Source organism: Canis lupus, chromosome 5 (assembly GCF_003254725.2).
Source record: "Canis lupus dingo isolate Sandy chromosome 5, ASM325472v2, whole genome shotgun sequence".
In the NCBI taxonomy this organism is placed as follows: domain Eukaryota; kingdom Metazoa; phylum Chordata; class Mammalia; order Carnivora; family Canidae; genus Canis; species Canis lupus.
In genome coordinates, this window is record NC_064247.1 from 8,864,884 (window position 1) to 9,009,062 (window position 144,179).

At 41.9% G+C, this 144,179-nt stretch overlaps 4 protein-coding genes across 14 annotated transcripts in view; 1 reads left to right on the forward strand and 3 right to left on the reverse strand.

Annotated features, from left to right (window-relative positions):
- Positions 1-17,499: 17,499 nt before the first annotated feature.
- On the reverse strand, positions 17,500-49,891 carry CHEK1 (checkpoint kinase 1). Of its 2 annotated transcripts, XM_025465031.3 has the most exons (13): positions 49,767-49,891; positions 48,982-49,066; positions 46,861-47,084; positions 45,372-45,436; positions 45,209-45,278; positions 31,630-31,818; positions 31,075-31,179; positions 27,504-27,599; positions 23,117-23,225; positions 22,753-22,930; positions 22,359-22,490; positions 19,583-19,684; positions 17,500-18,373 (listed from the first exon to the last, which is right to left on the reverse strand). In XM_025465031.3, exons 2-13 carry the CDS (start codon positions 49,044-49,046, stop codon positions 18,278-18,280), a joined length of 1,431 nt encoding a protein of 476 aa, XP_025320816.1. In that variant the 5' UTR covers positions 49,047-49,066; positions 49,767-49,891; the 3' UTR covers positions 17,500-18,277. The 2 variants fall into 2 exon arrangements, with proteins under 2 accessions (XP_025320816.1, XP_025320817.1); XM_025465032.3 differs by lacking the exon at positions 48,982-49,066 and having other exon boundaries at positions 49,767-49,871.
- A 6,373-nt stretch (positions 49,892-56,264) lies between these two features.
- STT3A (STT3 oligosaccharyltransferase complex catalytic subunit A) lies at positions 56,265-82,032 on the reverse strand. 3 transcript variants are annotated; one of them, XM_025465033.3, is made up of 18 exons: positions 81,875-82,032; positions 79,464-79,590; positions 78,117-78,177; positions 74,455-74,576; positions 73,923-74,068; positions 72,277-72,367; positions 70,077-70,183; positions 69,039-69,203; positions 67,467-67,647; positions 66,533-66,688; positions 65,128-65,219; positions 63,927-64,082; positions 63,510-63,698; positions 62,587-62,703; positions 62,379-62,481; positions 58,624-58,812; positions 57,685-57,800; positions 56,265-56,832 (listed from the first exon to the last, which is right to left on the reverse strand). In XM_025465033.3, the coding sequence occupies exons 2-18, from the start codon at positions 79,549-79,551 to the stop codon at positions 56,794-56,796; spliced, it is 2,118 nt and encodes a 705-aa protein (XP_025320818.1). In that variant the 5' UTR covers positions 79,552-79,590; positions 81,875-82,032; the 3' UTR covers positions 56,265-56,793. The 3 variants fall into 3 exon arrangements, with proteins under 3 accessions (XP_025320818.1, XP_025320819.1, XP_025320821.1); XM_025465034.3 differs by having other exon boundaries at positions 81,824-81,954; XM_025465036.3 differs by having other exon boundaries at positions 81,793-81,933.
- A 7,898-nt stretch (positions 82,033-89,930) lies between these two features.
- On the reverse strand, positions 89,931-104,083 carry EI24 (EI24 autophagy associated transmembrane protein). 2 transcript variants are annotated; one of them, XM_025465037.3, is made up of 11 exons: positions 103,912-104,083; positions 101,161-101,270; positions 97,285-97,430; positions 96,809-96,869; positions 95,532-95,598; positions 94,867-94,991; positions 94,439-94,558; positions 93,981-94,092; positions 93,192-93,303; positions 92,724-92,798; positions 89,931-90,968 (listed from the first exon to the last, which is right to left on the reverse strand). In XM_025465037.3, the coding sequence occupies exons 2-11, from the start codon at positions 101,200-101,202 to the stop codon at positions 90,806-90,808; spliced, it is 1,023 nt and encodes a 340-aa protein (XP_025320822.1). In that variant the 5' UTR covers positions 101,203-101,270; positions 103,912-104,083; the 3' UTR covers positions 89,931-90,805. The 2 variants fall into 2 exon arrangements, with proteins under 2 accessions (XP_025320822.1, XP_025320823.1); XM_025465038.3 differs by lacking the exon at positions 103,912-104,083 and adding an exon at positions 103,228-103,433.
- Positions 104,084-140,237: 36,154 nt separating this feature from the next.
- The window catches only part of FEZ1 (fasciculation and elongation protein zeta 1), a 43,498-nt gene continuing 39,556 nt past the window's right edge, over positions 140,238-144,179 (forward strand). For 3 of the 7 annotated variants that reach the window (XM_025465039.3, XM_025465043.3, XM_025465044.3), the window contains exon 1: positions 140,238-140,397. The gene's annotated coding sequence lies outside the window, so the exon portion shown is untranslated. Of the gene's footprint in view, positions 140,398-141,327; positions 141,538-144,179 lie in introns of those variants that run through there. The other 4 variants (XM_025465040.3, XM_049109788.1, XM_025465042.3 and 1 more) reach the window with 4 other exon arrangements.

Below are 144,179 nucleotides of genomic sequence, written 5' to 3' on the forward strand. Positions count from 1 at the left end.
AAAAAGATTTTAGCAATCATAATAAATATGTCTCCATGAAGAATTATGAACATTCTTGAAACAAGTGAATAGAGGGGCACCTGGGTGGCTCAGTGATTGAGCCTCTGCCTTGGGCTCAAGTCGTGATCCTGGGGTCCTGGGATCAAGGCCTGCATTGGGCTTCCTGAGGGGAGCCTGCTTCTCCCTCTGCGTATGTCTCTATGTCTCTCATGAATAAATAAATAAAATCTTAAAAAATAAAAAATAAAAGGAAACAAGTGAATACCCTCAGTAGATAAAATGTTTTAGCAAAGAAATAAAACATAAATACTAAATAAAAACTTTAGAACTGAAAAATATAATAACCATAATAAAAACCTTAGTGGAGTGGACTCAGCAGCAGCAGAATGAGGGGAAAAAGGAGAATGAACCAGAAGACAGAAAAATAGGGGGGAAAAAAAGTGAGAAATTACCCAATCAGAACAAAAAACAGCAAAAAATAAAACTACACACACACACACACACACACACACACACACACACACAAACGATTAAAGCCTGAGGGATCCATGAAACTATAACAAAAGATTCATGCCATTGGAGCCCCAGAAGAATAAAACAAAGAGGGGCACTTGGGTGGCTCACTGGTTGAATGTCTGCCTTCAGCTCACGTCATGATCCTGGGGTCCTGGGATCGAGTGTCACATCGGACTCTCCATGGGAATCCTACTTCTCCGCTTCTCTCTCTGCGTCTCTCATGAATAAATAAATAAAATCTTTAATATAAAAAAAAGGGGGGGAGAGAAGAAAGAAAGCAGGACTGAAAATGGACTAAACCATAGCTACAAACTTGCCAGATGTAGGAAGAGACATAAACAGGGTATGGGGGCATGAACACAAAGGGAAACCCTCCCTGACACCCTCCAACACACAAGAAAAGTGCACTCCCTCAAAGGAGGAATTTGAAGCCTGTAGCCCCTGGAAAGTAACAGTAGCAACAATAAAGTATGACCTATCACAATTCCTGACTAGACTGACTCAACTCATGCTGACAGCCTCACTCAAAAAGAAGCATGTCCATGTCTAGGTGTCAATACTATTTATCTTATTCTCTACAATTCTACCCATGGTGCCAAACATTTGATTAAAAAATTACAAACAAAGGCAAGAGAAAACAATAAATTGTCATAAGATAAAGTAATTATCATAACTGAACTGTGCAATGGCCCATTAGAACTATTAATTAGAGACACTGACTACAATATGTTAAAAACCTGAATGAAAAAGTTAGACAGGATGCCTGAACAGATGAAAAATCTTAACAGAGAAATGGAATCTCTAAGAAAAAGAGTCCATGGGTAGAAATAAAATCACACAGTATCAGAGGTAAAGAATTTCTGTGCTGGGCTCATCAGTAGACTCAATACAGGAGAGGAAAGAAGCAGTGAACTTGAAGACTGGGCAATAGGAAATAGAAACATGAGGAGACATAATAATAATAAAATTAATAATAGAAAGAAGAAACCAGCACATAGCATCTGATAGCCGTTTGATAATACAAAATATTCTACAGATGTGATTAGTTTCCCAGACAGAGAAGAAAGAGAAAATGGGATGGAATATTATATACTTAAAAACATAAAAGCCAACACTTTCCAAAAATAATGAAAAACATCAAAACACAGATCCAAAGAAGCTAAAAGAATCTCACATAGGAGTACACACAACATCACCACCAGAACCACCAAACCGCTTAAAGCCAAAGATAAAGAGCAAATCTTGATGAAATCAGGAGAATAAGGTACTTTAAGTAAATTGTGATAAATTAAAGGTATATACCCCAAACACTAAAACAAGGTATGTCTCTACATGAGAAGATGAGATGGCTAGTGATGTCTATTCTGGCCACTATTTTATACTTTTTCTAAACTGAATATTTTAGTTACATGAGTTAAACATAAAAACAAAGATTCCAAATAACACCAACTTAAAAAGACACATTCCTTAAGAAAAAAAGCTACATAGTGGAAAGGGGGAAAGACCGAGGAAGTAGAGAGAGTGTGTGTGTGTGTGTGTGTGTGTGTGTGTGTGTGTGTACCAGAGGGGCTGGTGAAGGAGTCCCTCCCAGCCCTAAGTTCTATGAATAAGAGGGAGGCAAGACACTGGAGCCATTGTGGCTCTGATCAGCCTGGCACCAAAGGAGCCTCTAAACCGAAGGCACCCTGAGGGCAGGAAGCAGGTCTGTTTTATTCACTGTTCTATAATCATCATCTAGTTCCCAGGCTTAGCCAGCAGAAAATATGGGTTGAAGGAAGGAAAAGAGGGAAGAGGAAAGCTTGCTATCTGGCAGCCAGTGATAGGGGAGGGAGGGAGGGTTGGAGGTGCAGAGAGAAAAGGGGAGGTTGACACAGGAATCTGAGAGAAAGAGCACCAAGGGTGGCGGGAAGCAGAAAGCCTTGATCTGCTGGGTCAAGCTGTGGACATGTCAAGAGCCACAGCTGAGCAGGGCAGGCTTCAGGCCTTGAACGGTGCTGGGGCAGGATGGCCCCGTCCTTTGAGGCTACAGGAGCACAGAAAGGACTAAGTGAATAACTCACCAGTTCAAAGAATGGCCAATCTCTACGGTTGTTTCTAGTGTCACCGTGGTATCCAAACCAATTTGCACCCTTGGTTTGCAGAAAGGCAGGGAGAGACGCCCAGTGTCCCGGTCTCCATACGGGAGCTTGTTATCTGGAGAAGAAGACAAGAAAAGAGCATCTCTGATTGTGGCCTGCAAGTTCAAGTGCTTGTCATCTACAAGGTAAACAATACATACCCGTGGAAAGACTGAGTGATTCAGCCAACAGGAAGAAACGGCACATAGTCCTGAGTTGCCAGGTAAGAAGGGACACCAGCCACCCTGCAATGGCCACCCTAGTGGCCATCTCCCCGCAAACCCTCACCTTGCCCCCACCAAGGCCTCCAGTTTCCAAAAGCACCACCACAAACAGGCTCTGCTACAACTTTTATAGCCAGTCCTGCCCATCCTGGGGTCTGCATGGGGACTCCCCAAAGACCCAGGGATCCCTCAACAAGCACTTCTTCTCCTGATACGTCTGTTGGTCCAGTCAAGGGTCGGTGGCAGTCCAGCACCAGATCCAGGACCCTTTTGCAACTTTTTTTTTTTTTTCCAAAGGATTTCACTATCACTTTATTCACTATCACATGTGATGCTTTAGAGCATAATCAAATACTGTTACACTGATTTCAGCCCTGGCTCAAACAATGGAAACACTAATTTTACAAACAGTGCCAGAACCCAGAACAGGATTCTTTTCACAGTGCTTAATGGTGGAGTTTGCAAGGAAGAGCCTAAAGCCAAGCCCTGTAGGGAGTTTCCAGAGTAAAATTCTAGCAAGCTGATTATAGAGATATGGTGACATTTACTTAAAACCACCACCCACGGGGATATCCCTGATGTGTTCTGGCCAGGACCCCTTTTTTCAACTTTTTAGGAAAAACACCCTTCTGGAGCTCTCCACTTTTGCCCCCGGGACTCCTGAGAACTACCGCCCCAAGATGAGGCAAACATCACTCAGGTGACTTTGCACGTCCCACCTACCTTCCCACCTACCTTCAGCGGCTGTCAGAGAGTTCTGCAGGCTCCCTGCAGTCTGGGTGGCACTTGGCTCAGCCTGGCAAACTCCATTGGCCATAAAAATCTGATAGACGTAGACTCTTAGATTCTGGAAATGTACTAGAATTGGAAAGTGAAATTGGGCATCACGAGGCTCTCCAGGCTCTGCCTTCCCACAGGTCGGTCAGGAGGAACCACATTCTCTGGGGCCCTGGCAGCCTGGACAGTGGCCAGTTCCCAGGCCTCATGAGCCGCCTGGCTGAAAGCTGGGGATTTCTGGGTGCCTGGCTCATGCCTGGGAGGGGGCATGCCTGCCCGAGGACAGACAGGATCCCCCTCTACTCCCAGGGATGGACTGTGCTGCCCGGGGAAGGTCGGGTCCTACACTGTAGCTCCCCCAACCCCACTCATATGGACCCATCACCATCTTCCCAATCCCTCCCGAAGGGCAGCCCACGTTGCCTTCACCATCCACAAAATCTTCTTTGCTCCCTTTCCACTCAAATTTAGGGCTCTCAGCAACAAAGCCTGAGGAACTGGGGAGTGTCAGGGATTCAACTGAGGTGGGAAGGAGGTGAAGTAAAATCGATGGCGGGGGAGGAAGGACAAAGGGAAGAGCAAGGACAAAAGGGGAAGAAGCAAAGGAGAGGAGGCAGAGAGGGAGGAAACACAGTGGGGTGAGGGGGTGAAGGCTTGATCACCTCTGAGGTTAAAGGGAGGCCCTGGGCCTTGCTCTTCACCTCCCCGAGGCCCACCAATTCACAGCTCACCTGAAACCGGTCCCCAAGGTTTCTTCTTTTGCTTTTCAGGAGTGCTTTCTTGCCAGATGCCCAGCCCGATGCAGAGGAACTGCACCAGCATCACTGGCAACAGCACCAGCACCACCAGTAGAGATGGGATGCTGAGACTCCTCTTGCACCCACGACCAGGGAGCAGAAGGCAGGACAGAGCCACAGGTGCACAGGCCCTGAGTATCTGGCTTTATAACCCTGGCTGGGAGGGGCCCCGATGGGAGCTGAGACAAAGGGCTGCACTCTCACTGCAGAGTGAACAGAGGGCTGGTGGGAGCCCTAGCCTTCCTGCCTGCCTCCAGGGGGGTGAGCACACACCACCATGTGACTGCCCATATTTAGAGAACATGCTCCTCAATAGAGCGTGAGCGCAGATTTCTCAGATAAGGATGGGCACCCAGACTATTGCTGAAAAAAAAAAAAAAAACACTAAACCAAACATCCTGTTTAACAAAAAAATAGTCTAACCATGAGGTGATCTTCCTTAGGGACTCTAGCCACTCACGTCCTGAACCCCAACCTGTAAGGACCCCTCAGCCTGTAAGTGGCGAGGGCTCCAGCCTTGGCTGGGGACCCCCTCTCCAGGTTTCTGTTGCCGCAATAAAACCTGTGTTTTCCACAGAGCCACAGTTTCTCTCTCTCTTCTTCAATCCCTTGCTGGTGGGTTAACCTCAAATTTTGGTGCTGAAACCTCTCTCTCCACAGTGACAAACCCCTTATATCTTGCAACTCAAGATGCAGCGGGCTGCAGCCGCCCATCTGGGACTAATTCTCGAATCTTGGTTGGGCTCCCTGCTTCTGACCCTGTCTCTTGGCCTTGATCTCCCCGTTGTTTCCTTCTCTTCTCTTCCCAGGGGCTCTGACCGGGACCACCTCCCCTTGCTGGGCATCACATCCAACACTGGCTGTCTTCATGCAGGTGTCTCCCATTTCCCTTCTTGGAACTGGCTCATAGATCTTCTGATTGCCTGCCAGGAAATCTGGGCACAGGTAGCACCTGGGAGATGCTTCCCTGGCTACAGAGCGTGCTCTCAGGGGATGCCCTCTGGTTGTGCCTTCCTTCAAAAAATAGAAGTTTGTGGGGATGCCTCTCCCATATTTTTTGTTTCCTTGGGGACTAGAATCCTCTTCTTGTCAACCTCCATCATGGGTCAGATCCCGTCCAAACCCCCTTGTGACACCTCTTGGATGTCTTATCTGTAACATCTAAACCTTGGGCCCAACCTCCAGCATTAAGCCAAAACATCTCATTTTCTATTGCAATGTGGCCTGTCCTCAGGACCAACTAGATAATGATAATCACTGGTCCAAAAAAAAAATGGCAATTTAAATTTCCAAATATAACATGATTTCAGAAACTTTCTCCAACACAAGAGAAAATAATCCAACATCCCTTATATCCAGGACTTTGTCTACCTCTAATCTAGATTTTCTCCTGTCAACCCTGTTTGACTTGTCAAGTCCTTCTCAACAGAAAACCCCATTCCTTCCCCTCTTCCCTCCTGAAGAAACCTTCCACCTGCAATTTCAATCAGGCAGACACAATGGCTCCATTACCACCCCTCACTTATCAGCCCCCTCTCCAGCCCAACCCTTAGCACCTCCTCCCCCAACCCCCTGAAAAAAAACCTCATGCTCTTCCTCAGGGAAGTGGCAGGGGAGGAAAAGGCATTGTTCACATTCAGGTGCCACTCTCCCTTGCAGACCTTATTCAAATAGAAAGTGCTTGGGCTCCTTCCTCAGGGCACCTACCACCTTTCTAAAAGAATTCCTATACATCAACCAATCCTATAATCTTACCTACCACAACATCTATGTCATCTTCTAGTCTACCCTCTCCCCTAAGAAGAATCTGGGAAGTATCTGGGTAGCAGCTCAAATTCATGCAGACATCCTCCATCAACAGGACACCACTCACAACCCTACTGGAGCCATCACTGTCCCAAAAATTGATTCTGAATGGAACTATCAGCCCCAATATACCCAAAAGAGAGAGAAGGGGCCATATGATTATCTACCTCCCGGCTGGCATGAATAAGGCTGCCCTCAAGGCTGTCAATTATAAAGATACAAAAAGTCACCCAGGGCCCTAATGAAAACCCTGTCCTCTTCTAATCCCAGCTTTCATTTTTAAAAAAAATATTTTATTTATTTATTTGAAAGAGAGAGAGAGAGAGAGAGAACATGAGTGGGGGGGGGGGGGGTTGACAGAGGGAGAAGCAGGCTCCCCAATAAGCAGGGAGCTGGACGTGGGGCTGGATCTCAGGACCGTGGGATCATGACCTGAGCCAAAGTCAGATGCTTAACCCACTGAGCCACTCAGGTGCCCCTAGTCCCAGCTTTCAAAAGCTCTAAGAATATATACCGCTGTCACTGCCAACATAGACACGGAAACAATCTGTTTTCACTTAACTTCTTTTCACAGTTGGCCCAAATAGCTCTTAAAACTCCAAAAATTGGAAGATAGCCCACAAACCCCACAACAGGATTTATATGTGGCAAAAAGGGGCACTGGAAGTCGGATTGTGCTCTGTGAGATTCTTTTCCCATCCAACTAATTCCAACTCAAACCAACCCACTAACCCTAATCTAAGCCTGGCAAACCTACTAGGTCTGGCCACCAAAGACTGACAGGGCTGGGATTCTGTGGCCCCCACCATCATCACTGCCTCAGAACCCAGGGTTACGCTGTATCTGGTAAGCCCATCTATTTCTTATTGGACGTGGGTGCAACATTCTCAGTCCCACCAGATTTTCCAGCCCCCTCCACGTCTATTGTTAGGGTGGATACCCCCTACACACAAACAGACTGGCCCTTTACTCTGCAACCTCTGATATTCCTTTCATTCACTGCATTTTAGTCACCCCACAATGCCCCACTAAAAACTTAGGGAGAGATATCCTAAGTAAATTCCATGCTTCCCTCCAATTTGTACCTTCCAATGCAACCCCCTTCATACTACTTTGCTGCCTAGATGCTTCTCTCTCCCCTCTATCTCCTCTATTCTCCCTCCTCCCCTAAGTGAATCCCACAGTACACCACGGAACCCACTCTAAGTGGAACCCACTACAGCCACTCACTGTACGCCTGTCACAGTCATACTCCAAAATCCCTGCGCTCTGCTTCATCAGCCACAATATCCACTAAATCCTGCAGGCCTTCATTAAAGCCCATTATTTCCAAATTCCCTCCAGCTCACATCCTAAAACCTGCCAAATCCTTCCACAACACTCCTAAACATCAGAAAATCAGGCAAGTCCTACTGTCTTGTCCAAGACCTCCAAACTGTTAATCAGGCAGTAAGTCCTGCCTGATGTGTCTAACCCCCACACATCCCCCCATCCACCACTTGTTTTTCAGTGCTCAACAGCAAATTTTCATTTTTTATGGGTAATATCGCCCCCCCCACACACAGTATACATCTTATTTATCCATTCATCTGTCAATAGATATTCGGTTGCTTCTGTATCTTGACTATTTTAAATAATGCTGCAATAAACATAGGATGCATGTGTCTTTTGAATTAGTGTTTTTTTGGGAGGGCAGGGGGAGTTTGGTAAATACCCTGAAGTGGTATTACTGGATTGTGTGGTATTTCTATTTTTCATTTTTTGAGGGACCTCTGTACTAAAAAAAAAAATCCCCAAAACAGAGAAACATGAAACGTTATGTACAGAGAAAAAAATGATTAGAATTCCACTTTTGCACAGGGTTTAAAAGATAAATGCAGCAGGGGCAGCCCGGGTGGCTCAGCCGTTTAGTGCCACCTTCAGTCCAGGACCTGATCCTGGAGACCCGGGATCGAGCCCCACGTCAGGCTCCCTGCATGAAGTCTGCTTCTTCTTACTCTGCCTGTGTCTCTGCCTCTCTCTCTCTGTCTCTCATGAATAAATAAATAAAATCTTAAAAAAAAAGATAAATGCATAAAAATAATAGTAAATCTATGTTAATGGGTATATAACATATAAAGATGTAATTTGTGACAGTAAAATAAAATGGGGAAGGCAAGAAACAAAGCTGTAGAGGACTAGAGTCCTTTCATGACAAAATTAATTAATTTTGTTAATTTTAAATATATTACTATAACTTTAGGATGGTGGGAATGTAAAATTGTATAGCCACTATGGCAAACAATATGGGATTATCTCAATATATTAAAAATAGATTTACCATATAATAAGCAATTCCACTTCTAAGTATATACCCAAAAAGAACTGAAAGCAAAGATTCAAATAGATATTTGTACACCCATGTTCACAGCGGCATTATTCACAGTAGCCGACAAGTACAAACAATTCAAATGTCCATCAAAGGATAAACAGATAAACATCTTTATAAATACAATGGAATATCAGCCTTTAAAAGGAATGAAATCTGGGGATCCCTGGGTGGCGCAGCGGTTTGGCGCCTGCCTTTGGCCCAGGGTGCAATCCTGGAGACCCGGGATCGAATCCCACGTCGGGCTCCCGGTGCATGGAGCCTGCTTCTCCCTCTGCCTATGTCTCTGCCTCTCTCTCTGTGACTATCATAAATAAATAAAAAATTAAAAGAAAAATAAATAAAAGGAATGAAATCTGATATATACTGAAATGTGGGTGAACCCTGAAAACAAAATACTGAGTGAAATGAACTAGACACAGAAGGACTAATATTGTATGACTCTACTTATATAAGGGACTAGAAGTTTTCAAATTCATAGCAATAGACAGCAGAATGGTAGGAGCTAGTGGGGAAGGGTAAATGAGGAGTTACTATTTCAGAGGTACAAGAGTTTGAGTGCAGAAAGATAAAAAAGTTCTGGGAATGGATGATGGTGATGATCATACAACAGAGTGAATGTACTAAATACTACTGAACCAGCACTTAAAAAATAACTAAGATGATAAATTTTGTTATATATTTTTATCACAATTAAAACTAAAATCCAGCAAATCTTTTAGCTTCAGACAAGATTATCCTGAAATGTATATAAAAAGACAAAGGACTAGAATATCTACAACAATTTTTAAAAAGACAAACTGGAAGGAATCAATCACATATAAATGTGTAGTAATCAAGGCTGTGGGGTATTATCATTGGACAGAGAGACGTACCTACACATCAATGGAACAGAACAGAGAACTGAGAAACAGAGAACTCAGAAATAGAAACAGTTCTCAGAAACTGAGAAATAGATCTACAAATACATCCAACTGATGTTTTTACAAGGGTGTGAAAGCAGTTCAGTGGAGGAAACATAACCTTTTCAGCATATGGCAGTGAACTACATATTCAGAGGCAAAAAAAATTAAACCTGAACTAAGGCTCATACCTTACATAAAAACGAACTCAAAATGCATCATAGTCTTAAAAGTAAAGTGAAAAAATAAAAACATTTAGAAATAATATAGGAGAAAATCTCTGAAATCTAATTCTAAACAAAGGATTTTATTAGACTGTTGTCCAACAGATCCCAAAGACGTCATTCATAAAATAAAAAATTAATAATTGGACTTCATTGAAATTTAAAACTTATGCTGTTTTCAGACCTCTTAAGAGGATGAAAAGGCTAGTTACAGAATGAGACAGTGTATTTGCAAACTGCATATCCAACAAGGAATTAGTATCTAAGACATATAAAGAACTTCCAAAATCCAATATTAAAAAATCCAATTAGAATATGAATGAGACATGAAAAAAATATTTCACCAAAGATACAGAGATGGCAAGAGCACATGGAAAAGTATTCAACATCATTGCCACTAGGGAAATGCAAATCAAAATCACAATGAGATATTACTACAATTTTTTTCAAAAACATTTAAATAGACACACATAATATTAAAATATAAAACAATAAAATAGAAAATAGAAAAGTTTAAAGTTTTTAAATAGAAAATTTAAAAGTTTAAGTTTAAATAGAAAAGTTTCTAGGTTGTCCAGAAAGAGTACAAGGGATTAGCTTCAGACTTTGAGGAAGTATGTACTTATAAATTCTAGAGAACCTGCCCTTCCTGCCCCCACCACAAAAAGAGACATAGTTTCAAACTAGAAGAGGACTAAATAATTTTTAAAGAAAATCCAAGGAAGACAAAGACCAAAAAAAAAAAAAAAAAAAAGGAGAAAAGACTATAAATATAGTGGGACCAAAGTAAAATAGAAGTAAATCCAAATATATCAGTAATTATACTGGGTACAAAATGGAGTAAGTATGCCAGTTAGGCAAAGATCATCAGATTGGATTAAAAAGTAATTAAAGTGGGGCAGCCCAGGTGGCTCAGGGTTTAGCGCCGCCTTCAGCCCAGGGCATGCTCCTGGAGACCCGGAATAGAGTCCTGCCTTGGGCTCCCTGCATGGAGCCTACTTCTCCCTCTGCCTGTGTCTCTGCCTGTTTCTCATGAATAAATAAATAAAAATCTTTAAAAAAAAGTAATTAAATTACATTTTACACATGACTTAGAAGAGTTAAAAGAAAAAGGATGAAAAAGAGATGCCAAGCAAATATTAACCAATAGAAAAGCCTGTGAAGCTACATTAAGATCAGGCAAAAAGCACTACTACATCTATAAAGAGGATTATGTCAAAACAAGGAAATGGCTTAATTCACTGAGAAAAGGTGACAATTTTGTGCCTGTAGTGACCTAAAATCATCGCCCAAAATGCATAAAGTAAAATTAATAGAATCAGAAGGAGAAATACACAAATCCACAGAGTGGATTTTAATGTCTACAGTAATTCAGTGAATAAAGAGGATACAGAAAATTTGAGTATAATTACCTGAGTCAATTACAGATATGTATGGACCTCTGTACCCAACAATTATATATGCCATATTCTTTTTAAGCACAGATGGAACACTGACAAAAAGAAACTGTTTTCTGAACCACCAAGTAAGACTGAACAAATTCCAAAGTACTAAAACCATACAAAGTATGCTTTATGACAATATACTTAAGCTAAAATTTACTTTAAAATATTCATATTAGTATTACCACCCAGCAAATCTAAGCCTAAGTACATACCCAATGGAACTTAAAATGTAGGAATATGTACAAAAATATGTACAATAATGTTCACAACAGGTTTATTCATAATAGCTGAGAAAGAGAAAGAACTCAAATATCCATCAAGTGATGGATAAACTCAAAGTAGTACACACATATAACTGAATATTATTCAGCCATAAAAGGAATGGAGAACTGATACATGTTACATAGACAATTAAGTAAAAGAAACCAGACACAAAATGCCACCCATTATACAATTCCAGAATAAGTAAATCCATTCAGACAGAAGTAGATTAGTGCTTTGCAGGGGGTGAGGGAGGGAAAAAATGAATATGAAGTTTCTCTGTGGAGTGATGAAATGTGGAATTAGATAGTGGTGGTGATATTTACACAATTTTGTGAACACACTAAAAACCACTGAATAATACATTTCAAGGGTGAATTATATGGTACATAAATTATATCTCAATAATAGTTTTTAGGGGATCCCTGGGTGGCTCGGTGGTTTAGCACCTGCTTTCAGCCCAGGGCGTGATCCTGGAGTCCCAGGATCAAGTTCCGCATCAGGCTCCCTGCATGTAGCCTGCTTTTCCCTCTGCCTGTGTCTCTGCCTCTTTGTGTCTCTCATGAATAAATAAATAAAATCTTTAAAAATAATAATAATAATTTTTAAATAAAAGGAATTCCTGAAAGTTTGGAAACTCAGGAACATAATTCTAAGTAATCTATTTGTCAAAAAATAACTCAGGGATTAGAAATATTTGAGCCAGATAACATGCAACACATGAAAATGTACGGCGTGAAGTGGTACTTTAGAAGGAAATCTATGGGGATCCCTGGGTGGCGCAGCGGTTTGGCGCCTGCCTTTGGCCCAGGGCGCGATCCTGGAGACCCGGGATCGAATCCCACCTCGGGCTCCCGGTGCATGGAGCCTGCTTCTCCCTCTGCCTGTGTCTCTGCCTCTCTCTTTCTCTCTGTGTGACTATCATAAATAAATTTAAAAAAAAAAATAAGAAAAGGCTTCCTACATTAAAAAAAAAAAAGGACAATATACTTAAGCTAAAATTTATTGGCAAATTAAAAAAAAAGGAATCTATGATTTTTTAAAAGATTTTATTTATTTATTTTTAAGATTTTATTTATTTATTCATGAGAGACACAGAGAGATAAAGGCAGAGACACAGGCAGAGGGAGAAGCAGGCTCCATGCAAGGAGCCCGATGTGGGATTCGATTCCAGAACTCCAGGATCACGGCTGGGCGGAAGGCAGGTGCTCAACCACTGAGCCACCGAAGCGTCCCTAAAGATTTTATTTATTTGAAAGAGAGTGGGAAAGAGCACAAGCAGGGAGGATGTAAAGGGAGAGGGAGAAGCAGACTCCCTAAGCAGAGGGCCCTATGTTGCACTTGATCCCAGGACCGTGAAATCACGACCTGAGCTGAAGGCAAACACCTAACATACTGAGCCACCCAGGCGCCCAAAATCTGTAATTTTAAATTCTTATATGCAACATATATAATTGATACAGGACTAGTATCCCAAAGTATGTATTTATAGGAAACAGAGAGAGTAAAGGAAGCAGGTGAAACTATATCACAGTAAAGCAATCTGAAAATTAGAGAGTAAACCAGCCGGACTCTTCTATCAATAAACTACAAGGGGAAAAAATAAGTCAGAAAGAAGGAGGCTAAAGGGGAAATTTATAGAACAAAAACAAATTAAATACATCAGCCAATTACTAATGTGGGCTTTATTTGGATCCTGATCCGAAATGTCTTATAAAAAATAAGAACTGTAAATCTAAACACCGAATGGGAACAGTAAGAAATGGATAATCTTTTCAATGAAGCAATGCTAAACTGGATAGCTAAGTGAGGGAAAAAAACCAATCTTGACTTCTACCCTCACATTACACACAAAATCCACTTTCAGGTGGATTGTCGATCTAAACGTAAGAGCCAGAACTATAAAGCTTTTAGAAAATAATATACAAGAAAATCTTCATGATCCAGAAGGAGAGAATGAGTCTTTCAATAGGAAATAAAACCAGCGCCAGGAGAGGTCTTAACCAAACTATGTTAAAATTACAAATCTCCATAAAATGTGAAACAATAAGCCACAGAATGGGACAGTGTATATGCTACACATGCAATTGACAAAGAACTAGTATGCTGAACATATAAAGAAGTGAAATCATTAAGAAAAAAGAAAAAAACAACAAAAAATTAGGAAAAGACTAGGGGAGGCACATCATAGATACTCAATCTCATTTAAACTTAGGAATGAGCAAATTAACACCAAACAGATATTACACACCAGTAACTTGGGAAAAATTAGGTTGACAGCATCAAATGGAGGTGAAAGTCTGAAATACTAGAAACACATATTCTGCTGCTATGAAAATTGTGATACTTTAATAGATTATTCCAAACTTTTTCCAGCAATTGCATCTTTTCATGGCAGTATAAATTGATACAATCACTTTAGAAACAGTTTGCCATTATTCTACTCAAGTTGAAGATATGCATATCCTAAAACCCATCCATTCTACTTGTGTAAGTATACATACTAGTCTCTAGGATCTAGAGAAGTTCATGGACTTGTACAACAGTGTTCTTAGCAAGAGTGTTAATAGGGGTACCTGGGTGGCTCAAGTCATGATCCCAGCATCCTGGGATCAAGCCCAACATCGGGCTCCCTGCTCAGTAGGAAGTCTGCTTCTCCCTCTCCCTCTGCCTACCGCTGCCCCTGCTTGAGCTCTGTCAAATAAATAAATAAAATCTTCAAAAAAACAAAACAAAACACAAAAAGAGTATTAATAATAGCATCAAACTGTAAACAATCCAAACATCCATTAACAATACAGTGTATACGCAATTAGTGGTATATTCCTAAGTGGCATCTTATACAGTAATTAAAATCAATGACTTTGATACATGCAAGTTATTCATGCTAATGAACATTAAAAAGCAACACATAAAAATTACATACAGCATAATTTCATTTATATGAAGTTCTAAAACAGGCAAAACTAAACTATCTCATTTAAAGATGCATAAATAGCTGAGAAAACTAAAAACCAAGGAAAAGATTATTACAAAAATAAATTTTAGGATTACTTCTGGGGGAAGGGAGTTGGTTATGAGTGGGAAGGGGAACAAGGGAAGGCTTGTGAGGGTTCAGAAATGCTCTTTCTTCAATGGAGTTTGATCAACAGACATTGACTTTCTAACTAAACCATACACATTTTATATATTTATATGTATCTCAACAATCATACCCAATATACATACTACACTATGCATACACATAGCATTGATCTTCCCATCAAAATTTTAGCTGTTATCTTTGGCTAATAATTCCATTCCCATTTTTACACTTTGCTAATTTTCACTGATAAGCAAACATTACTCTCAATAATGGAAGTAAGCACTTTCTCCCAATAGTATAATGAACACTGCAGAAAAATTATGGCAGCTTATGTTTATTGAATGCCTTTTGTGCAACACTGTATACTATACTTTTCATACACATTAACTCACTTAAGAAAAAAACAACTCTAAAATGTAGTTATTATCAGTTTCTCTACAGAGGCGGTTGCCAATGCTCACATAAAAATGTGAGAGCTAATCTGTCCAAGTCTGAATGCAACTTCTTCCACCATTCTACACAAATTCCAACAGCTGAGTTTGTTTACTCTCCATCGATTCACCTTCCCCTTACAATATTCTGTAGGATTTTCTTCATCTGATATTTAATTCATTCATTTATTCAACAAATATTTATTTAGTACCTACTATATTCCAAGTACTGTTCCACTTTCAAGATATACAAAGGGGCAGGAAGAAGGAAAAAGGTAGGCAAAGGGGAAAAGAGATGATGAAGTCTAAGTTTACATTTTGTTGGGGGAGAGAGACAATAAATAATTTCAGATAGCAATCAGTTCTATGAAAAAAACAAAATAGGAAGACAGTGATTGGGGATAGTAGAAACATTTGGGCTGAGATCTGAATACTACATAAGTCATGCAAACCACTGGAAGGGGTTCCAGGCGGTGGCAGCTGTAACCATAAAAGTCCTGAAAGCCGCCCCCCCCCGCCCCCGCCAAAAAAAGTCCTGAAAGGGGAATGAGTTTTGGCATGCTTAACGAACAGTAAAAGTAGAAGGCTACTCTGCCTGTAGTATGATAAGCAAAGAGGACAGATGGTGTATCTTGCAGTCCAAGGAAAGAATTTAGACTCCATTTCTGATGCAGTGGGAAGCCACTGGAGATTTTTAAGCAAGGACTTACAATTTATCTTTAAGAAAACAACAAGTTAAAAATAAAAAAGAAAGAAAGAAAACAAGTTAGGACCTATGTCAAGAGAAGACTTTGAGGAAAAGAAGGTTGGGAAATGGCAAGAGTGGAAGTGGGAAGACATCAGTTTTTAGTAAGAAATCCAGGGAAGAGATGAAGGAGCTTGAACTAGAATGGCAGCAATCAAAATGGACAGAAGTGTTCAGCTTCCAAATATATTGTGAGGATAGACCAGATCAATGGAGTGCCTATTTCTTCATTAAACGACTATTCATTGCATGCTGTAATAATACATCAGGCACTGTTCTAGGTGCTGGGGACAGAGAACTGAACAGGACATACAGGATCCCTGACCTCAAGGAGCTTATTGTATATTACATACTGCAATGAGGGAAACATTTAATAGGTAAATAAAAATATATAGCATCAGACAATAACTGTTATGATGAAAAATAAAGGAATGAATGATAGAAGTGGGATAATATTTTAGGTAAGTCAAGGAAAGACTTTGCATAATGGGTGACATTTAAGCAAGGACTTAAAGTGAAACACAAGCCACACCAAAGCACTCCACAGAGAGGGAAAGAGCAAAGGAAAAGAATATGAGGTGAGAATGTGCCTACATTGTGAGAACAGCTAAGCAAATGCAGCCAGAGCAGGATGAGTACGTAAAAGAGTGGCAGAGGAGGCCCAGGAGTTGGTAAGAGGACAGATCCCATAAAGCCAGGAGGTGGGAGAGAAAATTTTGAAATTTGTTTAAACTGTGATGAAAAGCCAGGAGAGTTGAGAACAGGAGAAGGATCCCTGATTCACATTTTAGAAATATCATTCTGACGGACTTTTTGAACTGTTGAAGGATAAGTAGTATGAAAAGAGAGGTCACAATGCCTTCAACTAGAGTGCTTCTAATAGAGATGTGAAGTAAGATAGATTGTGGATAAGTTTGCTAAATTGAATAGGATTTGCCAAATTAAATGTAGAATATCAAAACCAGGTCAAAAAAGATTCCAGGGGTTTTGGCTTAAGGAAGGGGAGAGCTGAATGTAGCATTTATTGGAATTGGGAGAAACTTAGGAGGAACAGGTCAGAAGATAGGGACCAACAGCTGGTTTTGGTCACATGTTCACTATTAGTCAAGTGGAGATGTCAGCTTGGCTGGGTCTGTCAAGTCTGAAGCTCAAGGGGGGAGATCAAAGCTTAAGATAACTTTGTTTATGAGAGTTACTAATGATAATTTTCAAGAACAAAATTTTTCATATTTGAGAATTTACTAACTCAACCTTAGGAACCACCTAACCGTTCAAATTTTTTTCTCCTATGGTGTTAACACAATCACCAGTATAAACTAATAAGCGATAAACTCAAACCATAAAATTTCACCTTCTTAGGTTCAGACTAAGATGATCAATTTTATAAACTACCAAGAAAAAGGAATAGAGGTCCCAAACCTAATACATTCAAAAATTAATATAAAATTTTTTTAGGATTTTATTTATTTGAGAGCGAGATACACAGTGTGAGGGTGTGAGCAGGGGGAGCAGAGGGAGAGGGAGAAGCAGACTTTCTGATGAGCAGGAAGCCTGATGTGAGGCAAGATCTGGGACTCCAGGATCATGACCCGAACCTAAGCCAGATGCTTAATCAACTGAGCCACCCAGGAGACCCCAAAATTAATATAAATTTTATTAAAAGAACAGAGTCTTAGTAAATCTAATAGTAAAAGAATTAGGAATCAGATCTATTTCTCTCACAGCTTATTTACTTCTCCCTCCCTCTTTTATTCCTTACTACCTAGAAGCTTGGTTACCAAGAAGTCCACAGAGTTGGCTATTCATTTTCAAAATAGAATTTATTTCTGTAATAAAGAATTAAAATATGGCTGTGAAAGTAGAAAATAATATAGAAAAATATTTAAAATGTGCAATAGTAATTTTAGAGTAAAGGTAGTTAAGCATTAGAGTCCATGCTCAACTTCTACTTGAAAGACCAACCAGTATTTTATATATTAACTACACTGGAAAAAACATACCTAGCAATTTCAATTAACAGTTATACTCCAAAAACAGATTTATATACTTGGTAAGGCCCTTGTGAAAATATAAGTATAAATTTTGAGGATATATTTTTTGAAGTTGGCTTCACTTTATAGACTGATAAATCTACTGTCCAAAAGTCACAGGACTGCTTTTATTACTAATCCATCCATATAATTAAATCAACATAGAGGAAACACCTACTTTTTTGGATAAAACCAAATGTTCTGTTAACAATATGACAAGAATATCATCTTTCATTACAGTGGTATAAAAGTTGGTAAGTTCATGTATCCTCAAAGCTTGGTTTCCATTACATGGGTCTTTGGAAACTAAACACAGGATGAGAAATATCTAATGAATTCTATCCATCCATTCCCCAAAGCTTTACTTACAATGAAGATGTAAGGTATTGTTTGTATGAAGAACATACCAAAAAAATTCAAAGTGTTTGGCTAGAGGGAAGACAATTCTTCAGAGACTATTGTTTGCAGTTTGCAGAATAGGATAATCTTCTCTAGGAAGAATAATGTCAACATAGCAGCACTATATTCACCAGGAATCCAATGGATCTCTCATGTGGCAGGAAGCCAAACCTTCTGGCTGCTCACAACATCACTCAGCTTCCCTTTAATCTTCAGGAAGTGTCTCTTGAATTCTAATCCATCTCCCTATATTAGGAATAATATCCAAAAAATAATATCAAAAAAGAGACTGCCATAAAATCAAACTCTCTTTAGTGGCAAGTAGAGATAAACACCCTTAGATATGTCCAACTACAATTCCCTTCAAGTCCTCTTCTGAAGACTAAATATCCTAGAAGATATGGCTACATAAACAATTTCAACTTGATTTTGGGCCATCACTGTTCCCACCATACTGAGCGTAGAGAGGCAGAAACAATGGCATCTTATCTCTGTCCAGCATTGGTATCTATGTCTATGAACCTAAATCACTGTTTTCCATAGGTACTAGGGGTTTATAACCCAAAATTAAGCTACACAACTACATTGAAGTCTTGTCCAAATACTGTGGTAACAAAGCCAGTGATTCAGTTATGAGAAGAAATTCATTACACTAGGATCTTAATAATTTAATTTCATACTAAGCATCTGGACAATGCAGCAAATTTCCAATTTCAAAATGTGACCTAGTTCTCTAATCTCCTTTAGAACCATATACAGTATCTCAGGAAACATAGAGAACACTATTTTGCTCTTATATATCAAGGCCAAACTATAACCTCAGAACCAGTAATTTCTAAAGAAATAATCAGATATGTGAACAAGACTCTATGTATACAAATATTAATCACAGATTTACGTATGACAGATAAAGGTTAATTATATTGTACATTTTGACAAACATAATTGTTATTAAGATATATGTGGATTAAATAAGAAAAAGTTTAGAATGCTTTAAAATATTCAGGGTAATTACTGGTGGACAATATAACAGGATTATTTTTATTTTATTGTTACTTATTTACATTTTCTACAATAAAGCTTTTATAATAAGGAAAATGTCATTTGAAAAAAATCTGTATTTTAGAAGGATAATAACAAGAATGTTCAGAAAACTGAATGAGAAAAAGCAAGTTACCATATATTTACAAATGCCATGTATATACAAATATAATGCCATTAAAAAGAAATCTCTACATAAGAGCATTTCCATATAACACATACTAAAGAAGTAGTAAGACTACCATAATGAAATACAGTATAAAATCTCTCTATTCTCTCTGGATAAGTTTAAACTTGATTCTTATTTTATCCTTTATACATGTTTTCATATTTTTTAGGTTTCTTCAATGAACATGTAATACTTCTTTAATAACAGCAAAACAAATTTTTTTTAAAAAATGTTGTTTGACATACCTTAGAGAGCCGAAAGTCAACCAAGATCTTCTCATCCATTTCTACCAAATTCACTTTGAAAATCAGCTTATTGTTTCTCCTATCAGTTGTTGATACAGTAACCTAAGGCAATAAAAATAAGATTAGTGCAAATTACAAAAACATTTGTAAAACTTCTCATTTCAAGGAATGACCAAAAAAAATACACCAGTGTACCACAATTGTGCAACACTGGAACATAATGTTCTGGGAAAGAAGATGCTTAATACATATATTGCTGGTGGGAATCTGCAAAGGTGCAGCTGCTTTGGAAAACCACTTGGCAGCTCCTCAAAAAGTTAAACACAGATACTATATGCCTTAGTAATTCCATTAGCAAGTTATATACCTAAGAAATTGAAAACATATTGTTGTGAATTGAACTATGTCCCCTCAAAATTCATATGTTGAAGCCCTAGCCCCTCAGATTGTGACTGTATTTAAAGACTGGGCCTTTAAATAGGTAATAAGAGTTAAAATGAAACCACTTAGTGGGCTCTGATCCAATATGACTGATAGCTTTATAAGAAAAAAAAAAAAGTGCTGCCCGGGTTGCTCAGTGGTTTGGCACCTGCCTTTGGCCCAGGGCGTGATCCTAGAGACCTGGGATCAAGTCCCACGTGGGGCTCCCTGCATGGAGCTTGCTTCTCTCTCTGCCTATATCTCTGCCTCTCTTGAATAAATAAATTCTTTACAAAAAAAAAAATTTTAATAAAAAATTAGAATACAGAGAGAGAAAGATACCAGGTACACATGCACACAGAGGAAAGGCAAGATGAGGAGGCAGCAAGAGGCAGCATCTGAAAGCCATGAAGTGAGGCCTTAGAAGAAATCAATCCTGCCTGGGATGCCTGGGTGGCTCAGCAGTTCAGCATCTGCCTTTGGCTTAGGCCATGATCTCGGGTTCTGGGATCGAGTCCCACATCAGGCTCCCTGCATGGAGCCTGCTTCTCCTCTCTGCCTGTGTCTCTGCCTCTCTTTCTCTATGTATCTCTCATGAATGAATAAGTCAATAAATCCTCTTTTAAAAAAAGAAAAAGAAGTCAACCCTGCCGGCACCTTAATCTCAGACTTCAGTTTCTAGAATTGTGAGAAAATAAATTTCTGCTGTTTAAGCACCCAGTTTGGATATTTTGTTATGACAGCCCTGGCAGGCTAAAAACACATTAAGTTCATACAAAAAACTTGTACAAAAATGTTCTCAGCAGCATTATTCATAATAGACAAAAAGTAGAAACATCTCAAAAGTCCATTAACAAGTAAATGGATAAATAAAATATTCTATCCATATAATGTTGTATTCTATTATTCTCCCATAAAAAGGAATGAAGTACTGACAAATGTAAACAACATAGATTAACCTTGAAAACATTATGCTAAGTAAAAGATGACAGACACAAAAAGCCATTTATATAATTCCATTTATATGAAACATCCAGAATAGGCCATCTATAGGACAGAGAGTAAAGTGGCTGCCAGGAAATGAAGGGAAGAAAGAATAAGGAATGACTATTAATTCGTATGGAGTTTATTTTGGGGACGATGGAATGTTCTAGAATAAAATGACGATGGTACCACAATCTTGTGAATATACCAAAACCACTAAATTGTACACTTTAAAATAGCTAAAATGACGATTTTTAGGTTACCGTGAATTACATCTCAATATACCTACCTGATTAAAAAAAAAAAGTAAATTATCTACATAAGTGAGAGGAAAATCAGGCTGGTCTCAGATTTCTGCACAGTAACAATTTCCCCTAATTTTAATTTTGAAAGCTTACAAAGCTATTAAATAAATAAAAAAAAAACCCTGAAAGAATCACCAACTATATACCCTTTGTTGGTCTTATCAACCTAGATAAGTAGGTTTACTTGTCTTTTTTTTTCTTTTAGTTTTTCAAACAAGCTATACAAGACATACACTTCACTTCAACATGTTTCTCCTGTGAACAAAGATCCTCTTCTACAAAACTACAATATTATGATAACAACCAAGAAATTTGGCACTGATTCAAAAACATTATCTAATATAAAAACCATATTCAAATTTCCTCAATTGTTCCAATAATGTCTTTTATAGCTTTCACTTCTTTAAAACCATGATCTAGTAAAAGATCATGTCATTACATTATTTGTCAGGCCTCGTTAATACAGAATATTCGTCTAATTGTTTTTCATGCCATTAGGTTTTTGAAAAGCCTAAAGATGGACTAGAATTTCAGTATTACAAATATGCTATAATAATATAAAACAAAAATTGGTGGTGGGAGCAGGGGAGATAGAAGAAGTATGGGATTGTTAATGTATTCATCTTTCATAGAAGGTAATCTTTGTTACTCTTACAATTTAAGGACATACAGTTTTCAAGAACATGACTTGCGTCTCTTGATATTTTTTTTTTTTTTTTATTTATGATAGTCACAGAGAGAGAGAGAGAGAGAGAGAGGCAGAGACACAGGCAGAGGGAGAAGCAGGCTCCATGCACCGGGAGCCCGACGTGGGATTCGATCCCGGGTCTCCAGGATCGCGCCCTGGGCCAAAGGCAGGCGCCAAACCGCTGCGCCACCCAGGGATCCCGCGTCTCTTGATATTTTTAACAAACTTAAAGAAGACTTTCAATACTATTTCTTAAGGTAAGTAACATTTTACTTAAGTCTTTTAAATTCCAATTGCTTTTTTAAAAAATATATACTGATAATGATCATTTTTTACTCAAATATTTACATTTTTCTTCAGGAAAATCAATGAAACATACCTGATTCATACAACTCTTTTTCCACTGATAGCCCAATTTCTCACAAGTCTCTTTCAGGCATTGATAAGATTTGTCTGCATCCAATTTGGTAAAAAATCGTGTCATCCTTTTCACCAAGCGCTGCCAAGGGTTCTACATGTCAAACAGAGGAAACCTGAATAAATCTGGTATCACCAAAAGCAGTCATATCATAGCTATTGGGTCTGAAAATTTTTTTGTGTGACTAAAGATTCTTATATAGGAAAGCATCCTCTTATCTCTTCCTTAAAAAAAAATCTATATACGCACAATATTAATACTATATTTCTAAGATTTATACATTAAAACAAAAGCCTTTATGAGGAAAAAACTAGAAGTTTCTCATCATTTATTTGAAAAAACTAAATTCCCTTACCTGTGAGGATCCCGGGGTGCCAAGTAACTGACTATTCAGGAGCATATGATCAGGACATGTGGGTTGGGAAAAACTGATCCCTTGTACCAGCTTATCAATATATGAAGGGCTAGTGTCCCATACGGAAAGACCTGTCCGTGGTTCTGGCTGGGAACTGGAGTACTTCACATTTTCTTCACTGAGGCATTAAGATATGGGGAAAAATATATCTTTAGATAAAACCAATCAGGCCTTTCTTATATCACATTACCATTCTCACACTGATAAAAAATTACATTCATTATCAAGAAAAAATATATACATGCATTATTTTTATGGGAATATTACATACAATAATTATTTGGTCTTTATTGATTTATCTTACCTAGAGGCACTGTTCACTGGAGAGAAGTCCAAATTGGATTGAATGTGCTTAGAAAATCCACTAGGAGACTCTGATACACCACCTGAAGTGACTCGGGGCCTCTTTGCTCCTAAAAAAAGAAAACATAAATACAAATGTTTTTAAACCACATCTAAATCCATTTACTCAAAACAAAATAGTTATATGACAAATAGTGGCTCTCCATACATGATTGCATAAGAAATGTGGTCATCATAAACTTAGGAGGACTCCTGTGTCAAATTACACATTTCACAAATCCTGATTTGTATGTTGCCAGTGTGGGATTTCACAATAAAGTCATAATTTTATTTTATTTTTTTAAGATTTTATTTATTTGACAGAGATAGAGAGAGTGAACAAAAGCAGGAAAAGAGGCAGAGGGAGATGCAGGCTCCCTGCTAAGCAGGGAACCTGACACAGAGCTCAGGTGTCAGGACCAGGATCCAGAGATCATGACTAAGCTAAAGGCAGATGCTTAACCAACTGAGCCACCCAGGCACTCTCTCCCCTGGCAAAACTTTACTGAGAATAATTATTACAAAGAAAATGATGCCACTGTAACTTCTGTGGTTAATACCCTTAGCTGGATCCTCAATACTGATAGTCCTATGTTTTTCAGTCAGTTTCCTCTCCCTTTCTCCATAATGACTGCTTCAAAACTTCTACATTCTTATCAAATTCCCACAACCACCCACCCTCCAGTTCCTTATTACGTAGCACAGGATACCATCTCCCACTGCACAAAGAAAATAACGTCATTAGAAACTCCCTCAACTTGCCATTAATAAATCTGCCAATTTACTTGCATTGCGACTCATCCTTCCCTCCCTTCCATGCTCCCATCCAATGCCCATCCCTCTACTCATACCTGAACCCCATACCTTCCTATCTCTTCGGGGTCTTGATGCTCCTTCATTCCTTCTCTCTTATACCTTCAGCCTTTTTCCCTCTCAACTGGAACTGTCCCTAAACCATTTAAACACACTTATATTTAGCCAAACATTTTATTTATTAATTCCTTCATCCAAATATTTTAGTAAGCCTCCTATGGATCAGGCAGTAAGATGAGAGAAACAGCATGCTGGTATGCTGATGAGAAAGTTAATACAGAAAAATTAACAATGCAGGAGGAAGACTGAAGAATTGCTAGATAATGTCCCTGAGTAAGCAAAAGAGAACTGGGTCTCAAGTACAAGAGAAAGAGAGTTGGCTTATAACTGGAGCAATTTATTCATAGCAACAAAGAGAAAGCAGAGTATAGGAGCACAGAGGCAGCTGGTTAGGTGAGTGGAGGTGATGACTGAAGCCTGTAGAAGTTCCTTTGTGACTGTTTCCATTTCTCAGTGAAATAGGAAATGCTGTCACCAACTGAGAGTGAGGAGGGGAAAAGAGGCATTCAAAGTTGAAGGGGAAAAAAAAGTATATAAATGTGATTTAGGAGAGTGAGGCTGTCAAAGGAGTGGAGAAATGCATTATAACTGACTGGCAGAATTAAGGGCTCACTTGAGATTAGTGATCCTGAATTTAAAGTTAATATTCTGGTCCAAATGTGATCCGCTGTGCAGGTGTTAAGTGTACATAGGCAGAAAACTGGATTAAACTTGGGTTAGGTTTTGACCAGTAACCATGATGAAGAGCGAACAGGGCTGGAAAGCTGAAGCTGAATGTAAAGGAGTCATTATAATAACTGACCCTAGGATTTAAAGTAATGAGGATGGGATGCCTGGGTGGCTCAGCGGCTCAGAGTCTGCCTTTGGCTCAGGGCATGATCCCAGAGTCCCAGGATTGAGTCCCACATCCAGCTCTCTGCATGGAGCCTGCTTCTCCTCCCTCTTCCTGTGTGTCTCTCTCTGCCCTCCCCGCCCCGTGTGTGTCTCTCATGAATAAATAAAATATTTGAAAATAGTAATAATAAATAAAGTAATGAGGATGGAGCTAAGGACCTAGGGAGGGGGCAAATAAGAAATAGTGAAAAGGAAGTAGATTCGTGAATTGCATATCTAGGTAGGGTCAAAGGATTGCTGGAGTCAGGGAACTAGAGGAAACCAGGAAAATATAACAGTAGTCAAAGCAGGATGCTTAAAGAGACAATCCAGGAAATATAAGTTCAGAAAATTGGAAGGATCATCCAAATGAATATTTAAATTACCAAGAACCATGACAAAATGTACATCAAGAGTTGGAGAGAGTGATGATGTGACAAGAATTTTAATTGGAGGTTCAAAAGCTGACTGTAACAAGGATGGAACAGCGGGTGATAATCTGATATGAAATTCAAAATGAAGCAGGGGAGAAATGTGAGGAAAAGGCAGAAAGTGGCAACAAAGGACAAAAAGGATGCTTGCCCACTCTCAGATTCAAAGGTAGGAGAGTGTGGGAAAGAAAACAGCTACCACTGGAGGAAGCCTGTGTTCTCAAGGGAGAGCTGGATTCCTGTTAGAATAGAGTGAAAGGTAAAAGATGCATTCAGAGAATGCCTGGGTGGCTCAGCAGTTGAGCGCCTGCCTTCGGCCCAGGGCATGATCGTGGAGTCCCAGGATCAAGTTCCTCATCGGACTCCCTGCAAGGAGCCTGCTTCTCTCTCTGCCTATGTCTCTGCCTCTCTCTGTCCCTCATGCTCTCATGAATAAATAAAATCTTAAAAAAATAAAAGATGCATTCAGAGAAGAGTTAAAAACTCACTCATCTCTAGCCATTGTCCTCTTTCCTCTCATTCACAGCCAGAATGAGCTGTCTACACTCTGCTTCATTATCTCTCTTTTAGACTATAATCACTGTACTCGACAATTACTCCCACCTCTCCACCAAATCTGTTCCTGCCACAAACACAAATAACTACTGGGCAAACTTTTAGGCTTCATGTTATTAATTCATTAACAGTATCTGCTACTGTCATGCATTTTTTTCTCTTAGCCTCAATCCCTCCATATTCTCCTGATGTTCCCCCGCCCCATCTCTTTGGCTATTTTTCTGTTTTACTGGCCCTTACCTACCACTTAAATGTTGGCATTCCTTAAAGTTTCACATACTCAATTTCATCTACCAGTTTAAACTACCATCTATTTGCAGAGAACACCCAAATATTGAGATCTCACGCCTGGTCCTGTCTCCTCAGTTACACACATACACACGCACACACACACACAGCATACATCATCTCCTTTTTAGACAGTTTTTACTTCTAAAATTCCACATGTCCAAAATCAATAAAATTTCCCAATTCTGTTTTTCCTGAGTTATATCCTAGTAAATGGCACCACCATTTTCTGAGTTGGCCAACCCAGAAAGGAGTCATCCCAGACTCCTCATCCTCCTTCATTTTCCACATATAAACAATCACCAGTCTATCAATTGTAGACTGTAAATTTCTTTGGAATCTACCTCTTCCTTCCAAGCCCATTGCCACTAAAGCTCATGCAAGGTACCGTCTACTCACATCTAAGATCAAAAATGTCATAAACAATGAAAAAGAAAAAGCCAGAAAGATTTTTTTTAAGATTTTATTTATCTATTCATGATAGACATAGAGAGAGAGACAGAGACAGGCAGAGACACAGGCAGACGGAGAAGCAGGCTCCATACCAGGAGCCCGACATGGGTCTCGATCCCGGGACCCCAGGACCGCACCCTGGGCCGAAGGCAGGTGCCAAACCGCTGAGCCACCCAGGGATCCCCGCCAGAAAGATATTTTAAAACCAAGTATATGATGTTATTTCCTGGCTTAAAATCTCTTAAAAGCTTCCTCAATGGCCTTAAGTTAAAGCCCAAAATCCCAAATGTGGTTTACAAGGTCCCCCTCTACAATTTGGTCACTATCTACCTCTCTACCTTCATCTCAAACCTGTCTCCCTCTTCCTATTCTTTATTCACTCATTTACTCAACAAACATTTACTGAGAGCCTACAAGGTACCACACACCATGCTAACCACTGGTGACACCTTGATGAACAAGACAGACATGGTCCATGCCATACTGGCCTTCTTTCAAGTTCCTCAAATGTACCACCTTCCAAATTCCAAGACTCTCCAGAATGCTGCTTCCTCTGTTCCAAAGAAACTGTCACTCATCTTGCTAGTACTCATCTGGCTAGCTCCCCTTTAATCTTCAGACCTTAAATTTAATGTGATTTCCCCAGGAAGACAAGGTTTCTCTGTCATTTAAGACTTGGTCATACGCTTAGCTATAGTACTCTGACTTTCCATTTTATTAAAAACCGTAAAATTATTTTGTATTTCTCTTTTCCCTACTAGACATTATAACCAACCCGAGGACAGAGATAACAGCTATCTTGTGCTGTTGACTCGTGATACTGACTCAATTGCCTTTTCTTTCACAGAAAAAATACTTGTATTTTCAGGATATTACCTTTCTTGAGTGGTTTGTTGTACCATCTATCTTTTTTGATGTCTGGGATGGTAATCCTTACTGATGGATTCTCAACTAGGATTTTATGCAGCAAAGCTGAAATAAAAATATTAATACGATATTTACAAAATAGTCATGAGATTAGAATGCAACATTTACAAAATAGTCATGCAGATTAGAAACTTGTGCTGTGGAACATATTCTCTTTTAGTCTCTTTATATCCAAATACTTCTGGGCAAGAGAAAAAATAAGCTACTATATTATTGCTTTAATTTCATGTAATTGCTCTTTGCTACTGTCTATATCTTAGAATACCAGTTCGTAGATCTGATTCTCAGTTGTCTGCAAGTAAGCAGAGCAGGAGCCAGGTGGAAATGTTTCTTCGCGTGTGACACACATTAACAAAAAGATACAAAAACCCTCATCCGTTTTCAATACCAAACTCGTTCCAATATATCATGTTATGTCCTCACGCACACAGTTTTATAAAGAAAATTTACTTTCCAATAACTTTTTAAGAGATAATCATGTACGCAGCTATCATCCTAAAGTATCTTAACTATCTCGATGAAGAATTCATATATCTTCAAAAGCCAAAAAAAAATTTTTTAAAGATTTTATTTGAGAGAGAGAGAGAGAGAGAAAGCACAGAGGGACAGTGCAAGGGTAGGGGGAGAAGGAGATTCCCCACTGAGCAGGGAGCCTGATGCAGGGCTTGATCCCAGGACCCTGAGATTATGACTTGAGCTTAAGGCAGATGTTTAACTGATTGAACCACCCATAGGCTCCCCAAAATTATTATTATTATTTTTAAAGATTTTATTTATTCATGAGAGACACACACAGAGAGAGGCAAAGACACAGGCAGAGGGAGAAGCAGGCTCCATGCATGGAGCCTGACATGGGACTCGATCCTGGGTCTCCAGGATCACGCCAGGCTGAAGGCGGCTCTAAACTGCTGAGCCACCTGGGCTGCCCCCAAAATTATTTGCTAATGGGACAAAGATTTATACGAGAAACTGAAGCCATAAAAACACAGGGAATTTTTTTTTTTAAGTTAGGTCTAGGAAATATCTTTCCAAACATAACAATATAGTCAGAAAATTGCAAAGGACAAAATAATAGATTTGAATAAAAATATAAACTTCTGCATGTGAAAATAGCGTAAACAAAATAAAAATGCATGGCAAATTGTGAAAAACACTTGTAACTAAAAAAAAAAAAAAAAAAAAAAAAAACACTTGTAACTAATGCAAAGCTCTAATGACATTAATGTTTAAAAAAAAAACAACCCCATACAAAATAGTAAGAAAACCTCCCTGCCACAAGTGAGCAAAACAGATCATTCACAAAAATGGACAAAAAGCTAACAATGGATATACAACCTCACTGGTATTAAATTTAAAATAAGAAACAGTGAATATAGGGGTGCCTGGGTGGCTTAGCCAGTTAAGCAATCAACTTCGTTTCTGCTCAAGTTGTGATCTCAGAGTCCTGAGATGGAGCCCCATGTTGGGCTCCATGCTTAATGTCTGGCTAAGACACTCTCTATCCCTCCCCACTGCATGTGTGCACTGCATACGCTCTCTGGTCTAAAATAAATATATCTTAAAAAAAATTTTTTTTAATATAAACTAATGAAATTGTGAAGAAATGATACAAACTCTCTAAAAAGCAATTTGGCAGGGATCCCTGGGTGGCTCAGTGGTTTAGCACCTGCCTTTGGCCCAGGACATGATCCTGGAGTCCCGGGATCGAATCCCACATCAGGCTCCCTGCATGGGGCCTGCTTCTCCCTCTGCCTGTGTCTCTGCCTCTCTCTCTTCTCTTTGTGTCTCTCATGAATAAATAAATAAAATCTTAAAGAAAAACAAAAAATTAAAATTAAAAAAAATTAAAAAAAGAAAAGCAATTTGGCCAGGTAAACCGTAATAATTAAAAACTGCATATATCCCTGACACTTCTGGATTTGTTTAGTTTTAAGATTTTATTTATTTATTCATGAGAGACACAGAGAGAGAGAGAGGCAGAGACACAGGCAGAGGGAGAAGCAGGCTCCATGGAGGGAGCCCGACGTGGGACTCGATCCCAGGTCTCCAGGATTACGCCCTCGGCCAAAGGCAGGCACTAAACCACTGAGCCACCCAGGGATCCCTTGTTTTGTTTTTTAAAGGACTTTATTTTTTTTTCTGCTGATTTATTTATATTTTTAAAGATTTTATTTATTCATGTGAGATACAGAGAGAAAGAGGCAGAGACATATGCAGAGGGAGAAGCAGGCTCCATGCAGGGAGCCCGATGTGGGACTCGATCCCGGGACCGCAGGGTCACGACCTGAGCCTAAGGCAGACACTTAACTGCTGAGCCACCCAGGCATCCTGTGAATTTATTTTTTAATTAAGTGTATGTGCATTATGTGAATGATCATCATATTGCCTTCATAAGTGAAAATTTTTAAAATATATAAATCTCCAAAGAAAATGAATTGGATGAATAAGGTAAAATATACCCACACAGCATAATTCCATCCTTTAAAACAATGATGTTTTACAGCCTTTAAAAACAATGATGTAGACCTATAGTTATAGTCATGGAAGAATGTCCATGTCAACAGCATTAAGACAAAAAAACAGGTTATAAAATAGCGTATGTAGTGTGATCTCATTTTCTATAAAAACACAAATACTTATAAATAATATACATATGTAACAAATATTTGTAAAACATTTTTTTTGTTATTTTTTTAAAGATTTTATTTATTCATGAGAGACACAGAGAGAGAGGGGCAGAGACACAGGTAGAGAGAGAAGCAGGCTCCATGCAGGGAGCCCGACGTGTGACTTGAAGATGCTTAACCTCTGAGCCACCCAGGTGTCCCAACATTTTTACAATAAAGTATAGAACTGCATGTCAAAATATTAAAAGAAGCTATTTCTGAGTGCTGGGATTATACAGTTTTTTTTAAAATTATTATTTTCCAATCTATCTGCAAGGATTATGGATTACTTATGTGATTATTTAAAAGTTAAAAAGAGGGAAACTCTAAAAAACAACAACAACAACAACAACAAAAAAAAGAAAAGTAAAAGGGAAGCCATGGGGATCCCTGAGAGACTCAACAGTTTGGCACCTGCCTTTGGCCCGGAGCATGGTCCTGGAGTCCCGGGGATCAATTCTCACATCGGGCTCCCTGAATGGGGCCTGCTTCTCCCCCTGCCTGTGTCTCTGCCTCTCTCTCTCTGTGTGTCTCTCATGAATAAATAAATAAAATCTTAAAAAAAAAAAAAAAAAAAAAAAAAAAAAAGAGGGAAGCCTGGGTGGCTCAGAGTTGTGTCTGCCCTTGCCTCAGGGCATGATCCTGGAGTCCCAGGATCAAGTCCTGATTTGGGCTCCCCCCGCAGGGAGCCAGCTTCTCCCTCTACCTATGTCTCTGCCTCTCTCTGTGTCTCTCATAAATAAATAAATAAAAATCTTTAAAAAAAAAATATGTATATAAAATGAAAAAATTCAAACATCACTAGGTTTCATTATATAAGAAATCAGTAGTTTCAATCAATATAACCCAGTTACCAAGAGGAGCTGAATCAATTTTTTTCCAAGGGTTAAGGTATGTTTTTTTTTCTTTCCAATCAGAATATTCTTGACAACTGTCACTGGGCTGGTCCCATGGTAATTCTAAAAAAGAAACAAGTCATGGTTTTCTGAGTATTCACATTATATAGTAAAGATTTTAAAGAAAAATAGTCAATGATGCAAATACTAGTCAATGATACAAATCCATTAAAAGTTTTCTCCAAATTAATTCAATATGTTTTTCAAACTAAGAATACCAACTCACAGAAATTTTAGAGGTATTTCAAAAACGGATGAACCACTTCCACCCACCCTGTTTCCAAACTTATTCACACGAATCTTAAAAGATTGCTATTGTGATATTTCATTTAAAAGGTATACATACCTCATTTTTAAAAAGCTTTGGGATTCCAAGTTCCAAATTAGTTATAAATAAAGTCACTATTAAAATATATATAAATATGGATTCTCTTGGTTTGTTTCATTTATTTTGGTATAATAAATCTGGCTTTCCATAGGACAAGAGTTTCACCATGATTAAATAGCTCTTACCTCCAGCCAACATTGCTGTAAGTACTATTCCACAGGACCAAACATCAACTGGTTCTGCATGAAATTCTTTTCTCTTTAGAAGTTCTGGAGCAACATAAGGTAAAGTACCACACATCTTGTTCAATAAACGTTCACGATTATTATGCCGAAACACTGTTGCCAAGCCAAAGTCAGAGATTTTGAGGTTATCTAAACAAAAGTAAAAATGAATGGCACTGGAATAAAATGTTTTATAAATATATATACTTAAAGGAATTAAGTTTTATTGGAAAATCACTGGTGTTACTTAAAACGTGTACAACTTTTCTACCTTAAAAGGACAAAAAAGTGTTTTTTTTTTTTAAACGATTTTACTTATTTGAAAGAGAACACAAGCAACAGGAGCAGCAGAGGGAAGAAAGGGAGAAGCAGGCTAGCCCTGAGCATACAGCCTGCGGCAGGGCTCAATCCCAGGACCATGACCTGAGCTGAAGGCAGACGATTAACCAACTGAGCCACCCACGTGCCCCAAAAAAGAAATTTTAAAAAAAGAAGAAATAAAATATATCACATAGCTAAAACTAGAAAAAGGCCGCCTCATCGCTTCTATTAAAAGAAAAATCATCAAATACACAAAACAGTGGACCAGGTTAAAGAAAGACACTGGAGTCAAAGGGGATTGCCCTTCTGGAGAATGAACACTATCTTAGGTTGAAAGCAGAGCCAGGGCCTTCAACAACTTGTACAGAGGGCAGGAAGGAGGGATCCCTGGGTGGCGCAGCGGTTTAGCACCTGCCTTTGGCCCAGGGCGCGATCCTGGAGACCCGGGATCGAATCCCATGTCAGGCTCCCGGTGCATGGAGCCTGCTTCTCCCTCTGCCTATGTCTCTGCCTCTCTCTCTCTCTCTCTCTGTGTGACTATCATAAATAAAATAATAATAATAATAATAAAAAAATAAATTTAAAAAAAAACAACAGAGGGCAGGAAGGAGACACCAATAACGTGACAAGTTCAACTTTCTCAGCAGCAAACAAAACCAGCTGGCAGAAGAAAATTATGTAAAGACATACAAAACCTAAAGATCCACAAAACACTAGAACTTCTTGTCAAAGTGGTCAAGTTTAGAAAAGAGAAACTGTGCAAAAAAATAAACCAGAAGAGCAAATTTACTCTAATTTCCCACTTTTAACACATGCAAACTACAGGCAGAACTTTCAATTTATCCTGTCCTTACTAAATATCTGCCATAACTGAGTGACACTGTGCTAGCCAATGCGGGTATATTTCTGAAAATTAACAACAGACAACTGCTGTGAAAGTTATGAAAATACAGAGCATTACAAGATCTTGCCTAATCTTAGGCAGGAGGGAAGACACCCCTCCCCCCCATTACCAAAGGTCAAATGGCACAACCTTTTTAGAGGGCAACCTGGCAATCTGGAAATTTGAAATATTCACTCTTTGAACTAGCAAGTCCCATTTCCAGGACCACAAATACCGAAATACTCCCTCAAATTCATAAGCATAAGGATATTCCTAGCAATATTATCTGTAAATAGCTTAAATATCCATCAATAAAGAAATGATAAAATTTTATTATACATATATACAATGAAAACTATGTTGGTAAGTAGTTTTTAAAAAAGGGTGCTTAAGTGGTTCAGCCAACTGAGTATCCAAGTCTTGGTTTCCTCTCAGGTCATGAGCTCCAGGTCCTAGAATCAAGCTCCATGTCCAGGTCTGCACTCAGTGCAGACTCTATTTGTCCCTCTCCTCTGCTCCCCTTCCCCTCCTCTCTCTCTCTCTGGAATAAATAAAATCTTTAAAAAAGAAAAAAAAAAGGATGTATCTATAGCGCTGACATGGAATAGGGTCTAAGTGGAAAAAAAAAAAAAAAAGGACGAATGTCATAGCAAATATCCATTAGAACATGACCCAATTTTTATATTGGGCCTGTGCACAAATTTAGAGAATAGACATTGCTTTCTATCTTTTTAAATCTAGAAACAACTTAAATATCCTAAAATAAGGGATTGATTCTCTGAAAATCAAGTATATCCACAGAATATAGTATGTAAGCCACTGATGATGTTTGCCTGCATTTGAATTGGGAGGTAGCTATGCAATTATCCTTTTAATATAATATAAATGCAAATACTATATTTAATATTAAATACATTGGTATTGCATATTTAATATATAAATAAATTTATATATAAATTTAATATACTTAAATTTATAATATAAATCATATATAACATGACACAATTATTTTAAGATTTTATTTATTTGTTCATGAGAAACCGAGAAAGAGAGGTAGAGACAAAGGAAGAGGAAGAAGCAGGCTCCCTGCAAGGACCCCAAGATCATGCCCCGAGCCAAAGGCAGACGCTCAAACACTGAGCCACCCAGGTGCCCCTCCATAACACAATCTTGACAAACCACTGAGATTAAGAGTGCCAAGTTACCACTGAAAATGCTAATGTAACTGTAACATTCCTTGAATCTTGCTGTTTCCTTATGTCTGCAACATAATACTAGGGTTAGAGAACTGCAGATAATAAATTCTAAATTGAGGGATGTGGTTATCTCTGAAATAAAGAGAATACATTTGTGAAAGAATACACTGGACTTGGACTATATTTGTAACGTTTTCTTTTTTAAAAAGATTATTGGGGGATCTCTGGGTGGCTCAGCGGTTTGGCGCCTGCCTTTGGCCCAGGGCGCGATCCTGGAGACCCGGGATCGAATCCCACCTCGGGCTCCCGGTGCATGGAGCCTGCTTCTCCCTCTGCCTGTGTCTCTGCCTCTCTCTCTCTCTGTGTCTATCATAAATAAATAAATAAATCTTTAAAAAAATTTAAGAGATTATTGTTAAGTATTAGATAAGAACAAAAAAATATTTATACACTATGCAGGATATGAGAAATATAACAAACATCCATTTACCTAATACTCAATTTAAGAACATTCTAACAACAAAAGAACATTCTATTTCCTTTTAAATCCCCTGGGAAAAAAAAAATCCCCTGTAATTAGGGACACCTGTGTGGCTCAGCGGTTGAGCACCTGCCTTCAGCCCAGGGAATGATCCTAGATCAAGTCCCACATCAGGCTCCCTGCATGGAGCCTGCTTCTCTCTCTGCCTCTCTCTCTGTCTCTCTCATGAATAAACAAAATCTTTCATAAATTAATTAATAAATCCCCTGTAATTATTTCCATCAATATATTCCCTTCCCTACTTTCTCAGAAGTGACCACCATTCTGATTTTTATTTTAATATGCTTCTTTGTGGGATGCCTGGGTGGCTCAGGGATGCCTGGGTGGCTCAGTGGTTGAGCGCCTGCCTTGGGCCTAGGACGTGATCCTGGAGACCTGGGATCGAGTCCCACATCAGGCTCCCTGCATGGAGCCTGCTTCTCTCTATGTTTCTGTCTCTTTCTCTCTCTCTCTCTCTGTGTCTCTCATGAATAAATAAATAAAATCTTTAATATGCTTCTTTGTGATTTCCCCAGATTTGTATCTCTAAATAATATTCGATTTTATATATTTTTGAACTTCATATAAATAGAATATACTTGTGCGAACACTTCCATGAAATATATCCATGCCATTACTTTGTACCTATAAATGACGCATTTCATAATTTATCTATTCTACTGCCAGTAGACATTTAGGTTGTTTCCAGTTTTTTGCTATTATAAACACCACCGCTTTGAGCAGTGTACATATGCATAATGTTTTATTTATTTATTTTAATATTTTTTATTTATTTATTAGAGATAGAGAGAGAGACAGAGAAGCAGGCTCCATGCTGGGAGCCTGATGTAGAATTCGAACCTGGGTCTCCAGGATCACACACTGGGCTGAAGGTGGAGCGAAACCCCTAAGCCACCAGGGCTGCCCATTGTTTTATTTTTTTAAGCCAGGTCGGTACACTGGTAGTTATTGTTTTTTAATTACATTACATATTATGTTTTATACAAATTTTTATGTCCCTGAACTTTTTTTTAAGCTCTACACTCAACATGGAGCTCAAATTCACAACTTCAAGATCAAGAATAGCATGCTCTACCAACAGCCAGGCGCCCATGCCTAAATATTTTTTAAGTTTTAAGTAACTGTAAAGGTTTTTATAAGATATAAATACAATGTAAAATAAAGTCTACATGCACATTTAAAAAGCAGCCCGGGCCGCTCAACAGTTTAGTGCTGCCTTCAGCCCAGGACGTGATCCTGGAGAACTGGGATTGAGTCCCACATCAGGCTCCCTGCATGGAGCCTGCTTCTCCCTCTGCCTGTGTCTCTGCCTCTGCCTCTCTCTCTCTCTCTCTCTCTCTCTCTCTCTCTGTGTGTGTGTGTGTGTGTGTGTGTGTCCTCATGAATAAATAAATAAAATCTTTAAGAAAAAAAGCATATATCCTTTGATCTAACTTATGTTGATACATGTATGGGTGAAGATATATACGGCTCCTTTATTCTCACAACCCAAATAGATTCTCTTACTATCACCATTTATAAAGAAGGACAGTAAGGCAGAGAGAAAATATGTAATGGCCAACTGACACAAGGCTATACACTTACTATGAGGTGGCCTAGAAATTCCAAGCTTTTAACACTATTCCATACTGCCTCTCATCGTTAGACACAAACAATCCTTTTTCCCCAGAGGGTTTTATGTAGCTTGAAACCTACATTTCCTCAAATAAGGACTTAATTTATAGATGAGGAAGGGGATGAATGACTGTACTACCATCAAGACTATTAGCATTCAAAAACTAATCAAAATAGAATGAAAAACAGAAGCTAAAGGATTCTCCAGCCTTGCTCTCATTTCTTGGGACTCATCAATCAACTATTCAGTTCCTTTTTCCCAATACCAAATTTTCTGAATATCTAAAATTTTGCTATTTGCCTTTATAAAGCAACTTGCAGAAGGCTAAATAACTGAAAGAGGATCTTAGATAGCTAGGTAAATAGCTTAATAAGAGGTTATCTTGGAACATCTGGGTGCCTCAGTGGTTGAGCATCTGCCTTCAGCTCGGAGCATGATCCTGAGGTCCAGGGATCGAACCCCACAACGGGCTCCCCAGAGGGAGCCTGCTTCTCCCTCTGCCTGTCTCTGCCTCTCTCATGAATAAATAATTAAAAAAAAAAAAGACTTATTTATTTTAAAGAGAGAGCAAGAAGGAGAAAGGGAGAGGAAGAGAACCTCAAGCAGGCTCACCCCTGAGCATGGAGCCCCTCTTGGGGCTTGACCCCATGACTCCGAGATCATGACCCGAGTCAAAACCAAGAGTGGGATGCTCAACCAAATGAGCCATACAAGCGCCCCCTGTCATCTTTTTCAATCCTGACTCAATAAGCTAACACTTTCACTATCTGTCCATCCCAGTTTTTATAACATGCATGAAGTAAAACTAAACTCTTTGCATCTCCATCGAAGTCACAGATTAAAAAGAACAAACAGGATCCCTGTGTGGCGCAGCGGTTTGGCGCCTGCCTTTGGCCCAGGGCGCGATCCTGGAGACCTAGGATCGAATCCCACATCGGGCTCCCGGTGCATGGAGCCTGCCTCTCTCTCTACCTATGTCTCTGCCTCTCTCTCTCTCTCTCTCTCTGTGTGTGACTATCATAAATAAATAAAAAAATTAAAAAAAAAAAAAAAAAAAAAAGAACAAACAGAGTGGAGCTAAGATGGCAGAGTAGGAAGGGGACCCTAGGCTTGCTTCATCCCATGAACACAGCTAGATAAATATCAAATCATTCTGAACACCCAAGAAATTGATCTGAAGACTGAAGAACAAACTGCACAACTAGAAGGAAAGAAGAGGCCACACTGTGAAGGGTAGGAGGTACGGAGATGTGATTTTGGGGAGAAAAAGATCATGGGTGCTGCAGAGGGGAGGGAGCCCTGCTCAAAGAGAGAGGTGGGGGGATGCCTGGGTGGCTCAGCAGTTGAGTGTCTGTCTTTGGCTCAGGGCGTGATCCCAGGGTCCTGGGATCGAGTCCAACATCAGGCTCCTTGCAGGGAGCCTGCTTCTCCCTCTGCCTTATGTCTCTGCCTCTCTGTCTCTCATTTAATAAATAAAATGTTTTTAAAAAGAGAGAGAGAGAGAGAAAGAGAGGTGGGAGAGAAAGAGAGAGAAGAGTACACGGGACATCACACAAGGAAAACACTTCCCAAAACCAGTGACTGGGAAAAACAAGAGGCTGATTTCCCTGAGTTTTTACAACCAGCAGGGCTAAAAGACTAGAGTTTTAGAGGTCTGTGGCACGGCTTGTGTGGAGCCCTGAGGGCACTCAGTGCTCCCAGGGAGACGGAGGGCAGAGAGCCTGGGAGCAGATGGTGCAATCTGAGGATCCCCGGGACACACTGAGAGAGACGGTGCCCCCTTCTTGGCGTACACCTGGGAGAGGTGGCACTGCCTCTCCAGGGACAAAAGAGCCAGAGGGCACCGTTTCCCTACTCCGCCCCTCAGTACAGGTGCAGAGATACTTGCTGAGGGCAGCTAACCTGGACACTAGCGCTTTGCTGCACTTTATTCCAAACTCCATGCCCTGTGCTTTGGTGTGACTGCCGCTCTGGGACAAACCTGCATCAGTCCTAACAAGGCAAGACCCTCCTACAGAGGACAAGCACGGGTCTGTGCCATACCAGGTCCCTAAAGTTTGGAGTTTTAAAACTCAGCCAGCCTGCTTGGGGTAGAACACAGGTGCACTACAACACCAGTGGGCAGACAGCCTGGGCACAGACAGGGTGAAGGAAGCAGATCTGAGGGATGCCTGGGACACCTGCTCTTCTGGGAGGGCTTCCTGGACAGTGGTGGGTATGAACTTCCCTCTCCAGGGACAAGAAAGGGGGCTGGTGCCATTACTCTACCCTGCACCTCAGCATAAACTAACTTCAGTAAGCAACACAGCACCGACACTTATGGCCGAAATCGCTTACACCAAGTCTCACCCACCCTGCACTCTACAGGTGCTGCCTGTCTCAGGCAAGTACGCCTAAGAACCAGCACAGTGGGTCCCTCTCTCAGAAGACCAGCACAAATCCCCTCCATGCACCAAGTCTACTGACTGGAGAGTTCCGCAGAGCTTCAGCATAAGTGGAAACAGCATCAGGTCTCTTTTACCAAGCAAACAGAGTACACTTAGTTAAAACTCACCACACTCTGGCCAAGGTCCAAACACTCCCCATTGCAGGCAAGGAGAAACTCTGCAGGGGACCGATCTGAGGAAAAGAGCAGCCAAAATATAGCCAGACAGCACACGACATACCTCAGAGACACTTCCTGAAGCGCCGAGCCCTAGATAATATAGGACCTCTTCTTTATAAAGCCATTACTCTCAGAAGTAGGAAACATAATAGGCTTTCCTAACACAGAGAAGAAAACAGAGATCTAGACAAAATCCCAAGATGGAGGAATTCATCCCAAAGAAAGAATAAGAAAAGGTCATAACAGGGATCTAACTGAAACAGATAATATGAAACATAAGTAATATGTCTGATCCAGAACCTAAAGCAACAATAAGAATACTAGCTGGGCTTGAGAAAAGCACAGAAGACACAGGAGAATCCCTTACCTCAGAGATAAAAGATCTAAAAACTAGTCAGACCAAAATAAAAAATGCAGGAACTGAGATTTGAAATCAACTGGATGTAAGGACCACAAGGATGGAAGAATCAGAGGAACAAATAAGTGATAGAAAAGATAAAATTACATGGGATGCCGGGGTGGCTCAGTGGTTGAGCATCTGCCTTCAGCTCAGGTTGTGATCCTGGAGTCCTGGGATCAAGTCCCACATCAGGCTCCCCCCCAGGGAGCCTGCTTCTCCCTCTGCCTGTGTCCTGTATCTCTGCCTCTCTCTGTGTGTCTCTCATGAATGAATAAATAAAAAAAAAATAAAAAAAAAAAAAAGAGTTGAATACTGAACCAACTGAGCCACACACGTGCCCTGAGACAAATGAGATTTTAAACCAAAGACTGTAACAAGAGATGAAGTGCATTATATCATAATAAAGGGGTCTATCCAACAAGAAGACCTAAAAACTGTAAATATTCATGCCCTCAATTTGAGAGCACTCAAATATATAAAACAGTAACAAACATAAAGGAACTCATTGAGAATTATAAAATAATAGTAAGGGACTCTAACACCCCACTTACAACAATGGACAGATCATCTAAGCAGAAAATCAACAAGGAGGGACGCCTGGGTGGCTAAGCAGTTGAGCATCTGCCTTCGGCTCAGGGTGTGATCCCGGGGTCTGCAATCAAGTCCCACATCAGGCTCCTTTCGGAGAGCTTGCTTCTCCCTCTGCCTGTGTCTCTGCCTCTCTCTCTTTCTGTATCTTTAATGAATAAATAAATAAAATCTTAAAAAAAAATAAAGAAAAGAAAATCAACAAGGAAACAATGGCTCTGAATGACACACTAGACCAGATGGACTTAACAGATATATTCTGAACATTTCATCCTAAAGCAGCAGAATACACATTCCTTTCAAGGGCATATGGGACATTCTCCAGAACAGACCACATACTGGGTCACAAATTAGGCCTCAACAAGTATACAAAGATTGAGATTATACCATGTATATTTTCTGACCACACATTATGAAACTTGAAGTCAACCACAGAAAAAATTTGGAAAGACCACAAATACTGGAGATTTAAAAACAGCCTATCCAAAGAATAAATGAGCCAACCAGGAGGTTAAGGAATAAAAAACACATGGAAACAATGAAATCACGAAAAAGCCTTTGGGATGCCAAAAAAGCAGTCATAAGAGGGAAGTATATAGCAATACAGGCCCACCTCAAGAAGCAAGAAAAATCTTAATCTAACCTTACACCTAAAGGAGCTACAAAAAGAACAACAAATGAAGCCTAAAGCCAGAGAAGAAAGATACAGAAGAAGAAATTAAAAAGACCAGAAATAAATGAAACAGAAAATGCCCAGCAGAATAATAAAACCAGGAGCTAATTCCTCAAAAGAATAAAATTAATAAACCCCCAGCTGGACTTATCAGAAAGAAAAGAGAAAGGACCCAAATAAAGAATGAGAATAAGAGAGGAGAGATTCCAACCAACATCACAGAAATATAAAAAATTATGAGAGTAGTATGAAAAGTTATATGCCAACAAATTGGGAAGTCTGAAGAAATGGATAAATTCCTAGAAACATATAAACTACCAAACCTAAACAGGAAGAAATAGAAAACTTGAAAAGACCAATAACCAGCAAAGAAATTTAATTTATAATAAAAAATCTCCCAATAAACAAAAGTCCAGGGCCAGATGGCTTCCCAGGGAAATTCTACCAAACACTTAAAGCAGAGTTAATACCTATTCTCAAACTGTTCCAAAAAATAGAAGTATAAGGAAAACTTCCAAACGCATTCTACAAGGTTGGCATTACTTTCATTCCAAAAACAAAGACCCCATGGGCAGCCAGGGTGGCTCAGTGGTTTAGAGCCGCCTTTGGCCCAGGATGTGATCCTGGAGACCTGGGATCGAGTCCACATCAGGTTTCCTGCATGGAGCCTGCTTCTCCCTCTGCCTGTGTCTCTGTCTCTCTGTCCCTCATTCATTCATTCATTCATTCATTCATTCATTCATTCATTCATAAATAAATAACCCACTAAAAAAAGAGAACTACAGGTCAATATCCCTAACAAACATGGATGCAAAAATTCTCAACAAGATATAGCAAATTGAATCCAACAATACATTAAGAGTCATTCACCACAATCAAGTGGGATTTATTCCTCGTTTACAAGGCTGATTCAATATTCACAAATAAATCAACGTGATACATCACACTAATAAAAGAAAGGATAAGAATCTTATGATCCTCTCAATAGCTGTGGAAAAGCATTTGACAAGGTACAGAATTCATTCTTTTTTTTTTTTTTTAAGATTTTATTTATTCATGAGACACAGAGAGAGAGGCAGAGACACAGGCAAAGGGAGGAGCAGGCTCCTGTGGGGAGTCCAATGCAGGACTCGATCCCAGGACCCTGGGATCACAAACTGACCCAAAAGCAAATGCTCAACTACTGAGCCACCCAGGCATCCCTACAGCATCCATTCTTGATAAAAACACTCAACAAAGTAGGGATAGAGGGAACATATAGAGCAACATCATAGAATCATATTTCTAAAACCCACAGTTGGTATTATACTCAGTGGAGAAAAACTGAGAGCTTCCCCTCTACAGTCAGGAACAAGATAAGGATGACCACTCTTACCAGTTATTTAACATAGTACTGGAAATCTTAGCCTCAGCAATCAGAAAAGAAATAAAAGGCATCCAAATTAGCAAGGAAGAAGACAAAGTTTCATTATTTGTACGTGACATGATACTCTATGTAGAAAACCCAAAAGACTCCACCAAAAAATTGCTAGAGCTAATAACACGAATTCAGTAAACTCACAGGATACAAAATCAATGTACAAAAATCTGTTGGATTTCTATACACCAATAATGAAACAGCAGAAAAATAAATCAAGGAATCAATTGCACCCAAAACCATAAGATATAGATACCTAGGATACCTATACCTAGGAATAGTACTAACCAAAGTGGTTAAACATCTGTACTCTGAAAACTATAGAATGCTTATAAAAGAAATTTAAAAGGACATGAAGAAATGGAAAAACATTCCACGCTCATGGATTGGAAGAACAAATACTCTTAAAATGTCTGTATTATCCAAAGCAATCTACACATTTAATGCAATTCCTATCAAAATAACACCAGGATTTTTCACACAGCTAAAATAAACAATCCTAAAATTTTTATGGAACCACAAAAGATCTAATAGCCAAAGCAATCCTGAAAAAGAAAAGTAAAGCTAGAGCATCATAATTCCGGACTTTAAACTGTATTACAAAGCTGTAATCATATAAACGGTATGATACTGGCACAAAAACAGATACATAGATCGATGAAACAGAATAGAAAGCTTAGAAACAGAATAGAAAGCTCACAACCATCTGATCAACTAATCTTCAGTAAATAGGAAAGAACATCCAATGGAAAAAGAACAGTCTCAACAAACAATGCTGGGAAAACTGGACGGCAACATGCGAAAGAATGAAACTAGGGGTCTCTGGATGGCAGTCAGTTGAATATTTGACTCTTGGTTTTGGCTCAGATCATGAAATCAAGCCCTGTGTCAGTCTCTGCACTCAGATACTTGAGTATCTCTCTCCCTCTGTCCCTGCCCACTGCACACACTCTCTCTTCCAAATAAACCTTTAAAAAAAAAAGAGAGAGAGAATGAAACTGGACCACTATACACAAAAATAAAGTACATAAAATACCTAAATGTGAGATAGGAAACCATCAAAATCCTAGAGGGGATTATAGGCAGCAACCCTTTTGACATGAGCAGTAGCAACTTCTTACTAGACGTGTGTCTGGAGGCAAGGGAAACAAAAGCAAAAATGAACTACTGGGATTTCATCAAGATAAAAAGCTTCTTCACAGCAAAGCAAACAATCAACAAAACTAAACAGCAACCTACAGAATAGGAGAAGATGTCTGCAAATGACATACCTGATAAAGGGTTAGTATCCAAGATCTATAAAGAACTTATCAAACTCATCACCCAATAAACAAATAATCCAGTTAAGAAACAGGAAGAAGGGATCCCTGGGTGGCGCAGCGGTTTGGCGCCTGCCTTTGACCCGGGGCGCGATCCTGGAGACCCCGGATCGAATCCCACGTCAGGCTTCCTGCATGGAGCCTGCTCCTCCCTCTACCTGTGTTTCTGCCTCTCTGTCTCTCTCTGTATGACTATCATGAATAAATAAATAAAATCTTTAAAAAAAAAAAAAAAGAAAAAGAAACAGGAAGAAGATATGAATAGCTTTTTTCCAAGGCAGACATACAGGTGGCTAACAAACACATGAAAAGATGCTCAATATCACTCATTATCAGGGAACTGCAAATCAAAACTACAATGAGATATCACCTCACACCTCACACCTGTCAACAACACAAGAAATAACAGATGTTGGTGAAGATCCAGAGAAAGGGGAACCCTCTTGTGCACTATTGATGGAAATGCAAACTGGTTGCAGCCACTCTGAAAAACAATATGGAGAGGTTCCTCAAAAAGTTAAAAATAGGACCGCCCCAGGGCACCTTGGTGGTGCAGTTGACTAAACCTCAATTCTTGATTTCCACTTGGGTCTTGATCTCAGGATGTTGAGATCAAGCCCAAGTTAGGCTCCACACTCAGCGAGAAGTTGGCTTGTCCCTCTGCCACCCCATGTGCACACTCTCTCTCAAATAAATAAATAAATACATAAATACTCTGGGAAACAAAGGGCTGTGGAGGGGGAGGTGTGTGAGGGAATGAGGTAACTGGGTGATGGGCACTAAGGAGGGCACCTGAAGGGATGAGCACTAGGTTATACTATATGTTGGCAAATAGAATTTTTTTTTTTTTTAAGATTTTATTTATTTATTCATGAGAGACAGAGAGAGAGGCAGAGACACAGGCAGAGGGAGAAGCAGGCTCCACGCAGGGAGCCCGATGTAGGACTCGATCCCAGGATCACGCCCTGGGCCAAAGGCAGGCATTAAACCGCTGAGCCACCCAGGGATCCCTGGCAAATAGAATTTAAATTAAAAAAAAAAAGGTAAAAAATTTTCAATTAACTAATTAATTAATTAATTAAAATAAAATTACCCTATGACCCAGCAATTGCACTACTAGGTATTTACCCAAAGGATACAAAAATACCGATCTGAAAGGACAAATGCACCCTTTTGTTCATAGCAGCATTATCAACAATAGCCAAATTATGGAAAGACCCCAAATGTCCACTGACTGATATATGGATAAAGAAGATGTGGTGTGTGTGTGTAAAGACACACACACACACACACACACACACTGGAATATTACTCAGCCATAAAAAATGAAATTTTGCCATTTCCAATGACACGGATAGAGATAGAGAGTATTATGCTAAGCAAAATAAGTCAAATAATATATGATTTCACTCATACATGGAATTTAAGAAATGAAATAGATGAACATGGGGGTGGGGAGAGAGCTGAACCATTAAAATAGACTAACTATATGGAACAAACTGAGGGCTGCTGGAGGGGAGGAGGGCAGGGGATGGGTTAAGGGTTATGGGTATTAAAAAGGGCACTAGGTATTATATATAAGTGATGAATCACTAAATTATATTAAAACTATTATTACACTATATGTCAACTAACTGGAATTTAAATAAAAATTTGAAACAAACAAAATAAAAAAAAAAATAGAATAAGCCTAAGGTCCAGAGTATTCCAACAAAAACTTTCCTTTATTAATTCATTGAAGAGTTAAGACTATTTGTACAACTATTCGTGTAGTGAATTACTCTCGCATCTAGGTTAGATTTCTCTATCTCATCCACAAATATTTATCAGGAAGGACTTGTAAACTCTAAATATACCGAGTCTCTCAAACTTCCTAGACTCTTCAGATTTTCTGCCCTAAAATTTCAATAATACGAAAACTTCAAATCTGCCTTGTATGGATTAAAATAATCTAGGCAGCAGTGACAAAATGTTAAACTTACCCCGGTCATCCAAAAGAAGATTTTCTGGCTTAATATCCCTATGAGTTATCCCAATACCATGCAGATAAACCTAAAAGGGAAACAGAGGGGAAAATACCAAATTTGGGTACTTGTTTCATTCATAATAATTTTAAGCAAAAGGAAAAGAGACAACTGTACCTACCACTCCTGCCATGAGTTGGTGAAAGAACCTCTGAGCATCTTGTTCAGGCATGCCTATGTCTGGCTCTGTAAGAATTAATTATGAAAGTTAGTTTGCCAGGTACAACAATAATCAGGCATCAACCACAGTCTCCTAAGGTTAGATTTTTGCGATGGTACTCTGGCAAGCAAAATCTTGTGGTAACAATTAAAAGACTCTGACTAACTAACTAACTCATACAATACTTTTTTTTTTTTTTTTAATATTTTTTATTTATTTATGATAGTCACACAGAGAGAGAGAGAGAGAGAAGCAGAGACATAGGCAGAGGGTGAAGCAGGCTCCATGCACCGGGAGCCCGACGTGGGATTCGATCCCGGGTCTCCAGGATCACGCCCCGGGCCAAAGGCAGGCGCCAAACCGCTGCGCCACCCAGGGATCCCAACTCATACAATACTTAATAACTAACTCATACAATACTTAATAACTCATATTTCCCCATCTGTTATGTGGCAAAAATAAATTAACATCACAGGAAAGTTACAGAGAGAAACAACAAACTATTATCCAAATCAAGAATGGAAGGCATACCCTAAAATCTCTGCTTATCTTACACTAACCATGATTTGTTTAGCATCTTTCAAATTCTCCCCTAATTTCCTCTAAACACTATGGCAATATTTTCCCCACCACCAAAAATGTAATTGCCAAAGTGTATGCCTGGGCAAATATAAACTAATTTCACTAAATATTTAACAACAAAACGAAACTTCATATAATCGCTCGTACTACAAAGCCATGAATGACTGCAAAGTTCCTTCAGGAAATATAGTTTTATTAAGAAATGCTCTATTTTGAGTGATCTTTTTAATATTTTGATCTCCTCTTAACCTCTTATTTTCTTTTATACTGAACTCTCTTCTGAGATATGTACCAGAGATTCTAATAATATTTTTAAGTGATAAATTTTGATCCACATAATACATTTTTATGTACTTCTCGGTGTTTTGTAATATCAAGCCTTTAAATCTACATAAAATAATGAAGTAGCAAGTACAGAATTTACTAAATATAGGCAAAGAAATTCTAGAAAATTCTTAAGTTAATTTCATTTAAACATGAAGAAGATATATAACAACATGCTGTTACTTTGGCTGTCAGTGTATGTAATGATTTCATGTAACTGAAATGTCTACAAAGAATCACTGTATAGGTACATAATACATTGCACTCATGATACTTCAACCTATTAGTTTATCATTCTTAAACTTTACAAAACCACAATCCTAACCAAAATTACATACACAATTTGGGGGAAAAGTTTTCCTTGATGATTCCGTATATGTTTTAATGTGTTAATATAACCTGCAAAAACAAGAAAACTTACTCCAATTTCGCTGTTGCATAAGCAGTTCTGAATGGGCAATGACCAAATAGCAGACCCAATATGAAAAAAAAAATTAGAAACTTGTTTAATAGAACAGCTATCTTAAAAAGCTTATTTCCATACCTATTCTGTCAAAAAGTTCTCCTCCACTACAGTACTCCAGAAACAGATACTGGATATTGCCTTCTCTCCTGTGACCATAGAATTTCACTACATTCTCATGATTTAACATTTTATTGATACAGATCTCTTTCTTAATATTTTCTGGACAGTCTATGGCACGCTTCATGTCTACAATCTTGACTGCAACTGCTTCTTCAGTTCTTCTATTCACAGCAAGTTGAACCCTAAAAAAGAAAAGGAACACACCTGAATTCTGTTTCTTTGAAAACTTTAAAAGATTAAATATGACGTGTCCAACAGTTTTACCTTCATTACTTTCTCTACCCAACAGAAAATACGAAAATGGTTTCTGCCGTGTTCTCAACACATACTACTCTTTTCCGAAATGTGAAGCATGATGGCTAGCTAATGCTCTAAGGAAGTCATGATGATGTATCTCCAAAGGTTATTTGATAAATACTTGATAAAATACACTAAAATAGAGTAACAATAATTCCAGGCCACATCACATATACACATGCCCTATTCATTTAAAGATTTTTTTTTTAATTTATTCATGAGAGACAGAGAGAGAGGCAGAGACACAGGCAGAGGGAGAAGCAGGCTCCCTGCAGGGATCCCTGCTCCCACCCAGGGATCCCTCTATTCATTTAATTTTAATAACACAGGCAGCACGGGTGGCTCAGCGGTTTAGCGCTACCTTCTGCCCAGGGTGTGATCCTGGAAACCCCGGATCAAGTCCCATGTCTGGCTCCCTGCAGGGAGTCTGCTTCTCCCTCTGCCTCTCATGAATAAATAAATAAAATCTTTTTAAAAAATTAAAAAGCAATAATTTTAATAACACTACTTAAGATTTCCTAACCTCATATTATGTATGTCTGTGATAACTGTTCTAAGGGGTGGGTATTATTGTCCTCTGAGAGCTGAGGAAATGGAGGCACAGATTATGAAGTTTGCCTAAGAACGCAAACCAGGGCAGCCCAGGTGGCTCAGCGGTTTAGCGCCGCCTTCAGCCCAGGGCCTGATCCTGGAGACCGGGGATCGAGTCCCACATCGGGCTCCCTGCATGGAGCCTGCTTCTCCCTCTGCCTGTGTCTCTGCCTCTCTCTGTGTGTGTCTTTCATGAATAAATAAAATATTTAAAAAAAGAACGCAAACCAATGTGTTAGTATGTGATGAGTGAAGATTTGCAACCAGGTGATCCGACTCCAGAATCATTTAACCCCTATGCTTAAACCCCAGGAAGGAATATGTGGGAGGAGAAACTGACTACACAGGTCTCTTTCAACTCTTTGTAGAGAAAAATATCTGGGGCAGCCTGGGTGGCAAAGCGGTTTAGCGCCGCCTTCAGCCCAGGGCGTGATCCTGGAGACCCAGGATTGAGTTTTACGACAGGCTCCCTTGCCTGCTTCTCCCTTTGCCCGTGTCTCTGCCTCTCTCTCTGTCTTTCATGAATAAATAAAATCTAAAAAGAAAAAAAAAAGAAAAGAAAATGTTGTGTGTGTGTGTGTGTGTGTGTGTGTGTGTATATATGAGAAAAAAAATAACCCTTACAAAAGATTATGCACCCAAAAAATTCTTAGACCCCGAACGCAAACACCTGTTCTCTAAGATGCCACTGTATCAGAATCAACAACTGCAAAACAAAGGGCTGCAGGAGGGAAGGAGGATGGTGTGGACTGGGGGAGGATAGGGTGGTGCCTGGGGGTGTATGGGGGTGTGACTGGAGGGGATGGGGGGGATGACTGAGTACCAGGCACTGAGGAGTCCAGGCCAGATATTCACTGGGGGAGGATGGGAGTGACTGGAGGGATGGAGTGGCGACTGGGTGAGGATGGGGGGGGGGGGGGGGGGGTGACTGGGTGAGGATCGGGGTGTGACTGGGGGAAGATGGGGGTGACTGGGGTGATGGGGGTGACTGGGGGGAATGGGGGGTGGCTGGGGGGATGGGGCACTGAGGAGAGCCCATGATGGGATGAGCACTGGGTGTTATATACATGTTGGCAAGTTGAATTTAAGTAGAAAGCAATGTTTTTAAAGCACACAAAGGGAGTATGTACTCAAGAGAGCAGACAGAAAACTGAAGCGAGTGCGAGCGCAGGGTGGGAGCGCCGAACTCACTCTCCATAGGCGCCTTCTCCCAGGGTTTGCACCAAGTCCCAGTCCTCCACAAAGGGCACTGCCATGACTCCAGGCCGCAGCACGGCTGCAAAAGGCAGGAACCCAGAGAAGATGGGGGTGAGGGCCAGGCTCGGCCACCGCCGCCATCCCTCAGGGCTTGGCTCCCCCGCACACCCCGCCCCTATTTTCTCCAAGGCTTTAAACCGCGAGCAAGTGCCCGGGGTTCCGGCGTCCTGTGGTGTGAACCGCCATCCCCACGCCCACGCGGGACGAGGCGGGGAGCGCCTCCCGCAGGCCTGTGAGAAAAAGCGGCGGGGCGGGGGAGGGGGGCCGGGGGCTGCGGGGCGGGCGGGGCGGGGGGCTGCCGGCCGGCGCAGGCCAGCGCGAGGGACCCCCGGCGCCGCAGCCCCTCCTCCCCGGCGCCCGCTCCAATTCCCACCCCCGCGCCGACCCGGAGGCCGGGAGGAGCCTGGGGCGGGGCCAAACTGCCCCCAGAAGCGGAAGGCAGGGCCGGCGGGCCCCGGAGCCGCCCGCGCCCGCGCGTCGGGGTTCGGGGTCCGCAGCCCGCAGCCCGCAGCCCCCGGAGGGCGGCCTCCGTCACCCCCCACCCGGCCCCCGGCCCCCGGCCCCTCGCCCTCCGCCCGCCGAAGCCGCCCCTCGGGCCAGGCTCCCCGATCCCCTGCGCTCGGCACTGAGAACTGCCTCTCGCCATGCCCCTCTCCGCTAACGGGGACCCCGAGCCCCTTCTCCAACCCCTTCCCACCCTACCGGCCGCCCCTCCTCACCAGGCCGTCCTTTGCCCGCCACCACAGGAATCCAAATGCAGCGCTTTTCCCGCCAAAACCCTGCCGGCGTCACGCTGTCGCAAACGCGCGCAGCCTTGCCGTAAAGCAGGAGAGCGCGAGTCCCGGCGTGCGGCTGCTCCTCAGCGCGGCGGCGGCGGGCGGCGGGAGGCTGAGCCCGAGCCCGAGCCCGAGCCCGAGCCCGAGCCCGGGCGGGCCGGGCCCGGGGTGCTTTGGAGTCGAGGGGAGGTGCGGGCTGGAGAGGTTTAGGAGCTGCGGGGCGCAAAGGCGCGCAGGTTTCGGTGCTTCACCCGACGCCGGGCCGCCCTTGCGCCTCCGACGCGGGCACACGCTCGGCGGGCGCGGGGTCCTCAGGTCCCCCCCCGCCCTCCGGCCCGCCCCCCCCTCGCCCTCCGGCCCGGCCCTCTGAGCCCCCTGCCCACGCGTGCGGGGTCCTCGGGGCCCCCCCCCGCCCTCCGGCCCGGCCCTCTGAGCCCCCTGCCCACGGATGCGGGGTCCTCGGGGCCCCTCCTCACCGCTCTGGACCCGCGCCCCCCCCCCCCCCCCCGCGCCCTCTGAGCCCGTTGCCCAGCGACCTGGCTGCATCCAGCAGGTTGTACTCAGAATCGCCTGCTCGGAGACTAAAAGGCGTAGGGACCGCTCAGAGTAGAGCCAAGAAGCTAGGAACAGCTGTTGTGAACCGAACCTGGTGAAGAATGAAAACTTTATGACGGGAGTGAGAAGCACCTAAAGAAGACTGGCCGCGCTGCAGGGCGGGTGGACGGCCTCCAGCTCTCGTAGTGTGAGGGCATGTCAGGATAACCAGTTTTGCCTCGTCTCCAGGCACCAAATCCATACCTTGGCCCAAACTTTATCAGGGAACAGCATCTCCATAGCCTAGTTCCACCTGCTTTCTAATTCTTACTGTATGAGAAACAGACATTCTTAGACCCCGAATGCAAAAAGACTGTTTTGCCTTATTTTAGGATGCAGCTTTTAAACGCAGAGTAACCAGCTTAAACGGGAAAGGAGATTCTGGGGAAAGAGACTTGCTTGAGAACGAAATAAAGTGGGAAAACTATAGGTATTCCCCTGACAATAAACTAGACAGGGAAATCAAGGTGCAGGTGAGATCATCTCCATTAAATTCTCCAGTTCTTAAAATTGGGCCACATACCTGGAGTATAAAGCTCTTGATTGTGATACTAGTAATAGAGTAAATGAGTGTACAACATGCTATCAAAAAAGCACACATTTGTTTTAAAGCAAAGTCAGGAACAAAGAAAGGCGAGACCATTTCAAAGTTCTTACTGGAGAAGTTTTTAACCGGGACATCAACACTTTAGGCTTCATATAATAGTTAAATTTTCCAAGGTCATTTACTCCGTTTTCTCTCATTTTCACACTGTGCTGCAAAGACTGAAGAAAGGAAGAGGAGGTCCTGCCCAGCTCCTGTGTCTAGGTGGAATTAAGGTAGGTTAGCCTGAAAGAGTATGGTATGCAGATTTCAGGCAGAACAGCAGATAAAGACAGCGTGTGAGAGAATCCGTACACACAATAGCCTCTCTTCCCTTCTCAAACCTTACTAGAATAGTAAATATTAAAATTATGATTTAATAATAAAAACAGTAAATTTGTAAAAGGCAATAACTCACAAGAATGCACTATGAAAACATTTTCAGAAATTGGGAAGTTGGGGATCCCTGGGTGGCTCAGCAGCTTAGCGCCTGCCTTTGGCCCAGGGCATGATCCTGGAGTCCCCGGATCAAGTCTCACATCAGGCTCCCTGTGTGGAGCCTGCTTCTCCTGCCTGTGTCTCTTTCTGTGTCTCTCATGAATGAATAAATAAAATCTTAAAAAAAAAAATTTGGGAAGTTTTCAGATGAATGATAACTTAGATGAATCTTAAAGCTAGCAATAGGAAAGAAAAGGAATTTCTATCACAAACCTCCCAAAAAGGCTCAAGTTGGACCCATGACACCAGGTAACTGAATGTGGAGGTGAAGGTGGAGCTAAAAAGGATAGGTTGAAAGACTGGGATGCCTGGGTGGCTCAGCAGTTGAGCATCTGCCTTCGGCTTAGGGTGTGATCCCAGGATCAGGGATTGAGTCCCACATCAGGCTCCCTGCATGGAGCCTGCTTCTCCCTCTGCCTATGTCTCTGCCTCTGTGTGTGTCTCTCTCATAAATAAATAAACCTTAAAAAAAAAAAAGAAGAAAGAGACTGTAAGAAGCCTAAAGAACCCTGGCCCCTCCCCCTCTGTGTACCCCACTGAACTGCTCCTCCTCAAAGTTGGTACAAGACTTGAGAGGGTAAACCCTATCCTAACTGGAGAGCACCAGGCAGGGTTAAAAGCCTTGGTTACCTTACTGAAAAAGTTATTAAGTTTATGTACTGAAGGTTGAACCTCAAAGCCTTCTTACCCCACCTTACTGGCAAAAATCTGCCAGCTGGATGGATATACACGCCTTCTTGAGGGAATCTTACCTATATTAAAGATCTAAAAATACCAGTATCAAGGATTTCCTATGTAAACAATTAGATAACAGAACTATGTTCCTATGTAACAATATGATAATTCAGCCAGATAAAGGAGAGAAGCCCATGTTGAGTAAGCCCCACCCCAAGAAGACTTTCCAATCTGCTTTTTAGGACCCCACTCTTAAGAGCAGATAACCAAGAATTTGAAAACGTCTTTAATATGAAAGATATTAAAGCAAAAATTTTTTGAATTTTTTAAAAGATTTTACTTATTCATGAGAGACACAGGCAGAGATCTGGGCAGAGGAAGAAGCAGGCTCCATGCAGGGGGCCCAACGTGGGACTTGATCCCAGGACTCCAGGATCATGCCCTGAGCCAAAGGCAGACACTTAACCACTGAACCACCCAGGTGTCCCAGAAATATTTTTTTTAAAGAGCTTTTGGACATAAACAAATGACAGCAGAGGAGCATCTGAGTGGCTCAGTGGTTGGAGTGTCTGCCTTTGGTTCAGGGTGTAATCCCAGGGCCCTGGGATTAAGTCCTGCATCAGGCTTCCCACAAGAAGCCTGCTTCTCCTGCTGCCTGTATATCTGCCTCTCTCTGTCTCTCATGAATAAATAAATAAAATCTTTTTAAAAAATGATAGAAAAAAATTGGTTAGAAAAAAAAGTTTAGGAAATCTCTCCCAGAAGGAAGAATAAAGGTGAAAAACAGAAGAATAAATATAAGACTATCAGGAGACTAACCCATTAAGTCCAAAATCCAAGTAACTTAATTTTCAGAAAGAGAAACGAGTTGTGGGAATATACAAATAAGTAAAAAAATGTCCCAGAACTGAAGAACTTGATATTCCATACTTACAAGTTTAAAGTACTCAACAATGGATGACCCATTCCCAAGTGCATCACTGGGAAATTTTCAAAACATTACATAGAAAGTATCTTAATATGTCTGGGATGGGAGTTAGAGGAATGGACACATAGGAAAAAAAAAGAATAGCACTGCACTTCTGAACATTTAGAAGACGCGTGAGTGGCTCAGCAGTTGAGTGTCTGCCTTTGGCCCAGGGCATGATCCTGAAGTCCCAGATTGAGTCCCACATTGGGCTCCCTGCATGGAGCTGCTTCTCTCTCTGCCTCTGTCTCTGCCTCTGTCTCGCTCTCTCTCCCATGAATAAATGAAATCTTTAAAAAAAAAAAAAAAAAAAAGAAGAAGAAGACAGAAAACCATGGGCCAATACCTTCAAAATAATTCTAAGGAAAAGTTATCCCCAACTTGAAACTCTGTCCATAGCTAACCTAACAACTGAGTGTGACAAGACATACAAGATCTCAAGAGCTTTATCTCCCACATGTTTTTCTCAGGAAGTTAGGTAGAGGTGATGAATCCAGAAGGAAGTTAGGAGATTAACACATGACAGTTGAAACCCAACAAGTTGGGTAGCAAATCTAGAATGTAAACCAATCCAAACTGGAACATAGCAAAACAGAAGACCTCTCTAAGAATGAATACTTAACAAGTCTGAACGTATTGAAAGAATGCTGGGACAAATGAAGGAGTCTGGGGAAAAATTAGCATCAAGTACAAAATACCAAAATACAAAATAGGGAAAAAAACCCTCCCCAAAAGTTATGCCAGGGGGAAAAAAAAAGGAACCTAGCTCTAGAAAACCATAAGGTAAAAACACTAGTGAGCTGATCTAAATAATTATAGATCTAATTTGTGGGACCCAGGAAATTTAACAAAAATCCCCTACCCCTGGACAAGCAGAGCAGGACTAACTCCATTTTGTGCTACACCCGCCACCTCCTGTATCACCCCCACAGGACCTGCTTATTGCTTAAGGTGCTGCCCCACCCTAGTCAAGCCGCTGGGCACACCCTAATCGGAAATCGGCTCATAACAATGTAACCCTGCTTTGTGCCCGCCAAAACTGCAGCCAAAAATGCACGCCAATTCTGACCAAAGTAATAGGCCGGCTCAAATGGATACTATAGGGTAAGGTGTAATTCAATTGGCCACCTGCATGTGGACCGACATGACTGCGCAACTTTCTGCATATCCCATTGGCCACTGGCCCCTATAAAGCTGCTACGCCTCTTAGTCTCGGGGTCCAAGTCCCTGCTCCGCTGTGCCGGGTACACTTGGACCCAAGCTCGAGCTTGTAAATAAACGCTCGTGTGTTTGCATCGGCATCGGCTCTTTTGTGGTTTCTCGAATTCGCAATCTTGGGCACAACATAATTAAATAAACATCTAAAATAAATATACATGGTATATGTGTGTTCATGGGAATAATAGACTAGTGAAAAAGCTACAACCTCAATTTCCATATCACCAAGTCACCAGATGATACCTAAAATTGAAAAGCCAATGCATAGCAAAATAAAGAAAGTTATTTAATAATCTGGAGTAAGTACTATGATAATCAGCAGAGTTGAGAGGCTATCTTGGGGGGGGGGTGGAAAAGAGCGTTGTTGCTTTTTTAAAACTATTTTATTTTTCTCACACTAAGTGCACTAGAACAATAAAGTGAAAAGTAAATTTTGGGGCAGCCTGGGTGGCTCAGCAGTTTAGTGCTGCCTTCAGCCCAGGGCATGATCCTAGAGACCTGGGATCAAGTCCCATGTCAGGCTCCCTGCGTGGAGCCTGCTTCTCCCTCAGCCCATGTCTCTGCCTCTCTCTCTCTCTCTCTCTCTGTGTGTGTGTGTCTCTCATGAAAAAAATAAAACCTTTTTAAAAAAAGTAAATGTTTTAAAAAGATAGTTTCATGTAGCCTAGAAGGTAACAAAATTAAAATCATACAACTAACACCTATAGTGATAAATTAAAGGATTAGCCCATATATGCTCCTGAGGGAGATTACTAATGATCTTTACCTGTATTGCTCATATTGGTTAAAAAAACAAACAAACAAACTCAGAATAACCTCTTCCACAAGGAGAAATTCTGTATACAAATCAAGTAATATATTTACATATAGTAAATGAAATCTTAGACCAAATTTAAATCTCACCCACAGGTCAAACACTTAGTATATAAATTGGTTTGGAAGGTTAAGTTTCCTGGGTATACAAGAATACCTGAGTATACTCTTTAGGGGCACCATTATGACCTGAGTATACTCTCTAGGGGCACCATTATGACTTATCTAAAAGCCATGTAATTGCTCCTGTTTCTTAAAAAGGTAACATTAAACAGTTACCTTGTAGTTCTTTTTCTTAATGACTTAGGGTTTATGTACATCACTGATACATGTTTTGCGTTGTAAGGTACAAAATGTCCAGCTGTACTGAATATAAGGTTGTTTGTCCTGACATTGAATATTGATGGAACTACTGTGCTTTGAGTCAAAATTTTTTTAAGTTTCTCTTCCCCCCCCCCCAAAAAAAAAAAGAAAAAAAAGTTTCTCTTCCCCTTTACTGCAGTCAGGAAAGCACTGTCTCCAGGTACTTTCTAATAGCAATTACTCTCCTTTCTAATTTGCAGCTTATTTGGCAAGGGTTTCAAAACCAGATCATTGAATTTATTAGTGGTATATAACAACAACATGGGCCACATATTTAGCTGAGACTGAGAAAGAAGTTTAAATAATCACAAGAGCTTTAGTGATAGGCTAAAGGAAATGAGCAAAGGGACATTTAACTGCATCATGGGTAACGAAAAGCTGGATTTCAAACAGAAATGTATGATATTTCAGCTGATTCAAAAACACCTGACCACTAAATTCTATATATAATATTGGAGAAGTTTCATCCTCTCCAATGAGAACAACAGTTTCACTGTCTGCCTTGAGTCTTCAAAAGTTCAAGTGATTGAGTCTCACTTAATTTATTTTTGCTGAAAAACAAAACAAAACAAACAAAAAATCCAGCTAGTCCTAAAAACCACTGGTGAGATCAGGTCTGGGTAGCTTTCTGTCCCTCATAAAACCAAAGAGCCTGAAAGGACAAGAGATATTGAAAACAAAGACATGATGGCAACACAGCTGACTTTCCTGCCCAGAAATGGTACTCCTCTGGTTCCACAAACATTTATTCATTTAATAAAAGCTTACTGAGCACCCAATATATGCAAGGCATTGTGCTAAGTGCTGCAATTTTTGAAATGACAAAATTGTTTGTACATGTACATGTGAGATCTGAGCTAGTCCTTGATAGTGTTCCTGATTTGAGAGAGACAGAATGCCCCCACATGGCTCATTTAGGGAGCTAAAAGCATGGATGAGGTTTGCTTTCTTTCCTTCTATCAGCCCAGCACAAATTTTTGCCTTTCTCAAATCAGTCATAAGTCAAAACAAATAAGGCACATTTAAAAAAAAAGGTCCCCCCTTTAATTGACCAAAGTAAAGCCATGACATTTCATTTGGTAACCTGCTCAGAATTATAAAAATCATTCCATTTGGCCCAGCCCATCTGCCCAGGCAAAACTTCCAGAAATTCTAATCCCATCGTGCTCTGTTCTCATAAACTGCATATTTAAAAAACGTCTTCAGCGTCCTAAATGTGACGCACTCAGTGCGAAGCATATCAGAGCTGGATGTAACATTTATGTCCGTGATAAGCCTCGATTATCCAGGTCCTTTACCTGCAACATAAAGAATGTCATTTTAATATTTACAATCAGGTCAACTTGGGAGAGCTTCTCTACTGGGCTGGGTTCTGCTGCTTGGTGTGGTTTTGGCAAGGGCTTCAAAACCAGATCATTGAATTTATTCAATGACTAAAAGAGCACTGGTTTGAGACTAGCTACTCTCTGCTTCCTTTTGTTTTGTTTTTTTAAGATTTTTTTATTTATTTATTCATGAGAGACACAGAGAGAAACAGAGAGGCAGAGGGAGAAGCAGGCTCCACGCAGGGAGCTTGATGTGGGACTCCCTCCCAGGATTCCAGGATCATGCCCCGGGCCAAAGGCAGACACTAAACCACTAAGCCATCCAGGGATCCTCTCTGCTTAGCCTTCTGCAGTATTTCTGAGAAGCAGTATAAATGCTACCTGCCAAATATATCAAGGGTTCTCAATCTTATGTAAGAGATATAATGCACTTCTGTGTGATTCTATGCCATAAATTCCTCAGTGGGAGAGATGCAAATGTAGAGTACATGCACACACACACACCCCCACCTAACCCACACACACACACTTCCTTTTTTTTCCCCTCCAGGCCTGACAATCACAAAAACACAGTTCAAGTACAGCCCCAACTGGAAAAATATCACTGTAACCACAGCCAAAATGAGAGCAGACGAGGGTGACTACTCTTGAACAACAATCTAAAATAAAAATAGTAACATTCTGAGTTTTAAGTACTTTTCTGACATTAGAAATGTCCCATATTAGAAATATACGGCCTATTTTTTTTTTAATACGGCCTATTTTTAAGCACTAGAACCAATCCACAAACATGAGAGTTGCTTTCTCAGTGTAGCGTCTGCTCACCTTATATATCCTGACTAGCCAGTGTTCTGTGGTATATGCTTCCTCCAGGACATCAAGTTCAAAGTCTTTATTCCCAATCTCAGCATTCCGGACACGGTCAAAGCCAGGCGGACGCTCTAGAAAGGGACAAAAAAAAAAGGAGAAACACTTCTTTCTACAGTGCTGATTTCCTAAGGAAAGAGTAAATCAATTTGGCAAATCATGTACTAATTGGAATATTATTCCTCAGCCTGATATTTGTTTAGAGAGTAGGCCCCTTCAGAAAAAGACATTAGGTAGTTAGAACAAATCAAGTGTAACCCTGACTCAAATCCTCTCCAAGTTAATGCTTGGCAAAGTCCATGGAGGCTAACTCTTCTAAGAGACAGGGGTCTGATTTCCCAGTCCCTCCAATCCTGAGGATTGCTACCCAGAGGCCTCTGTGTTACACTAGTAACCCTTCCATGGATTAAAGAAGAACCCATCAGAAGTGAAAGGCCTGCATCCGCTTCAGGAATTGTCCCTAGTGCAGAAAAAGAAATTAAAGTCAGAAGGAAAGACCTAACCTAAATCAGGTTAGTCTCCATGCATTTGTTTAAAGCAAAGTCCCTTATGTCACTGTATCCCCTCCCCCCTTCGTTCCTCTCTCCATTGCAATACCTTTTACTGAGAGGCAATAGAATGTAATGAGTAAAAAGCACAGAATCTAGAGCTAGACTACCTTAGTTTAACTTAACTCTGCCACTAGTTAGGTAACTCTGGACAGGTAAGTATCTTATTTGTACCTCAAATTCTTCATACATAAAATAGAAATAATATTAGTATCTCTGTTTTGGGTTGTTGTGAGAATCGAAGGAATTAATAGATGTAAAGCACTTAGAGCAAATATGTGAAAAAAACTATACGTGTCGGCCATCACTGTTCTTACTGCTATTACTAACGTTATTACGAATCACTCACTGGCTTCTGTGTAGACCTGTCCAAAGCGGTAGTAACACATCTTGTACATAAGGCAGTTGAGCAGCACTGGAGAACCCTCACGGTCTACACGGAATTCCCCAGTTGGAGTATAATAATCGTGTTCCTTAATATGTTTGCCTGTGTCTGTGCTCCCTCCAATCCGGACCATCCACAGAAACTTGTTGATGTCTAGAAAAAAGTAGAAAGAGAACTGCTGTGTCACAAAGGTTGCTAAAGCTGAATTACCAAATGAAAGCTACTATTTATTTACTTTTATTTTTAATTTAAGTACAGTTGACATACAGTATTAGTTTAAGGTGTACAACATACTGGGGTGACATTTGAAAAAGCAGCCATTTCTAAGAAAATCCCTCAAAATATTTTTCCAATGGGGAAATATTTTTAAAACAGGAAACACAATGTGGGGGCAAAACTTTTCCCTCAAAATTCTGAAATTCGGGGCAGCCTGGGATGCTGCCTTTGGCCCAGGGTCTGATCCTGGAGACCTGTGATCAAGTCCCTTATCAGGCTCCCTGCATGGAGCCTGCTTCTCCCCCTGCCTGTGTCTCTGCCTCTCTCTCTCTCTCTCTGTCTGTCATGAATAAATAAGTAAAATCTTTAAAATAAAATAAACTAGGAATTCCATTCTTTAGTAGCATTATATAATGTTCAACAGAAGAGGGCATCCCCAGTGGCCCAGTGGTTTAGTGCTGCCTTCAGCCCGGGGTGTGATCCTGGAGACCCAGGATCGGGTCCCACATCGGGCTCCCTGCATGGAGCCTACTTCTCCCTCTGCCTGTGTCTCTGCCTCTCTCTCTCTCTGTGTCTGTCATGAATAAATAAAGAAAATCTTTAAAAAAAAAAAAAATGTTCAACAGAAGACAAGCAGGATAATGTTCATAAGAGCATCATTCATGACAGTGCCAAACTGAACTCATCAACACTTAATACTCATCAACGCTAAAATGCATATATTATGCTATATTCACACAATTGAATACTACACAGGATTGAAAATTAAGAAATTAAAAAAAAAGAGAGAAATAAGAAATTATTATGACCTGCAACATGAATGAATCTTGCAAATACATACTCCTGACCAAAAAAGCCAGAAATGAAGGGTACATACTATACTACTCCATTTATACAGTTCAAAAACAGGCAAAAATACATTTATGTCAAAACTTGCCAAATTACAGATTTTAAATATCTGAAGTGTACAATATGTTAATTATGCTTTAACAAGTCTGTTTAAAAAGCAAACTGATGGCCTTAGAAGCCAAGATAGTAGTCACCCTTAGAAGATGGCGGTTTGGGGGGTAGATACTGTGAGGGGTATGAAGAGAAATTCTAGGACACTAGTAATGTTCTGTTTCATGATCTGGGTGCTAGTTACATGGATATGGTTCCCCTTGTGAAAAGAGACCATGCTATATACTTATAGTAGCTGCGTTTTTTAAAATGTCAAACTTTAATGCAAAGGTCACTTTTAAAAATTGTATAATTTGGGCACCCCAGAGGCTCAGCGGTTTAGTGCCGCCTTCAGTCCAGGGCCTGATCCTGGGGACCCGGGATCGAGTCCCACATCAGGCTCCCTGCATGGAGCCTGCTTCTCCCTCTGCCTGTGTCTCTGCCTCTCTTTCTCTCTCTCTCTCTCTCCCTCCCTCCCTCCATCTCTCTCTGTCTCTCATGAATAAATAAATAAAATCTTTGAAATAAATAAATAAATAAATAAATAAATAAATAAATAAATAAATATTGTATAATTTGAAACCTCTTCATCTCAGCACTTTCTTTTATGTTAAGTTACTTTGTCAAGTGTTTCATATGCTAATTTCCCACACAAAAATTACAATATGTTCCAAATGACATTCATTCTTACACCATCATTAAGCATACTTCTGTAAACCTTTATAGGCAATAAAAGGTTGACTGGCTGAAAGTGGTTTACCTAACAGTGCTTAATGCTAGGATTTCAAGAAATTATCTCTTTTTACCACATATAATGTGTACATTCATATATATATAAATACATATACACATAAACATACACAAGCACTTTTCTGTAGTATTTGGATATGTTGTGACTATTAGAAAACCTACAAATAATTATACATAAACAGTGCTGTTGCGATTGTAAAAGTTCAGATCCTTGGACACATGTCCATGGTATCATCGTTCTTCCTGCCTGTACCAGAAACGCATGGAAACCAGTCTTCTAACTTTACACTTGGCACTTTACCTATACTATATACACAGACCGATAATCTAAAATTTAAACATCTCTGGGGCGCCTAGGTGGCTCAGCGATTTGGTGCCCACCTTCAGCCCAGGGCATGATCCTGGAGACCCAGGATCGAGTCCCACCCACATCGGGCTCCCTGTATGGAGCCCGCTTCTCCCTCTGCCTGTGTCTCTGCCTCTCTCTGTGTCTCTCATGAATAAATAAATAAAATCTTTAAAAAATAAATAAATAAAATAAAATTTAAACATCTCTAAGAAGTAGTCTATATTCAAAGAAAATTAAGAGAGAAAGATGAGGTAGTTATTTAACTGCAGGAAAACAGAAGTCATTCTAGGTAAGAATGTAACCTGGTTAGAATGTATACTGGTTGACCCAGGAAGGAATGTTTAGATAGTCACGATCTTCAAAATACCTTATTTGGAGTTAACCAAAAACTAAAAACTGACTCTACTAAGAAGAATCAAGAGGAAAAGGAAGAATTGGGGAGTGATAAAAAGAACGAAATTCCTTCTCTATAATTATAAGTTGATACAGCATATCTAAAATGATCAATGAACAGAAGAACATACATATTTTTAGAAATATAAACATAAGTACTAGAATAAACAACTGAAGAAATAATTGCATCTGGAAACTGATGTCATAGGGAGTTTAGGTTTAGGGACTAGGTACTACATACCAGGTTTTATTGTAAACCTGCAAAAGTATTTAATATTTTCAAGTATAAAAAGGTATTGCTTTAATTATTTTTACAGTTTTTTTAAGGCAGAGAACCACATTTGACAATTCTTCTAAAAATATGGTTTTCCTATTAATCACAGGGAACATGGTAACATATGCCAGACACACACAAGTATGAAACATTTTAAACTGGCATATGAATCTATGGCTGAAAACCACTAAAAATACTAATTCTTAAGTTCATATTGAGATGCTATGTTCTTTTTGTCCCATTGTGTTTTACTTTGCTATTACTTTCTGTTTGTTTGGTTTATACACACTGTGAAATGAACACAATAAGTTCAGCTAAGCTTTTTTTTTTTTCTTTTTAAAGATTTTATTTATTCATTCATGACAGAAAGACAGAGAGAGGCAGAGACACAGGCAGAGGGAGAAGCAGGCTCCATGCAGGGAGCCCGATGCAGGACTCGATCACGGGACTTCAGGATCACGCCCTGGGCCAAAGGCAGGCGCCAAACCACTGAGCCCCCCAGGGATCCCTCAGCTAAGCTTTATGTTGTTTATCGATTATGGAACTCTTAGGTCTTTAGACCATTCTAGCAGGCCACACTCATGAGAATTATTTACTTTTACCTCTTACTTGTTGCCAAAAAAAAAAAAACAAAAACAAAACATTAAAACCCTAAAGTTCCAAATACTTAGGAACTTCTCCAACCAAGAAAATACATCGGTATTAGTAAAAAAAAAAAAAAAAAACTGAAGAGTAGGAGATTCATCTTGTTTCCTTAGACTCTATGACCTATAATTAAAAATAGAATCAAGTACATACCATCAGAGGAATACCCAGTAAGGCCTCCAAAAATGACCAGCACATAGCTAACATCAAGCTCCCTCATGATCTCATAGGCTTTTTCTTCTGTGGATGCCATCGCCTAGAAAAATAAATGCATGTTTCTCAGAGCAAAATTCCAGATCATATGATACCTCAGAAATATTTCCCACTAGTCCCTGTGTGCCAAATAATCCCTTCACTTTACCTGTCCTACTCGAGAAATATGGGTATTATTCCATGTGTTATTGTCCACTAAAATTGTCCGATTCGCCATAGCTGTAATCTGGTAACCATAATCCCACCATGACATGACCTTTGCATCCTGAAAGATGAATGGAAAATGAAAATGAGCTCGCTGCCTCCAAAAGTCAAATACGAGAGAAGAACTGGAAAGGCATCTATAGTTAAGTAAGGCCTAACCGAGAAAATAAACCTTGTACTTGGTCCTACATTTATAATATAATCATGAAATCTCACTGCAAATTATACAGTATCTAACATTCACAACACTTTTAATTCAGATCACCTTTTATAAGCAAGAATAATAGAATGGTAGGTATAGGGGGCTGTGTAATAGTTCCAAAAAATAATCTCATGTCATCAGATAATTATATTAAATCTTTAATTAAAGTCACAAAAAGCTGTTAATATAAAGATGAGAGGGAATACAAACCACGGAATATGATGGACAAGAATTGAGAAATTCATACAGCTTTGACTCCTTAAGAGTCTAACTCAGAAATGCTATTCCCAATAGTTACTGCCAAGAAAATTACTTCAGATTCTCAAAAGGTATAAACCAAATGTTACAAGTACTTATCATCAGGTGATCACTTTATGGAAAATTTCTATCTTTTTTTCTTATTTCTATTTTCTGATTTCTTTTATAATTGGGATGGTCCACCTCCTGATAAAAACACCATGCTGTCAGAGTATAGATGATTACTAGTAAAAATACAGAAGAAATCCTGAAATGAATGGAGGCTGACTTTTAGGGCTTATTCAATACCAGGGTTCTATAGTTCCAATTTCTCCAGGCTTTCCACCCATCTAAAAGCTATATGATTATCACAGCAAATGTCTCCCACTTCCCCCTACCCCTCAGTCCCACTCCTCTCAAATCTTAACCTCTGGAGTATTGTGACGAAGCCAATAGTATGCTTCTCGGAAGTCATCAAAAATGATCCTACTGCCATCCCCACCACGGGCAGACAGCACAATGGAGGGAGAAGAGTAGGCCTCGCTGGTCACCCAAGTTGAATGAAAGGTGTAGGTGATGAGAAAGAAAGCCATGACCAGTATCATTCCACTTGCCACCTAAAAAAGGAAAAACTATGTCATAAAACAAATTAAACTAACACAATTCAGAACTGCTTCTTACCATACAATATTCATAAGACGAATCAAAATGAGTCAGGGGCTGTATGAGTTCACTCTGGCCACTATGATAACACTCTACTCCCTCACTCAAGAAATAGGTACACACACACACACACAAACACACACACACAGAGTTTCCCAAGCCTGTTCTTAGTTAATTCTCACTTCATTCTTAATTGGGTATGTAGAATCCTGTTGCTTCTTGCTCTTTTTGTCTGGACGACTTATGTCCAAATTCTTCATGTAAGTGGACAGCACCTGGGAAACTCCAATGCCAGAAAGAATGCACATAACAGGTGCCAACACTAGCATTAGACGCACCTGAAAGAGACAGAAAGCAAGCAAAAACAGTCCAATCAGCATTTTACAAATTACAGATTTCAATATATTAGTATAGCATGATATCAGTTCAGTGGTTTATTATTTTATTTATTTATTTTATTTTTATTATTTTATTTATTTTACTTTACTTTACTTTATTTTATTTTATTTGAGAGAGAGAATGCACAGAGCAAGAGGGAGAAGCAGACTCCCCACTGGGCAGGAAGCCCAATTCAGGGCTCGGTCCTAGGACCCGGAGATCACGATCAGAGGCAAAGGCAGACGCTTAACTGACTAAGCCACCCAGGGGCCCAGTTCAGTGGTTTTCAACAAACAGAGTTCTCTATAAAAAAGATCAAAATAGGGCAGCCTGGGTGGCTCAGCAGTTTAGTGCTACCTTCAGCCCAGGGCGTGATCCTGGAGACCCGGGATCGAGTCCCACGTCAGGCTCCCACATGGAGCCTGCTTCTCTGCCTCTCATGAATAAATAAAATCTTAAAAAGAAAAATCAAAATATGAGAAAATATTTGCTGTATCTACAGAAGTATATATTTCTTGAATTGCTTTTCAGTTACATATGTACCTATGTATATGTGTTCCTAAATAATGATATGTTAAAGAATACATGTAACTATAGTTTAAAATTTTTTAAAAAGCATGAGAAATGTAGTCTTACTACAATATATAAATTCCCTCTGCTTTCAACAATCTAACACTTGGCAATCCTCCCTGGACCTTAGGGAAAAAATGTCACCTCCTTTCTTAAGACAATCAGAAAGAGAGGGGAAAAAACATGTCCACGGTTGCTTTCTCCAACAGATATATAGTGCCTCTCCCTGACACAAGAGTATGAATCCAAGAAAACTGGGCCCCACAACCAGACTATATGAGTGCATCATATATCCCTGGGAAGGATCAGTAATAGTAAGCAGCTTTATAACTCAGCCCCCCAAATGCTCCAAAGGAAGCATGTGCACAATCATCAGTACATCCTGAATCTTGCCATGCCCCTCAGAGTCAGGGGCAGAACTGTAGCATTCCTCACCATGACAGCTGAAAAGTACATGCTGGTTACACCATACATGATGATGAAAATCCGGGCATCAGACAGGTTGCTAAAGCAGTAATACAGACCAACTACAAAAGTAAAAATAAAAACAAGTAAGCAATTAAAATAAATAATCATAGATACATGCAAAGACGTTTATACAGAACACTTTAAAATAGCAAAAAGTTAAAAAACCATCTAAATATCCAACATAAAAGAGATGGTATATTTACAGAATAGAATACATCAATTAAAATATTGCTGCAAGATATTATGGATCATTTACCTTCTTTACACATCTCTGTACTTAAAAAAACAAATAACATATTTGTCATATCTTTACAATAATACTAAATAAGAGAAAATATGATTCTTTATAAAATGAAAAAAACTGGGGAAAAATTGTATCATCTCATTTTTATTCAATTTTTTTTTTTTTATGATAGTCACAGAGAGAGAGAGAGAGAGAGAGAGGCAGAGACACAGGCAGAGGGAGAAGCAGGCTCCATGCACCGGGAGCCCAACGTGGGACTCGATCCCGGGTCTCCAGGATCGCGCCCTGGGCCAAAGGCAGGCGCCAAACCGCTGCGCCACCCATGGATCCCCTCATTTTTATTCAATAAATAACTGGATGAGGGGGGCCTGGCTGGCTCAGTCAGAAAAGCAGGTGATACTTTATCTCGGGGTCATGAGTTCAAGCCCCCTGTTAGGTGTAGAGATTACTAAAAAAAAAAAAAAAAATTTTTTAATTAAAAAAAACTGAAGTAAATGAATAAATAACTGGATGAATACACATCAAAATGTAAACAGTAGCAACAGATGTGTGGTGAGCTCCTGAAAGTTTTACTTTTTTTTTTAACTTGTCTACATTTTTTACAATAATCAACTTCGTAAAAAAAAAAAAAAAAAAAAAATTATTTTATTTAAAAAAATAAAAGAAAAGAAAAGGCAGCACCCCACCACCAGCAAATCCAAAAACATACGGACTGGTTAGAAGATAGGTAGCTGTGTTGTTACAATCAGCCATGCCTATTCTCAAAATTCAGTACTGTCAATAAAATAAATGGGGCAGACTCATGGATAGGAGATGGGAGAAGTATACTGAAAATACCCAAAAATAAAAACAAAAACCTGAATGCAAATTCAAGTTGAATTTTAACTTATAATAGAAATGAACAGAAAACGATGAGGCTCTGAACTTGCCAGCATCTCCAACTGTTCAACTTCTGACTTCTACTCTGCTTCAAATATTAGAAAAATGCTTAGCCATCCTTTGTACTGCACAGGGTAAACAGGCAAAAACAGAAACAACAACAAAACACAAGAATGAAGGTAATTTACTTATTTCAAATCAAACAGTGATTCTTTAAAAAAGCCACTTCAGAACACAAGGCAGACAGACCTGGAAACATGAAGACCAGAAGCTGTAGGTCAAAATAGTAGGAGGACCAGGTCGTGGGCTGGTGCTCAGACACAGAAGCAATGATGGGGATGTTGTTCTTAGCATAAGAAGGATCCAGCAGTGAGTAGAAACGACCCGTCCAGGGAGATATTTTTCCTGGCAGCAAAGAAGCAACAAATATTTCACAATCACTCTTGAAACAAAATAACCTCTGATCCTAATCACAATTTTCCATTTCAATAAGAGTCTCTGAAACAGAGAAGTATTTTTTATTAAAATGCCATCAATACTTTGAGAATTTTACTCCATCCTTTCTTTCAAACTTCAGAGTATTTTTGTCAGCATAGCCAGCAGAATAAAGTCAGGCTGTATATAAACTCAGAGATAAGAGGCAAAAGTGCTTTCTGGAAAGATTTTAGGTCAAATTCAGCCAAACCATGGCCAACTCTATAAACTAAGTCAACTACAGCCTCCAGTGCTGCTCCTAAGTAGACAACACACAGAGACTTGGGCAGAATCAAATCAGCCTGTGAGAAGTAAGGAAAATGAAGCAAGCTAAACAGCCATGGTTTAGTGCAAATGGCATTAGACGAGGCCATGTTTGCACAGTATGGCCAGCAGTGTTGATTGATCTCTCCCACCCTACCAGTAGAAAAGAAAAAGAAAAAGAAAAAAAGAGGAGGAAAATTAGCAAGGTGAGATATAGTCCTTTCACCAAGTGTGATATTTCTGACATTAAGAGCTACTCTAATGAGATATTCTTAACTACACAGAATCCAAATACTGGGCTGACAAGTGGACTAAATGTGAAGAGGCAGGACTTTTTACTCTTAGGAGGGAAAGAACAAATCTTTCTGTGGTCAAGAAATAACCCATATTTTTGAAGTTTATTATATGTTCCATATCCATTTACAAAAAATGTGAGCCTGCATACCTGTCAGCATGAGGAGAGCTCCCACGGTGAGAAGGACAAAGCCTACCAGGGAGATGACACTTCGGAAAAGAACTTCAAACTGCTGTGGATTCAACTTGCTGCGCAGATAATCCACAAAGGCATGAATCTGGCAGAGACCAAAGACCCCAAAGGCTGCCATGTGCTCTGATGAGAGGACGGGCTGTAGATAAAAGCATATATATGACAATGCTGGAAAACAATGGATCCAGCCTAGACCTGAATTCTCCTGACCTAGTTCTGACCAAACAAAGGGTCAAATGAGTTCTGAGGCCTCCGAGGAATTAGGGCCAATTGAAGGGAGAGTCTAATTCACCTGCTGCATTTTCCAAAGAGTATTTGGAGTCCTCCAAAGCATACCATACTCTATCATAATCATACCTCTGGCCTTTGCTCAGGCTTTCTTTAGCCTAGATGGCAATTTTCTCATTTTCCCAAAATCTGCATTCACAGAAATTCTCATCACTCAAGGCCACACATTTCCTCCTAATCTGCTAAACTTACTCCTTTCTATGTTCCACGCACCTTAGATCTCTTCCATTACTTATAAATTCTTTGCTTAGACCAGTGGTTCTCAAACTAGTGAGCATCATAACCATGGGGAGGGCAAAGAAGAGAGGGTGTTAAGACACAGAATGCAGAATCCTCCCCTAAAGTTTGATTCAGCAGGTCTCTGAGAAGAACCCAGAATTTGCATTTTTTTAATAAAAAATTTGGAATTTATATGCTTCTTCAGAATACTTATATTATTATTTTTTGTAACTTCTACCCCCAGTATGGGGCTCAAACTCACAATACCAAGATCAAGCAGCACGTTCTACTGCCAAAGTCAGCCAGCTGCCCCCATAATCTGCATTTCTAACAAGTTCGCATTGCTGCTGGTCTAGCAATCACATTTCCAGAGCTGCTATATTATAAATATAGACAACTGCATATACTTCTTTCCCCACAAAACTGCAACTTCCTTAAAGACCAGGATCATATTTTTAATTTTTACATTTCCCACTGATTAGCAAATTGCATACAGTAGGTGATCAGTAAGGAAAATACTGCTGATTTCTGAATAAGGGTTCTATTTTCATCAGAATTTCACACGAGAAATTAAACACACCACATCATTCTCCGGTTTCATAGTTGTCTCTTAACCCTATAAGTAATGTGGTTAAAATGTTTGTGCCTTGCGTCCTAAAGGACTTTCACACAGGTCCCATCAAGAAGTTCAGGGGTCATTACTAATACATGGGACTCATCAGCATTAAAAAGGACTGGAAATAACTTTGCATTTATACCAACTCAGCTCAAAATAGCTCTCCTCCAACAAATCTAAGCCAGATTAACAGTCCTTAAATTCAAACATTATGGAACAAATATTAACATGCTCTGGAAGCAGACTTCAGTGACCAATGATTCTGTTGCTTCAGTTAACACAACAGTCCAAGGTTAGACTGTGAATAAGTCTTACTCTCTTCATCAGAATCCAAGACAAATCAAGCTACTTGGAGCGGTTTAGAGAAAGTAAAAGAAGCTAAAAACTCTATTCAATCTAGGACTCACCTGAAAACCCACAAAGGAGATCTGCATGGAAAGAATGGTGCCCAGGCAGTAAACAGTACAGTAGGCCACGTAGATCCGGTGGGAGAAACGTCCTGTGAGCATCAGCACCAGTACATGGAGAGGGATTAAGTTGATCAAGAACACATAACCTCCCCATGAAGAGACCTATGACAGGATAAAAAAAAGAAGAGTTCCTCTGAGCACTCCTGCTCAGGCTACCACTATATTTAGGATATTACCTGTGACCTTGCAAAGAACATCTCTTTACAGTAACTATAAACTTTATTTATGCCAAGTGGCTTAGAGAGTTTAAATAACTGACTTCTGGGATGTCTGGGTGGCTCAGCACTTGAGCACCTGCCATCAGCCCAGGGCGTTTTCCTGGAGTCCTGGGATCGAGTCCCACATTGGGCTTCCTGTGTGGGGCCTACTTCTCTCTCTGCCTATGTGTCTGACTCTTTCTCTCTGTGTCTCTCATGAATAAATAAATAAATATTTTAATAAATAAATAAATAAATAAATGATTTCTTTCATTAAGAAAATCAAATTCACACCTATTACTGTAATTCAACCCCATATTCCCTATGCCATCATGATCACAAAAGAAGACTTTTGTAACTCAACACTCAGTTAATCTAGATGCAATCTATTCTAACACTATATGGAGGATTTAAGGATACATAGCAAGCGGAAGCAATTAAGGGAAGAAGTCTAAGTAAATACATAAGATTGAACAGGAAAAAAATATATTAGAAAAGGAAAAATTTAAAAGGAACATATTAGAAAAGAGAGTTGGCCAACCAATATCCATAGGACATATACTATCTGGAGAACTTTAAAAATTAAAAACATTATCTCTATCTTGCTATTACACAATAGATATCCACACACCTGTCTTGGATGGGGCTTTGTAAGGACATAATAAACAATAAAGACTTCTAGCCTCCAATCTATGGTCTCAAAGCCCAAGAGCTAGTTCCAGTTTATATCAGTTGATCTCAATAGAAACACTCATGGAAGAAAGGAGGGAAAAGTTACCATGTAGAAATAAGCAAGGGCACACTTCGCTGCCCAATAGATGGAACCAGTCTTTACTGCTTTGATCCACATGTAGTAGGTGAGTAGCATGCAAAAGATGGCAATCCCTGCAGAAAGAACAGAACAAAAATTTAGTAAAAGGCCATCCTGGTACAATACTTAAGAATACTGTTCTGGGGGTGCCTGGGGAGCTCAGTCAGTTAAGCATCTGCCTTCAGCTTAGATCATGATCTCAGGGTCCTGGGATTGATCCCTGTGTTGGGTTTCCTGCTCCATGGGGAGTCTGCTTGTCCCTCTCCCTCTGCCCCTCCCCCCAGCTCATGTTGTCTCTCATAAATAAATAAAATCTTTTTTAAAAAAAGATTTTTTTTAAAGATTTTATTTATTTATTCATAAGAGACACAGAGAGAGGCAGAGACACAGGCAAAGGGATAAGCAGACTCCCTGCATTGAGCCTGATATGGAACTTGATTCCAGGACCTCAGGATCATGACGTGAGTCAAAGGCAGCTGCTTAACCACTGAACTAACCCAGCATCCCAATAAATAAAATCGTAAAAAAAATAAAAATAAAAAAAGATATTGTTATGATTCTTATCTCAAACCTACTTACTCAATAACAGTGTAATTATTTTACCTCTTATCATTTGTTTCCTATTAAAAAGAAGCCATAATAGTATCTATTACATAAAAGTATTGTGAAGACAAATTTAATTATTGCATGTAAAGGACTTAGAATAGCACCTAGTATAGAGCAAGTACTCAGTAAACGTTGGTTGTTATTATTACTATTCCTTTCAGGCACTAAATTCCCTGTTAGTGTGGTCCTAAAGATACTCCATACTAACATGCACCATCCTGTCTCTACCTCTTATGTCTTCATTAGCCCTTTCCTTAATATTTATCTATTGAAGTCTTAACCCCAGGACTTGGTTCACTCTCAGCTACTTCCAAAAAGTCTTCCCTCATCTCCAAATCTGAATTATCTCTCCTTTCACTATATTCCCAAAGTACTTGGTACATACCTTTCTAATAACATGTATACTACCTACCTCTTGTGCATTATTATAGGTCTATAATTACCTTCCATAATAGATTATGAACCAACATAATTTTATTCATTATCATTGTAATTCCTTAATTATGAGCCAAAATAGTCTTACTGATTACCTATAATACCTAACATTATATTTTCCCAATAACATTCAATAAATACAGGCCATACTGAAACAAGTCAATAAAAGTCATTAGGGATTTAAGAAAATCCATTTCTCAGGGTGCCTGGGTGGCTCAGTCAGTTAAATGTCTGCCTTCCGCTCAGGTCATGATCTCAGAGTCCTAGGATCAAACCCTGATCCAGGCTCCCTACACATCAGGGAGTCTGCTTCTCCCTCTCCCTTTGCCCCTCCCCTCCAAGACAGACTTGTAGTCTCTCTCTCTCTCTCTCACTCCTGCTCTCTCTCTAAAAAAAAAAAAAAAATTTAATTTAAAATTTTAAGATTTTAAAATATTCATTTCTCAAAGCATGTGGCTGGTTCATTCAATAGACATCCAACTCTTGATCTTGGGAGTTGTGGGGTTGAACCCCACCTTGCTGTACAGATTACTTAAAAATAAATCTCGAAGGAGCACCTGGGTGGTTCAGTCAGTTAATCATCTGCCTTCAGCTCAAGTCATGATCCCAGGGTTCTGGAGTCCTGGGATCAAGCCCTGTGTCAGGCTCCTTGCTCAGCAGGCAATCTGCTTTTTCCCCTCCCTCTGCCCTTCCTCACCACTTGTGCTCACTCTCACTCACTCATATAATGAAATCTTTAAAAGAAAAAATAAAAAAGTAAAAAGTAAATATATCGATAAATAAAACCTTTAAAAAATATATCCATTTCTCTTATCTAGGAAAACAAAGCAAATGATCACGATGTTAACATAATAGTAACACTCAACACTAAACTATCTACTTTTATGCCCAGAGAAGAGCCAAAAGCCTTATATAATGAAAATTACCAGCTACCTTTCTGGAGGAGATGACAGAGAAAGATATAAATTTGTCTGAGGTCCCTTCTGGCACATTTCTAATCTTCTAACCCAAATACCATTTTTGCTACTGCTAAACATCAGATATGATGAATTCAGTTCTACTGCACTTCCTGAAGATCTACTGAATAATGAGATGAACAGATTATCTTCAGCATTTTAAGTCTTACCTTCATTATCATAGGAACCAGCCACAGATCGAGAGATATACCCAGGAACTACAGCAATCATGGCAGCAGCAAGAAGTCCAGCCCCTGCATCCTGAAAGAAAAGAGAGGTAACAGGAAGTTAACAACATCTACTCATGAGAGAAAGAGAGGATCCACTAGTACATTATGCTTATAATGGGCCCAGAGAACTGTCCAACACTTTCCAAGATAGAAGTGATGCTAGAAATGTTTGCAGCACAAGAAAACTAAAAACATCACAACTAATTCCCCATGATGATACCAAGACTGAAACTGAATACACATAGGCTAAGGACAGACAAATCATGCAAGCTGTCAGACATCAGACATTGCCTCAGAATGGGCTGTTTGGCTGCAGTATTCCCGGGCTTATGAGTCCCTATCCCTAACAATATCTGCATGCTGTCAAAGAGTCACACCTCTAAAAGGTATGCAAGAATAGACAATTATTTAAGCTAAAAAGCTAAAAGGTGACCATCTATCTGGAGTAAAGATCCCAGGAGCTTGAATAATAAAGTTGGAACATCACAAGGCAAACTGTGAGCTCAGAAGAGAGGAACAACAAATATAAGCCATACTCCAAAAGAGTAAGGACTTGTCTGTTGGTAAGAGTCAAATTTGGAATGAGGGCAACAAAGGGAAGGATGAAAAGGTTTCCAAACTACACTCAACTTTCCCAAGACCTCCTACTAGTTAATCACCTCTATGGGATCTCCCTGACACCATAGCCACAAACTAAGAATAGTATCCAAGTACCCTGGATCAGCAGTGCAGAAACCTGGAAAAAGAGAGGCAGGGGATCCCTGGGTGGCGCAGCGGTTTGGCGCCTGCCTTTGGCCCACGGCGCGATCCTGGAGACCCGGGATCGAATCCCACGTCGGGCTCCCGGTGCATGGAGCCTGCTTCTCCCTCTGCCTATGTCTCTGCCTCTCTCTCTCTGTGTGTGACTATCATAAATAAATAAAAATTAAAAAAAAAAAAAAAGAGAGGCAGTATAATGGTGCCTACTACAAAAGTGGTTTAATAATTTTAAATAATGTTAAAAAAAAAAATCAACAAATAATTGCTGTGCATTTCCAATAGGAAAAATTAACCATTTTGGAACACTTTTTGTAGTTATTTTTCCTCTCCCTTAGATTGTGAGAACTTTTTTTTTTTTTAAAGACTTTATTTCTTTATTTATGAGAGACAGAGAGAGAGGCAGAGACACAGGCAGAGGGAGAAGCAGGCTCCCTGAGATGAACCCAATGTGGGACTTGATCCTGGATCCCAGGATCATGCCCTGAGCTGAAGGCAGACCCTCAGCCACTGAGCCACCCAGGCATCCCAGGTTGTGAGAACTTTAAAATCTAAAGCTCACATTTTGCATTTTAAATGTCTTTCTTTTTCCTTATGTAGAAATTTATATTTGACCGTCAAATGTTCTCTAATAAGGACAAAACAGTTGCTAATAACAAGAAACCATATATCCAGGAAGGGGCTGGAGTGAACCCTGTAATTCAGCCTTGCCAAAGCTTTCTTTAGCCTCTGGTTCCCTGCCCTTCTGAGGCTCTCAGTCCCCCACCCTTTAATCTACTACAGGAGTTCAACAATATTCATTCCCAAGCCTATCACCCCAAATCCTTCACCTTGAGCTCTTTGGTAAGGTGGTACGTGACGATGGTGGTGAAGGAAGAGAAGAGAGGGGCCAGGAACACACAGACATTCCGAATGTCGATGGTGATGTGGAAAAAATGAAGTACATGGTAGATTGCAGCAGAGGTGATCATTAAGCCTGTAACAGGAAGAAGAAACCCCAGTAGGTTATCTTAGTAAGACAAAGAGCTTTAAGGGAAAGAGAGAGAAAATCAAAAGTATCAATAAAGTGATAACATAGGTCTTGACAAACTCCCAGAAACAGACACAGTAACTGTGGTAGACCTATAAATTTCTCTCCTAAGAATTCAATCAGGAGTCCAGAATTTATGAAAATCCACCCATCCCCATTTCCCACACGTGTTTGCCTATATACATAAGATCCAATTTTAGTAACCTGTAATCAGAATAAAATTACAATTGCCACAAAATGAAGATATTAGAAATAAGATAAACTGTTCCATAATATACAAATACCTTATTTCTATTAAAAAAACTTTTTTTTTAAATTCCTGTTCCTCTCACCTGGATAAATTGTTCCTCCAATGATTCGTCCCAAAGGGTACCAGGCCCGGTCATCAAACCAGTTATGGAATTTATAAAATCCCTCTTCAGCCAGGAACCGAGTAGTCCGATAATTAAAGTACCTATGGCAAGAAAGAAAGGATCTGTGTCTACTCCTCTTTGTACTCAATACCAATTTGCAGAGAATTTTGCTCCTCAGATTACACCACTAAGGAACTTACCATTACTCTAATAAAAATCAGTTTGATACCAAAACATGCCAAGTATGAAAATCATTTTACATTACCGTAAGTGCCCTCATTTCTAGCTCCATGCTTGTCTCAACTCAAGAACTACTTCTCTCAGAAGGAAATGCAACTAGAGCCTAACTCAAGCAGGATACTTCACTAGCCTGGCAATTAGTAGGTATTAACATCAGTCAGAGAATTCAAGCACCAAAACACAAAACAGCTGATATGTAGGCATTAATAAATTTGGCCCTTTCCAAGAGAGAGGAACATACAAAAGATCATTTTTTTTTTTTTCAAAAGATCATTTTGATACCACATAGGAAGATACATGGATAACATCAAGAAATGGGCATCTCTAAAGATGTTGGTATAACACCATACACACCTTACAATTTTTTTAATCCACTCAGTTACACAAATGTCTTTAATGAGTGTTTAAACTTACAAGTCCTACTCATGTTATTTAAAATAGTTCTGGGTGCAGCCTGGGTGGCTCAGCAGTTTGGCACCTGCCTTCAGCCCAGGGCGTGATCCTGGAGACTCAGGATCAAGTCCCACATCAGGCTCCCTGCATGGAGCCTGCTTCTCCCTCTGCCTCTGTCTGTCTGTCTCTCATAAATAAATAAAATCTTTAAAGAAAATAGTTCTGAATGCCACTCATGTAGTAGAATAAAAATATAAATTACACAAAAATATTTGAGGGGGACACCTGGGTAGCTCAGCGGATGAGCGCCTGTCTTTGGCCCAGGGCGTGATCCTGGGGATCCAGGAACAAGTCCCATGTGGGGTTTCCACATGGAGCCTGCTTCTCTCTCTACCTATGTCTCTGCCTTTCTCTCTGTGTCTGTCATGAATAAATAAACAAAATCTTAAAAAAAAAAAATTTGAGGGACGCATGTCTGGCTCAGTTGGTCAAGTATGTGACTCTCAGGGTTGCAAGTTCAAGCCCCACATTGGGTGTAAATTACTTAAAAATAAGATCTTAAAAAAATATATTTGATATAAAATTCTTAGAGTTATACATGAAAAGACACAATTCTTTAAGTCCAAGGTATATAACCTCTTCTCAAGCTTATTTTATTTATTTTAAGTTTCTTATTTTAAAAGAAATAAGGGGGAAAAAATAACTTACAAAATTAAAAATAGGGACGCCTGGGTGGCTCAGTGGTTGAGTGCCTGCCTTTGACCCAGGGCGTGATCCTGGGGATCCAGGATAGAGTCCCACGTCAGCTCCCCGCATGGAGCCTCCCTCTCCCTCTGCCTATGTCTCTGCATCTCTCTCGATCTGTGTCTCTCATGAATAAATTATTTTTCAAAAATTAAAAATAAAAATAAGAACATCAACATCTCATCACCAAGGAAACACAGATCAAAACCACAATGTGGTATCACCTTACATCTGTCAGAATGGCTAAAATCAAAAAGAAATAGCAAGTGTTGGTGAGGATGTGGAGAAAAAGCAACCCTCATGCACTGCTAATAGAAATGTTAACTGATACAGCCACTGTGGACAACAGTACAGAGGTTCCTCAAAAAATTAAAAATAGAAATACTATATGATCCAGTCATTCCTCTACTGGGAATTTACCTAAAGAAAATGAAAACACTAATTTGAAAAAATACACACCGTATGTTTACTGCAGCAATGTTTATAGTAGCCAAGATACAGAAGCAACCTAAGATTCCATCGATAGATGAATGGGTAAGGATGATATGGTATGTATGTATACACACACACACACACACACACACAGGAATGTTACACAGCCACAAAAAAAGGACGAAATCATGCCATTTGCAGCAACATGGATAGACCTAAAGAGTATCATGCTAAAAGAAAGTCAGAGAAAGACAAATACCATACAATTTCACAAAAATAAACAAAAAACAGAATCAGACCTGTAAATACAGAGAACAAATGGATGGTTACCAGAGGGGCAGAGATGGGGGCATGGGCTAAATGGATGAGGCATGGGAGACACAGGCTTCAGGAATATAGTCAATGACATTGTAATAACAGTGTGTGGTGACAGATGGTAGCTACATTTGTAGGGAGCATTGCATAATGTATAAACTTGTCCAATCACTATGATGTACACCTGAAACTAATGTAACACTGTGTACCAACTACATTCAAATAAAAATATAATTTAAAAAGTAAAAAGAATAAGAAAAAAAAGGAAAAAATATAAATTAAATAAAAATAATTTTTAATTACTAAGGGTAATGATGACTAACCACCCTTCCTGCCCATCCTTCTAACCCTATTTCCTTCTTGGTCAGTCAAGTTTTAGCAGCTGAAGTAAGCAGAAGTAGCAGATGGCAGAAATCTCTATCCTTCTGTTTGTTGCTAATGAATGTTATTTTGGTAACTGTCAGAGAAATACAGGGATGAGGGTAACAGGCAGTCAGTATGTGTGAGAACCATGTCCTTTACCTAAGCGCAGGTAGGGCAAGGCAGAGGAAGTACCAATTAGTGGGAAGAGGTCTGGACTGGGGTCAGAACCCAGGCCTCGGTTTCTTGCTCCACAAAAGTAAGCATCAAATCACAAGATCTTTACAGTTCCTTCCAGTTCTATGGCTACAGAGCAGACAGTCCCGTTCTCCCTGGCCATCTCGCTTCAATATTTGTTCATGTAGAGAATCTGAAAAAAAGCCTTAACAGTCTGGTGATCAAGAAACAAAAGGATAGGTTTCCTCATTCATGAGAAATAAATACATAAATTGATTTGAGAAGCCCCAAAGAAAATATTTTATGCCTCCAGAGTGCTTTCAAATACTTACAAAAAATAACAAATTTGCAAATCAACTTCTGAACCAATGCAACTGAAATATGGTCCTTTTTAAATATTAATGATATTTGAAGAACCTATGATTCTAGCTTTCCAGATTTTTAATTAGGCCTTAACTTTAGGCAATACAATATAGTGACTCCAGTGTCCAGAGACAGACACACCTAGGTTCAATGTAAAACAGAGCTTGAAACAAAATGAACTCTCTCTCTCTATATATATTTTTTTTTTAAATAAACAAAATCCCTAATTGAACTCATGACTCTACATTTTCCCCAATGTCTTAGAACTTAACCAAGAGGCCCAATTTCTGTCATTTAAATTGTTAAACAAAAAGTCATAAATCTCAAGTTCATGACTTGTGATTTTCTTTTGAGCCTCAAACACACATCAGGCCCCTTTCCCTCAATCTGAATCACTAACTGCTGACCAACCTGAGTAACCAGACTTCCCTTAGCCTGGCCAGAAAATGAGTTTCAGAGACTTACTTATCTCCACTGGAAAACCTGAAGGGTTTTCACCCTAAATATATATAGGAAGCACATCCCCGTCACCAAAAGCTGATTAGAATCTGAGATCTGAAACCCACTGAACCTGAATGCTCCCCAAAGCAAATACCAGACGAAGCAAAAGTACTTACGGGTCAAACTCATGGATGACACTTTCAAATCTCAGGACGGCAAAAAGACGAGTGGAGAATGCTGCAAAAGCCAGAGAGTTAATATTTTAATGGTACTGTGCCATGAAAAGTAATAGTAGATTATAGTATTATAGAGGTAATAGCATTATCCAACACAGAAGTCATAGGAAATATGATCCCTAAACAGGTGCCTGGCTGGCTCTGTTGATACAGCATGTGACTCTGGATTTTGGGGTCATGAGTTTGAGCCCCATCTCTGGGGTAGAGTTTACTTAAAAAAAAAAAAAAAAAAAAAAGACCCCTAAATAAAGTATTTATCCATCTCTCCCACATAGGAAAAACAAAAGTACTTCACTTTTTTTTTTTTTTTTTTTTAAGAATTTCACTTTCCCCTGAGAATGACACCTACATTTTCCAGGTAGGTAGGACCCACTTTACTTATTATCAAGGCCTGTAACAATGCATTCACCTATTAATACTGCACTCAGCCTACATGGTCATCTTTCTTATATGTTGACCTCCCCTCCCCACAACTAACCTTTACTTTGGAGCAAACTAAGAGGTAAGGCAAATCAAGACCACACTTATGACTCATAAAGAACTAGAAAATCTAAAAAAAAAAATAGACTAAGTTCTGAAGAGATTTTCAGAAATAACTAAAGTAGGCAACTAGACTGAAGACAATTGTCTTTTACAAAATTCAGTATCCAAGGGTTCCCAGTATATCTTTTAGTTCTAGGAGAAAATAGAAGTAGCAAAGCATGCCTCCCATTCTTTCCCAGATGACCTCTAGCCCTGACTTTTATAATCTTTTTTTTTTTTTTTAAGATTTTATTTATTTATTCATGACAGAGAGAGGCAGAGACACAGGCAGAAGGAGAAGCAGGCTCCATGCAGGAGCCCAATGTGGGACTCAATCCTGGGACCCTGGGATCACGCCCTGAGCCAAAGGCAGATGCCCAACTGCTGAACCACCCTAATCTTTGTTTCTTGTATTTTGTCTTCATAAAATTACACTGATGGATAACAGTAAAAAGATAACATCACAATCTACTGAAAAGAACAAGGCATTCAAGAAAGCCATTCTTGGGACGTCTGGGTGGTTTACTCAGTTAAGAGTCTGCTTTCGGCTCAGGTCCTGATCCCAGAGTCCTGGGATCAAGCCCTGCATTGGGCTCTCTGCACAGTGGGGACTCTGCTTCCCTCCCCCTGCTTGTGCGCACACCCACGCACGCGCACTCTCTCTAAAATAAAATCTCTAAAAAAAAAAAAAAAAAAAAAAAAAAACCATTCTTGATTCTTTTGAAGATTTTCTCCCCCCAAAGAGAGGTCTACATGCACACTCACATAACACAGCAGCCATCGACAGAATGAGAAGCTTCAGAAGTGTGTCCTGCTTCTCATAGGACAACCGCAAAAATCCCAGCTTAGTCATCTTGACATCAATGGATGGCAGCAGATGACACTCAAATAGCTGAAATGGAAAAATCAACACTGTGAGATATTAAACACTTTCAATTTATCTAATTCACTTTCATATTTTATAGTGGCAAAAAAATATCAGGCAGACAGGAGCTAACGAACACACCAGAGAGGTCAGAGCTAATACCAAGACCCAAGCCTTGCCTCAAGTACGACTGCCTGGCAAGAAAGGAGGGATAAGTCAAGTCTGTGTGTCAAAACTCAAAAGGAGTGACTGGACTCTTATCACCATAATTCTGCTTCCTGCTCCTTCACAGCTAACAAGTACATGATCACTACTGGCAACAGCATGGTACAACAGGAATAAAGAGCAAACACAGGAAAGGAAAAAGGGGGGGTTAGGGGAAGAAATGCAAAGAAAATAGGAAAGACTGGAAATGGAGATACAATTAAATAGAGAAAGGGAGCACTCTAGAAAAAGCAGGAATGTATAAAAGAAACCAGGAAATGAATATTGAGTACAGAGGAAAAAGTAGAAATCAGAGAAAAGTCATGACTGAATATGCCCAATTTATGGTCCTACATTTCAGCAGCAACTGCCTAGCTACAAGCTGCTTTCTGTTCCAAATCCCAATGGGGTAGCAGGGTCAACTAAAGAGCATGACTGATGACTAATGCAGGTAGTGATGCACTCAAGAGGGAGACATACGCATCCACCATCACTGCGCTTCCAATCCCATATATCACGCTGCAACTACTGCTCCTATCTATAGCCACTTCCAACTGCCCATCTCAAGACATGTCTGTAACTGACACTGCTGATCGAAGCCACCGATCGCAGAGACAGCTCACGGAACTAGATGACAATCGGAGGGAAAAGAAAATTTTTCCTACTGAATCTGGAAAAGCTCAGAGAAGAAAAAAAAAACTAGATTAAAACATCAAAGGAAGGAGGTTAGCTATTTCTGTTTAAGACAGTGCTACCTGGGGCACCTGGGTGGCTCAGTCAGTTGAGCATCTGCCTTCAGCTCAGGTCATGATCTCAGGGTCCAGGGATCAAGTCCCCTGTTGGGCTTCCCTGCTCAGCCAGGAACCTGCTTCTCCCTCTACCCTGTCCCTGCTCATGCTATGCTCTCTCTTGCTCTCTCAAATAAATAAAAAAATATATATTAAAAATAATAACATCGTGCTACCTTCTTAAACCATAAGCTGATCAAGAGCTAAATGATAAAGAATATAGTAATAAGGAGATGCAACATTGTTCAAGACTTCAGGGGGGGAAAAAGGTCTTTTTCTCACTATTAGCTGGAGGAAAGGGGGGGGGGGAGGAATAACACCAGACTAGGTGGAAGGCAGAAAGAATCATGCATTCCCTGCTCCAACAACATCTTCTCCACAATCAACTGGCTCAGAGGGGCGGTTTCACGTGTGCTTTTAAATATACAGCCCCAAAGAAAACAAACAAACAAACAAACAAAAAAACCCTTATCTTGCAGTAAAAAACAAACACCTAACTCCAGGGAGTCAATAATCCTGCCACATCTCTCAGGTTTGTACTCGTTTTTCTGGAATGCCTGAAAACACAAACATGTCTGCACCGCTGGGCTGATACCAGCCACAGACCTAGAGGACTCAACGGAAGGAAAGGAGAGTAAGGAGAACCTCTAACTGAGGAAAGGAACTCGAAATTTAAGTCAGGACCTAAAGAGAGTTTTTTCGTAGTGGACTCTGTTTTGTTTTGTCTTGTTTGTTTGTCACGCTGCTAAAGCAAATAAAAGCAAAGGCACTCTGAAGACCACACGGGGCATCTGTCCTCCTCCCCAGCGGGGTCCGCGAGCCGTGCCATCCTAGTCCCACCTTCGTCCTGGTTTCCAAGCCGGCAGCTTCCCCAGCCCCGTCCGCCCACCCCTTCCTCGCGCCCTCGCTTCCCCCCTCCACGCCCCTCTCTGCTCACTCCAGCAGGTCCCAACCGCCCGCCTCCCGCCTCCACAACTCAACCCCTCGGACGCTGCCCATCGCGGGGCAGCCCCCGGCCCGCCGCATCCCGAGCGCCTCCCCCCCCCCCCCCCCCCCCCCCGGGACCGGCCCCAGGACGCGAGCTTTCCCGCGCCCTCCTGTGCGAAGCGCACGCCCCATCCCGGACCTTCACACCCTTGCATTCCAGGATGTCCCTACCCCACATCCCACGCCCCCTCCTCTGCGAGGCCCCGGACTGCCGCTTCGCACACCCCACCCGCCGCCATCAGAGCCCCACCTCCCGCTCTCCGTTCAGCTCCACCAACAACCTGGATTGCACCTGCAGCTGGCTCTCATGTTACAGCCTCCGGCCTTCTCACCTGGCCAGCGTTCCCCAGGAATCCGCTCGGCTCCCTCTGCCATCCGTTCAGCGGCGCACCCAACCCCGGCAGCGGCCCGGTCCGCCTCCTGGCCCGCTCCCCATTGGCTGAGTCAGGCTCGATGCCGCGCTTCGAGAGAGCGATAGGATGGCGTGGCTGTCTGTCGGCGTCGGAGGCGTGGACGAGGCCGCGCTCCCACGTCTTCATTGGACAGGACGGCTGTCAGTTAGCACCCGGGAGGCGGGACTCTGCGCTCCCGCTGAGCTGTGATAGGCCCGGTCGTGAGAGCGAGAGCGCGGAAAGAACGTGCTCGGAGCAGTTTGGTTGAGAGCCGAGCAGTGACGTGTCGGTCCGCGGACCGCGGCGGAGTGGCGGGGGCGAAGGTGTGGCGGGTTTACCCAGTCATGTGACCAGAAGCGGAAACTACGCGGCGGAGTCCGCCGGGTCCACAAAGCCGCAAAAAACAGAGCCGCGCCGGGAGAAAGTGCAGAAAGGGGCACTGGAGAGGCACCTGGAGAGGAGGGACGACCGTTCCGCCTCTGCTCGACGAAAACCCCAAACGCTTCCTGCGACGGACGGCGGCACCTGTGCAGGCAGGATTTGTGCCAGAATTCGCTCCTGTGCCCGGCGGGCTGCGAGCGAGCCCTGCCACGTTCCCGGAGGCGGGCAGAGCCCTCCCTTCAGCCCCCGGGCCGTGGGCACCGTGGGGTCAAGCCGGCCAGTGAGCGCCGGCCACGGCCCCGAGCAGCCCCTCCGACGGCGGGCAGGTGCCCCGGAGACCCGGCGTGCAGCCCCGCTGGGCCCCGGCGCTCTCCCCGTGCTGGGGGCTGCGGGTGCAAGGTGCCCCAGCCACGTTCCCTCCTCCCTCTCGCCCTTAACCCACACCCCCCCGCCCCCGCCTCCAAAAAAATCCAAAGAAATGCTGAGAACAGGGAAGAGGGCGAAGGGCGAAGTTCAGCCTCTCAAACACGCACCCGCACCTGCACACGCACGTACGCACATGCACATGCACGCTGCAGTGGGCAGAAGCCACACCAAAGAAAACTTCACAGTCGAGCCAGGGCCACTCGGAACCTTCCCGTGTGCGCTGCGATCAACGCAGCCGACCAAACGTGCTGACGGCGCGCTTAAACCTGTGCTTCAGGGGAACCCTGGGTGGATCAGCGGTTGAGCACCTGCCTTCAGCCCAGGGCCTGATCCTGGAGACCTGGGATCGAGTCCCGCATCGGGCTCCCTGCGTGGAGCCTGCTTCTCCCTGTGCCTGTGTCTCTGCCCTCCCCCCCCCACCCCGCCGTGTATCTCATAAATAAAATCTTTGGAAAAAAAAAAAAAAAAACTGTGCTTCAAAATCCGTGCTTTTCACCATTCACAGGACTCTGGGACGTTAGGATTCAAACCGCTCTCTTGCTTTTCCTGTTCTTAAAATGTATTCAATGTGACTGTATGAACAAGGAAACTAAAAACTGAACCTGAAGGAATTGCAGAACTTCAAGCAAATGCTTCTTCAAAATTAGAATTAGGGCTTTTCTTATTTCCTGTTAAAAAAGGAAAAGGAATTAAAATTAGATTCCTATAGTGGTAAAAAAAAAAAAAACTGTTCCAAGAACATAAGATCTTGGTGTTTTTTTTTAAGCTTTTAATTATTTATTTGATAGAGAACATGAGCAGGGGGGAGAGGCAGAGGGAGAAGGAGAAGCAGGGTCCCGGCTGAGCAGGGAGCCGCATGTGGGGCTCCACCCCAGGACCCAGGGATCATGACCTTAGGAGAAGGCAGACCCTTAACCAACTGAGCCACCCGGGCATCCCTAGATCTTGGGTTTTCATTAATTTTTTTTAAGAATTATTGAACATAGACGATCCTTGGGTGGCTCAGCGGTTTAGTGCTTGCCTGCAGCCCAGGGCGTGGTTCCAGCCTGGGATGGAGTCCCACATCCGGCTCCCTGCATGGAGCCTGCTTCTTCCTCTGCCTGTGTCTCGAATGAATGAATGAATGAATGAAGAATTGTTGAACAGATTTCTTAAAGGGAATCTCTTAAGTTTCTAGGTGGAAAACTAACTTGTTTTCAAAAATCAAAATATGCTACTAAAAAACAAAGCTTAAAATTGAAGCCTAGAGACACCTGGGTGGCTTAGTGGTTGAGCATCTGCCTTCAGCTCACGTTGTGATCCTGGAGTTCCAGATCATCCTGGAGTTCCAGATCGAGTCTGCATCAGGCTCCCCACAGGAGCCTACCTCTCCCTCTGTCTCTCATGAATAAACAAAAATCTTTTAAAAACATAATAAAATTGAAGCCTATTTTTAGGCTAATTCTTTACTACCAGTTGCTAGGGAAACTCTTATCTATAAGTAAAATCAAAGTCAGTACAGGAAATGGAGAAAATTATCGTAAACCCAGAGAATATACATGAATTCAGCATATTAGCTAATCCTTCTCTCTCCTACTTTACTGGACCAAAAGTTTTGAGTTGTTTTTTTTTTTTTTTTTTTTCAGAAACATTATTTTTACTATTCTGTCAACTGCTTAGAATAATGCTATGTTTTGCTTGCTTTGTAGGAGTCAGGTCATTCCTGTGGAGCTCAGTGGTCTTTCCTTAAGTGTCTACTTACATCTTTAACATCATTAATCAAAAGAACACAGACTTCATCTCATCAGAGGCACACCAGAGTAGCAGTATGTTTTCTCTTTTTTCTTTTCAAGATTTTATTTGAGAAACAGAACAAGCCAGGATGGTGGGCAGAGCAGAGGGAGAGGGGGAAGCAGGCTCCTTGCTCAGGGAAGTGGGATGTGGGGCTTCATCCCAGCCAGGACCCTGAGATCCTGACCTGAGCCAAAGGCAGATACTTAATCAACTGAACCACCCGGCACCCCTCTTTTTGTTCTTGAAGATGTTCTCCCCAGAATCTACCTTTCCAAGGGTGCTGCAAAGTTACATTACCAATTTTTTTTTAAAGATTTTATTTGAGAGAGAGTGAGCGAGCACACAAGCAGGAGGAGCAGCCAGAGGGAGAGGGAGAAGCAGGCTCTCCACTGAGCAGGGAGCCCAAAGTGGGGCTTGATCCCTAGAGCCCGGGATCATGACCTGAGCCGAAGGCAGTTGCTTAGCTGATTGAGCCACCCAGGTGCTCCGCCAAGATTTTTCTTAATGCACTTATGATTTCACTGTTTTATGTTTGGTTGGGTATGCTTTGTTTTAACTAGTCATCTATTTCTTGGCTTTATCTTTCCCTTGAGTAGATTTTCCAATATTTTTTTTCAGAAAAGCTGAATGAAAAGCCAACAGTGCCTTTGTTTTGCCCTTTATAACAGTTATGAGGAGAAAATGGGGACCCACTCATCCCCTATACACTTGACAACATGAAAAAGCATCTTTGAGGCATTACAATTTTACCTTCTATTATCTAGAGTTGTTCTTAAGAAGTCTGATGCCCATGTGAATCACAGTCCTTTGTAAGTAAACTGTTTTTCTGACTTTTCCTTAGAGATCCTATCTAGATGTGTTTTCCTGTCTCATTTTTGTTCTCATTTTCATCTTTACATTCTGCAGGCCCTTTCTGTCTGAAACCTATCATCATTAGTCCAGTAAATTTTCATTCTATTCCTGTCTCTATGTTCCTGTTCTCATTTCTTAAGGTGCTGTTTGGGTGAACATCAGACCTCCTGATTCCTGGATATTTCCATGATTCACTTTTTCCATGTCTTGATCATTCTATATTCTGAGAATTTCCTCAATTTTATCCTGCAAATTTCTTTTTTGTTAAGATTTATTTATTTATTTACTTATTTACTTATTTACTTATTTATTTATTTATTTATTTATTTATTTATTTATTTATGATAGACATAGAGAGGCAGAGACATAGGAGGGAGAAGCAGGCTCCATGCTGGGAACCTGACGTGGGACTTGATCCCGGGACTCCAGGATCACGCCCTGGGCCAAAGGCAGGCGCTAAACCGCTAAGCCACTCAGGGATCCCCCCCTGCAATTTTCTAATTTAGGCTCCTCAGTATCACTTTTTATACTTTATTTCCCCTATTTTCCCACAGACCCTCCCCCCCACACCTCCTTTCTGGTAACCATCAGTTTGTTCTCTATAGTTCAGAGCCTGTTTCTTGGTCCTTTTTTCCTTTGCCCATTTTTCTTTCTTAAATTACACATATAAATGAAGTTATATAGTATTTCTTTTATTTCACTTGGTATTATATTCTCTAGCTCCATCCATGTCATTGCAAATGGCAAGATTTCATTCTTTTATGGTTGAATATTCCACTGTGTGTATCACTTCTTTATCCATTTACCTATCAAAGGACAGGTGGGCTGCTTCCAAAGTTTGGCTAATGTAAATAATGCTGCAATAAATCTAAGGATGTGTGTATCTCTTTCAATTAGTATTTTTCTGTTTGGGGTGAATACCCAGTAGTATTACTGGATGATGGGGTGGTTCTATTTTTAATTTTTTGAGGACCCTCCATGCTGTTTTCCACTGTGACTGCACTGGTTTGCATTCCCACCAACAGTGCACGAGGATTCCTTTTTCTCTACATTCTCGTCAACACTTGTTTCTGGGGTTTTTATTTTAGCCATCCTGATAAGTGTGAGGTATTATCTCATTGTAGTTTTGATTTGCATTTCCCTGGTGATGAGTGATGTTGAACATCCTTCCATGTGTCTCCTGGCCATCTGTTATGTCCTCTTTGGAGAAATGTCTGTGAACATCTCTGGATTACTTTTAGAAGCCATATCATTTAAATCCACTATTGCTCTAAGTTCCAAGAACTTTCTTATCCTGTCCCTTTTTCACAACAATCTGTTCTTACTTTATGGGTACAATAGTTTCCCAGATTTCCATGAAAGCAATTATAGCTTTTAAAGTTACCTTTTGTTCTGGAATTAAATTTCCTCCAAGGGCAGGTGCCATGTGCATTTGGGCAAAGCTCCAAGAGAGGACTGTGATGGTGATCCAGATCTAAATAATTAAAATTTATCTCAATGATCAAATGGACACTACTTTCCTCCATAGGTCTGAAAGCACTACAAAACACTGAAACTTGAAATCAGAGAATGAGGGACGCCCAGGTGGCTCAGCAGTTGGGCAGCTGCCTTCAGCTCAGGTCGTGATCCCGGGATCCAGGATCCAGTCCTGCATCAGGCTCCTGCAGAGCCTGCGTCTCTCTCTGCCTGTGTCTCTGCCTCTCTCTCTGTGCCTCTCATGAATAAATAAATCTAAAGAAAAAAAAAAAAAAAAGAATACAAATCAGAGAGTGAGTACAAGAATGGGAGGCTGAAGGTACAGCTTAACCTCTCACCCTACTGAGATTCTCTGAAATCCAGTTTTATCCAGCTTTGAGACCTATGGAAAAGTAGCTATTTGAACATGTTATTTTTAAAAACTTGCTTGACTACTTGTCACTCGCTTTCACTGTGCTGTTAGGTCCAGGAGGACAGTAATCATCTTTCTAGTTCAAATCTGAATCCCCAGCACTTTGCAAAGTGCCCAACAGAGAAGGCACTTAAATGTTACATGATGAAGTCCTGCATTCCCCCCACTTGATCCTTGACTGACTCTATGGACTTACTTTAGGCCCATCCAAAATACTTCACTGGTGCCTGTCATTGCTCAAAAGGCATGTTACACTGACCTGATGTCAGTTTCCTTTTAACTTCTGTGGGTCATACAGCATGGGAGGAATGTTAAGGGAGGAGGGAAATGTCTGTTCACTACTAAGCTGATAACCTTTACCAGAGCAGTCTTGATGGAGGTAAACACATGGGTATAGAAATTGAATGTACTTCTATAACCAGAAAATTCAAGGGGGATGGAAAATGAATAGTAAACAGAACTGTAGTTGCCTTTTTATTCCCACAGCTGTTATCATTTTTTTAAAGATTTTTATTTTTTATTCATGAGAGAGAGAAAGAGAGAGAGAGGGGCAGAGACACAGGCAGAGGGAGAAGCAGGCTCCATGCAGGGAGCCTGACATGGGACTCAATCCTGGGTCTCCAGGATCACACCCCGGGCTGAAGGCAGCACTAAACCACTGGGCCACCAGGGCTGCCCAGCTGTTATCATTTTTTTTTTTTTTTTTTTGCTGTTATCATTTTTAAGGTGCTTCAAAAAACCTCTAGCCACTCACTGCCCTCTCCTGGGTTTGCTCCAGTTCGTCACAATTCCTCTTCAACTTTATCTTGGCTCCTTACTAAGTGCAGAACAATGAACAAGTCAGTACAAAGATCTGTCCACTTAAAAGTTTCCAACAGACTTAGCAAAGGTACTCAGGCTTTAAGTATCCACTTAAAAATTCTAAGTATCCACTTAGAAATTCTAATTCTTCAAGTTGCTACAATGGACAACTGAGCTCTAGATGGGATGTAAGAACATCAATCACATATACCTGTCCAGGCTGTGACGCCTGTCTCTGCAAAGAACTTTTGTGAAGAGGATGCCTTAGATCCTATTGGTTCTAACCAGGTTGCATGGTTCAAACTCAAGTTCTCTCACGTTTAGCAATGTGATCTCCCTTCCTTTCAGGTTACTGTTTGCCTCAATTGCCAATTCTGATCTTAGCAAAAAACAGAGCCTACTCTCTTTGATCCTCATTTCCTTTTTTAAAAAAAGATTTATTCATGAGATAGAGAGAGACAGAGAGATAGAAAGATAGAGAGGGAGGGAGAAGCAGGCTCCCCACAAGGAGCCCAATGTGGGACTCGATCCTGGACCCTGGAATCACTCCCTGAGCCAAAGGCAGATGTTGCTCAACCACTGAGCCACCCAGATGTCCCTGATCCTAATTTCCTAACCACTGTCCTTAGTGCCCTCACCCTAGTGAAAACATGAGTTCACACTGCTTTGGGGCATATCTCATTTGAGATGGTTGCCAGGTTTTTACTAGAGGTATGCCTAATCTATCCTTTGTACAGGCCTGGCATTTCAATTATGCTAATGCAACTTTGCAGATTCCTCACTTCCAAATTGAAGCATTTTCTATCGCTAGGCACAGTGCTGGATAGGAATCATGTGCCTTCAGGCAGCCCGGTTGGCTCAGCGGTTTAGCGTCGCCTTCGGCCCAGAGCGTGATCTTGGAGACCCGGGATTGAGTCCCGTGTTGGGCTCCCTGCATGGAGTCTGCTTCTCCCTCCGCCTGTGTCTCTGCCTTTCTCTCTCTCTGTGTCTCTCATAATAAATAAATAAAATCTTAAAAAAAGAAAAAAAGAAAAAGGAATCATGTGCCTTCATCCACTTAACCCCTCACCCTTTTAAACTAAGACAAGCTTAGTTGGTACACAAACTTCAGGCAGCAAAGATGTGGGCCCTTTAATAACAAAGCCAGTTGTAAAAACTTTAACTCACCTTAAAATAATGGCTGCTGAAATGCTGAGGTCTTCAAACCACCACACAGCAACCTGGAAGTACTTCTCTGCAATACTACTGTCAAATGACCAGAAGGGTCACAGAGGAATACTGGAATGAAATCTTTTTTTAACTATGTCTTTTACAATTTCTTGTGCACAAGCTGCTAACACCACCCACGTCCAAGATGCCACTATTTTAAAACCTTCTGTACTTTGAAACTTGCTTTTACGTTTCCCAGCAATGATTTTCACATCCTTACAGTCTTGTATCTAATATAGGTTTCTGTAACCAAATGTCTAATCTCTTCCCTAATGCAAAAGTTCAATATACTGAAACCTAAAAGGATTTCTCTCTTCGTGAATACATAAGAGACATACATACAAACTTTAAAACAATTCCAAATTCTATCAAGATGTAAACATTATAATCACATAACCCACACTTCCTCAGGGAACATTTTTCAGGACCAATCTCTCAAAACTACAACCAGATTGTCCAAGGCAAAGTTGTATGTTCCACTTAACCTTTTTAACGTTTCACAAGGTGATGATTTTTGAAAATCCAACCATTACACGCTTGTGGGAAACCAGCTCATGTTTAATTGTGACATTTTAAAATCGGACAAGTTTTTTGACATCTGCCCCCACCCCCACCCCCACCCCGACATATTTAGTCTCTTTAAAATGACAGGAAAACACCAACCAATCACAGGCTCAATGGGTTTAATAAGTTTACCCCTTCAGTTCCTATTTGCAGCACCCAATAATCCTTTGAAATACCAGACAGACCCGGCAGTGGCCAGCAGTACACTTCAGACCTCCAGAGTTAAAAGTTCAGGTTCTCTGAGCATTCGGTGTTGCAGTGGCACTTGTCCAAAACTGGTACCTCCCTACAGCCGGGGAACTTAATGTACCAGTGAAAAAAGCTTTTTCCCCTTCAAGGGGAAGAAAAAAAATCACTCCTCAAAACCCAGCAGATCTGGCTGTGAGGTCTTTCCTCCTGTCCCATCTCTTCAGGCTTGTTTTTTTGCAGTGGAGCAAGAGAGACCAAAATCTAACCTGAGTTACAAGAAACAAGACAGTGATGGCTATAAAGGGAGTGACCAGGAGCAGATGAGATACTCCTTTATCTCCCTCATCCAATAAATGTGCTTCACAGAAAAACAACAACAACAACAACAACAAAAAAACAGGTCCACAAAATACAACAGCTAGAATTACAAAATCCATTCATCCAAGGGTGGTGGAAGGCAGGACAGGGAATTGGGAGGATCGATGGCACAGGGACCAAAAAAAGTATTCCAATCAGTCCAGGCACGGGGGCTGGCAAGTACTAGAAAAGAACTACAGAAAAACCTGTGGTCCATTCAGACTCACCGGTGTTAAAAATCCACACACTGGTGTCAGGAAGATTCTGCCTTAAGCGCACCAGAGACAAAAATCCCAGCTCCTCAGAAACAAGGGAATATGCAAAGGACCCTTGGCAGAGCGGGTCCTGCCTTCCCTGGCAGAGGAGGGGACAAGGAAAAGAGCTCCTACAGCCTCCTTCCAATCCACCCATCCCCCCTGGATGGCAGGCAATCAGTGGCCTGCAGCAGCCTTCAGTTTGGCAGGAGATGGATGCGGTGAAGGGAATTTTTCTGCAGAGGTTGAGCTACTCAGGGCAGACTGCAGGTAGACTGTCTTGTGGAAAAGTCTGTTGCTTAAGAAAACCACCAAAGAGAAGAGGCGCAGCTGGAAAAGGCTGGAAGGCAAGAGACCAAACAGGTTAGATCCCCATTTATTCAAACTTAATGTTTCTAATTATTGGACACATTACTTGACTATGTTGAACTTAAAATGACATAGGGGAAAACCAGACAACTGAATTTGATCAAGGAAGTACAGATATTAAGACACATATAGGTTAACAGGCAGCAGCTGAAGGTGGCACTGGGTCTGGCTGCTATCATGAGGGCAATGGAATCACCATTTGAAGAATCAAGGGTCAGAGGAAATGAAGTTACATTTCAGATTAATTCCGATTGGAGAAGTACTTTTCTATGGCTGTTTGAAACATCAAGCTATGTCTGAAAATATACTCTATGTGCTTTATTTTCAAGAGTTTCAAGGGAAAGCAATTACATCGGGGACTGCCATTACACTGAGCACTGCTGGGTAGCAGGGAGCCCGATGCAGGGCTCAACCCCAGGACCCTGAGATCATGACCTGAGCTGAAGGCCGAGGCTTAACCGACTGAGCCACCCAGGAGCCCCAAAGATTAAACTTTTTTTAAAATAATAAAGTTTCCGGAGTGCTATTATTATCGTTGCTAAAGATTCACTTCATTTTTTGTTTAATTTTCTGTTTTTACAGAGTATCCACAGGTACAAATGTGTGTGTGCTCAAGTGCTGGGGGAAGGTCAGAGAAAAAAGGATAGAGACTCTCAAACAGGCTCCAAGCTCAGTGCAGAACCCAACAGGGGGCCAGAACTCACGACCCTGAGATCATGACCGGAGCCAAAATCAAGAGTTGAATGCTCAATTGACTACACCATCTGAGCACCCCACTAAAGATTCATTTTAAAATACTTTGTTTTGTGGCACCTGGTGGCTCCAACAGTTAGCCACTTGCCTTTGGCTCAGATCATGATCTCAGGGTCCAGGGGAGTCTTCTTCTCCCCACCCCTCTCTCACTCTGACCCTCCCTGTGCTCATGTGCACTCTGTCAAATTTTAAATTAAGTACATAAATAAAATATTTTGTTTTACTATCACTATCAATAAATTCATATAGCCAGATCATATGGCACACTATAAAAATCTAACCATTCTTACAAGAATGAGCTTCACTACAGGTATTTCCAGTGCCTTATATTCAGTGAACTGTTTAATTTTAAGCATATGTATAATAGCATCATTTTTTGAAACATGTGCATACATGCCTGGGAAAAATAGGAGATATATTCCAAAGAGTTTTTCTCTCATCATAGTGGATATTAAATGTTATCCTACAATGTAAGAGGTTATTCTTTTTTTTTAACTCTTATTCCTGGGATGCCTGGCCATCTCCGTGGCTGAGTGTCTGCCCTTGGCTCAAGGTGTGATACCGGAGTTCTGGGATCAAGTCCCACATCGGGCTCCCTGCCTGGAGCCTGCTTCTCCCTCTGCCTGTGTCTCGGCCTCTCTCTCTGTGTCTCTCATGAATAAATAAATAAAATCTTTCAAAAAATAAAAAATAAAGTGTAGTGAGCTATCTCTCTGTGTACAGAGGAGCAGGACTGTATGTAACATGACAATTATAGGAATGAGACCTTTTTTTTAAAGATTTTATCTATTTATTCATGAGAGACAGAGAGAGAGAGCCAGAGACATAGGCAGAGGGAGAAGCAGGCTCCAGGCAGGGAGCCCGACATGGGACTCGATTCCAGGACTCCAGGATCACACCCTGGGCTGAAGGCGGTGCTAAACCATTGAGCCACCCAGGGATCCCAGTTTACTACACTTTAGCTAATACTTACTATGCTTTGCCAGGTGTCTTTGCTTCATTGGCGCTGATAATGAATAGAGGAAAGAGGATGGAGAAGAGGCAGCCACTGCAAACAAAAGAGAAACAGTCACTTTCATGACACCCATCTGGAGAAGAGATTAGAAGCCCACAGTTCCCTTGCCTCCAGAGCTAACATCTATCAAGCACATCTTCAAAAGCAATGGTCAACACTACTCCAGAAGGCAACATAGAAGCATTTGGCATTTAAGATCATGCAGACAAGAAAAAAAAAAAAAAAAAAAAAAAGATCATGCAGACTAGATTTTAATGCTGACAAAGCTGACAAATGTCTATGACTCTCTGTCAAGGAGATAAGTCTACAGACCTCCGGATGGCCAAGTAAGAATGGAAAATGCCTACCATAAAACCAGGCATGTAGAAGATGCTCCCTACACTGATTATTTTACTAGTCCTCATCAAGTCCCTCTGGCCAAATTACCTGATAATGTATGAAGACTGCATTGCTGTGAGGAAAGCCAAGGGTAAACCAAATCCAAAGTAGTAAGGCCAATTCCTTTCTATGTTTGACAACCGCTGGTGCATTTCAATTCCTAAAACAGGACAGTCAATACAATACACTTACTAATTAGATTGCTTACTTTTGTTTAGTCAAATGACTATATACAGTAGACAAATTATTTGAGTTTGAGTCTTAGGTACACATCAGTCATTTAAAACAGTTAAAGCATATAAATTGGAATTGTCCAAATATAAGGCTTCTGGGTCAAGTTTTTCAAATCAATAATCACAATTTCAAAGCTGCTAGGAATTAGGAATTATAACATCAGCTTCCTTTCTAATGACTAGTCTCGAACAAAGTATCAAATAAAAAGGCAGCCATTCTCTAGAAATCAATTAACCTCGGCTAACCATTGGCACCCAGAGAAATACGCCAAGGTCTTTTAAAACATCCCCCAAAGAATATGAAAGCAATGATATCAAATTAAGAAAAATTCAGAAAGATATGTGCGCCTTTATGCCACTGTATGGCTCAGAATCAGAGCTACATCACATCAAGTACCATAAAGAGAATGTTACGCTGCCATATCCCCCAGTATCAGGTTCAGGTTAACCTCCCCAAGCAAGTTTAAATTCTCTCTCGCCAAAGAGGCTACCTCCTTCCAAAGATGGGTTACCAATGGCCTAAGTATTGAACAGTGTGAGAAGCCTGCTTAGCAGCATTTCCAGACTGGACCTCCTACTTCCGAGTTTCTTTAGGTGGACTTACCTTTATTGAACCAACGATATTCAAAGCAGTACAGTGAGTAGAGAAGGGACATGTGCAGAAGACTAACCAGCTGACCAACAAGGTGGATGGGAAAGAGACTCACAAACATCCCCTAAAGAATAAATATGGAGAATCTTAATCCCAAAGCTTCGGAGACTTAACACTTTCACCTGCCACTCTGAGTCATCCCCCTCTGCCTAGAGAGGCTCCTCATGTTTCTCAACAGGAGAGTGGAGAAAGCCCGTGGGCAGCGAAGAAAAGGTAAACCATGCTGCTTATCATTTTACGATTTTTAAGTTTTCTAGTTGTTTCTGTGAAAAAATTATTTAAATGGGAGCTCATGACCTCCCATAAAGCTCATCTGCCCCAGTACAAATGCAGTATTCTGATCTTTGTGACACTCCCTCCAGTGAACCGTCTTTCAAAATTTGCCCATGTAACCAGAAGGCCAGTCTCACCTGGATGAGGAAAAGAGCCTGCAGCAAGAGGTTGAAGAGCATGTCAGCAATTATTTTGCTGACACTAGGGAATGGGTGAGGCTTCCTCCCTGATACCTCAAATGCCAGGTCAGCTATGTCCTGTAACAGAGAAAGTAGCTCACCAAAACACAAATATTATGGCTTCACTATCCATCCCCAAAGCTAAGGCCACTGATCTGCCACATCAGATCTGCCAGGTGAGGCAGGTCTTGCAATGAGATGCTTTTGTGACTTGAGACGCTAATTCCATCTTACAAGAGCACATAGATCACCCACTGGCTGCTATGAGCCAAGAAAGGTTAAGGCTATGAAATCCTTCCCTGCCCCACCACCAACCACAAGCTAAAACCACAACCCATTAACCCATCACACTGCTGGGCCCAGATTCCATTCTGCCATGGACCTACTTGAAACCAAATGGCATTTACAACTTTGCTGAGCACAAACAGAGGGAGCACCCAAAGAGCACTGAAGATGGACGTAAGGAAGAATTCCAGCCACGACCAAACGTCTCCATGCAGTGATGGATCACCTAAGAGAGGGGAGAAAAGAGCGGTTAGTCTAACTGAAGAAATGAAAAACATAAGAGACCAAGTATGGAAGCACTAGTTGGTGACTCTTCTCCATATACACACACACGAGTCCCCTTCATTTCTTGCCAGCACATCACCATACCAACTTCAGGTAGTTTTCTTCTCCATACACAAACCAATCTCTAGCCATAGCTCTAATTCAGGAGCCATGAGTGCTACTTACCTGGTGGTGACAGATGTCACAGTGCTCTAACGGCACACAATATGCAGGAAACCACCTGAGTTTTTTTTTTTTTTCCATCTGAGTTTCGATCCCAGCTCTGCCACTCACAAATGGTTTAACCTCAGTAACTAATTTCTATTTCTTCAACCATAAAAATGATATGTGTAACAGTACTCACTCAAAGGGTTGCTAAGAGGCTTGAGCTAGAAACATCTAAAGCTCCCGGCGCAAGGAAGTATTCAATAAACTGAGAGAGACAGGGAAATACCTGCCACCCCATCCCAGGCAGATGGCATGCAGCAATACATATACTTACCAATAATCTGGGCTGTCACTGACTGCAGAACAGGAATAAACACTCGATAAAACAGGAGGAGACTTAACTAAATGAAAGAAGTAAGAAAGCAAACGTTAAAAGCTCTCCTCTAGGGACACCTGGGTGGCTCAGTGGTTGAATGTCTGCCTTTGGCTCAGGGCGTGATCCTGGAGTCCTGGGATCAAGTCCCACATCGGGCTCCACATAGGGAGCCTGCTTCTCCCTCTGTCTGAGTCTCTGCCTCTCTCTGTGTGTCTCTCATGAATGAATGAATGAATGAATGAATACTCTCCTCTAGCACAGGAGTTCCATGTTTCGAGGTCCTTATTTCCCAGATGGAGGTGCCTATTTAAGGCAGCCTAAAGAAGCACCCTAACTGGACCCATTTCCATCTGCCAACACCTCCCTATAGTACAAACCTGACACTGCCTGTGAAGATAGTTGACACTCCTTGGGACAGAGATGAACATTTCACATAGTGGTCAGACCAAAAATACAGGTATATACTAAATACGTAGTAAAACTTTATTAATTAAACACCTGGAAATGTGGAATGTTTAGATTAAGACAACTGGAATTCTATTGAATTCCAAGTCAGAAAAAAAAATTTAACTACCTATCTTTCCAAGTACTCAAATTTCGCTTAAGTCCGTGTTGGCTCTTGAACTCTGAGGCAACTTTTTCTGGTATGGGTTTTAGTAGTAATCAATTCTAATATACTTGTAAGATCAGACACAAGGATAACCTGTCCTGATCCTTCTCCCCTTCCCTTCTGATCTTCCATAGCTGCTCTTAGCCAAAGGGAAAGAGATTCAAGAGAAATTTGTAACATTAAAACTTGTGAAAGTCATTTTTAAAAAATAAAAGTGCAGAGGCACCCGGGTAGCTCAGTCGGTTAAGCATCCAACACTTGAATTTGGCTCAGGTCATGATCTCAGGGTCCTGGGACTGAGCCCCACATCCAACTCCACGCTGGGTGTGGAGGCTGCTTGAGACTCTCTCCCTGTCCCTCTGCCTCTCCTCCACCCCCACCACTTGTGCTCTCTACAAAAAATAAATTAAAATAAAAGTGTGTATTTAGGGCTATACCTGACATTTACATACAAGTGTTCTTTGTGTGGAAATAAACACTGCAGGTGCACAGATTCCTGAGTTATGGTCTTAAGCATGCATCAGCACATGAAAGCTACTTGTCTCAATTTCAAGAAAAGTCAAGAACTATTAACATAACAACAATCTAAAGATGCTTACGAGGCATTTGAGAGTAAAGAACTTACCCAGAAGACACCACCATTCCAAGCGCAGCATTGGAAAATTCTACTAACGATACGTGGCTCACTAGAAAAGACCAAATGTATTTAGCTAAGAAGGCTATTTCCATATCACCCAATCCCTCCCCACCTTATACTTTTCATTGGTTATTGTTATTTTTCTAGCACCTGTTGTTCTCCCAATGTTCTCCTAGTGCCAATTAGAAAGGCTAAAAAAATGTTTCTAGAGAAGAAACAGCTTTTTTTTTTAGTGTTCTCGATTCACCATTCTTTTTAAAACATCATGACATCCTGAGCAAGCATGGTTGCTAAACCCTAGTTTAATCCAATGTGAAAGAGAGAGTCACCTATAACATTTTTTTGGAAAAAAAATACAAAGCAAATATGGGGTACTGAAACTCCAAGTGATTATACTAAGGACCAGTCACTTGGTGAATGAAGTCCCTCCCTCTCACTTTCTGACATCAGCCCCTACTCCTCACCTCTCTTGCTTCCTTTCTATACTCTGGGCTCTCCTCTGCGCCAGGACACTGCTTGCCCTTCTTCGACGTTGCTCCTCTCGCTTTTGCTGAATCCGAGCATCCAGCTTTGAGATGGTACAAATTCCCCAGATGGAGTCTTTGATTCCCTAGAGACAAGGGTATTATTTTAAAAAGGAAGGATTATGGATCAGAGAAGACTTTCTAAGTTACATGCATTAAAGTGAAATAACAGTGGAAACCACTGAACTTACTTTGCTTAAAGGAACCTTGATAGTTTGATAGAATTCAAAATTTACAGCAGTTCTAAAAATGGAACTTCCAAATATCTTTTCTCAAGATTTACAAAATTATAATAAATGTGGTAAATTAATGTATTCTTTACACATATAGTCTTCCCCGTTATCAGAATGTGTATTCCTAAGAATGATACTCCTTTCTATAACTGCAAGATATTGGGACGCCTGGGTGGCTTGGCAGTTGGGCACCTGCCCCTGGCTCAGGGCGTGATCCGCAGTCTCAGAATGGAGTCCCACATCAGGCTCTCTGCCTGGAGCCTGCTTCTCCCTCTGCCTACATCTCTGCCTTTCCCTGTGTCTTTCATGAATAAATAAATAAAATCTTAAAAAAAAAAAAAAAAAAAAACTGCAAGATACTGACTCCAGAAATTCAATACTGAAAAATTTTAATCCGCAGTCCATATTCCAGTTTCTCCATTTGTCCCAACAATGCCCTCTTTAGGATGTTTACCCCACATGTGTCAGAAATCAGTTCAGTCACATGCTATAGTTACTTATCATATCTCCTTAGCCTCCTTTAATTAGAAACAAATCCTCAGCCTGTCTTTTTGAAGTATAGAGGCTAGTTATTTCATAGTTCCCTCAATTTAGGTTTACTCACAATTAGACCAAGGCTACCTCACTTTGGGGCATCACAGAAACGCTGTGCCCTTCCAGACATCAGATACAGAGAAAGACATTTGTCTGCCCTTGCTGGTGATATTTTACATAGTCAAGGTGCTGTCCAGCTTCTCCTCATTAAGTTTCTCTCCCTGAGATTTAGCACCCATTGACAATTCTTACACAAACCAAGCTTAAATAGCACAGTTGCAAAACAGCAGCTTTCCAATCCCTCCAACACTTAGGACTATAAAAGTCCAGTTACTGCCTTTCCCTATACTCTTTCAATATTAATCAAATACCCCTAGTATGCCTTATACCCTGTACTAAACTCTAGTGAAACAAGGACAAATTAAACACTGGTCTCAGGACACCTGGGTGGCTCAGCAGTTGAGCATCTGCCTTTGGCTCAGGGCGTGATTGAGTCCCACAACCAACTCCCTGCATGGAGCCTGCTTCTCCCTCTGCCTGTGTCTCTGCCTCTCTCTCTCTCTCCTCTCTCTCTCTCTCTCTCTGTCTCTCATGAATAAATAGACAAATCTTTAAAAAAAAAATTAAAATAAACACTGGTCTCTAGAAAAGACCAGGGACTGGACCACAGCTGAAAAGACAAATCACTACTGTGAAATGTGAAAAGCTGGAGGATACAAGCATGCCACACATGACAGAAACACGGTAGCATAACTGGAGGAAACAATGTCCTTAAGAGGAGTGTATGGAGGGGGAGAAGGTTACGTCTATAAAGACAGTGACAGAGGCACTTGCCCACTATATTGAAAGAGCTCCAACAGTGGAAAAGTTACCATTAGCACTACAAACCCCAGAACTGCCTATTGCCCAGTTCCAAAAACTATTCATTCATCCATCTATCCACCTATGTATTTAGCATCCTCAATGAGCTAGACATTGGCCATATGAAAATGCTCAAGAAATGTGTAACCTGCCAGGTAAAGTATACAACGAACAACAACAAAAAAGTAGACCGGTGGCACTGGGATATTTAACCTCACGAAGGCTAGGTGGAAAAAGACATTCTGGAAGCAAAAGCCAATCTGGACTCAAAAATGTTGTTATTAGCTAAAACAAATTTTATTTATTTTTTTAAAATATTTTACTTATTTATTCATTACAGAGAGAGAGAGAGAGAGAGAGAGAGAGGCAGAAACACAGGCAGAGGGAGAAGCAGGCTCCATGCAGGGAGCCCGACATGGGACTTGATCCCAGGTCTCCAGGACTACACCCTGGGCTGAAGGTGGCGCTAAACCGCTAAGCCACCCGGGGTACCCTAAAACAAATTCTAGAGGTAATGTTCGGGATACAGAAAAATACGAATGGGCAAGTGGTTATGTACCAACGAGTGATAACATCAACTAGCACAGTGTGCACTTGACCTTTTAAGCATAGTTCTATTTTGCTTTTAACTTCTAAATCTTCCACAAATTGGGATCCCTGGGTGGCGCAGCGGTTTGGCACCTGCCTTTGGCCCAGGGCGCGATCCTGGAGACCCCGGATCGAATCCCACGTCAGGCTCCCGGTGCATGGAGCCTGCTTCTCCCTCTGCCTATGTCTCTGCCTCTCTCTCTCTCTCTCTCTCTATGTGACTATCATAAATAAATAAAATTAAAAAAAAAAATTTAACTTCTAAATCTTCCACAAATTGCTTAAATATTTAAGGTAGTGAAGTTCAAATGTCTGAGGACTTTGTACGTGGGAGGACGATGACAGGATCCCCACCTCTGAGATGCTTACTGGAACAAACAGTAACAGTACATTGTGTAGAACTGATCCAGGATTGATATTTTATAGCACAAGAATGGCAAGATGAGGTAAAGGTATTAAAAGTAGATCTCCTTGCATGAAGTCTCTTTGACCCTTCTAAGATAACTCCTTCAATTCTCCCTCTTTTACTCAAAGGTAATAAACTTTTAAGGACTCCCGTTGAGGAAGGATCCCCTTCTCCCAAGAATAGAGCTACAGGGGATACAAGCAGGGCATTAAGCCTCAGACATCCACTATGAGGGAATTTTGTGGTATTGGTTAATTGGGGTTACCAGGTCCTAAACAGATCTTTATGGGACATTTTCCTAGTCCATCATCTGCACCACATAGAATGGGGGAAAAATAGGTTCTGTAATGTAAATAGGAATTAAGTAGTTTAGGTAGTAGTATTCTATCAATGATCATGATTTAATTTTGACCAGTGGACCAAAAACTTGATGTTGGTGGAAGCTGAAGGATAGAGGGCAACCCTGTACTATCCTGCAACTTATCTCTAAGTCTAAAATTACTACAAAATAGGGATCCCTGGGTGGCGCAGCGGTTTGGCGCCTGCCTTTGGCCCAGGGCGCGATCCTGGAGACCCGGGATCGAGTCCCACGTCGGGCTCCCGGTGCATGGAGCCTGCTTCTCCCTCTGCCTGTGTCTCTGCCTCTCTCTCTCTCTGTGACTATCATAAATAAATAAAATTAAAAAAAAATAAAATAAAATAAAATAAAATAAAATAACTACAAAATAAAAAGCTTTTTGAGGGCAGCCCGGGTGGCTCAGTGGTTTAGCACCACCCTCAGCCCAGGGCCTGATCCTGGAGACCCAGGATCGAGTCCCAAGCCAGGCTCCCTGCATGGAACCTCCTCCTCCCTCTGTCTGTGTCTCTGCCTCTCCTTCTCTCTCTATGTGTCTCTCATGAATAAATAAATAAAATCTTTAAAAACAAAACAAAAAAAATGCTTTTTGACAAAAAGGCTCTGGAGTCAAACTAACCAAAGTTCCCAATATTAGAGAAACTATTATTAGATAGCTTTCCCAAGCTTTTGGAAGATGCAAGATAATACTTAATCTCCTGAGTAGTATGTCTGAGAATGAGAATCTGTAGGTGAAGGACCTTACAAATATAATAAAAATTCCCCCCAAAAGAAACCCTAAGGCCCTGAGTCGGTTCCCGCAGCAAAAAGATCAAGAGATGACGTGACAATGTACTCACCCTGGCAAGGTCCTGGAGAAAGGTTTTGACACTGTCAGCCATCTCTTCACCACCCAAACTACCAACTACACACAGAGAGAAGCGTCTCAAAATCTTTCATCATGAAGGACCTGGAAACAGATGGAACATAATGAAGCAACAAATAGGCATCTTATAGGTAAGTTACTTCAGGTATATTTCTACTTGATGGCATATTCCACATACCAACATCTCTACATGGAGTGCAGCAGATTTGGGCACTCCCACAGATACTAACACAGTGAACTAAGTGAAGGTATACCTGTAACTGCTAAAACCTGAAAGCAATACAATTTTTTAAGTCCCACCCGTTCACTTTTATTTGGGGGTAAATATGCTCTTGGATGAGGAGTCTCCTCTCCTCTCTGGGCCTTGGTGTCCACAACTATCCCTCCCCTATACATCCCAAATACTTTTGAGGATTTGGAAATGAGCCATCATTTCATCTTAGTACCCTCTTGAGCGGTTATTTATGCTTGACATAGAACCTCCAACACTTGAATGAAAATCAAGAGCAAGATGAAATTCTGGGAAAAATTACTAAATACACACTTCATACACAGGACCCTCGGACACACAAGCTTAAGGTACAATATAAATTACCTACCTACACTACCAAATAGGCCTTGAGTTTTCCAACTTTAAATACACGCACAATTTTAATAAGCACGCAGGAAACGTTGGATTATAAACTAGGTCAAAAAAGGTCGTGTATAAACATTCTTTAAAAAAATACAGCTTTCTCATTTTAGGTATTCTCAGATGAATGAGAAACCTAGCTCCAAAAATTGATGACGGAATTTCACAAGCATCTAGTATAAAACTCAAACTTCAAAACCTAAGTACATTTTTCTCTCACACATATAACCACTTCAAACTGTACTTTGACCCAACTGGACTACTGCCACCCAGAACCAGAAGAGCAGGGAATATTGCACTAGGAAGGCAACTTGTACAACACCATATGTACCATCTGCTCCTTAGGTCAAATCCTATTACTTCAGATAAAGAAGTTTCTAAGGTTAAGAGACTTCTGTGACTACTCCCACTTCAGCACAAACAAAAGCACCACAGAGTAACAGGGTAACTCACTGCCAGGTGAACAGTTAACTACTCAATGAGGACAATACACAACAGTAGTTTGTCAAGACTATCATGGATTACTCTTCATCAGCTACTTCCTCACCTGTAAATTAAGGATATTAAAAATTTTGATAGGTCTTTTGAATATATGCTGCACTAACATCAAAATAGTAACTTTTTTTTTAAGATTTTATTTATTTATTCATGAGAGACACAGAGAGAAAGAGGCAGAGACATAGGCAGAGGGAGAAGCAGGCTCCATGCAGGGAGTCCAAGGTGGGACTGGATCTGGGGACTCCAAGATCAGGCCCTGGGCTGAAGGCAGCGCTAAACCGCTGAGCCACCGGGCTGCCCTAGTAACTTCTATATAAACATAGTCCTGCTCCAGACTGAGCTGGCTTGGGAATTTAAGCAGGACCATCGCTTGGTCTGGATTTCTCACAAGGCAGGGACAAGGGTGAAGCATGGCAGTTCTAGTCCAGAACAGTTGTGTTGGGGATCCCTGGGTGGCTCAGCGGTTTAGCACCTGCCATTGGCTCACGGTGTGATCCTGGGGTCCCCGGATTGAGTCCCACCTCGGGCTCCCTGCATGGAGCCTGCTTCTCCCTCTGCCTGTGTCTCTGCCTCTCTCTCTGTGTCTTTCACGAATAAATGAAATCTTAAAAAAAAAAAAAAAAAAAAGAAAAAAGAAAAAGAAAACCGAACAGCTGTGTTATTTGAACCGTGGCCATTAACACCTGGCTTCAGGACGTTCCAGGGGCAAGTTACCTATTGACCAACAGCAGCAGTCACTTCGATTTTATAGAGACCCTAGCAGTCCTTCATTCAGGGATACTCGGTCAACTGCCCGCTTGGACAAAAAACTGAGACGTGGAGAAAAATAGAACTTCCCACAATTTTAGGACCACACGGGGGGAGGGGGGGACCCGACACTTTGCAACTGAGCTGGAAGGAAAAAAGATGCACCTGGTTCTCATCACTTTACAGATGGAGGAACCCAGTCTCCAAAGTTCAATGCCTGCCCAAGCCTACAGCAAATGAGAGGCTCCTGCGAACTTCAAAACCCTGGTGTCCTAACCCCCACCATCCCCCCGGCAGTCGGGTCTTCTCTTCACTCCAGCTTTGCGATGCGTGTGTTCAACCCGTGCAACTTCTCTTGAGCCTGGAATACAGATGGCCCGGAGATCCCCAGTAGTCGCTGGACCTTGTCACACATCCGTCTGCGGCACAATCCTGTCCTTCCGTTTCTGAGCAGGCAAACTCAACCCGGGAGGCAGGAGGCTGTCCCGGCCACGGCGGGTCTCGGGAGGGTGAGCATCCTCGCTTCTGGCGGCGGCGGCGGCGGGGGCGGGGGCTCCACGGCCGCCCGAGTGCCCCGGTCATCTCGGGTCCGTGCCCGCCGCACCTCCCAGCCAGTTTCGACCGGAAGCCACGGTCTCGCCACCGCCCAGCCGCGCACGAGGAGCGGGGCACGCTCACGACCGGTCACACGCAGGGCTACCCCCGCGCGCCCCCCGCCCGCCCCGGCCGGCTCCTGCGTGCCCGGGGCCCCCGCCCGGACCGCGCACCCGCGCCCGGGCCCTACCGCCCCTGCTCGCAGGCCCCCGGCCGCGCGGCGCCGGCGGCCCGGCTCGGTGGGCCTGCACCTACCCGGCCGCTCCGCCGCCCGGCCCCTCGCCCACCGCGGGCCCGCTCGGCTCCTCTCGGCCCCTCCGCGCCCGGCCGCCAGCTCCCGCCCGGGCGCTCCCAGGGCCGGGGCCGCTGCGCCCGCACTGGGCATGCCCGGGCCGCACGGGGCCGCTGGGAAGTCGGGCGGGCGCCGAGCCGAGCGGGGCCGAGCCGAGCGGGGCCGAGCCGAGCGGGGCCGAGCCGCGGCGCGCCGCCCGGGCTGAGGGGGCGGGGCCTGGCGGCGGGGCGGGGGCGGGGCCTGGCGGCGGGGGCGGGGCCTGGCGGCGGGGGCGGGGCATAAGACCGAGCGGCGTCGGCGGCGGAGCCGGGCTGAGGGGGCGGGGCCGGGCTTTGGGGGCGGAGCCTGGCGGCGGGGGCCGGGCTGAGGGGCGGGGCCTGAGGGGCGGGGGCGGGGCCGCGCGGGCCTGCGGAGCCTGGGAAACGCAGTCCGTGCGCGGCCCCGCCCATCCCGCGCCGCGCGCTCCCGGGACCGCCTCCCTCCTCCCCGCCTTCCCGAGCCCTTCTTCCCCGTTTCCTGCCCTTTCCGGTCCGTTTGCTCTCGCTGGGCTGCTTGTGTCTCTAAAACAACCCTACGAAGCCTAAGAGAACAAACTACAGAGGTTCACCTTGCTTTTCTGGTTGGAGAGTTTCTAGACCCAAAGGCAGCCATGCGCAGGAGTCAAGATCGTTCAGAACGGGACGAGCCGCCGTGCAGTTCGGCTGCGTTAGATGTGTGCTCTGGCTGCAAAGTGATGGTGGAGACTAAAATTCTAAAAATAAAGTGAATAGAAAACCCTTTTCATCTCCATCCCCACCAATCCATTTTTACCCCAGGGATGTCAGTTCTTTGGCATCCCCATCAAGCCTCACCCAGAACTTTTTCTCCTCTAGTCCCAGCCTATTGTATCTCACTTAACATTTCTCCTATTCACTTCCCATTTTCCTTTACCTCTGTGTTTAGAGCTGCTAGCGCTAGGACAGAAGATCAGACTTTTACCCCCAGAATCTATCTAATGCAACCTCCTATTTGTGGGACAGGAAGCCTGGCTGGCAACTGGACTCCCTCGAAGTGAGTGGCGGAGCAAATGTCCAGGCCTCCTGACTTTTCCAGTTAAGTGGGCTGGGAGTTGTTGATCTCTTCTCCCTCGGCCAACTTCCAGCCCCGTGCCAAAATAAACCAGCCCTTACCTTGAGCCTGCTGAAACCTTCCTTTCCCTTCAAGGAAGAGGACCAAGTGGAAATGACCAAGATCAGAGAAGGGAATGAAACATTCAGATAAGAAGGCCAGGGCAGCCCCGTGGCACAGCGGTTTAGCGCTGCCTGCCTCTTGGGGTGTGATCCTGGAGACCCAGGATCTAGTCCTATGTTGGGCTCTCTGCATGGAGCCTGCCTCTCCCTCTGCCTGTGTCTCTGGTCTCTCTCTCTGTGGCTCTATGAATAAACAAATAAAATCTTAAAAACAAACAAACAAACAAAAAAACAGAAGGCCAACCTAGGATTTATATGTGAACCACTGGAGTAGGCTTTTTTTTCTTACTTGTTTCAATAGTCTATCACTGAAAACAGATCTAGGAATATCCACTCAAGTTTCCTTTTCTCATAAATCTATTGATGAAGGAGGGTTGGAAGAAAGGCAGGCAGGGACAAGGGGCCCCCTGGCAGGCAGGGACAGGGGACCCCCTGGCCTAAGAGGAAATCAGCCTTAAAAGGATTTTACACCACCCTGGAAGGAGCCTCCACCCTTTCCTACATGATAGATGCCAAAAACCTGATTGGATGACCAGTGAAGAGGGTTAATCACATTAAAAGAGCAGGCCATGGAGCCTATAAAAACCCCTAGATGTAGAAACTGATGGCAACTCTCTCTGGTCCCCTCCCTTTTCGGGAGCTTCGTACTATCACTTTACTAACCCTCAATAAACGTTGTTTTCTGCTCACTACTCTCTCAGGCCTACCTCTTATTCTTTGAAGCAGCGTGGCCAGGAATCTTGAACACCAAAGGAAAGGAAATCCTACCACACTATTGCTGTATTTACTCTATTGCTTTATCTACTCCACCAATGAAGTCATTACAAAGAAAAGACTTTCCTAAGCATTCCTTTTGCCTCCACTATAAGTAAAAATCTTAAATTGCTTATTACATAAAATGACTTTCTTTTGGAATTTTATTTTATTTTAAAGATTTTATTTATTCATGAGAGACAGAGAGAGAGAGACGCAGGCTCCATGCAGGGAGCCTGATGTGGGACTTGATCCAGGGACTCTGGGATCACGGCCTGAGCCAAAGGCAGCCACTCAACCACTGAGCCAACCCAGGCTTCCCTGGAATTTTATTTTGATTAAAATAAGCAATCCAGAGGCTCCTGGGTGGGCTCAGTTGGTTAAGCGTCTGCCTTTGGCTCAGCTCATGATCTTAGAGTCCAGGGATTGAGCCCACGTGGCGCTCCCTGCTCTGTGGAGAGCCTGCTTCTCCCTCTATGTTCCTCCCCACTGCTCCTGTGCACGTATGCTCTCTCAAATAAGTAAAATCTGTAAAAAAAAATAAAATAATGTAAACTCCATCCTCTGAGACTTAGATACCGTATTATAAGGAGGTTTAATGATAAACTGAGTATAGTAACCATCAGTCACAATAGTAGCTTTTCCTCCAAACTCTATCCTTTCTCGAGAGTGTGAACTTAGAATTTAATACGTATTAATCTCTAACTTGTTTGACGGTAGGAAATCTTACAAATCTGACAAGTATAATACAATCTAGAATTTTAAAACAATGATAAAAATAATTATTATACTTTGCACTTTTAAAGAGCTCTCACAAAGTCCTGAAAGATTAGAGGCAACCTATGAGACAAATAAAGAAGGTATTACTGTCCCAATTTTACAATTGAGGAAGCTGTATGGCTGAGCACTGAACTCAGAAGACTTAACCTCCAGCCTTAGAGCCTTACCATATCTGTAACACAATGTTGCTAAACTAAATGGTATCTGTGTAAAAGTTCCTTCTAACTCTATGTACCATGATTTAGTGAATTGGTGACAATATCAGATTTAGAGGCTAGATCTCCCAGTGATCAGCCTTGGAATCTTCCAGGGGAGAGAGATACTATGATTTATTAAGCATCTAACATGTACCAAGCCTTTCAAACTTACTATTTCACAACAACCACTTATGGGAGGTAACTAATAATCAAAAACAACCCAGCCAGGTTTGTGGGATTCTTAGTGCCTTTTCTTCATAATACTGGCCTTCCTTTGTGGATCACTATAAGGCTTCCCAGTTAAATTTAGGCTGTGTATTATTATCAATAAAATAGTGCTCCTCAAATTTTTTTTTCTCCTCAAATTTTAATGTGAAAACGAATCACCTAGGGACCTTGCAAAGTACAGATTCTCATTCAGTCCATCTGAGGTGCAGGCTAGGAGTCTGCATTTTTCTTTTCTTTTCTTTTCTTTCTTTCTTTCTTTCTTTTTTTTAAGATTTTATTTATTTATTTGAGAGAGAGAAAGAGCATCAGCAGGAGAGGGCCAGAGGGAGAGGAGAAGCAGACTCCTCTACTGAGCAGGGAATTTGATGTGGAGTTCCATCCCTGGACCCTAGAATCACTACCCCAGTTGAAGGCAGACACTTAACTGACTTAACCTCTCAGTACCCCAGGAGTCTGCTTTTCTTTCTTTCTTTATTTTTCTCTTTTTGTTTTTAAGATTTTACTTATTTATTCAAGAGAGACACAGAAAGAGAGGCAGAGACATACACAGAATGAGAAGCAGGCTCCCTTAGGGGAGCCTGATGCAAGACTTGATCCTAGGACCCTGGGATCAGGACCTGAGCCAAAGGCAGACACTCAACCACCAAGCCATCCAGGATCACTATCCCAGTTAAAGGCAGACACTTAACTGACTTAACCTCCCAGTACCCCAGGAGTCTGCATTTCTAAGAAGTTTCCAGATGATCATTATAAATGTTTATCAACTGCCTGTTATCTACCTACCTATCTTGGCTAGATGTTTGGAAAACATCATGTTCTCCACATTCTTCTCTCCACCTGGAAAACAGACAATGTAATGCAGTGTGATAAAGATAAAGTCTTGAGGGGCAATGAGGAGTTAACAAGAAGAAGACAAGATGAGGAGGGACTTCTACATGGAGGAAGAAGCATATTTAGAGCAGTGTAATTTGCTCATTAAGTCTGGAATTTAGAAATGGCAAGATATAAACTCTCTATTAATCAAGTGGTTTCTGTTTGCCAGACTCTTTTCAAATAATAGGATTTAGTGATAGGCAAGACAGACAAGATGTCTGCATTAACGGGGTTGAGTAAATAGACAGGATGGCATAAAATAGAATAAGATAATAATGATAAATGATGAAAAAATAAAACATGGAAATATCCTAGAGAAGGCTGGCTGCCACTGGCTTTGTGAAGGATAGGAATGGAAGGCAAGTTAAGGAGCTGACTTCGTGCTGGCATCTGAATGCAGAAAAGGAGACAGCCATGTAACAATCTGGGGTTAGCAGGGGAAACCAAGTACACAGCACTATGGCAAAAAAATTGCCGGGGTATGTTCCAGGAGCAGAAACGAGGACAGTGAGGCTGCAAATATGACAAAGTTGTATTTGGCTTTCTCTTCTTTACCTCCTACATCTCACCAGTCACCAAGTACAGTTGTCCCTTGAACAATGCAGGCATTAAGGGTGCTGCCCTTCCCCACCCCTGCACATAATCCAAAATCCACATGCAACCTTTGACTCTCCCAGAATTTAACCTCTTAATAGCCTCCTGTTGACTGGAAATCTTATTGATTACATGAACTCCATACTGCATCCTAATAAAGTAAACTAGGGAAAAGAAAATGCCAAGACAATCGTAAGGAAGAAAAAAATGCATTTACAGTAGTATACTGTATTTCTCAAAGAAAATCCACACATAAGTGGAACTGAGTGGCTCAAGGGTCAACTGTAATTTTGATTTGGCCCCCTAAAAATCTCTCAAATCTATCCTTGAATCCATCTGTACCTCTACAATTGCTTTTTACCTAAAAAAAAGCCTTGTAAAAGTCTTCCTGCCTCCAGTCAGTTCCCCTAACCCATTCACCACATAGCAGATAGCCAGAGCTTTGAGAAAATGGAAATCTGATTATTCTTCTCTCTGCCTAAAACCCTTCCGTGGCTCCTATTCCCATCAAGATAGAGTCCAAACTCTTTATCTTTATTATGGTTTATAAAGACTCTGGGGACCTGGCCCTGCATATCTATCTTACCACATGTCTCTCTATACTCTGTATTTCAGGCCTAATTCTTCAAACACACTAATGTTTCTCTTTCTTCCTGGTCTTCATATGGTCTGCCTCCATATGCCTCCCTCCTTCAGAGGGTCTGCCTCCCTCTGAGCCCTCCACACACACACACCTTCCTCAGGCAGAGTCCTCCTCACCATCCTCTGTGAAACCCTTCCCAATTACCCTCCAGGTCTTCCTGAGAGCTCTTGGAGCACGCAGAATTTCCCTTATCAAAGTACTCATCCTGCTAAATTATAATTACTTATGTATTATCTTTCTTCCCCATTAATTGAGGGGAAGACCATTACTGCTTTGTTCTTTTTCATAATCCCCAGTGCCTCACACGGTGTCTAGTATTGGAGTAGGGACTCAAATACTTGCCGAAAGAACAAGTGAATCAGCCTTTCTGTGTCTCTCATGAATAAATAAAATCTTAAAAAAAAAAAAAAAAGAACAAGTGAATCAATTAATAGAAGTTGAAATAGGCAGTGAGATCATAGTTTTCTATGTCAGCCCATGAACTTTGGACACTAGCTTGGTGGCAGCAAGGAGCCAGTGAGGAATCTGAAGGAAAATGGTATGATTATAGTTGCACTTATGAAAGACCACTCTGGTAATAAGAAGATGCATGGATTTGAAGTGAACAAAATTGGCAGTAGTGACTGTGGATGTAGGAGGCTGGTTGCTTCCACTATGAAAGGGTAGAACGATGAAAGCCTAAATCTGCAGAAAACAGTTTAGAGATAAGAAGAAAGAAATTTAAGGATGTGGAGATTGGGAGAAGAGGTAGAGAGAAGGGGTCTTACGCTTCTAGGGTGGCTAAGCTGGTTGATAAGAAAGGTCATGACCTGAAATTGGAAAAGAGAGGTAGGAATCATGGAGGAAGATAAATTCAGTTTTACACATGTTGAATTCCAGGCACCTGCCATATCCACAAGATGAGCTATTTTAGTAGGCAACTGGATCTGGACTCACCAAAGAGATCTGGGTAACAACACAGATTTGGGAGTCGTTGGCATGTAGAAGATAGTTGAAGTGATGAAAGTAGAAGAGATCAACCAAGAAAATGCATAGACATGAAGTACCTGGCTGGCTCAGTCAGTAGAGCAAGTGATTCTAGATCTCAGGGTTGTGAGGTTAAGCCCCCGTTGGGTCTAGAGATTACTTAAAAAAATAAAATCTAAAAAAAAAAGAAAGAAAGAAAGAAATGAAGCAGCATAAACTGAAACTGTGAGTATGATAGCTTTTAATGAGGTCTGGGAGTCCTAGAAAATTATTGAAACTAAGAGAGGTCTTGGGGACTCCTGAACTTGCAGGTGGTGTGAGAAATAAGGGTGCTTTTATAGACCTTCCTCCCTCTAACTGAAAATGAGAGGCATACAGAGGAATATTTAAAGCAGCTCTGTTCCCAACTGCCAAATTCTGGAAACAACCAAAACATGCATCAACAGTAAATGGATTAAAAAATTTTAGCATATTTATAGAGTACTATATGAATGAAAATGGATCAATCTCATAAATATTAAATTAGGCAGAGGAACCCAAACACAAAAGGATGCATACTGTAAAGTTCTACTTATATAAAGGCAAAGAGCAAGTAAAACTAACCAAAGTGATAGAAATTATATTAATGCTTATATTGGAGAAGGAGGGAGAAAAGGAAATGAAGAGGACATCTGGGTTGCTGGTAATGTTCTATTTATTGATCTGGGTGAGAGTTACATGTATGGGTTCACTTAGAAAACTTGTTATTGAGCTCTGCACTTTTTCTGTATTTATGTTACACTTCAGTTTAAAAGTTTTCATTACCAAAAGCTTAAATGTGAAAGAGAATAGCATCAGGTAATTTGAACTAAAAAAGCCTTTTATTTTTAAGCTAGGAGAAAATTGAGGGTTTTTTTTTTAAGATTTTATTTATTCATTCATGAGAGACACAGAAAGAGAAGGCAGAGACACAGACAGAAGAAGCAGGCTCCATGCAGGGAACCTGATGCAGGACTCGATCCTGGAACTCCAGAATCATACCCTGAGCCGAAGGCAGACCCTCAACCACTGAGCCACCCAGGCAGCCCGAGGATCTCTTATATAAGGAGAAAGAGTCAGATCCAAAGGAAAGTCAAAGAAACCAGAAAGAGAGGCTAGGGAAAGATTCTTTTTTTTTTTTTTTTTTTAATAAGATTTTATTTATTTAAGAGAGAGAGTGAGTGGGCATGAGCAGGGGGAAGCGGCAGAGGGAGAGGAAGAAATAGACTCCCTGCTGAGCAGGAAGCTGCCCCCAGGACCCTGGGGATCATGACCTGAGGTGAAGGCAGATGCTTAACCAACTGAGCCACCTGGTGCCCCTAGAGAAAGATTCTTGAAGAGTTTTGAGAAAAGATAAAATCAGAACTTCTTGTGGGGCCTTGTCTATTAAGGTGAGGTATGGGGAATTAGTTAGAAATGCACATTCTAAAGAGTCACACCAGAGATTTTGATTCAGTTTATCAGGAATGGAATCCAGAAATCTACACCTTAAAACCTGGTGTTTCTGGTACAGGAATTCTTGGACTTAAGCTTGAGAAACACTGCCCCAAGGGAGTGATAAGGGCAGACAGGGCACAGCACTGGGATCAGAGCATTTTTGCACGTTCCAGAGTTGCCACTTTACCATCTAACAGGAGAGTTTTGTGTCTTTTGCTTGCTTATTTTGTTTTAGTGTCCACAGGTCATATACCACGCAAACTTCTGGGCAAGGTTATTCCATTTCTCCAAGCTTCAGATGCCCTCATCTGTAGTGATCTTATCTACTGCAGAGTAATTAAGAATCAAATTAAATTATGTGGAAGGAAAAAAAAAATTATGTGGAATATAATTCCTCTTCTAGCCAAGACGTAGTAACAGTAATCCTCCCATGTGAAACAACTACAGAATCAGACAATATACATGCAACAGTGGTTTTCGGATATTGGACATCAGGCAAAGCAGGACAGTGATCCCTAAGAGTGGAGGAAACAAATGAGATGAGCCTACTATTGATTCACTTTACTATATGGAGGCTGTAACACACAGAGAGTAGAAACCCAGTTGAACCCAGTAGTCTCCCTGAGGGTAGCAGCTGGAGTTGGAGGTCCCAGGAGGCACAGCTGACTAGAGTTCACAGGGCAGAGCCCTAGAAAGGGAAGAAAGCAGAGAGAGGGGTAGGGTTTCCGGTGGGCTGTAGAAAGGCTCCTTATGGATACAGCTGAGCACACATCAGTGCATAAATATAAGGAAAGTACTCAAGGTTGAGGAAGAGCCACCCAAAAGGACTAGAGGGCGTAAGTCTGAACCTCATGAAGAGCTAGGAATACCTTGTGTTCCCACTAACCAGAGGAAAAAGAACTTGATAATAAAAGGACATAAGGTAAAATAATGCCCAGGAAAAAAAAAAAAAAAAAAAGCTCTTACTAAAGGCTGCACTTGTCCTGCCTAACAAAACTTAAAAGCAATCCTCATCCTTGAAAGAAAGTACAAAAGTGTTTCAGGTAAGTTTACCATATCCCAGAAAAAAAGCTCAGGTATATGTATAGGAGGGACACCTGGGTGGCTCAGTGGTTGAACATCTGCCTTTGGCCCAGGGCATGATCCTGGAGCCCTGGCATCAAGTCCTACATTGGGATCCCTGCATGGAGCCTGCTTCTCCCTCTGCCTGTGTCTCTGCCTCTCTGTGTCTCTCATGAACAAATAAATGAAATCTTAAAAAACAAAACAAAGGGACAGGGGTTCATTTAAAAAAAAAAAAGAGTATGTATAGGAATACAAAAATATCCAACTCCCACAAGGAAACATTCATAATGTTTGGCATTTAATAAAAAATGACCAGGCATGCAAAGATGCAGGGGAATATAATGCATCATGAGGAGAATAACCAATCAGTAGCAACGGATCCTTAAGTGACACAAATGATAGAATAAAGAAGAACACCAAGAGGAGTTATTGTGATTGTATTCCATATATTCAAGAAGGTAGAGAGGGCACCTGGGTGGCTCTGTCGGTTAAGCGTCCGGCTCTTGATTTCAGCTCAGGTCATGATCTCTCGGTCCTGAGATTGAGCCCTGTGTTAGTGGGGCTCTGTGCTCAGAGGGATTCTTTCCCTCTGCCCCTCCCTGTTGCATGGTCATGTGTGTGCTGTGTCAATCTCTCTCTCTCTCTCTCAAATAAATAAATAAAAATCTTAAAAAAAAAAAAGGTAGAAAAGAAACCGAACAAGTTAAGTAGATGCATGAAAATATTTAAAAAGAACCAGATCAAACTTCTAGAGATTTAAACTTCTAGAGATTTAATCCAAAAGAAGGTAGAAGAGGAGAGGGATGGAGACAGATGGGATAAATAAAAAATGATGCTAAATATAAATCTAGTCATATCAATAATTCCATTAAATGTAAATGGTGTAAACACTCCAATTAAATGTATGAATCTAAAGAGAAAAAATATCCCTTTGGCCATCTTTGGAATCTGGTATTCTAGGAGTCGTGGCCACAGAGTCCATAAGTAGATAGTAGGAAGGAGCCCAAAATCAGTTGGCAAAATTCCCTACAGAAATAAACCAGTGAAATGTATTTCAGTCATTGAAAGGTGTTATGAATAATAGATGATAATGTCCTATCAGGCAGCAATTTACAAATGAAACAGTTACTTTATTCACTTGAACTTAAATACATTCTTTTTTTAAGATTTTATTTATTTATTTCAGAGAGAGAAAGAGAGAGAGAGAGAAAGCAAAAATGGGAGGTGGGGGAGGAAGAAAGGGAGAGGGACAAGAACATTCCCCAGGCATCCTTGTATGTATATATGTATTATTTTTTTAAGACTTTATTTATTTATCCATAGGGATGCAGAGAGAGAGAGAGAGGCAGAGACACAAGCAGGCTCCATGCAGGGAGCCTGATGTGGGACTTGATCCAGGGTCTCCAGGATCACGCCCTGGGCTGCAGGCGGCACTAAACCGCTGCACCACTGGGGCTGCCCCTATTTTTTTTTTTTTTTTTTTTTTAAGTAAGCTCTATGCCCCAGGTGGGGTTTGGACTCACTACTCAGAGATCAAGAGTCACATGCTCCAGGACTGAGCCAGCCAGCTGCCCCTAAGCTTGTATTTTACAATGAATACTTAATTCATTTTTTCAAAAAAGATTTTATTTATTTGACAGAAAGAGAGAGAGCACAAGCAGGGGGAGCAGCAGGGGGTGAAGCAGGCTCCCCGCTGAGCAGAGAGTCTGATTACAGGGCTCAGTCCCACCACCCTGGGATCATGCCTGAGCCAAAGGCAGCTGCCCAACTAACTGAGCCACCCAAGCACCCAAATCAATACTTCATTTAAAACTCAAGGCAACTCTATATAAGAATCTTATGTTATCAATCATTTCTCTCTCAATTAACAGATGAGGAACCAAGAATTAAGGAGGAAAAGTAATTGCTCAAGGACAGACAGATAAGTGGTGAGGCTCTTCCAAATAGATTCACATTATTCCAACATTTATACATTTAATCATCATTCTATATTGTTTTCAAAAATTGAAGAGAGAGGGACGCCTGGGTGGCTCAGTGGTTTAGCTCCTGCCTTCACCCCAGGGCGTGATCCTGGGGTTCTGGGATGGAGTCCCACATCAGGCTCCCCTCAGGGAGTCTGCTTCCCCCTCTGTCTGTGTCTCTGCCTCTCTGTGTCTCTCATGAATAAATAAGTAAAATCTTAAAAAAAAAAAAAAAAAAAAAAAAAAGGAAAGAATAAGGGGCAACTCCCAAGGAAGCTCTATTGCTTGGCTGGAGATGTCCGGGAAGGCTTTCTGAAAGAAAGGATATTACTGTTGAATCTTGAAGGTTTGATGAAATGTCTGCAGACCAAAAGGAAGAATCACCATTCTGGTTTAGGATGAGGAACCGGTAAGGTAACTACAAGCATAGAACTCATGGGATGGGGAATAGGAAGGTGAGGTTGGTAAGGTGAGCAAGGACCATCATGGAAGGTGGTTTATAAACTCCTACAGAGTCTTACCTTCTTGTTTTTACTTTTTTTTGTTGTTTTTAATCAGTTACAGCTAATTGAGTTCACTGTACTTCTCAATTCAGAGTACGCTGCCATCATTGGTCTGGGCAAGGTCTTGCTTGTTTGTTTTTATTTGTTTACACTTTTGCATTCCCCTCTATTCACCAATCTCCACTACCCTTTCCTACACAAATATTCCTGTGTGTTTGATATCATTTTACTTGAATATGTTCTTGTAAAACATGAATCATCTTATAATATATACAAAATTTTAATTTACATAAATGATATGCGATAGATGTCAGCCTGCTTTTCTTTTCTTTCTTTTTTTTTTTTTTTTCACTCAGTACTGCTTTGAAGATCACACCAAGGTGATGTGGACATCTAATTCTTTACCTATTGCTGCCTAAGGAGACAGTTTTGTCTTGGATTTTTTCCTGTGAACCCAGAAGAACCGTTCTGACTTTCCATGGTTTGTAAAGTCAGATGTCTAGAGGCCTGCTGAAGCAGGCTGAGCAGCCTGGATGGGGTGGAGGAAGTTGTTACTTGGCTCTGGGGATTTGATGCTATCTGGCAGTGCAGGAAATGTTGCAAGAGAGGCCAAAAATCTTCTGATTTTTTAAATATTGGAAAAACTTAAATACTCAACCATGCACTGCCATTTCTTGGCTTTTACATTAAAACATTTGGATCATCATGGGGCACATGGCTCAGATCATGATCTCAGGGTCCTGGGATGGAGCCCTGTGTCGGCTTCCTGCTCAACAGGGCATCTGCTGCTCACTCTCCCTCTGCCACTTCCCCTGCTTGTGCTCTCTCATTCATGCACCCTCTCACATAAATAAAATCTTAAAAAAGCAAAAAACAAAAACGTTTGGATAAGGGGTGCCCAGCTGGCTCAGTGGGAAGAACATGCAACTCTTGATCTCAAGGTTGTAAGTTCATGCCCTGTGTTGGATGTAGAGATTATTTAAAAATAAAATCTTTAGGGACGCCTGGGTGGCTCAGTGGTTGAGCGCCTGCCTTTGGCTCGGGTCATGATCTCAGGATCCTGGGATCAAGTCCCACATCGGGCTCCCTGCATGGAGCCTGCTTCTCTCTCTGCTTATGTCTCTGCCTCTCTGTGTTTCTCATGAACGAATAAATAAAATCTTAAAAAATATATATATAAAAAAGAAAAGAAATTAAGGGGAGAATGAAATAGAGTAAAAGGTCAAAGATTCCACTGAGCTTCGGTACCTAGAATAGTGGTTTACCAGAGGCTGGGAGCAGGGGAGAAGGGGGTTTTGATTACAGAGTTAACATTTCAATTTGGGATGATGAAAAAGTTCTGGAGATGGGCTAGTGGTAATAGTTATAACTAATGTGAATGTATTTAATGCCAAACTATACACTTAAAAATGGTGAATATGCTGAGTTTTATCTTTATGTATATTTTAACACACACGCGCGCACACACACACACACACACACACACACTGACTCAAAACAAGTCCTTTCTGCCAGTAGGACAAAGCTGCGTTTAATATGGAAAAATACACCCCTGGGTGTGCCTGAGTGGCTCAGTTAAGCATCCAGCATCTGAGTTGTTTTCTGCTCAGATCACCATCTCAGGGTCATGGGATCGAGCCCCACGTGAGACTCAGTGCACACTGTGGAGTCTGCCTGAAATTCTTTCCCTCTGCCTCTCCTCACTCTTGTTCTCTGCCGGTGACTCAGAGAGGCAGGGAAGTCAAAATGTACTGAGAATTAGAAGTTTGGTTTCAGGTACTTCTTTCAATACCGGGGACTTTTTTTTTTTTTTTAATTTTTATTTATTTATGATAGTCACACAGAGAGAGAGAGAGAGGCAGAGACATAGGCAGAGGGAGAAGCAGGCTCCATGCACCGGGAGCCCGACGTGGGATTCGCTTCCTGGTCTCCAGGATCTTGCCCTGGGCCAAAGGCAGGCGCCAAACCGCTGGGCCACCCAGGGATCCCCCCAATACCGGGGACTTAATTAAAGATAAGATTGAGTAAGAATCATGACACAACAATCTAGGACTAATGGAAAAAGCAAAGCTGGGATGTGAGAGGAGGAATTAGAGAATTTAAAAATTATACATAACTGTATTGAGATATAATATCCACATTATACAGTTCGCCCATTGAAAGTGTACAAGTCAGTGGCTTTAAGCTCAGTTTCTGCAACAAGCAACACAATCAATTTCAAAACATTTTCTCACTACCTGTAAAATAACCCTCTTACCCATTAGGGATCATTGTCCACCATCACTAGGCTGACACACATGCACTTTCTGTCTCTATGTAGATTTATCTATACTCTTTGCCTGTGTTGGGAGGGAAAAATTTCCTCTACCAAGTTAGGTTCAGTAAGGGGGGCTTCAAATTAACAATAGACAGATGAATAAAAGATAAGAAGTTGTATTTATAAATAAGCCATGGGAAAAAAAAAAAAAAAAGCCATGGGCCCATTCAGCTCAAGAGGCTCTCTGAATAGCTAGAGATAGGAGTTTATATATCAATTTAATAGTGGAAAGAGGGGGAGACAAAGGGTTTCTGAAGGAAGAACAAATGGTTTGGTGGGGTTTATTGTTTGTTCTCAGAAAAGACAAATGGGCTTTTAGGGAAGCAAAGGGCAAGTATGACAGTTTGTTATAAAGTTTGTTTATGTAATTTCTCTTCCCCGTGTGAGTGGCCCATTTTCTTCCTAGAAGTGAAGCATACCGTGAATATTTATGGCAGTTTTACTCTTGGAAGACATTTTTTCTTTTTAGTTAGATAAGGGAACCTCTGAAAAGGCTTCTTTCTGCATTTGCTGTATCTCAAAGTGTTCAGTTTAAAACAATCATAAAAATGAATAAATGAATAAATGAATAAATAAATAAATAAATAATAAATAATAAAATAATTATCCAATGAGAGATGCCTGGGTGGCTCAGTGGTTGAGCGTCTGTCTTAGTCTCAGGGCGTGATCCCGGGGTCCTTGCATCAGGTCCCACGTCTCGCTCCCCGCAGGGAACCTGCTTCTCCCTCTCCCTTTCTCTGCCTCTCTCTGTGTCTCTCATGAATAAATAAATAAATCTTAAAAAAAATAATGCTTTCCACTGAAGGGTTGATGGGAAATCCCAATAAGTAATGCTAACAGAGGGTGAAATTGCAGTCTTGTGATGGGAAACGGCAAGGGAGCGGTTGGTTCTCTGTGTCCAGGCTGAGTAAAGGAGTAGAGGGTTTGGGTTCTTAGTACTTAGCTCATAGGGATAATAGAAATAAAATACTTAAAATGGTGCCTGGCACTCAGTACTCAGGAAGTGTTAAGTTATTTCCTGGGCAGCCTGGGTGGCTCAGCAGTTTAGTGCTGCATTCAGCCCAGGGCTTGATCCTGGGGACCTGGGATTGAGTCCCACATCAGGTTCCCTGCATGGAGCCTGCTTTTCCCTCTGCCCGTGTCTCTGTGTCTCTCATGAGTAAATAAAATATTTAAAAAAAAAAAAAAGTTCTTATTTTCCCCAAATTTCTTTTGATGTAATTACCAGAGGAATAGCTAAAAAATAAAGAAGGTTATGATGAAATCTTTAGTACAGTAAATGTTTACCTTCTCAATTTGACAGGGAAGTTTCAAAATGCACTGGGAAAGGCCCCAACCAGAAACAGAAAGGTAGAATCGAAAATGTGAAAAGGACACATTTCGGGGATCCCTGGGTGGCTCGGGGGTTTACACCTATTCTTATACTTTCACTCATCTCTCCCCGTGGAGTGGTCTAGTCACTCTTGTAAATATCCACATAAAGCACTCTGAGATGCTCATGAAAGATATTGTTCCTCCCAACAAAAGATATTCTATAAAAAAAAAAAAAAAAAAAAGATATTCTATAAGTGTGGATAGAGGAGAGAGAGAGAAAGGAACAATGTTACAGAGGCCAGACTTATTATTCAAGGACAATTAAAATATTACTTTAAAACATTGTTTTTGACTTTTTTATTTTTTGTTTTTTTATTAAGAGAAGCTATACAAAAGTATGCAATTCAAATAATCATCATACACACCCATGCAAATGCACATACTTGCACATCGTTGAGGATTTTCCCATCTCCACCAAGGTAAGGGTAGATGTAGAGTTGCTGGATGAAATATGGAGATACAGAATGTCCAGTTAAATTTGAATTTCAGGCAAACAATGAGTACATTTTTAGTACAAGTCTATTCTATGCAATATTTGTGACATATTCACTTTTTTAAAAAACCATTCATTATTTATCTGAAATTCAAATTTAACCGGGTGTCCTGTACTTTTGCTTGGTAAATCTGGCAATCTTAGAAGGGGACATTAAAGAACATCCATCGGGTATAAATCTTTTTTTTTTTTTAAGATTTTATTTATTGAGAAGCCTGAGTGACTCAGCAGTTGAGTGTCTGCCTTTGGCTCAGGGCGTGATCCGGGGGTCCTGGGATCAAGTCCCGCATCAGGCTCCCCCAAGGGAGCCTTCTTCTCCCTCTGCGTGTGTCTCTGCCTCTCTCTGTGTCTCTCATGAATAAGTAAATAGAATCTTTTAAAAAATAAAATAAAAAAGGACAAATTTCTCTCACTGATTAAAAAACATGTTAAAAGTTTAATTAATTATTAAAGTGGGACTCAGTAGAATGGTATAACCAGTTTAAAGGAGAAGTCAAAAAAACAAAAAATTTATGTAGAGTAAAAGAATGTCAAAAGGAATTTACAGATAGATGATAATCTGATTTTTTCCCCAAGGTTTGGGGAAGGGAATTGAACCTCCACCTGACAGAGTCAATTTGCGTGTCTTTAGGGAAGAATTGTTTTGCATTTCTAGGAGTTATTTGCAATTTACAAAATTGCAAAGTAGCTAAAGGGCAATGAAGGATTCAGAACAGGCCACCTCAAAATGAGCTGTTTTGATCTACCGATTATTTTGAGCTAAAGAAGCTTGAGAAACTGCGGAGGCAGGAAGCGCTCTCTGACCTCCTCTTTCTACCTAAAAGCTTGTCAAGACATTTCCCATGAGAAAGATGCCCTCCCTTACCAGCAAGAGAAGAACATTCTCGTCACCAGAGACTGGAGTTGATGCTGAAATGGCTCGATACACACAGACCTACCAAAAATAACCCTGATCTTGTACTAGTTACCTCCACATATTTCCTAGTGACCTTCCCACAATTTACTGCCCGTACTTCAAGCCCCTTCATCTTTTCACATCTTCACAAATTTACCATTCCTTTATTTAAAATGTTATATGAGGAAAAAAAATAATAAAAATAAAATGTTGGGATCCCTGGGTGGCGCAGCGGTTTGGCGCCTGCCTTTGGCCCAGAGCGCGATCCTGGAGACCTGGGATCGAATCCCACGTCGGGCTCCCGGTGCATGGAGCCTGCTTCTCCCTCTGCCTGTGTCTCTGCCTCTCTCTCTTTCTCTCTCTGTGACTATCATAAATTTAAAAAAAAATAAATAAAAAATAAAATGTTATATGAGGGATCCCTGGGTGGCTCAGTGGTTTAGTGCCTGCCTTCGGCCCAGGGCATGATCCTGGAGTCAAGTTCCTTGACTTCTTGATCCTGGGATCAAGTTCCAAGTCGGGGTCCCTGCGTGGAGCCTGCTTCTCCCTCTGCCTGTGTCTCTGCCTCTCTCTCTCTCTCTGTCTGTCTCTAATGAATAAATAAATAAAATCTTAAAAAATAAATAAATAAAATGTTATATGAGGTCTTGGTCCTGACTGCTGCTGCTTCTTCCCCCCACCCCTTTTTTTAAAGGTTTTATTTATTCATGAGAGAGACAGAGAGTCAGAGACACAGGCAGAGGGAGAAGCAGGCTCCCTGCAGGGAGCCCGATGTGGGACTCGATCTCAGGTCTCCAGGATCATGCCCTGGGCCAAAGGCAGGTGCTCTACCGCTGAGCCCCCCAGGGATCCCCCCTCTGTGTTGACCACAGTTCGTACTGATGAGGTTTTGGAATATAAGTGAGGTCCAGAGCCGATGACCAAGAAAGAATTCTTGAGGCATCTTGGATGTAAGATGGTTACTAAAGCAGGAGGACAGGACCGCTGGGCAGGAAGAGCTGCTGCCCCGGGGCTGGCGAGGAGAGGCTGATTATAAACCTGGGAGTTGGGAGACTAGGGAATAGGGCGATTTCCAAAGGGTTTTCATATACTAAGGAGGACCTGCAGGATACTGGAGGCCTTGCCATTGTCAAGTTAAAGATTGCATTTCCCACTAGCAAGGCACCAACATTAAGACAATTGGAAACTTTCCGAAGAGTGTCACACGTATCCCACCCTGGGCAGGGGTCGTTTGTGGGATATATGCTGTGCTTTGTCCTCAGCTAGTCCTGCTCCCCTATCCTGTACCTGCTATTGATTAAGTTCCTCTTTCCAGCTTATCTCTTAACTACCACAAACGACCCTATGGGCAAAGCATCCCCCATGGGAACTGAGACTACCCCCAGGTTGAGCAGTGACAACTGTCCCGACACCAGCAGGACCGCACGTGATTGACCCCAAGACAATGATCGGCCTGACCTTTGCTGCCCACCGCAGGTACCCACCGACCTTCGTCCCACATCTGCCTTATATAAACTGGGATGTGTTCTCAGCACTTTGGAGACAGTCTCTGTGACCTTCGTCCTCTGTCTTCCTGGCGTTGGCCTCATTGGAATGAATTCCTTTCTTGTCTCCCCACCGCTCCTCTCTCTGTCTCTGGATTTCGCCAGGGGCGAGTGGTCGAACCAGGTCTGTTTGGGGTCCCTGGAGCCAGCTAGTCTCCTACCCCAGCACCCCAGCTACATTACTGTTACCATTTCAGAAATGATGACATTGAAGCAAAAGAGAAATAAGTTGCCTGGGACAATACAGTGTGATGTTAGGGACTTCCCTCTCAACGATTGGATTGCTTACAGAAGTAGGCTCCTTTACACACACACACACACACACACACACACACACACACACACACACCTTCAACTTGACGACACCAAGGAATCAAAGAAACAATACAACCATGGCAGATTTAAAAGTAAAGAAAAAAAAGAATTAAAAATAAAGGTCCGGGGGATCCCTGGGTGGCTCAGCAGTTTAGTGCCTGCCTTTGGCCCAGGGCTTGATCCTGGAGACCCAGGATCGAGTCCCATGTCGGGCTCCCTGCGTAGAACCTGCTTTTCCCTCTGCCTATGTCTCTGCCTCTGCCTCTCTCTCTCTGTGTCTCTCATGAATGAATAAATAAAAGCTTTTTTTTTAAAAAAAAGGTCTGGACAGAATTTGTTGAGCCCAAGAATTAGAACAAACTTAAAAGAATCCTTAGTTAACTAGAGATTCAGGCCAAGCGGTCTGCTTCGTTTGACTTCCCTTGTTAAGCTACAAGAGCAATTAGAGCCTAGCAATTTGCTAAGACCTAGGTGTTTCTTTTTTATTTTTTCCCCAGTTTTTAAAACAGCTTATTGAGCTATAATTCACATACTATACATTTCCCCTACTTAAATTTAGTGCGTAACTTGGGGTGCCTGGGTAGTTCAGTCTTTTGAACATCTGCCATGGCTCAGGTCATGATCCCAGGACCACATGGGGCTCCCTGCTTGGTGGGGAGCCTGCTTCTCCCTCTCCCTCTGCAGCTCCCCCTGCTTGTGATCTCTCTCTGTCAAATAAATAAAATCTTTTTTTAAAGTGTGTAACTCAATGGTTATAATAAATCACAGAATTGTATAGCCATCATCACAATCTAATTTTAGAATTCTTTTTTGGCCCCCCAAAGGAACCATAGTCATTTGCTGTCTCTCTGCATTCCCACCTCTCTACCCCAGGCATAGGCAAAAGCTAATCTTTCTGTCTCTAGATACCTATGCAGAATGTTTCATATAAATGGAATCATCCAGTAGGTAGCTTTTTGTGTCTGGCTTCTTTCACTTAGCACAGTGTTTTCAAGGTTCATTCATCTTAGAGAATATACAGTACTTCATTCCTTTTGTAGCTGAATAATATTCCACCGAGTGAATATACCACATTTTGTTGATCAGTTCATCAGTTGATGGACTTTTTTGGCTTGTTCCCATTCTTTGGCTATTATGAATAAGGCTGCTATGAAAATTCCTGCACAACATTTTCATCAGGAGTGGGATTGCTGGAGCATACGGTACCTCTATGTTTATTTAGGTTTTTTAATTGTAGTAAAATGCATATAACATAAGATTTATCATGTTAACCCCTTTTCTCAGTGTACAATTTGGTCGTGTTAAGTATATTCACATCGCTGTGCAACCAAATCTTCAGAACTTTTTCTTGTAAACTGAAACTTTATACTCATTAAAGAACAACTCCCCATTTCCTTCCTTCCCCGACCCCTGCAACCATGACTGTACTTTCTGTTTCTATGAATTTATGCTAAATACCTATAAATGGAACCATACAGTGTTTGTCTTTTTGTGACTGGCTTATTTCACTTAGCAAGTGTCTTCAAGGCGCATCCATGTGTGGAAATTAATGAAAGGAAACCTTGTTCATAACCATGAATATATAACCAACACTTCCTGGTATGTAAGAGCATGAACTTTACTTTCAAATAGACCTAAAGTTATTTTGTATAAGTTTTCTAAGCTCTTTCAACCTCAGTTTCTCCATCTATAAAATGTAAAATAAAAAAATAGTGTCTACTTCATAGTATATGTGTGAAGGTTAAATGAGGCAATACAAGTAAAGCATATGGTACAGTGCCTGATGTATGGTAATTACTCAAGATGGTTGATTTCTTTCTTTTTATTGCCTTCAAATAATGTATTTACTGAACCCTTTGCTTACCTTCAAACAATATACCAGTGTATTATTTATTGTATGTTATAACTGGAGACATCATGGACTTCTGGTTAAAAGTTCAGGTTCTAAAATCTATTTTATTCATTTATTTAGTTTTTAAAACGTTTTACTTCTTTATTTGAGAGGGAGAGAGAGAAAGAGAGCACAAGAGGAGGGGGAGGGAGAAGCTGACTCTTCACTGAGCAGGGAGCAGGATGCAGGACTCCATCCCAGGATACTGGGATGATGATGATGATGATGATGATGATGACGATGATTATAAAAGTTTTTATTTATTAACTCATGGAGACACAGAGAGAGAGGCAGAGGCACAGGCAGAGGGTGAAGCAGGGTCCCTTTGGGGAGCTCGATGCAGGACTCAATCCCAGGATCCTGGGATCTCGCCCTGAGCTGAAGGCAGACACTCAACTGCTGAACCACCCAGGGGTCCCTCAGGATGCTGGGATTATGACCTGAGCAGAATGCTGATGCTTAACTGACTGAGCCACTCAGGCACCCCCAGATTCTAAAATTTAAATTTCTGTGTTGGGGATCCTTGGGTGGCTCAGCAGTTTAGCGCCTGCCGTTGGCTCAGGTCCTGATTCTGGAGTCCTGGGGTCCCACATCGGGCTCCCCACAGGGAGCCTGCTTCTCCCTCTGCCTGTGTCTCTGCCTCTCTGTCTGTGTGTCTCTCTCATGAATAAATAAATAAAATCTAAAACAATTTTTATTAATTTTTTAAAAAAATAAATAAATATCTGTGTTCAGGGGCACCTGGGTGGCTCAGTCTGTTGAGTGTGTCTACCTTTGGCTCAGGTCATTATCCCTGGGTCCTGGGATAGATCCCCATGTCGGGCTTTCTGCTTAAGCAGGGAACCTGCTTCTGTCTCTCCCTCTGCCTGCAGCTCCCCCTGCCTGCTCTCTCTCTCTCTCAAATAAATAAACATAAATCTTTATTTAAAAAAATAGGGACACCTGGGTGGCTCAGCGGTTTGGTGACTGCCTTTGGCCCAGGGCATGATCCTGGGAACCTGGGATCGAGTCCTGCATTGGGCTCTCTGCGTAGGGCCTGCTTCTCTCTCTGCCTGTGTCTCTGCCTCTCTCTGTCTCTCATGAATAAATAAATAACATCTTTTTTTAAAAAAAGGAGGGATGCCTGGGTGACTCAGCGGGATGCTGAATTTGAAGGAGGGATGCCTGGGTGACTATATGAAGGAGGGATGCCTGGGTGAAGGCAGGAGGGATGCCTGGGTGACTCAGCGGTTGAGCACCTGCCTTCAGTTCAGGGCCTGATCCCAGGGTCCTGGGATGGAGTCTCACGTCAGGCTCCTCCCACGGAGGAGCTTCTCCCTCTGCCTGTGTCTCTGGCTCTCTCTCTCTGTGTGTGTGTGTCTCTCATGAATAAATAAAATCTTAAAAAATAATTAATTAAAACAAAACAAAACAAAACAAATCTTGTTTAGAATGGAGAGGGGAGTCCAGCAGGGGGAGCTCTCATGCCCTATCACTCAACATTAATTGTAGACCCAACAGAAAGAGGTGGACTTTGCCCTTGGATAGGATTTTTACTATCCCAGCAGGAGGAAGGCAAACTTTCCTCCTTCCCCAGCAACAGCCTGGCTAGAGAGGGAGTCACAGCTCAGCCAATGAAAAGTCTCTATACTTCAGTCTTCAGGTTGTTCCAAAGGACTTTTTGTTTATGACAACTTTTCCAACATTCCTTTCCTGTATAAAAGAGCCTTCCTCTCCCTGGTTCGGCAGACTTGCCTATGGTTTTGCCAGAGCTTGCTCATCCCAGATGTCAATTCTCTGCTATTCATGAAAAAATCCATTTTTTTTAAACTGGTAAAATAACTGACAGTTTTATTTATTTATTTTTAAAGGTTTATTTATTTATTTATTCATGCGAGACAGAGAGGAAGGCAGAGACAGGCAGAGGGAGAAGAAGCAGGCTCCACGCAGGGAACCTGATGTGGGACTTGATCCTGGGTCTCCAGGATCATGCCCTGGGCTAAAGGCGGTGCTAAACAGCTGAGCCACGCAGGCATCCCAACTGACAGTTTTATATTTAAGATTAACACATGTTATATATCATGTGTCAGAGTTTCCTTCCTTTTAAGGCCCAGAAAACTTCCACTGTATTTATATTCCATGTTTTGTATATCCATTCATCCATCGACGGACATTTGTGTTGTTTTCACCTCTTCTCTGTTGTAATGTTGCTATGAATGTGAGTGTATTAGGAAGGAAAACAGGAAAAAAAAAAAAAAAAAAAAGGAAGGAAAACAGGGCAGCCCGGGTGGCTCCACGGTTTAGTGCCGCCTTCAGCCCAGGGTGTGATCCCGGGGAATCCCACATCGAGCTCCCCACAGGGAGCCTGCTTCTCCCTCTGCCTCTCTCTCTGTGTCTCTCATGAATAAATAAAATATTAAAAAAAAAAAAAAAGGAAAACAAAATTACTCTCCTAAATTCTGTACCTGGATCCTGCAAACTAAGATATATTAGACAAAAGATAGATTAACAAGAGAATAGGCGGGGCAGCCCGGGTGGCTCAGCAGTTTGGTGCCACCTTTGGCCCAGGTTGTGATCCTGGAGTTCCGGGGTCGAGTTCCAAGTCGGGCTCCCTGCATGGAGCCTGCTTCTCCCTCTGCCTGTGTGTGTCTCTGCCTCTTTCTCTTGTGCTCTGTGTCTCTCATGAATAAATAAATAAAATCTTAAAAAAAAAAAAAGAAAAAAAGAAGAGAATAGGCACTTAGTTCATGTGCATGGGAATCAGAAAAGAAGTGAAAATCAAAGAAGCATTTAGATTTTGGAGTTTATATACTCTTTTAACAAAGGAAACTAGGTTTCAAGGGACAATAAATTGTCAGGAAGTGACTAAAAAATATAGAGGGGAACTAATGGAAGGTAAGGGCTATTTTAGTAAGATCTGTTTATGCAAACTTATCTCGGTGAAGATATCCATCTTCAAAGGTAAGAGTCTCTTTTCTATCACTGGTATTGGGGAAGAGCACTTTACTCAAAGAGAAATTTATGCTGTGCTTTTAGGCACTGAAGGTAACCATGTTTTTGTTTTGTTTGTTTGTTTGTTTGTTTGTTTTTTGAGGAATTTCCAGTTTTTTAATTTTTATTTTTTAATTGTTTTCAGTTTTCTTTTAAATTTACGATTTTATTTATTTATTTGAGACAGTGAGACACAGAAAGATTACAGAGGGAGAGGAAGAGGGAGAAGCAGATTCAGTGATGAGTAGAGAGCCCGAAATGGAGCTCAATCCCAGGTCCCTGGAATCATGACCTGAGCCAAAGGCCAGACACCTACTGAGCCACACAGATGCCCCAGAGGAATTTCCAGTTGTTGTTTTTTTTTTTTAGAATTTCCAGTTTTTATTTGAACTGATAAATGCAGAGAGAAGATTCACCATAACAAAATCTAAATAAAGTAAATTTTTTAAAAAGCTTTTATTTATTTATTCATGAGAGGCACAGAGAGAGAGAGAGAGGCAGAGACACAAGCAGAGGGAGAAGCAGGCTCCATGCAGGGAGCCCGACGCGGGACCCAATCCCAGGTCTCCAGGATCAGGCCCTGGACTGAAGAAGGCAGGCGCTAAACCGCTGAGCCACCCAGGCTGCCCTAAATAAAGTAAATTGTATTTCAAGAATGATATTCTACAACAACATGAGATAACCCAATAACAACAAAAAATGTATATGTTGTTATTATTTTTTAAGAATTTATTTAAAAAAATTTTTTTTTAAAAATTTATTTTTAAGTAATCTCTACACCCAAATAGGACTCGAACTGACAACCTCAATATCAAGAGTTGCACAATCTGCTGAGTCAGTCAGGCGCCGCTCCCCCAAAATGTATATTTTATTTATTTACTTATTTAAAAGATTTTATTTATTTGAGAGACAGAGAGAGATCATAAGCAGGAGGATGGAACAGGCTCCCCACTGAGCGAGGATGCAGGGCTCCATTCCAGGACCCTGGGATCATGACTTGAGCCGAAGGTAGACACTTAAGCAACTGAGGGACCCCAGTGCCTCAAAAATGTATATTTTAAAAAGAAATACATATTTTGATTTTGGAACTGTAAATTGTTTTTCTTATTTTCTTTTTTTTGATTTTTATATTAAAATGCATTTCTTTATATTTGAGAGAAAACAAACTGATTAAAAAAAAAATGTTGTGTGACCTAAGATAGTCACTCTAGGGAGGAACACCATAAGGAGAAAAGCAGATTTCCAGGCAAAACATCCAACTGAAGAGACAGCAAAGCATGTTTTGCATTTGCCATTTTCCTAGCTAGACAAAGAGCCCAGATGTATTAGTATATTTACATATTAACTTGATCTTCACAATGCAGTGTCTATTCGGACCCCACACTAGGCAAAACAATGGACTTGATCTAGTGCCAGGCACCTCTCTCTCTAGGTTTAGGGAAGAGAAAATTCATGAAAAGACAGTGGGAAATGGTCCAAGGTCCAGCCTGGAGACATCAGAGGGAAACAAGATCTTTCCTCTAAAGTTCTCTGGACTGAGACCCCTTCAGTCCTTGTTTTTGACCTGGGGGCATAACGGTCTCCCTTTCTCTTTGGGTAGACAGACAGTCACTGCCTATGGGAATGCAGCAGCGCCTCTCAGTAACCATGGGAACCTTATTGGCATGGCAACCTGGCAGCCACAGTGAAAGTCAGCAAAGGGTGGAGGGATGAAAGTAGTGGGAGGTAGTCCTGTGGAAGAGGGGAGGGGGAAACCGCCTTCCTTTTTGCTGAAGAGGGAAAAGGATGAGGAAAGATGTCCAGTTCTCTGAATGGCCTCAAGGAGAAGCTCCTGATCAATTCAAAGCTCACTCTATAACCCAGTTCAGGGGGCTTGGGGTAGGATTACATGCCAAACTGGACACCAGGATCTAGATCTCTTGATGCTTTCCTGTGTTAAGTGTGCCTCAGCAGCACCAAGACAGGGATAGGGCTGGGAGACACAGAGTAAAATATCTCACAACATGTGAGCAAATTCTGACATTAAGTTTTGATTGCAGGCAAAATACCATGCAGAGCTTTTGTAAGGCTCTGAGAGTCAAGCACCTTTTATTAAAGACGTCTAGGGGTGAGGAAATTTCCAAGGAGCAGCTAAGGCAGAACTCACTATGCAATAAGGTTGAGGAAGGCTAAGAAGGTAGTAAAAACAAAATCAGGGGCACCTGGGTGGCTTAGTGGTTGAGCATCTGCCTTCAGCTCTGGTCGTGACCTGGGGGTCCTGGGTCTGAGTCCTGCATCGGGCTCCCCACAGGGAGCCTGCTTCTCCCTCTGCCTGTGTCTCTGCCTCTCTCTGTATGTCTGTCATGAGTAAATAAATGAAATCTTAAAAAACAAAACAAACAAGATCCAGTAGGGAGAACCCCTGCCCTGCACCTTACCTACCTATCTCAGCCTCAAAGAAATTACTGTTTCTCAGCGTCCATTTCCTCTTCTCTCAAGACAGAGGGTAACAGTACCTAATTTTTGGGACGTTGTGAAAACTAAGTAAGATTTAAAAACAAAATAAATTAAAAAGTAGTATTAAAACTCAGTGCATGAATATATCTCAAATAATAGTAACAAGTGTTACTCTGTTGGCTTCTTATAAGTGGCTGTTTGAGTGGTTCTGTAGCATCACCTGAGATCTGACTTTTACTTTACTTACTTACTTTAATGCACTGACTTTTAAAAAATAACAGCTTTATTGAGATATAATCACATGTCATAAAAGTCACCCTTTTAAAATATACAATTCAGTGGATTTCAGTATGGCCACAGACTTGTACAACCATCACTTATCTAATTTTCATTACCCCAAGTAAAAGTGAAGAAACTATACACTCTACACAGTCGTTGGCAGTTACTTACCATTCCCCTTCCAAACAGCCACTTGGAAGCCACTCGTGTAATTTTTTTGTCTATGGATTTATCCGAACATCTTATATGAATTAAATCATGCAATTCATGGCTTTCCATGTCTGACTTCTCTCATTTAGCATAATGTTTTCCAGGTTCATCCCTGCTACAGCCTGTGTCAGTATTCTATTCCTTTTTATGGCTGAATAATATTCTACTGTATGGACATACCACAATCTGTTTATCCATTCATCTGTAGATGGACATTAGGGTTGTTCCCACTGTCTGGGCTCTTAGGATAAAGTCACTATGAACATTCATGTACACGTTTTTGTGTGTATGTCCTGATCAAGTTTTAGTTTATGGTTTATCAGGCCCCATGACTTTTTTTTTCTTTTTTTTTTCCCATGGCTTATTATGATCAGATAAAGAAATGGTAAATATGAAAGAGAGGCTGATGTCATCATTTCTTTTAAAATTTCCTCCTGACCATACCCTGCTTTACACCTATTCTCCTTATATTTTCACTCATCTCTCCCCGTGGAGTGGTCTAGTCACTCTTGTAAATATCCACATAAAGCACTCTGAGATGCTCATGAAAGATATTGTTCCTCCCAACAAAAGATATTCTATAAGTGTGGATAGAGGAGAGAGAGAGAAAGGAACAATGTTACAGAGGCCAGACTTATTATTCAAGGACAATTAAAATATTACTTTAAAACATTGTTTTTGACTTTTTAATTTTTTTATTGAGGGAAGCTATACAAAAGTATGCAATTCAAATAATCATCATACACACCCATGCAAATGCACATACTTGCACATCGGTTAGGATTTTCCCATCTCCACCAAGGTAAGGGTAGATGTAGGGTTGCTGGATGAAATATGGAGATACAGAATGTCCAGTTAAATTTGAATTTCAGGCAAACAATGAGTACATTTTTAGTACAAGTCTATTCTATGCAATATTTGTGACATATTCATTTTTTTAAAAAACCATTCATTATTTATCTGAAATTCAAATTTAACCGGGTGTCCTGTACTTTTGCTTGGTAAATCTGGCAATCTTAGAAGGGGACATTAAAGAACATCCATCGGGTAAAATCTTTTTTTTTAAAAGATTTTATTTATTGGGAAGCCTGGGTGACTCAGCAGTTGAGTGTCTGCCTTTGGCTCAGGGTGTGAACCTGGAGTTCCATGATCTAGTCCCCGCATCGGTCTCCCTGCATGGAGCCTGCTTATCCCTCTGCCTGTGTCTCTGCCTCTCTCTCTATGTCTTTCATGAATAAATAAATAAAATCTTTAAACAAATAAATAAATAAATAAAATTTTAAAATAAAGATTTTATTTATTTTATGACTTATGACTGAGTAACAACTGAAGCTGTGTTAGAGGAAATCCCTGAATAAAATGCAATTTGGAGTTAGCTTGTAGATTTAATTTACTTGGCACTCCCCCTATGGTTTTGTATAACTAAGCGTTGTGCCATCTTGTTTTCTCCCAATACCTCTGTGAAATACTTAGGAGTCTACCAATGGGCACAGAAAGACAAGGAAATTTAAAGACATTCCAAGATCCCTCAGAGTTTGGAGTCAACTTAAACAAAATGTTGGGATTGGTTTGGGAAAGAAAACAGACTTCAGATGGATTAAATTTATGAGAAGGAAAAGATCTGATTTGAAGATCTTTATTTTATTTATTTATTTTTTTGAAGATCTTTATATCATAGATGAGCAAACTGAGGTTCAGAAAACCCAGTAATTCTAAGTCATAGAGTTAGCTAATGTTTATTTATTTTTTAAGGTTTTATTTATTTATTCATGAGAGATAGAGACACAGGCAGAGGGAGAAACAGGCTCCATGCAGGGAGCCTGACATGGGACTCGATCCTGGGTCTCCAGGATCACAACCCAGGCTGAAGGCGGCACTAAACTGCTGAGCCACCGGGGCTGCCCTAGTTAATGTTTAAGTCGACACTGAAATCCAAACTCCTAACTCCTAGCTTGTGGAGCTTTCCCCAGTTTGCCAACACCACATACCCTTCAACTTCTCTTCCCTTCCCTTTAATTTTCTTCTCTAGTAATGTGGTCTACATAATCAGATCACATAATAATCATAATCACATAGTTATATGAGACACTAGACTGAGAATTTTTCCTAGATCTTGCAAGTATAGAGAGCTGGATTATTCAATATGGATTAATATTTTTCTGTTCTAAAAAGGTTTACAAAAGGATTAAAGGATGGGACACCTGGGTGGCTCGGCGGTTGAGCATCTATCTGCCCTTGGCTCAGTGCTTGATCCTAGGTCCAGGGATCAACCTCCACGTTGGGCTCCCCGCAGGGAGCCTGCTTCTCCCTCTGCCTGTGACTCTGCCTCTCTCTCTCTGTGTTTCTCATGAATAAATAAATAAAATCTTAAAAAAAAAAAAGGAAAATGTATAAAAAAAAGAAGCTCACTCCTTACCTATCAGAAAAGATTACCCCATAATCTAATAATAATTATTCTTTAATCCTTTTGTTTTTGTTTTGTTTTTAAGATTTTATTTATTCATTCATGAGAGACAGAGAGAGAGAAGGAGAGAGAGGCAGAGTCACAGGCAGAGGAGAACCAGGCTCCCTGCAGGGATCCCGATGTGGTACTCCATCCCTGGACTGAGGATCACGTCCTGAGCCAAAGGCAGACACTCAACCACTGAAGTCACCTAGGCATCCCCCAAAGAGCAAATTCTTAACCTGGAAAGGAACTGGATTTTTTTTTTTTTTTGAATATGCAAACTTACAGAATCAGCAGATTTTGAATGATTGTAGATTGCCAAGTTTCTCAAAGCTTCTGTATTTATATTCATTCTATATCTAACTGCTCTGTGTGTCTCTAAGTCAGTATTTGCCTCATCAACTTCTTTTCACATGTTCCAGGGATCTGATCAATATCTAACACTGTATTTTTCCTCTTGTAGCTCCTCAAAATCCAGTTGCAATGCCCTGCCATGTCAAGAATTTTGCAGGATGTCATTTGCTATGTATATTTTTGGGGAGCCATCTTGCTCATCACCAACCATACTTCTTTGGGGCTTGGTGTTTCAATGTTGTGAAGCTTTCACCTAGTAGGATGTGACAACTAGAGGAGACTGGTTTATTTAAATCCTGGCGACCAAGACTTTGTGAAAAAGCCTAACTGCTGAAAGTGAGACTATGGGGGCTCTTTGCTCATCATTTCTACAGGGTGAAAAATGATGTCGTGACTCAGAGTCAAGTCTTAAGGAGGACAGCTGTGGCCTAGGGCAGCATTTGCAGTGCATGTAGGGCTCTGGGGGTTTGCTGGCGAAGTGATTTTTATATGGCCTGACGAGTGCAGTGAAATGACAGTGTTAATTGGCATTTTCATTTCCTCCAGTTTATTTCTGAATCATCACATTTCTGAGTACCAGGGCATCCTGGGGTAGCATAAAATAGAGATTACCTGCGATAGAGGGAAGAGGGAGTGAGTCCTCAAGGGTTTATATAAATGATGTGTCTGCTTGGCCTGGTGGGCACCTGAGGAACCTAAAATTAACCTGATAGTGAGCTCGTGGACCTGAACCACCTTGTGAGTGGCCTCTCCTCATGACACTGTGGTTGAGGCTGTATTTCCTATCGAGAGTAGGAGACAACAATAAGCCTATTCTGTCCTCATTCACCCAGGCACATGCTGAACTGTGCTGATAAATCACTTGGTAGCTACAGAGAGGGGAAGATTAATGACCTTTCTCTTTTGACCACTGCAGATCTACAAGCTTCCCCCACACCGGGGATCTCATTTTCCTCTTCCAATTAAAACCTGTGGTTCTCCTTTCCTGAATAGCCAAATATTTTCTTTATAGAAAATAAAAATTGTCATCATATTTACACTTAAGGGAATTTCCAACACCTTAAGGGATCTCATGCTTTATTTGCCAACTAGTTCATGTATTTCATCATTTTTCATCAGGTCACGGAGGTGACTATTCTGGAATTTGTAATTATTCTTGAGGTTGATTTATCGTCAATTTTTATAGTGCTGCTCTTTCTTTTTGCAAGTAATGTGCTTTTGCTCTTGCCGCTTGCGCTTTGTGGTGGAGGGTAATTACCCACCAACTAGATGGCTATGAATAGATTTTGAATCTTGGGGAATATTCCACTTCCCTTGTGGAAACAAATCAGGGAGTTTAATCAACCCTGGAGATTGAGGATGGAGATGGATATGGTCTGGAATGGAATGTTGGTGTTTGAGAGCTACCAGTGATGGAAACATCAAGCAGCCTTAAAATGTTAGCAGCTATGAGCTCATCTTTATTTGCTGGGCTGTGATTGACATAGGTTTTCAAAAAAGATTCAGCAGCTCATTTCCAGAATACCATGGAAAGCTGGCTTCTACAAGAAGGATCCCTCTAAGGAAAGTCAAATAGAACGAGCACAATACACATCGTGCTATTACTGAATTTCTAACAATAACAAGCTGTTTCTAGCCTTGAAGGCCATTAAAAACACACAACCCGAAAAACAGAAAAGGAATGTGCCACTCTGCCAGGTCAGGTTTCTCATCACAGGAGGTGTCTAAGAGCACCCGGAGGGATACTGGTTTCTGAATCAGGTGCAATTAGGTTAGATGACCTTTAAATGCTCCTTATTCTCCAAGATTCTTTGATTATATCAAGTAAATTAGAGACTAAAAAAAGTTCAGTTCAGGAACTAAAATAAGGTCTTAGAATGGTATTAGTGTGATTCCAGAAGTATCATTTACCCTGTATTTCCAACAACCAGCAGTTTGAACCTATGACCGACCAGCCTTAGTTTTTCTTACTTAAAAAGCCAAGCTTTGGCTATGCCAGTTCTCTCTGGAGGAAATGCAGCCCCGTGCTGGCAGGACGTTCACTTACCCCGTGAAGACCTATGTGTAAGATAGTGGTTCTCCACTAGGGTGATTTTGTGATTTTTTCCCTTCCAGGGGTCACTTGATGAAATCCAGAAGCATTTTTGGTTGTTACAACTGGGGGGATGCTACTGGCACCTAGTGGCCAGGGATGCTGCTAGACATCCTGCAACACACAGGACAGCCTGCAATGGCAATCACCCAAAATATCTACAGGGCTGAGCTTGAGAAAACCTGCCCTAAGGTTTTCAGGCAAAACCCTGCTCTCTTCCTTACTATCACGTAGCAGTCATAGAACTTTGTTTAAAACACTTTATACCTGGGGCGCCTGGGTGGCTCAGTCAGTTAAATATCTGTCTTCAGCTTGGGTCGTGATCCCCAGGGTCCTGGGATAGGGCTCCCTGCTCAGCAGGAAGTTTGCTTCTCCTTCTCCCTCTGCCCATCCTCCTGCTTGTGTGCACGCATGTTCTTTCTAGCAAATAAATAAATAAAATGTTAAAGAAAAACCCTCAAACACTTTATATCTTCTTTAAAGCACTGATCACTTTTGTCTACTGAGAGTGTCGTTTGTTTGGAAACTTTCCTAAGGTCTAAAAGCTCTTACTATGGGGATGCCTGGGTGGCTCAGTGGTTGAGCGCCTGCCTTTGGCCCAGGGCGTGATCCTGGAGTCCCGGGATCGAGTCCCACATCAGGTTTCCTGTATGGAGCCTGCTTCTCTCTCTGTCTATGTCTCTGCCCCTCTCTCTCTATGTCTCTCATGAATAAATAATGAAAATCTTTAAAAAAAAAAAAAAGCTCTTACTATGTATAAATAAAATTGGACTTACTCTGATTGGAGATGTGGAGAGGTGGGAATAGCTCTACCTATTAACCTTAAGGAGGATTTTTGAAACTTTTAACAATAGCAATAAGCAGCACTTATTGAGCACTTACTATATGCTAGGTCCTGTGCCAAAGTTTTATATGGATTGCACTCAGGAGGTGTAAATATGTGTTGAATGTTGGATTGTCTTATATAATTCTGCTGGGGTTCTGTATTAGTTTCTTGAGACTGCCTCAACAATGTCACCGAGTCACTGGATATCAGGCCCACCCTAATCCAGTATGACCTCATTACCTATTTCCAGGTAAGGTCACATTCTAAAATTTGGGGTTGGGATGCCTGGGTGGCTCAGCGGTTGAGCATCTGTCTTTGGCTCAGGATGTGATCTTGGAGTTCTAGGATCTAGTCCTTCATGGAGCTTGCTTCTCCTCCCTCTGCCTGTCTCTGCCTCTCTCTGCATCTCTCATGAATAGATATATAAAATCTTTAAAAAAAATAAAATAAAATCTTTAAAAAAGAATAAAGTTTGGGGTTTCTAGGGTCTGAATTTTTTCCTCCTCTTAAAATTTACAGATTGGAAACCTAATGGCCAATGTGATGGCATTTGGAGGTGGGGCCTTTGGGAAACCTCACAGATGAAGTGAAACCCTCATGAAAGGGGTGAGTGCCGTTACAAAAATGGCCCAAGGGAGATCCCTAGTTCCTTCTACTTTGTGAGAAAATGTCCATCTGCAACCCGGAAGAGACCTTTACCAGAAATCCTGCCATGCTGGCACCACAATCTCTGAATTCCAGCCTCCATACCAACTAAAAATAAATGTCTGTTGTTTATAATCTACCCAATCTGTGGTACTTGGTTAGAGCAGCCTGAATGGACTAAGACATGGGTGGACATGAGTTTTTGGGGGACAATATCCAACCCACTATAGTCTGCCTTCAGTCCTCTTGTGCGAAATACCTTCATGCTATACCAGCATTCCCAAGTCTTAACCCATTTCAACATTAAATCTCATCCAAACGTCATCAATTCAAAAAGTTTCAAAGGTCATCATCTAAGTCAGGTATGGGTGAGATCGTGGGGGTGATATACCTGGGAGCAAACTTCCCCTCCCTCTGTGGATCAGTGGAACTCATTGGCTTTTAAAATACAGGGTGGGACAGATGTAGGATAGACATTCCCACTCTGAAAGGGAGCAAGTGGAAGGAGTAACAGGATGGCCAATTTAAGGCAAGCTTGAAACCCAGCAGGGCAAATTCCATGAGTTTTCGAGGCATGAGAATGATTCTCTGTGCCTCAGAGCTCCATCCTTCAGACCAAGGGTGGCTACTCTGCCTTCAGAGTCGTTCTTCCTTCTTCTTGGAGGATACCAGGTGTTTGCAGCTGAGTGCTTCTATCAGCCTGTTTTCTGACCATGGATTTCAAAAGTCGGGTAGTCTTCCTTCATCTCATCCCATTTCTGATCCTTTTGGCCCAGGTTGGCAGTGTTTCTGTTGGGATAGAATTCTCAGAAACCTTGCATGCATAGGAGTGCAGGGGGTGCAGGCCATCATTCCTCATTGCATTTTGCCCTAAGCAGCAAGGAGATGCCAGGCCACATTTTTCACCCTTTAAAGACTTTTTTAAAAAAATGTTTTATTTATTTTATTCATGAGAGATACACACACAGAGAGAGGCAGAGACACAGGCAGAGCGAGAAGCAGGCTCCATGCAGGGAGCCTGACTTGGAACTCGATCCCGGGTCTCCAGGATCATGCTTTGGGCTGAAGGCAGCGCTAAACTGCTGAGCCACCTGGGCTGCCCCATTTTTCACCCTTTAAACGTCTCCTCAGCTAGGGGCGCCTGGGTGGCTCAGTCAGTTCAGCACCTGACTTTTGATTTTGGCTCTGCTCATGATCTCAGCATCCTGGGATTGTGCCCCGAGTCAGGATCCCCCCTCTGGTGGGAGTTGGCTTGAGATTCTCTCCTCCTCTGCCCCTCTCCCTGCTCACATGCTCTCATTTTCTCTAAGTAAATAAATCTTAAAAAAAAAAAACAACAGAATGTGGTACATCCACACCATAGAACATCATTCCATCTTAAAAAAGAATGAAATTCTGACCCATGCTACAACATACTGAACCGTGAAAGCATATGCTAAGTGAGATAATCCAGACACAAAAGGACAAACTTGGAATAGTCAAATTTATAGAGATAGAAAGTGGAGTGGTGGTTACAGGGTGTGCAGGGAAGAAGGAATGGAGATTTATTGTTTAGTTAATAGAGTTTCAGTTTGGGATGATAGAGGTGATGGTTGCTATAATAATGTGAATGTACTATATGCCGCTGGATTGTACATTTAAAAATGGCTAAAATGGTAAATTTTATGTTGTGTGTATTTTGCCACAATCAAATGAAAGAAATGTTTGCTGGAAGAATAACTTTGTATTTTGGGACATTCTAATTCCAGATGCCTAGAATATCAGTCATCAACTTCTAGTTCCTTCAAATCCTCACAAAAACAAGAACAACAGCAGTATTCCCTTATTGAATACTTAATATATGCCAGGCACTATGCTAAGCATTTTGTGTGTATTATTTTATTTAATCTGCACAACCACCTTGTAGGAGATATTGGAATCCCCACTTTACAGATGAGGAAATTGAGGATCAAAGCTGGTAAGTAACTTGTGCAGAATCACCAGCTGAGAAATGGAACACTGAGAAATTTTCTGCAGAGCCCAGGCTGTTTATCACTTTGCTGTGCTTCCCTGAAAACCTCTCTCAAACCTGTGAATCCCATGCTTTGAAGATCAGGACAGAAGGTGCCCTCTGATACAGTGTCCTCAAGCTTTTCTTAAAGAGGATGATGGCCAAGACTTACATAGTGCCTTCTAGTGTGCCTGACAGTACTTTACATATATTAACTCCTCTAATTCTACAGCAGGCCTCAGAGGTGGGTGCTCTTTATTTATCCTCATTTTACTGAAGAGGAAATGAGGCACAAGGAGGTTAATTTACCTAAGTCATAGAACTGGGTTATCATCGCAACAAAGTAACTCAGGCTCTCCCCCACCCTCCAATTTTTAAGATTTATTTATTTAAAAATTTTTAAGTATTTTATTTATTTATTCATGAGAGAGACAGAGACAGACACAGGAAGAGGGAGAAGCAGGCTCCATGCAGGGAGCCTAACGTGGGACTCGATCCCTGAACTCCAGGACCATACCCTGGGCCGAAGGCAGGCACTAAATCGCTGAGCCACCCAGGGATCCCCAAGATTTATTTATTTTAGAGAGAGAAAGAGCAGGAGTGTGGGAAGGGCAGAGGGAGAAAGAGAATCTCAAGTAAATTCCCTGCCGAGCATGGCGTTCCATCTCATGACCCCGAGATCATGACTTGAGCTGAAATCAAGAGTCTCACCCTTAACTGACTGAGCCACTCAGGCGCTCTGACTCAGACCTTTTAACAACCTCTTTCTTTCCCACTCAATCTGGTTGATGCCACCTGAAGGGCAAAGTGATCAACTCTGCCTAGCATCTGGATGGGACCTTATTCACTTGCTCCACCTTTGTCTCATAATTCCAGTGTCTGTGGAATAAATGCATAAATGAGCAAAAAAAGGGCTCCCTGCTGCTTTCAGCAGAAGCTCTCAGCTTCACCATGCTTCCGCCAGTTATCTGACTTATCTCTAACTTTTTAAAAAAAGATTATTATTTATTTATTCATGAGAGACACAGAACACAGGCAGAGGGAGAAGCAGGCTCCACGCAGGAAGCCCAACGTGGGACTCGATCTCAGGTCTCTAGTGTCACAACCTGGGCCTAAGGCAGCGCTAAACCACTGAGCCACCTGGGCTGCCCTGACTTATCTCTAACTTGATGAAAGTATTTTGGGTTCTCCAAGCAGACATGCTCTTCAGGTGCCTTTCATTGATACCTGAAGGTCTTGCGTTCTTAGTTACCGGCTTTCATGAATTATTAGATTTTGTATTGGCAGCATCTAGAAGCACAGACATGCATAGAGGACAAGATAAATGAATGAGGAGGAAATTTTCATAATACCCCAGGGTCCTTCCTTATATCCCCCGGTGAAGCATCCTCTGTTACCTGTGCCAGAAACCTTACTCAGCTTAATCAGCCCGGATCGAGCTCTCCTCCTGCATCTTTGGGCGGTGAACGCATGTATCCCTGTTGGCTCGAGGTCTGAACCGGGTTTGGGCTGGGAGGCGCTGCTCCGCTTGCCCACCTCGGTCTCCAGTATAGTAGAATGAGTCGGAGCCCCAACAGTCCAAGGGAGCCTTGGTGTGTTTGGGGGCATCCGCCTGCCCATGCACTCGGCCCCCTGCCCGGGTTTTCAGGGGGAATCTGCAGTGCCAGGCGCTGGGAGGCAGCCGGCTTGGGGGTTCCTGCGCGCACACATCTTGGGGCTTCTGCATATTCATGAGGGAAGCCGAAAGTCCAATGTTAGAGGGGGGAGAAATAGTAATTCATAAATATTAATAAAGGCAGGCCACATGCCGCCTGGAAGGCTCTGAATGCTAACGAGTCGATGACGTCGGGCCTGCGCGTGCCTGCGGGCGGCTGCCGGAGCGCGGGCGCGCCCCCGAGGCCCCGGGCGCGAGCGCGGGGAGGGGGCGGAGGGGGCGGGTGGAGGAGGGGCGCCGAGCCGGGCGCCGGCCGAGCTGCGGGGGGAGCGCTCGCTGGCTCGCCGCTGCCGCCGCCGCCGCCGCCGCCGCCGCCGCCGCCGCGCTCTGCTCCGGCCGCTCCCCGCGGCCCTGGATGGGGGTGTCCCGCTGAGCCCCGCGACCCGCCTCCCTCCGCCAGGACCCGCACAGGTGCCGTCGCGGGGGCGACCTTAGCCCGACCGACCCACTGCCGCGGGTGGGGGTTGCACGGGGGGGGGGGTGAGGGAGGCCCGGCGCCCGGGCTTCTCCGCCGGCGGGTCCAGGGGCGCCGCCGCCCCGCACCCCAGCCCGTCCCAAGCTGGACTCGGACCCCGAGAGCCCCGCGGCGGTCGCCCTGCTGCCCAGCCCTTCGCGGGAGCGCGGCGCCCGGGCCGGGAGCCTGGGAGGACGGGCGCTTCCAGCATCATCAGATCAGAGCCTCGGCCCCCCAGCCAGGCCTGGCGTGCGTGTGCGTGCGAGTGTGTGTGTGTAAGAGAGGGAGAGCGGAGGGAGCGCTGGGGGCCGGGGGCCGGGGGCCGGGGGCTGGGGCACCGGGAACGCTGCCGGCTGGTGTGGGGCAGTGGGTCTGCGCCTCCTCCCAGGACCGCCGCCTGCCCGGCCGCTCTCCAGCGCCGCGGGGTCACCTGTGCCCCCGGAGCCGGAGCCCGCTCCCGCGCGCGCCCCTCGGTGGGGTGCCGGGCCGGTCCCCGGGACCGTGCATTCCTGCAGTGTCAGAACCGCTGGCAGCCGCCGCGCACGCCGCGGGAGCGATTGTCTCACCACGGAGCAGGTCGGAGGGAGGACGCGGGCGGGGGCGGGGCGGGGCGGGGCGGGCGGGGCGCGGGCGCTGCCCTCGGGTGGGCCGCGGGGCGCGGGGCGCGACGGAGCCCCCGGGCGGCCGCGCCACCCCCGCCCGCCCTCTCGCCGCTCGACCCCCGCGGAGCTCCCCGCCGCTCCCGCGTCCCGCTGCCGTTTGGCCGAGGCCCGCGGGGTGTGCGTGCGGCCGCAGGCCATTGTGCAGCCGGGAGAAGCCTTCCTCTCCCCCCACGGCCCCGGGGCGGGGCGGCGGGGAGGGCGATGTGCAAGGAGGGTGAGCGGAGCCGCGGGAGGAGGGAGGGGGAAGCGGCACCGCTCAGGGGTTGCTGACTTCTTTGCAAGCAGACACTCTGTTTCTGTGAAAATGGGAAGCTGGCACGATCGTCTCTACGGACCGGTTTTGCTGAGTAGCGGTGGGACAGCTGCGTGGCTCCAGCAGGGCAGATTTCAGGGGTGAGGCGGGTGAGGATGGCAATCAGCTGAACTGCGGGGCAGGTAATAGGACGAAGGGGGAGATGGACCGGGGCCTCCTAGGAGGTGCAGAGGCCCAGCGGCGGGGAGGCCCTGAAGTCTCCACGGCTCCCGGCTCCCGCTCCGCTCAGCTCCGCAAAGCAGGGAGTGAAAATTTGTTACTGCGGCCCCAAGCTGCATCATGATGCTGCAAGGGAGAGGCTCATGTGTTTCCTACTGGGTCTCTGTTAAGCTCGGAGCCGTCTTTTCTTTTCCAAATTACACCACCTATTGGGAGCCAAAATAAACGGAATAGATTATAGGACATAAACTATAGCCCTGTAGCTTGTTCTAGGATAAAGAGAAAAAAAGACAAGGTGACCCTTCTGTGGTTCCCTTTTTCTGCCATTCTTCCTGCATTTTTTTTTTTTCACATTGATTTTGGAAGTGTAGAGAAAAGAGGATAAGCTATGAATTGTATTAACCCTAGCTTTTCAGGGAGAAGGCCTCCGGGATGAGCTGTGAATGAAGACTAGGGGTGAGCTTGCCAGGCTGCAAGAGTGGGACGTTTCTGTGGGAGTGCAAAGGCGCCCCACCAAGAGAGAAGAGCAAAAAGAAAGTGAGCTACAGAAAGGACAGAAGGGGCACCGGTTCAGGAAGGGCTGCCAGCGCCAACCCAGAGACCCCTCCCGGAGCCAAGCTCTCATGGCCTCTGCCACAGCCCGGGGTCTTTCTATAAATACCTGGCTCAGTTTGGGTGTTGAGTGACTTCCAATTTCCAGAGCAGGCTTTCTGGTTTTGTTTCGTCTCCAGGTGGCCATTCATGCAGAGCTTCTTGGCTTCTGGGTAGTGAGCTGATGAAAAGAAAACAGGCTACATTATGGATTGTTCTGATGACCACGTTTCTGAACTCTAGAGCTGTGATATCCAGTTCTTTTTTTATAATTGTCTAGGTGAATTCATTTTCTCTGGAGGCTGCCTGGGCTGAGGATAGGTGCTTTCAGCATAATCTTCCTGTTGCCCACACCCAAAACTCAATCTTTGTCTTAGATTCTGGTTGGATTGCCCTCTTGTTGCTGGTTAATAGTATAGATTGTGCCATTGCAAACTAGCACCCCATTGCTAGTTTACTCATTCCGGCTCCCTCTTCTCTCTTAGAGAAGAGTATACATCTAAAGGGAGTGTAAGTATCTGGAACATCAGCTGGTTAGCTTTCATGTCTTTCTGAAATGGGGCCAGTGTTCCAAGAAGTTTTGACCAAATATATTGAAAAAAAGGTAATAAAATTTACTTGGCGATAGTTCTCCCATTTGATCATTTATTGGACATCACATATGCCATACATTGTGCTTAGCACTTTCAAAGATTATCTTCATTACTCTACAAAATAACCTTCAAGTTAAGTACTATTTTATTTTTTTAGGGATTTGTTTATTTATTTGAGAGAGAGAGAGAGAGGGCATGAGCAAGGGGAGGGGCAAAGGGAAAGGGAGAGAGAGAATCTTAAGCAAACTCCCCACGAACGTGGAACCCGATGTGGGGCTCCATTTCATGACCCTGAGATCATGACCTGGGCCCAAACCACGCTTAACCGACAGAGCCACCCAAGTACCCCTAAATATTATTTTAAACCTCCTTTTATGGATGAGGAGACTGAGGCACAGACTTTTTAAAAAGATTTTATTTATTCATGAGAGACACACAGAGAGAGGCAGAGACATAGAGGGAAAAGCGGGCTCCCTGTGGGGAGCCCGATGCAGGACTCGATCCCAGGATCCTGATCCAAAGGCAGCCAAAGGCAGATGCTCAACCACTAAGCCACTCAGGTGTCCCCTAGGCACAAATCTATCAGAGGCTGATAATTTGATGGAAGTCTCACAGCTAGGAAGGGATAGGATCAGCATGAGAACCTGGAGTCCAGACTCTCCTGGAGTCCAGACTCTTAGCTATCACAGATTCCAGCTCTAGTCCACACAAATCCTTCATCTGTAAAGCCTTCCTTGCTCCCTATTGTGCTCTGCGATCTTTTCTCAACTTACTTTGGCACTCACGGATTCTCAATCTTTTTTGTGCTTTGGCGCATTTGGCAAAGTAGAGCCTATGGTGTTCTCCTTCAAATATGTTTTTTTTTTTTTTTTTAAAGATTTTATTTATTCATGAGAGACACAGAGAGAAAGCCAGAGACATAGACAGAGGGAGAAGCTCCTCCCTGTGAGGAGCCTGATGTGGGACTCCATCCCAGGACCGTGGGATCAGGCCCTGAGCTGAAGGCAGGTGCTCAACCGCTGAGTCACCCAGGCATCCCTCGTTCAAATATGTTTTTTTTTTAAAGACTTTATTTATTTATTCATGAGAGACACAGAGAGAGAGAGAGAGAGAGAGAGAGAGAGAGAGGCAGAGACACAGGCAGAGGGAGAAGCAGGCTCCCTGCAGGGAGCCTGATGTGGGACTCGATCCCAGGACTCCAGGATCACACCCTAAATCAAAGGCAGATGCTTTAACCGTTGAGCCACCCAGGCATCCCCTTCAAAATATTTTTAAGTACACAAAATATAGTTATATTTAAAGAGCCCTTTTAGGGGTCTGTAGACCCTAGATGATGAATTCTTGACTGGCAGTTAGTTGTGTATTGCTTTATAGCTGTGTTGTCCAATATGGTAGCCACAAGCCACCTGTGGCTAGTCCAA

Coding starts and splice junctions, on each gene's coding strand:
- STT3A (XM_025465033.3), bottom strand. CDS start 79,551: ATGACTAAGCTGGGATTTTTGCGGTTGTCCTATGAGAAGCAGGACACA. Junction 72,368..73,922: donor ACCTTACCAAAGAGCTCAAG/GTGAAGGATTTG, acceptor CTTTTCTTTCAG/GATGCAGGGGCTGGACTTCT. Junction 63,699..63,926: donor CATACCCAATTAAGAATGAA/GTGAGAATTAAC, acceptor TTCCTTTTTTAG/GTGGCAAGTGGAATGATACT.
- EI24 (XM_025465037.3), bottom strand. CDS start 101,202: ATGGCTGACAGTGTCAAAACCTTTCTCCAGGACCTTGCCAGG. Junction 92,799..93,191: donor CAGTCTTCATACATTATCAG/GTAATTTGGCCA, acceptor TTTTGTTTGCAG/TGGCTGCCTCTTCTCCATCC. Junction 90,969..92,723: donor AAGACACCTGGCAAAGCATA/GTAAGTATTAGC, acceptor CTTGCCTTCCAG/CCTTTTCCAGCTGCGCCTCT.
- CHEK1 (XM_025465031.3), bottom strand. CDS start 49,046: ATGGCAGTGCCCTTTGTGGAGGACTGGGACTTGGTGCAAACCCTGGGA. Junction 23,226..27,503: donor CAACAAACCACTCAAGAAAG/GTAATATCCTGA, acceptor TTCTTTTTTTAG/GAGCAAAGAGGCCCCGAGTC. Junction 19,685..22,358: donor AAAAGAGTTGTATGAATCAG/GTATGTTTCATT, acceptor TTATTGCCTTAG/GTTACTGTATCAACAACTGA.